The 144,179-nt window shown below is 42.0% G+C and overlaps 7 protein-coding genes and 1 long non-coding RNA gene across 10 annotated transcripts; 4 read left to right on the top strand and 4 right to left on the bottom strand.

Annotated features, from left to right (window-relative positions):
- Positions 1-2,435: 2,435 nt before the first annotated feature.
- Positions 2,436-49,700, bottom strand: LOC131447156 (uncharacterized). Its single transcript, XR_009234003.1, has 5 exons — positions 49,580-49,700; positions 49,347-49,456; positions 48,202-48,602; positions 47,179-47,232; positions 2,436-2,450 (listed from the first exon to the last, which is right to left on the bottom strand). It is a non-coding gene; the product is annotated as an uncharacterized LOC131447156 (long non-coding RNA).
- On the top strand, positions 48,444-51,052 carry marcksl1b (MARCKS-like 1b). The gene is made up of 2 exons (XM_058618662.1): positions 48,444-48,578; positions 49,607-51,052. Exons 1-2 carry the CDS (start codon positions 48,459-48,461, stop codon positions 50,180-50,182), a joined length of 696 nt encoding a protein of 231 aa, XP_058474645.1. The 5' UTR covers positions 48,444-48,458; the 3' UTR covers positions 50,183-51,052.
- A 2,976-nt stretch (positions 51,053-54,028) lies between these two features.
- LOC131447840 (dynein axonemal heavy chain 3-like) lies at positions 54,029-65,902 on the top strand. The gene has a single exon (XM_058619921.1). The coding sequence runs from the start codon at positions 54,029-54,031 to the stop codon at positions 65,900-65,902; it is 11,874 nt and encodes a 3,957-aa protein (XP_058475904.1).
- A 2,469-nt stretch (positions 65,903-68,371) lies between these two features.
- On the top strand, positions 68,372-73,622 carry hdac1 (histone deacetylase 1). Of its 2 annotated transcripts, none has more exons than XM_058618659.1 (12): positions 68,372-68,500; positions 69,366-69,478; positions 70,054-70,171; positions 70,265-70,339; positions 70,466-70,604; positions 70,741-70,882; positions 70,972-71,064; positions 71,164-71,272; positions 71,360-71,740; positions 72,211-72,366; positions 72,466-72,511; positions 72,975-73,622. In XM_058618659.1, exons 1-12 carry the CDS (start codon positions 68,452-68,454, stop codon positions 72,997-72,999), a joined length of 1,446 nt encoding a protein of 481 aa, XP_058474642.1. In that variant the 5' UTR covers positions 68,372-68,451; the 3' UTR covers positions 73,000-73,622. The 2 variants fall into 2 exon arrangements, with proteins under 2 accessions (XP_058474642.1, XP_058474643.1); XM_058618660.1 differs by lacking the exon at positions 68,372-68,500 and adding an exon at positions 68,588-69,109.
- Positions 73,623-74,163: 541 nt separating this feature from the next.
- On the bottom strand, positions 74,164-80,665 carry eif3i (eukaryotic translation initiation factor 3, subunit I). The gene is made up of 11 exons (XM_058618661.1): positions 80,518-80,665; positions 80,101-80,193; positions 79,107-79,194; positions 78,643-78,708; positions 78,370-78,519; positions 77,933-78,060; positions 77,260-77,370; positions 75,522-75,611; positions 75,354-75,427; positions 74,637-74,729; positions 74,164-74,531 (listed from the first exon to the last, which is right to left on the bottom strand). Exons 1-11 carry the CDS (start codon positions 80,518-80,520, stop codon positions 74,450-74,452), a joined length of 978 nt encoding a protein of 325 aa, XP_058474644.1. The 5' UTR covers positions 80,521-80,665; the 3' UTR covers positions 74,164-74,449.
- A 1,546-nt stretch (positions 80,666-82,211) lies between these two features.
- Positions 82,212-94,396, top strand: LOC131447839 (dynein axonemal heavy chain 3-like). Its single transcript, XM_058619920.1, has one exon. It carries the CDS (start codon positions 82,212-82,214, stop codon positions 94,128-94,130), a length of 11,919 nt encoding a protein of 3,972 aa, XP_058475903.1. The 3' UTR covers positions 94,131-94,396.
- Positions 94,397-94,657: 261 nt separating this feature from the next.
- txlna (taxilin alpha) lies at positions 94,658-104,083 on the bottom strand. Of its 2 annotated transcripts, XM_058619709.1 has the most exons (11): positions 103,968-104,083; positions 102,334-102,530; positions 101,596-101,835; positions 100,951-101,042; positions 100,598-100,768; positions 99,746-99,940; positions 98,652-98,771; positions 98,477-98,551; positions 98,292-98,384; positions 98,105-98,200; positions 94,658-96,690 (listed from the first exon to the last, which is right to left on the bottom strand). In XM_058619709.1, the coding sequence occupies exons 2-11, from the start codon at positions 102,515-102,517 to the stop codon at positions 96,361-96,363; spliced, it is 1,596 nt and encodes a 531-aa protein (XP_058475692.1). In that variant the 5' UTR covers positions 102,518-102,530; positions 103,968-104,083; the 3' UTR covers positions 94,658-96,360. The 2 variants fall into 2 exon arrangements, with proteins under 2 accessions (XP_058475692.1, XP_058475693.1); XM_058619710.1 differs by lacking the exon at positions 101,596-101,835.
- Positions 104,084-105,476: 1,393 nt separating this feature from the next.
- On the bottom strand, positions 105,477-118,293 carry kpna6 (karyopherin alpha 6 (importin alpha 7)). The gene is made up of 14 exons (XM_058619046.1): positions 118,170-118,293; positions 116,172-116,305; positions 115,941-116,033; positions 115,197-115,296; positions 114,753-114,847; positions 113,889-114,020; positions 113,674-113,762; positions 113,458-113,557; positions 112,657-112,820; positions 112,491-112,569; positions 112,206-112,331; positions 111,419-111,546; positions 111,080-111,264; positions 105,477-110,374 (listed from the first exon to the last, which is right to left on the bottom strand). Exons 1-14 carry the CDS (start codon positions 118,171-118,173, stop codon positions 110,187-110,189), a joined length of 1,617 nt encoding a protein of 538 aa, XP_058475029.1. The 5' UTR covers positions 118,174-118,293; the 3' UTR covers positions 105,477-110,186.
- Positions 118,294-144,179: the final 25,886 nt, after the last annotated feature.

Genomic DNA, 144,179 nt, shown 5'->3' with positions numbered 1-144,179 from the left:
GTGGAGACCACACATTGGATTGTCAGAGCGTATATCACTTAATGATAAGATGCAGACAGCGTCCTCCGGGGAGTGAGGGCGAAGATTTGGGGCTCTGAGGACGAGTTCCGCTCCACTCTTCTTTCAGCAGATTGCTGTTTCTCACAAACTCAAACACACACACACAGAAAGAGAGAGAGAGAAAGAGAGAGAGAGAGATACTTCCCTCTAACCCACCACCCAGCTGTGTGTGACGCTGAGAGTCTCTGACAGCCACATAAATAATCTATAAGTTCAGACTCCCACTGTTGTGCTCATTTTCTACCAAAACCCCGCCTTTGGAGCAATAAATAAGCGACCTCAAGTGTCAAACGCTGTATGCGGTGACACACACACACACACACACACGCACGCTGACACTCCTCGTCCATCAGTCCATCAGTCCTGTGATGGATGAGCTGAGAGACAGTGGTGGGGGTCTGTCATAATATAGGATAAGTGCATGTTAAGACACAAAACTCAAAAGGGCAAACTGAATCAAATGTCATCTGCATGTCATGGTGAGGAGGTGTGGAGCGAGGGGGGCAGAGGTGGGAGTGAAGGATATGATGGAGTGATTTCAGTGGCGGAGCTCAAAGTAACCATCGGTGGCATTTTCATAAACGTCTGCACGACTTTTGCTTCCTCGAGCACCGTCCATGGACCAGTCACCATGGACCAGGTTTAAGCCGGGGTGTGGGGACCCCTTCAGGCCAGCTTCAGTTTTTTACTCTGTTCCGACTGAAAGTATGTTTCCATCTTCTGCCATGTCCACCTGAAACAAAACAAAGCCAGATATATGTTTTTCAGCAAAGTGAGACATGCAGATGCACAGAAACTGTGAACATGTATTCCCCCAAGGGCACAATAAACTGACTCAATCACTAACTGACTAAATAAACTAAATAAAACCGACTTAAAACTTGTCTTTTTACTCTAGCCTTCAACTCGCTCCTCTTTATTCCACACTGTCGTGTTTTACTTACAATTTCAGTTTATTTTTAAGTTAAAACAGGTTTTTAACCTCTTGACGCTCTCGTCTTTTCCCATTTTATTCCGCTCTGTGTTGTATTTTACTGTTTTATTTGCATCTTTTGTTTTGTCTTAAAGTTAAAAGTTTTTTTTTTTTACTGTTTTAATGTTGTATACAAATAAAGTTTATTATTATTACTAACTAACTAACTAACTAACTAACATGCTGTAGTAGTTTAATTCAAAATCACATTTTGTGGAAGTGTTAGTCCAACTTTACTGTCCAAAATTCAATTTACTACAATTTCAGTTGGACTCAAATGTTCAAATGTATCTTAAAATAACAGTTTTAGTCAAACTAACAGAACAATTCCTTTTAATCTAATGTCAGGGGAGTAGAGAGGGTCTCTCTCTACAGACTAAAGAAGCAGTGACACTGTAGCACACTCCTGCGATCAACCATGTACACGTGGATCAATGCTTAAGTCAGTCCAAATCTGGTTTACCACCCTCGTCCTTGCTCCATCCAGTTTAGATTCACAATCGAAGCAGATTTGTGTCTGAGAGCTGTGTCGGAACAGAGGTTTATCGGAAAACAGCTTGGTCTGTTTGTATACGAGTGTAAATCGACAATTCTATCAAAGATATGATACGTATTCTCACAAACACATTAAACACCAGTTTTACATGAGGACAAATGTAATCTTTAAATCAAAGTTTTATATCGTTAGATCAGCGCAGTTTTAATTTATGTTCTGCTTTGAATGACTTAAAGTGACACGTTAGGTTTGATCTCTTATAAAACACTTTCTTTCTTTTATATAAGGATTCTTAGAGCAAGGCGAGGATTATTGGCTGATACATCACAGCTACACTGACATACAGTCTGTGTTGTCTTTCTTCATTGACTCAAAGAAAGCTGCCTCACACAAACACAATTTCCTGTAGACCTTTATCTCGGACTCCTGAGTTAATTGAAAGTGTGTCAATTGAGCTTGTTTGATTCGATCCAAATAGGGGGGGAAAAATCCTCTTTTTCAAGCCACACAATGAAGGAATGAGTTCCGACGTGTGCTGTAGTGTTTGGCCCTGCTCTACACGCTGTGTTTTTAGCTTCGAGAATGAACGTACATAGGGGGGGGGAGATAAGTGGAGGAGACATGAGAAGGAAAAGAAAGAGTCTTTTATTGTGGTGAATAAATAAAATGTGTGGAGGAGACACAAAGAGGCAAAGAACGACTGCACAGAGGGGAAAGGTAAGTGAACGAGACACACACAAAATAAACGTAGTGGAGAGTGAGTGATGAAGTGCCGATGGAGGAAGAAGTAGAGACACACACACACACACACACAGATGAAGCAGCTCTCCACTGGAGCAAGCGATGCCTCGTTGCCATGGCAGCGCCGTCTCTCTGGTCTCCATGGCAACGGCTGAATCCTGTTGCAGCTCGACTTTGCCCCTGGGTGAGAGAGGGAGAGGGAGGGGAGGTGGGGGGTGGTGGGGGGATGAAAGGAGGGGAAAAAGGGAGAAGGAAAAACAGTGACAGAACGGCAAGTTTAGCCCGGGGGCATTTGGGCTGACCTGGAAAATGTTGGGCGTGTGCTTATTCCCTCTCTCTCTCTCTTTGATTCCCTCTCTCACCTTTTCCTGTCAATAGACATGTAAGTGTTTTTTTTTTGTTGTTTTTTTCCAGATAGTGTCGGACAGTTAAAGGTGAATGTGCAGTGATATTTTCACAGCCTTTACTTGTCCTGTGTGTGTGTGTGTGTGTGTGTGTTTCTGCATCACTCCACGTCCAACTCTATACCTGCACACACACACACACACACACCCTCCACTGTCACACATGCCCACACCAGCCGTATCTGTTTATTTGTCTCTGACCCAGCTCCAGCACTATCACTGAGCATAAGTAGCCTTATTAGCGGGCCAACTAGCCAAGAAAACAGATGATCCCCTCCGACAGAGCGGCTATTGTTTCGGTCCGCCGTGAACAATGCAGCCCTGTCTGTTGGCCACAGTGGTCGATTCACCCCTGCGTTCAGCCACTGGTCACAACTCTATCAGTCGCAGTCACGGGGCGAACAGGAGGGCCCTCATTAAAACGGCCACACTGTGCATGTAGGGCGCGGGTGATTTACGAGGGTGTTATTGCATAGGGTTATGACATCTTCATCACGCATGCCTCTACAGTATTATAGCTTCATCACCCGCGACTGTTTGGTTTTGCGTCCTTAAGTTTAATGATGTTTAAAAAAGACCCGAGTTTGTGACCCAGTTGAAAAAACTGGATCCTGCAGGTTCTCTGGTTCTCTCCTGCAGTCCTAAAACATAGAGTTCGTTAAAGTTAATTTGGGGCGTTTCCATCATGGTCCAGTTCAACGGTAAAGCCCTCGGTCAGGCGTGCGTTTTGACTGCAGCTTTACTTGCTCGATGGCTGTGTCAGCGTAGCGTGACGTCGTCCCTGTGCGCCAACAACGAACGGCGACAACGATTTGTGGAAGCTGGATTTGAGGCCGTTTTCTTCACAACAAGACGTCAAGCTTTGCTTAAGAATAGACTCCAGTCGCAAGGGAGTGACGCTTTTCTGTCGCCCAATCGGCTGACTGTCGTGGGTTTAGCTCCACCCATACTGTACCGTACCATTACCATTACAGGGTACTTGAAAAATGGAAAGGTTGGGGATACTATTGTACCAAAATAACCTGCTGTACCAAACACGCTAAATGTGTAGTGACAGTGTCACGGTTTGCTTTCACCCTGGGTCAGCTGGGATTGGCACCAGCGGCCATGCGACCCTCATCCATCCTCCATCTGTCCATCTTCTACTGCTTTATTCTCCCCCTGAGGGTCGCGGTGCCAATCTCAGCTGACATAGGGCGATAGACAGGGTCACACCGTGGACAGTTCACAAGTAAATCATAGGGACACACACAGACAAATAACCCATCTTGCCTAATCCCTATATATAGCATGTTTTTGGACTGTGGGAGGAAGCTGGAGAACGCGGAGAAAACCCACACACACACACACAGACAGGGAGAACATGCAAACTCCATGCAGAAAGGCCCTTGTTCCAACCGGGTCGCGAACCTGGGTTTTCTTGCTGCAGAAGTAAGAGTGCTAAGCTCTACACCCACCGCGTGGCCCCCTGTGACCCTCCTGTGGAAGATAAAGTGGTGAACAATGAATGAATAAAAGGTTATCTTGTTTTCATGTGGCAGGATAATAAATGTTGGGAAAGTCGTAGAAAATAATAAGTATACACTCAGTCTTGTCAGTCTGTCTTCTCTTCTCAGAGCTCATTTTCACATGAAGACCAAACACAGGCAGAATAATATCAACAACAACAAAGTTTTTATCTCTTTTCCATTATAAGAAATTGTATAAACCAGTCAAACAGTTCATTAACGTTGCTCATGATGATTTACACAACACGGGGAGTTTTGCAGGGCTTTGACAGATCTGCTGCTATTTCCTGCAAGTTTATATTTAGTTAATATTTCACCGTGACAGATTGAGAATGCACTGATTGTACAGTAATTATGTGAAGACACGATGACCTTATCTTCTCTAAGTGAACTTAGTTTTGCTTCGTGTTTATTTGTTTGTCTCGCTGATAATAATTTATCCATCTCCAGTGGATGTCGATTCATATACGAGAACTCTCAGAGGGGGGGGGTGGCAATTTTCCTGCAGTCTTAGCAAAAGATATTAACTATATTTTAAGGTTGTTTGCGTCTCAAAACATTGTGAAAAACCTCTTTAGATTTGGTAGAAAAGTTAATTGGACATAGAGTTATGCACTTAAAGTATGCAGCATTTTTTTCCTGAAAGAAGTATAGATGAATCCAAAAGTAATCAATCATCCTTAATGGGCCGCGACGTGTGGGTGTTGATATCTGCAGAGACCTCCGCACTCTGCTGCTGTTTACTGTTGTTTTCTGGGTAGCAACTGTGTTTGTATCCTCTGCCCACTAAAAGTTTACAGCTGTGCAGATATCAGACGATGAAACACTTGTTAAGTGAGGGCTAAACGAAGAGTGGAGCCGCTCAAAAGTTGGTCAAACTATCCCTGGAGGACGGAAGTGCTGAGTTTGAGCTTTTGAATCATACAAACCACCACTCTGTCCAATATCTGGCTTTAAGGGAATATGACGACCTAAACTGTTTATGCCCACCTATGGAAGCCCATACAGCATATACTGTAGGCCCCCTTTACTCCTGGCAGTAACCCTTTGTGCTCCCACAACACGGATCTATGGGCATAATACACAAATCCTTATATGGACATCCTGGGGCTGTGTGTTTAAAGGCAACATCTCCAGGCTTTACAAATACTAACAATTAATAATAATTTTACGTTTGTCTTTTATACCAAAGTTATGATTCATTTTACATCACATATCATTTTTATCATATATCATTTACTCAAAATCACAAAAAAATAAAAAATGGGAGTAGTGTTTATAGCACAGAAGTCACAAAATAGACCGTTTTTGGTGTAAATGCTGGCTAAAAGAAAAACAGAGCTGTACCTATTAATTATTTTAGGTAAATAAGGTTTATTTGCCTTGTAAATTGTGTTTTAGTGTAGTTGTAGCAAGTTTTTATCATATTTTATTGTACTGATTATGTTTTACATTTATCATTTGATAATTGTCGTTGTGTGTAATGTAGTTTAGCTCGTATTTGTCATGTGTTTACATTTACATTTCAATGTGTTTAACATGTGGCCCAACCGCAGGACACGAGTTAGCACGAGGAGCAATGTTAATAGCAGGTGTAAATTGCTTTGTGATCACAGAAAACACATTCTAATGCCGCAGGGGCCTTTGCCTTTGCTACAAACACTTAAGTACACAAGTTTGTGGTCATCGCTGAGGAATTCACAGGCTTATCGTGACAATTTCGGACTTTAAAATGGATTTGTCGTGCAAGAGTCTCATCAGTTCAACTTCAAAAGTAAAGCTGTGCTTCACTGTAATATTTAAAATCAACCATGGTAATATGAGTGTGGCGGCGTTTGTGTGCTACATGTCAGTCAGTCTGTGCACACGTCATGTGCTGAAGTCACATGTCGTCCAGTATGTGTGTGTGTGTGTGTGTGTGTGTGTGCACACGCGTCATTTCTCCCCAGTTTTACACCTGTATAAGATTAAACTCCAAAGGCTAATCTTCATTGCCAGTAATCTGAGGCTATTCGTTCAGTTCGTGTGAGGTCAGGATTTAATACGACGCTGATAAACAGCAGTGGCGCACTAATAGATTATCCAATTCTCTCATGTCAAATAAAACCCCACAAATTTATGAGCTTTGTCTGTGTTTTTGCTTCTCTCTGCCCCATTTAGTGCGACTCTTTTTCCTTTCTTTGAGTAAAACACCCCTTTAAGACTTTTTATTATGGCCGAGCAGATAAATAATTAACATTAGAAGGTCCTCAACTGCATCGCCAGGGAGTTTTTAATAATTTTCGCTAACACTTATACACAAATACAGTGGTTTGCAGCTGAAAAGTACTTATGCATGTGTGAGGCGTCTTAATGTGATTCCATTTGAGGTTATAAAATATACGAAAAAAGGTCTATAGCTGTAAATGGCACCACCACAAAAACACAAATCCACACATCCAACAAAACCAAATCGACAAATTTATACTTACATCATTTTTAAAGACCCTGATTTGACTGAAACACATTTCCTACACTTACACTTTGTTGTGTTGGTATTCTTTCTCGTCTCCTGTCCATCATGGTCAAATAAAAACGTGTAGAAAAAGAGTTTTACTTAAACTAGAATAAAGTAATGTTGTTATTTGCAGGGAACTTACTGCACTTTAGCTGCAGATCTGACAGCTGAGTGACAGAGTGTGTGTGTGTGTGTGTGTGTGTGTGCGCACGTGTGTGTGTGTGAGATCATCAAAATAAACTACAGTGCCCACGTTTACTCTAATAAAAGAGTGAGTTGCCAGTTGCGGGAAACAATGAAGCTCAGTCATTTAAATGCGTATAAAAGCGATAAAATTATCTCCTCTGACTTTGTCACCCCCACAGGAAAATGTGTTACTAACAACCTTGCCAAATTTAAATGATTTAAAAAAAGAGAGAGTTGTTAAACATTTAAAATTACGTCTAAAAAAAAGTTAAATTCAGCAACTTCCACTCTGACTGTGTGTGTGGGTGTGTGTGTGTGTGTGTGTGTGTGTGTGTGTGTGTGTGTGTGTGTGTGTGCGTTCTTGTATGGGTATCTTTGTGAGGACCAAAAAAGGGAGGCCTTTTCTGAGGGTTAAGGGTTTTTAGGGTTAGGATTAAGCATTTAGTTGTGATATTTATGTCTATGCGTGTCCTCACAAACGTGTGTGTGTGTACAAACATATGTTTGCGATGATATTTTGACCTTGTGGGGACATTTTGTTGTGGGCCTCGGAAACCTTTAAAGGGCTTTTTGGGGGTTAAGACCTGGTTTTAGGGTTAGAATCGGGTAAAGGTTAGTGTTGGCTGAAGAAGCTCTGTCCTCTGCCTGATGCACTGAGGATGCACAGAGTGCAAGAGTGATAAGAGTAAAGTCCAACACACACACACACAGTAGTAGACTCTGGCCCTCAGGTGACCCCCGAACGACCCATTCACACCTCGTCTCAGGAGAAACCAACTGCATTGATCTGCATTGTTCAATTTAACGACTCTCTAGACCAGTATTAGTCTCAGAGGTCAAATACCTGGTTCTTCCCACAAGTTAGCCAGAACTGAAGAAGCCTCTTGGATTCAGATTCAGAAAACATCAATTCAAGGGCAAAGAGTGGATGGATGAGAAGGTGAAACGTCTTCACCTCAACTCAAGCAAGTCCAGTCGTCCACTTTTATATTTTAGTGAGGACACATCATAGACATAATGCAGTCCTTAGCCCCTAACCCTAAAACCAGAAAAACACTTTAAAGATGTAAGGATAAGCCAAAATGTTCTCACTCCGTATGGTTTATGTGATTTCTTGGGTCCTCACAAAGCCATAAATAAAACACACACTTTAGTGGGGCCCAAAGCAGGTGAAAAATCACATTGTACACAAACACAGTGCTGGTTGACCACAGTCCTATCTCTCTGTTCATCTTCTGTACTTCATTTCCATGAATTTTACATCACATGCATAAAATGTGTGTGTGTGTGTGTGTGTGTGTGTGTGTGTGTGTGTGTGTGTTATGAGCCTGTGTGTCAGCCACAGTCCTCGCAGAGGAGGTAAAAATGCGTGATGCGTAAATTTTGAGTGTTTTTATTCGGGCTTGTCCTCTTCACTCCTCATCAACCAGAGCTGGAAAAGTTCAGCTCAGTTCTCTCTCCTCACAGGACAACTTTAAACCTCACACACACGCACACACACACACACACCATCTACATGCTATTTTAACGGAACTTTAACTAATTTAAAGATAAAAAACACGATACGTGACTCACAACAATCACAGAATCAAAGAGAGGACAGGCGGACAGACAGAGCTGCAGAGACCACTTCAGGCTCCATTTTCAGAGTTGGAATCTGAATGTTTAATCATTCCCAGCTCTCGCTGTGAAGACGATGCATGAATTTTTCACAGTGATGAGGGAGGACGACGGGGACACCTGGGTAAAAGCAGGCGAATGACATCACACGAGAAGAGATGCAGTTATCTAAATATCATATCAATATAATATAGTTTCCCTGTAGAGTGAGAGAACGTTTGTGTTTGTGTGTGACATTAATTGCCACGAGTCGTGTCCGCCCGCATCAGATCTTTGCACCACAACAGCTGAACGTGAAGCAGCTGATCTCGGTTCAGTATAAGAATAATGGATAATGCAATCAGATCTGACATTTTCATAAGTGACATTTAGCGTAATTTATTGTCGAGTGTTGAGCTTCAACAAAAAAAAAAAAAAAAGCACAGATTTTATGCAAATACACGGTCACGCTTGTACAAACACACACACGTGAACGGTTTTATTTTAAAAGCACTCCAACTTCTCAGTTCCCTAAACTGATCACAGAAGAGCGTTTACAAGAACAGTTTATGGCAAAGTTGAAAGTAACATAACGAATATAAGAGCAGCTCCTCAGCAAACACACTTCCTGTGTGAAGAACAGCGCTGCAGAGACACGGCAGCAGAAGGCCACTGGTTATTTAAAGACAAAAATAAGACGCACACAACACGTGTGTCACAGTTCGCTGTAACGTCATCGTGTTAACTTTGACAGAATAAACTGACACTCACTCACACACAATACTCTCACCTCTTTCTAGTACAAGGCCAAAAAGGCTATTTTTCCTCTGCTGCTGCTCTTTTCTTTATTCCATTTCCTCTGTGTGTTCCTTCACACACACACACACACACACACACACACACACACACAGTCCGACGTACGAGGCTTCAAAGCCACGGCCATTAACAATTCACTCTGATTTAGTGACTGAACAGATACACAATTATTGGATTAATTTGATTCATAGTTCTATTACAATGTCAAATATTTGTTCCAGTGTTCATCTCAATTAGTCATCTTTATTTCTTTATTTAATCTTATTTCTGTAGCTCACAGAACATTTCCAGGCACTTAAGTTGAGAGCTACAATTGTAATGTGATTATGCCACTCAACAAGTGTCTGTCTGTCTGTCTGTCTGTCTGTCTGTCCGTCCATTACCTTCAAAATATCACATTTTTAAGCCGAGAGAACAACATCAGTCACCGGATGAAATTATGAAAATGTCATTGTTTTAAAAGTATTTCCCAAGTGCTGTTAAACGTCAGACATTAAATTATTCCACAAAAAACAAAAACTACCAGGGTCAACATGAATAGAAGAACTTAAGAACCGACCTTTTTATTGATTTGTGACGCTCAACACTTAAAACTGAGGATTTTTTTCTATTTACACACTGGATAAAACCGTCAGTGAGGGTTTGAGGTGTCATGTGAGAAAGCGTTGTGCCAAAAACAAAAGAAATCAGTTTATAGACTTGAAGAAAAAGGGATTGTTGATGCTCACAAAGCAGGAGAAGGTGATACAAACTTATCACCATGTTTCCAATTTAATGTCTGCGTGCAAAGTCAAATAATGGTAACAAAAGTATCCCAAATAAAACTAGGATGTTTGAAAAAGCTGATTGTTCTGTGAAATGGCTTCTTCTGTTATTACTATTATTCTTGGGTTAGGTGCATGTGAGAAATGACTGGATATACTAGTGGTGCCTGCTTTTAATTTTTGCCCCTGTCCTTTCAAATGTCTGTGCACGTCACTGACGTCCAGAACAGATTTAATCCAACTCGACTCTTTAACAGCTCGACTTTTAGGAAGACAGAAAAATGCAAAGACTCTAGGGGAGAGTTTTCAACCCACACTCGTCATCCATTATATTCATGGCATGTATAATGATGTGTCAGGCATTATCTCTCACACTCAGTGTGTGTGTGTCTGTGTGTGTGTGTGTGTGAGAGACGCTGCAAGACATGGATCTTCTGTACCTCTGTACCACTGTGTGTGTGTGTGTGTGTGTGTGTGTGTGTGTGTGTGTGAGAGACGCTGCAAGACATGGATCTTCTGTACCTCTGTACCACTGTGTGATATCAAGTTTAAGGGATGTTGGATTTGGATTTTTGGAGACTAAAATATAAGATACAAAGTCACAAAAACAAAACAACAACTCATCATCAGATCTAACAGCACATGAATGGGTGAATGGCAAAACCACGGTTCTAGAGAAGAAATACATCAGAAATATTGTTCACTTAATCAAGTCAGCATAAAGTCATGATAAATACTTGGAAATAAGAATATTGATATTTCAAGTTGTGCACGTAGAAGCTAAAAGTTAAAGGTTACTTATTTTTCCTTTAGATTAATCCTTAAAGGTCAAATCCAAATGAGAAAAGAGAAAAGACACTCCAAAGACACTCAATGTGCTTCAAATGTTTGGAGACTAAAGGAGGAAGTGGAGGTTCATGCCTCTATTTATAGAGTGGGCGGTGCAGTGGGCGGTCCTATCACATCTACTTCCTGGATACCTGGATGCTGAGGATAAACTGCACGTTCTAACTTTTGATAAAGGTGACAGCGAGTACACACTGAAGTGACACAAATCCATCCGTCTTCTACTGCTTTATCCGCCACATGAGGGTCACAGGGGGCGCTAGTGCCAACCCCAGCTGACAGAGGGTGAGAGGCGGGGTCATAGGTCGCCTGTCTAGTCCATCACAGGACCACATGGAGACAAACAACCATCCACTCTCTCACCTGTGTCAAATTTATCAAACTGCATCTTTTTGGACTGTGGAAAGAAAACCTGGTGAACCCGGAGAACCCGGAGAAAAAGTGACACAAATACTGTTTGAAAATCAGAACTGACTGAATGGTAATCCAAACATATGCAACGGTTTCTCTCTCACTTGTATTCTGTTCACTCCTTTCCTACACAAAGCATCACACTTTATAACCACACAGACACACACACACACACACACACAGACTATTGCCAATTCATCTCATACGCTCTAACCTTTACCCCGCCTCTCTCTCTCTCTCTCTCTCTCTAATCTCAGTGGACGCCCTGGAATTATCCACTAGTTTCAATCAAGTCCAGCCTGATTCACCCAAGCGACCTGCATATCACACACACACACACACACACACACACACACACACGGCAATCCAGTGCTGTAATGTAACAAAGTGCAAAAAGTACAAATACTTTGTAACTGTACTTCAATACTCCACAACATTTCCTCTAACTATCTTTGTTACTTGTTACTACCAAATAAAATTAGAAGAAGAAGAGTTGGTATTATGGTCTGTATTCATATAGAGCTTTTCTAGTCTTGATGAGCTGCTTTACACAACAGTTTTCACCCATTCACGCACTGCAACGCGGGGTTAAGTGTCTTTGCTCAAGGACACACAAAGACTAGTGGGGCCAGGAATTGAACCCACAACCCCTCATTTTAAGTACAGTAAATTTCATCTACTTCAAGACTTTTTATTTAAGTAATATTATTAAGAAAAAGTGACTTCAACTTATTTTACTTAAGTATCCCTTTAAGGTACTTTATACAAGACTGTGGCAATCACACACACGCACACACACGTATAGTAAGAGATCAGGAGGTGGACATTGCTTTGTGATGATAAACGGAAACATTAGATCTTTTTTCCCCTGAGCATTTAAGTGTTTTTTTTCCGTGTGCCCCGTCTTACTGTGCTGCATTCAAGTAAGTGTTTGTGTTGATGTGTGTGTGTTAGACAGAGCTATATTCCCTCAGAGAGATCAATTAAATGATAGGTATATTTGGCATCAGTTTCCCCAGCATTCACCTCCAGCATTGTATATGCACTACACTGATAAAACAAACATAAACCTCTAAATAAATGTATATAAAGGCGTTTCACTTTCATGTGGCTATAGCCAGTTGGAATTTATTAAAGGAAATACTTAAAAGTACACAATGTATTTACACTTAGCAACATTTACTGGTGAAGTTGCTTCCCTTCTCTTTTAACTGTGTCGGAGGAGTTCTGAATATGAAGACTCCTCTGTTAAATATTGAGATTTTAGACATTTCCTTTGCTAAATGTTGGAGATTAACGCATGTTTTCAGGGTTTTTAAGTCTCTTCAAAGGCCCTGGTATACTTCACATTGTGCATCACATACAGTATCGCTGACCCTTGGTATACTCGCGTGTCATGATCCTGTCGTATGCCACTTCACCATCAGGTGGCGCTCTTTGTGCACCGTTGATGAAGTCTACCAAGGCCTTAACTGATCTACAGTTCGCCATTGTTCAGGTTTGATTCTTGTGTCGGACGTCGCACTCGTGAGTCTTCCAGTGACGACGCTCTCCGACCAATCAGTGGCCGGCAGCTTGTTGACGTCACATTTTTAGTATCGGCTCAGCTCACCTGGAAACAGAGCAGGTGCCAAATAACAAGCACTAGGTACCAGGTACCAGGTACTACCCCTCATGGGATTAGGAGTAGAGCCGAGCCGAGTCGTGTGAGAACTGTATCGTGGAAAAGTGCCGTTAGTAGGACCATGTCTGTGTCAAACCTACTGAATCCTGTGCATTCCCTGCCAGGTAACTAAAGACATTACATTTTGTTTTTAATTATCCTCCAGAAATAGATTTTCCAATGAGCAGCTTCTTTGGCGCCTCAATAACATTTGCTAAAAACACAGTAATGCTTTAAAAAAGGATTCTGCTGCTTTTCACATTTCACCTCACAGAATTGAATCGATAAAACTTTGTACTTTGTGGTGAACTGATCCACTGTTTTCCCACCAGAATCAGAGGAGGGGAGGAGGAGGAGGAGGAGGAGGAGGAAGAGGGGGAGGATGGAATATCTCCACTGCAGGAGCAGTCACAGAAGAATCAGCCTTACTTTTTTTTTTTAAATAATCTATTATCAATCGCCAAAATACGGCAGAACGTGCCGAGATGAGGTAATTGCTTTGTCAACAGTGCAGTTGCCAGGGCGACGGCAAGGTTTCCATGGCCATGTCTGCTTTCCCCCGTGACCCAGTTTTTGCTCGCCATCGTGGGCACTGAAGCCTTCCAAGAGCTCCTCTTTAACCTGAAGCATCGAGATAACGTTCTACTCTGCAGAGGAAACAGGGATCGATAAGTTAGGTTCTTTTTGAGCTTTTAGCAATTACTTAAATTAATTAGGCACTACAAACAAATCACTATTGCTACAGGAACAAAGATGAGTTACAAAAAAACCAAAAACAATAAACAACATTATATTTGCTGCATGTGAATACTAAATTAGAAATTGTACATCGTGTAGCTGCTCACAGGACACACTGTTCCACCCTAGATTCAAACTAGGGCACGCGATGGGTGGAAGTGTTACATGCAAGATGCATGTACTGCTGCAGGAATTATCCACCAAAGATGAAAGCCAAGCAGTGCTCGCATAACACATTAGAGAGTATTTACTGCCTCCTGCAAGAGCCTATTAATATGAATATGTTCATGCGTTAAAGGTCCAGTGTGTAACATTTAGGGAGGATCTATCGGCAGAAAACAAGACTTTTATATGTTTTATATGTGCCTTGCTTTACGGAGGCTGGCGTCTGACACCACCACGTTTCCTAAAGCAGCCTGAATGAAGTAACCAGCCATGCTTTGAGCATCAAGGGTTTAGTTCATGGCGTGTTTCCGTCTTGCCTCGCCTCGGCACGGTTAAGTTGCGTCTCCATGAGCGTTGTACCTGGTACCAGGTACTTTTTTTTAGTACCAGCTCCGGCCACTGATTGGTCAGAGTGTCATCACAGGAAGAGACGTCCGACCCAAGAATGAAGCAGAACAATGCTGAACTGTAGATCAGTTAAAAGGCTTAACAATCTTAAAAAATGTGAGTTAATCTCCAACAATTATGTCTAAAATCTGAATATTTAACAGAGGAGTCTGGTGTTTTTAGCGACAGCACTGCTGATCATGAGCCCAACAACAACAACAACAACCTTTCTGATACGTAAAGGTACGCCTTGTTTCCACCAAGTGGAACGGTTTGGTTCCGTACTTATTTTTTTGCGTTTCCATTAGGAAAAGTAGCAAAATAACCAGCCCCAACCGTTCCATTTTTGGGGCAGCCTTCCCTTTGGGTTACCAGAGTAATGGTACGGCACGTGTGGAGCTATGTGTGTAGCAGTTTCCTGCTGCTGGTGAGATGGATCGTACTGCAGTTCTGTGCGTTTCATACCGACTGTTACAAGTTAGCATTTGGTCTTGTGGTTGCTGTATTGTCTGAAGGAAGACGCCGCCACTGTATGATTTCCGGGCAACAGTACTTTCAGTTTGTACGTCGTCAACTTGAGGAGTTTTTGGTGCATGTGCAGAACGGCAAGTCCGACTCCAGTCCGACTAAGCGCATACATGCAGGAGTAATCGGACTATGTTAGCCTGACTGTGTCTTAGTCTGAATAAAATCTGACTTGTGAGTGACTGTAGCTTTAAGAGAATTGAATTTGAAAAAAGGAAACACAGCCACACGCTGTTCATAAACATATAAACGGTGTCACTCACACCTTACGAAAGCAAAAGTGACTCATCCCAACATCTTTTGTGACACGATAAACATCTCCACGCGTCAGGAAAACGACTCCCCTCTGACCACGGCAACGAGCAGACTCGTGTCTGTGGTGAAAAGTTCTGGAGCATCAGATTGATGACAAGAGAACGTTATAAGACGCGTTAAAGAGACTCTTTTCAAACCATAAAAATGTACAGCAACGTCAACCAAATGAAAGGCATCTCACAGCATCCGACAGCTTCGCCTCTGGGTGTTTGTAAGTCGCACAGATCATCTGACTGACACGGATCATTATGTTGTCACAGAAGCTTGTTTTTTTCTTTAATACAGTCGCCCTGTTTGCTCTTTCTTTCTTTCTTTCTTTCTTTCTTTAAAGATAAGATAAGCATCTGTAACTGATTTTTTATTTGAATCTGGACTCTACGTACACGAGAGAGCCACGAGAATTAAAGCTCTGCCTGGAGCTGCCGCCATTTCTCAGAATGTTCTTTTCTGCCAAAACTAAAAGAAAGGGCATTAAGGAAATCATGTCGGGGTAGAGATAAGATTCTTAGAATTTTGTTAGGATTGTTAGCTCATGTTTAGCATTCAGTACATGGCATGAAACACCAGCATGCTTCAGTTTTGACTGAAAGGAATACATCAATCTGCTATTTTTTTATCTCTTCATACACAGAAAAGAAGCTTAAATCTAGAGCTGCAGCTAATGATCATTTTCAGAATCAATTCACCTGTCGATTGTTTTCTAGATGAATTGAATAATTAAAAAATGTTGATCAGTGTTTGTCAAACCACGAAATAATAAGGTTCTCAAATGTCTTGTTTTTGTCCACAAACCAACATGATTCAGTTTTGAATGATTTCTTTGTTTTATGGAGCGAAGAAACCAGAAATATTCACATGTAAGAAGCTAAAACAATCAAAAATCTTGTTTTAATCATGAAAAAAAGCCTCAAACCGAGTAATCGATGATCAAAATGGTTGACTGATTGATTCATTTAGTAATCGATTCGTAATCAGTTAATGGAATAATTGTTTCAGCTCTACTTTAATCCACTGAGGTTTACAGGTAACCTGTTATGGTCTGGTGGAGGAGGAGGAGCTAACCACTTCTCACAAGGGCAGTGAGGCACACCTGGTTTCAATTCTCACCTGATTCACCTCCCCATAAAACCGGCTCTGACTTCACTCCTGTGCCAGATAATTCCGTCAAATCGGTAGAGCCAGTGGAAATTCTCCAGGGAAACTGCTCATGTGAATTTTTTGTGAACGAGTCGAACATTAATTCTAACGTTGCCCTTTTTCTATGTTTGTACTCCAGCTTTGCGCCTCGCTGCCCTTCGTTTTTCTGTGGACCTGCGTCCTGCCACCAGCCGCCTGCAGCAGCGGACACTTCAAGTACTTGATAAACTTTTTGTTAAATAAACTGTCGATCACCTACAGCCTCTTGCGTTTGGGTCCTCCTCTGTTCTCCAGGCCGTAACATAACCAGTTGTTTAATTCGTACATATTATATAATTACACATAATTTGAGTACATCTTTGTAACTTAATAAAATGTCTTGAACCATAAACCATATATTTGTTTTTTTTAAACAACAACAAGTCTGCTCTGTCTCCGTTAAAGACCAAGTAGCTTTTGGCAGCGGAAACCACCGGCCAGATGCTGTTTGTTTGTTTTCATGCGAAGAAGCAGGCGCCGAAAATAATACATCATTAAATATCTTTGTAGTAGATAACGTGTGGATGTTTATACAACTTTGACCTGCATGAACATGGGATCATTACATTACATTACAAGGGAATTGAGTACAACCCGCCAGGGGTGGAGTTGAACTTGCGCCCATGATGTCTTTTGCACACCGATCTTAACCACTGAGCCACTCTGCCTGGATCACAGCTCTCCACACTGTCACTTATTGACGTGATTGTAGAGGGTTTTTGTTTTGTTTGTTTACACAGTCACTGGTGTGCATGTGGAGTTAAGTCATTTCTTGCTTTGAATATTATTTGTGGTGTTAGTTGACATCATCTCCACCCACTACCAACTTCTACTCATAATTTGCACTCAACTGGAATCAAGTGTGGCTCCCATCGTCTGTCATGGAGCCGCCAACTTAACAAAAAACAGGGTCAAAGTTCAGTGATGATGAAAATCACGACATCTCTCCAAAAGTTTCCCAAATGTAATCAAGCGCCATAGATTATACCTGCTGAGGTGGATTATTCACACATGAGATAATTCATTTTTACCACAACACACTTTAGGTGTTTTAAATGCTGTGTTGTGAAGTAAGAAAAGAATAACACACAAAAACAACCAAACTCCTGAGGCATCTTTCCTCTCACATATGGTGACATATTGGACCTCGGGCTATCTTTGGCCACACGGCCCGGCTCCTCCCGCCCCTTATCTCACCACATCCCCCCTTGAAATTTGTGGCATTGGTGGAAAAGTGTGGAGGACACATTAAAGTGTACGCAGGGTGGAAAAAAGAAGCACAAAGAATGGTGGGTAGCATGTTGTAAAAAAAAAATTGTATTCTCTCTTCTTGTGATTGATTTGATTGACCCGGTGGAGCCGCCCTGACCCTCAGACTGGACTCTGAGATGAAACCAGGTCCCGGGAAATGGAAAGTGAGGATAAAGAGCACATATTAATCAGAATAATCTAAATGACATGGCAAAAACACTTTGGGGGCAGAGTTTACAGATTTAGCCCCAGCTATAATCTGGTGATCACAACACAGTTTTCGCTCAGAGGGTTTGTTTGTTTTTTGTTTTCTTTTTTCCACTCTCTCTCTGTCTGTCTCTCTCTCTCTCTCTCTCCCTCCCTACCTCACACAGACTCTCTCTCTCTCTTTCTCCCTCCCTCTCTCTCTCTCCCTCTCAGCACACGACCTAGAAAAAAATTAGCAAGGACGGCAACTTTCAAGAAATCTCCTGGAAATCTTAGTGGTGTTTATCAAGCCTTTGGCACCATTAGAGGTGCCAATCCTCCTGTGTGCCTGAGACCTGATCCTTGTTCTGACACTCAGGGGTGCTGAAGGGGAATTTACAAACAATAGACGCTTTCTGTGCAACGGCAGGGAGGGACACAAACGAGAGGGACACAAACGAGAGCGACACAAACGAGACGGACACAAACGAGAGGGACACAAACAAGGGGCACGCAAACGAGTCTGCACTCGTCTCGTGTCTGCAAACGAGTCTGCACAAACATGCATCTTCATATGTGCAAAGTCTGCATCACATTCATCATCAACATTCCTAATTATGCCATACGACACAGACATCTATATTGTCTTATCTATTATGTCAAAGCCAATATAAGGCTTCCCGGTTATGATAGTAAAATAGGAATCACAATAATTTTGATCACGATAGAGATGATGATCATTTATAATTATTACTATTCTATATCAGCAAAGGCTAAACATTTACATTTCAGGACTCAAAACGTAACTCTCCATTATTAATGAGTGCTTTTGTTTTATTACATGTCTTTTTTGTCCCTGTGAAATATTTTTTCTTGGCCATTTTGAATCATTTCCAGGCAAAAACCCTGTTTCTTTTATCAGGGTTTAGTGCAAGGATTTGTGTAATTAGCACAAATGATTCATTACAACGACCCTAACAGAGGATATTATTCTATTAAAATGTGTGTATATGTATATGTATATATACACAATACCGGTCAAAAGTTTTAGAACACCCCCATTTTTCCAGTTTTTTATTGAAATTCAAGCCATTCAAGTCCAATGAATAGTTTGAAAGGTAAGGTAGGCACCCCTTGTGAACTGCTAGAGGTTAAAAAAAAAAGGTAAGGTTACGCAAAACTGAAGAATAATATACATTTCAGAATGGCCTTTTTCAGGGAACAAGAAATGGGTTAACAACTTAGAGCTGTTCTGCAGCAATGGAGGTTGATCAAGCCTTGAAAGTTGGCGCTACCAATTCCTACAGGTGTTCCAACTTTACTTTATTACTTACAACCCCCTCTGTCTACATAAAAGTAGTGTTGGAACACAGTGTTGAAACTCTGACAGGAAGAGGTCTGGTAGACCCAAAGCCTCAACAGAATCAAAAGACAAGTTTCTGAGAGTCAACAGCTTGCGTGATAGGCGGCTCACAGGACAACAGCTTCAAGCACAGCTTAATAGTGGTCATAGTAAGCCTCGGTCTCAACTGTGAAGAGAAGACTGAGAGTTGCAGGTTTGAACGGTCGAGTTGCAGCAAGAAAGCCATTGCTAAGACGTCAGAGTACGAAGAAGAGGCTTGCCTGGGCCATGAAACACCGCCAATGGACTACTGAAGACTGGAAGAAGGTGTTATGGACTGATGAATCAAAGTTTGAAATCTTCGGTTCATCACGCAGGAGTGTCGTACGCCGTCGAGTAGGCGAAAGGATGGTTCCTCAGCGTGTGACATCAACTGTCAAACATGGAGGAGGAAGCGTGATGGTCTGGGGCTGTTTTTCTGGATCCAGAGTACAGAGTGAGAGGCACCCTGAACCAAAACGGCTACCACAACATTCTGCAGCGCCATGCAGTACCCTCTGGTATGTGCCTACTTGGTCAGGGGTTCATCCTACAGCAAGATAATGACCCAAAACATACGTCCAAGCTATGCCAGAACTACCTCAGGAAAAAAGAACAAGATGGTAAGCTTGAAAACGTGGAGTGGCCAGCACAGTCTCAAGACTTAAACCCCATCGAGCTGGTTTGGGATGAACTGGACAAAGCAACCTACAAGTCCCACACATTTATGGGAGCTTCTGCAACAGAGTTGGGAAGAACTTTCAGCAGAATATTTGATTTCCATTGTAGAAAGAATGCCAAGAGTGTGTTCAGCTGTTATATCTGCCAAAGGTGGTTACTTTGATGAGTCAAAATATAGAATACATTTTGGTTTATAAATTGATTCCATGATTTCTTTTTTGACCTCAATTGTTTATTTGTTCTATGCTGGAACAACCGGCATAGACCGGTAGTGTATATACTGTATATAAACATATATATATATATATACATACATATGTATATTATATAGTTCTCTGTCTGCCCTGGCAAATACTACCATGGACACGCATAGGACAAAGAGGTGTGGCTGTCTAAGCGGGCAATTTTTGGCTTGGGATTTGCAAAAGTTAACCATCTATTTTATGAGGAATTAAAAGAATTTTAAGGGCCATTTCAAGGACATGTTTTACTCCGTGCTTGGTGACCTACATGGCAAAAATATAAACTTAAACTCCCCAAGCAGAAGAGCGCGGAGAGAATGTGTGCGTGTGTGCTCGTGTTTGTCTCCACTTCCTCAGCCTTGACTGACACTTGCGGCGTCTTTTCCCTCCGGCTTTGAAAAACACATTCCATTTTAACGAAGCAGCCACTTGCAAGGTCATTTGTTACTTGATAATGACAAAGCAAACCCAAAGGCATTCTTACTGTCGAGTGTGTGCACACGACGTGTGCTTGAAGAAAGTCTGACACCCATGGTGGTCGTGACACGCTCACTTCATTAGGTCTACCTCTCACACCTGCTTCTCATTAACCCTTAAACACCGAACGTATCGACGACGACGACACGCTTCGCATTACTGTAATTACACCACGGTTAGTGCTATCGGAACAATTCCAACTGTTTCTGAAAAGCTAAGAAGTTACGCATCAAAGCAAATGTGTGGTTATCACGGTAATTTCACTTGCGCTGTTGCAGCAAGCCGGCGAATCAGCGTCTTTGTCACCAGAGAAGAGAGAGTTGGAAAAACGCCTGTAAATTGAGACAAAGACTCAAACTTAACACGCAAAATCTGGTGTCGACAGTGTTGCCCTTCATTTTAAATTGTTAATACACCGTCATAACATGCAGTAAACTGTGAATAACTGCCAGATATTGAAAGCTAATCTGGAAAAATGGGCATAAGCACTTACTCACAGGACATTTTCTGGCCCTTTTATGATTGAAACAAGTCCAGATGGACATTTTGAGGCGTAAGTGTTCAAGGGTTAAACACAAAATATCTAATCAGCCGACCACATGGCAGCAACTCATCGCATTTAGGCTTTCAGACATGGGTGAGGAAGAGGAACCAAAGCATCAGAACGACTTTGAATGTGACACGGTTGTTGGTGTCAGACAGGCTGGACGGAGTATTTTAGAAACTGCTGATCTGCCAGAATTTCCATGCAAACATCTCCAGGGCTTACAGAGCACGGTCACAAAAACATAACTATCCAGTGAGTGTCAGTTCTCCAGCTAAAAATGCACAACTCTCTGGACGGGAGCTAAGACCACACGCTGGAAAACTAATGGTATCTTGTGAGTGGGTGATCTAAAGACATGTCTTCATGATTATGTAAGAGCAACGGTCCTTTGAAAATATAAATGCAAAACTGCAGGGCTTTTAAAAAGCAGGACATTCTGTCCTACAAGTGCTAACCATTTTGTGTCAAAGGGGATTTTATTCCACGCGTATCGTTGCGCCGTTTCCCCCGATCACTTACGTAACAATGGCGAGGAGGGAAATGCTTGTAATTATAGCACGAGGCCTCCAACCTCCGAACTGTATCCTCTAATTCCTCTTGGGCAACCAATGTTTCAAAACAGTGTGTGAATTTGTGTGGGCAGGTGTTTTTGTATCATCGCGTCGAGCGAGCCTGAGAAAAACAGGCATGTATGTATCCATGGTGTATTGATATAAAAGTTATTTGGTGTGCGTTTGAGTGTGTGTGTGTGTGTGTGTGTGTGTGTGTTAATCCTTGCCAGACCTTGTATTTGCTGGCCTTGCTGGTCAGAGGAGCATGTGGACGGGGTGACACACAAAGTGCCCTTGTTGGCAGCACTGGTATAAAGACAGATTACAGTAAAGCAGCATAGTTGATACACAGCCTGAGCAGCTCTGAATGTGGCTGCTGTTTACAGAGCGTGGAATGGTCTGTGCTGGTCTGTACTGGTCCACTGCTTGGAGACAGCCTGTAGTGTTCAGTTCTGGTCTGAAACAGCGTCTACAAGCCTATACTAATCAGAACAAGGCCTGTAGGAGTCTGCATTGGTGTGTACTGGTTGGAAACAGCCTGCAGTGTTCAGATCTGGTCTGAAACAGCGTCTACAAGCCTATACTGGTCTGTACAAGGCCTGTATGAGTCTGCATTGGTATCTACTGGTTGGAAACAGCCTGTGCTGATTGGAAACAGCCTGTGGTGTTCAGTTCTGCTCTGAAAACAGCTTCTACTAGCCTGCACTGGTCAGTACAAGGCCTGTATGAGTCTGCATTGGTCTGTACTGGTCAGAAACAGTCCGTGCTAGTCTGTATTGGTTGGAAAACAACATGTGCTGGTGTTAACTGGTTGGAAACGAGATGCAACAGCCTGTGCCAGTCTGGACAGTTTGTAAACAGATTGTACTGATCTGAAGTGGATGGATATAGCCTACACTCGCCTGTACTGGGCAGAAACACTTACTTGTACTTGTCTAACCCTATCCTTACTAGTCTGTACTGGTCTGAAACAGCCTCTGCTAACCTGTACTGGGCCACACTGGTTGGAAACAGCCTGTAGGAGTCTGCATTGTTCTGTACTGGTTGAAAACGACATGTCCTCATCTATATTGATCAGAAACAGCCCGTGCTAGTCTGTACTGGTTGGACTGTACTGGTCTATGAGTGTCTGTACAGGTCTGCTTTCGATTGCCTTTGCCCGGCTTCCTCTACCATCATCTGGCCAGATAACCGGCAGTCCTCCAGGTTACAAGGCCACTTCCTTTCCTCGTTTCCTCGGGGCTGCCCAACCTCTCTAAAGATGCTTTAAATCGTGTGACTGACTGTATTTAACATTTCTGAATGAGTAATGTAATAACGCATTAAACACTGCGACGTACCTCATCCAGGCTGACTCACACAACTGTTCCAGCGACCATTATCAGACAGACAAAATTGCCCCCTTGCTTTTTCTCTGAATGACTGAAGTGATGAAAAGGGCCATCATTCAGAGGTGAGGAGCGGGGATTTAAAAGCTCAGAAGTTCTTTTCATTCATTTTGAACACTTTTGGTAACAGTGTATCACTATTTCACAACTTGTATAGATCATAACATCAGCACTGGATCTCACGGTTGACCTCAGTGGCAAAAGTTAAGAATATGTGCATGGTTGATGGTTGATCTGAAGAAAACAAGTATTTCCATTGATAATTTGTAAGAACAGGGTGATTTTAAAAGACACAGAGATGTCCCAGTGTGGTGCGCGTAAAGGGAGACAATGAACAGAATGAGAGGAGATGCCAGAGCCTGCTCTGCTTTCAGTAACTGTATCAAATGGAATTATGTTTATTTTTAATTTTCTTGATAAAAGATTTAAAAAAAGTCCAAAAACCCCCAGAAATCTTCTCTCGAACAGTATTAGTATCTTACAACTTTGTTTTGCTGTGTTTCTCATGAGTCCATGTTCGTTTTTACATTACAATAGGATTATATGTCTTCATATTAGGCCGTATATAACTCAGAATATCTGTATTGCTTTGTGTAAGATGTAAATTACTGTGAAAATGTTGCATTTTTAAGAATCACTGCATTGGTAACCATCATTATTTCACAGGGCCGCTGTTCTGAGGCTGCAGACATCAACTCATTTACTAACACGGCGTCACACGTATACTGTACATTTACATTTTATACAAAAGAGGACGATCTATACAACCAAAAAAAAAAAAAACCCTGCGAGAGCTTCGTCCCCAAGGTACGTGAGCGCCATTTGAAGCGCTGCTGCATCCACCACACAGATTCACATCCGCCTGGATACGTGAGCGCCATGTCGAATTCATGACGGTTGTCATGGTGCCCACATAGCAACCAGCTATACATGTAACGGCTGCTGCCTCCGGTCGACTCAGCATGGAGAGGGGGGGGGGGGTTGAAGCTGAAGCTGAGGAAGGGATAAGAGGAGGGTAGAATGGCATTAGAAGGGTGGGAGGTCAAGGGAAATAGAGAGATGGGAGGGCTGGGAAATGGGGGGGTGTGCATGTGGGTTTTTTTCCCCTGTGTGTGTGTGTGTGTGTGTGTGTGTGTGCGTGCATGTTTCAGGATGAGAGAGCTAAAAGGCTGGGTCGCAGAGAACAGATGAAGAAACGGGGATCAGCTGGTCTGTGTGGACCTCGGAGGACGACGGGGAGTTAGAGAGGAGCAAGTGAACTCACGGCTGACAGCTCTGTGAAAAAGACATTACAGAAGGAACTGAGAGAGTATTTAACACTGTGTTTTCTGCCGAGGTTTTATACAGGTGATCGTGTTCAGATGGGGTTGAATACATGACACATGGAAACTGCTTTAAAATTCAGATTTGAAGAAGTGAGAAGTGGATATTTCTAAGTAGAGTGCGCCCGCATATCATTATGTCGAGTGAGAGAGAGGCATGTTCTGCTAATTCCTCCCTCTCTCGGTGGGTTGTGCGAGCGCGAGCAGAGCGGTTCATGGGTAATTGATGTGCCAAGTCTTATTTTGGGAACCGAACCAAACCAAACGGGGGCTTCACGCTCTGTGCACCTGACAAACAAACAAATAAAATGTGCACACAGTCTTATACTCCAAAGCAAACAACGTCAACGTGAAGACTTTTTTTTTTATTTTTTATGAGCTGCTCCACGTCAAACTGCAGATATGAATAGAACGAGACACACACACACTCACAGAGAGAGAGACCAAGGAGGAATACACGTGAAGTCACTCTCACACAGAGACACAGGCACACGAACATGAATATTTCAGTTTGCTTGAAAACGTGCAAACCAACCATTGCCCATCCCCCCTACCAAACAACCCTCAGCCAAAGCCGGGGTAGAAGCACAGGAATAGGCCATAAATGATAGAGAAAGAGCTGCAATGAAGGATGTGGAAAAGAGTTCAGATGGAGGCAAATGATCGACCAAATTCATCAGGCAGAATATGACGGGAGAGGGTGGGACAGGACGTGCGGGGGAAATATAGACATCAGGAACCGAGTGACAGTTCTCTGAGAGTACAGTAGTGGAGGGGAGAGAAAACTGAGCCGTTAAATGATAACTAATCAAAACAGCTGCTGCTGCACAGAGAGTTTATTTTGGGAACAGTGTCATATGATCAACCATGTGTTCATCCACTGTACATCGCAGTTCTGCTGTTCCCCTCGTTGTCGTTGTTGTCGTTGTTGTTGCACCTTCTCTGACTGGAAAGAGGAGCAAACCTGACCCACTCTCCGTTATCTGGGTCTGAAAGTGACAATATTCCACACGGGGGCTTTATTTCTAATGGTTTTGTTTCATCTGACAATGACGAAGCAGGTGGTCAGATTTAGAAGAAGTCTACATTACTTTTGATTGGCTTATGTAAAGACAAGAGCCCAAATAGACGAATCATCAATAACTATGAGGTGTTCTGAAGATTAATGTTGGGTTGGGCTGAAGGATTTGGGCGGTGGACATATCTAATTGCAATTTTCCTTTTACAGTTTTTTTCCACTGCAATTCAATTTAGGTTATGATGTTGTTATGTAACAGATTCACAGTGTGATTACAGCATTACCAAGTGTGTGGGATTTAGCTTCTAATGGTATGGTAACTGAATCCCCCAAGACTCCATCCATGTGAGAGGAAGCGAACAAAAGTTCTTCACTTTCACGTGATGACACATCCATGAAAGCATGGATCGATCACTGGACCTTTAACGACTACATAGATAATACAAGACTCTATATTGTGATGAAACGTTTGGAGATATGATGTGGTTCCCACTTTAGTTTGCAGAGAGCACAGAACAAGTTAATAACCAACAAATATTTGCAGCCTTTGCCATTCGCTAACCGTGTCATAATTAGTAATTGTTCAGCCTCGCAATAAAATGCAAAGGATGCGTACGATGGGAAGCATCATCTTGTTTATGTGTTGACTTCTTGTCTGTTCTTGTCCACAGCAAGACAATACACAAGTGTAACTCATTTTACAGTCAATGTTTATTTTACAGTTAAGTGTAAGACAGAGACGACCCCTTGATTTGGCAACCCTAAACTAATTGGAATGCACCTTTTATATGTTATTATTGTGGGGTTTTTTTTATGCAAGCACACAGCTGGCAAAAGTGGAGCGTGTCCCATGTCAAACTAGACGTGACATGGGACACAGCTACGGATTCAGCATATTCACACACAGAATATATTTATAGAGATTACTGAGATTTAAATAAAGCACTTACGGCCATTCAACCATCATTTGTGCCTGTATCAAGTGGAGATGAGACAAAATGCATCATGGTCTCTGTCCAGGTCAAAGATCAGGGAGGATATTTTGGTGCACGTGCAGAACACCAGTCCAACTAAAGGCATACATGCAGAAGTAATCGGACTATGAATCACATTATCCAGGTATGTTAGATTTTAGTCAGATTAACATGTTTTTTTGATTTGCATCGAAAAAACCAACAGAAATGATAAATGTGTTGATTTCTTGGCAGACGCCACTGATTAAAAGGTTTGAAATAAAACACTTTTCCCCCTGTGGACACGGGGCAGCCACAGGAGGACTTTTACGAGAAGTTATCGTCTTGACTTGGCGACCACACGCTCATCATTTAACAGTAAAGTGGCTCCGCGGACTCATTTCCTCAAAGCCCTGCTGTGTGCCTTTAAGACACTCACTCGCCACTGGCAACAGAGAGAGAGAGAGAGAGATTTCATTTCATTTGAAGAGGAGCGAGTGTGTGTCGGCCTACACGTGTGGGTGTTCATGATGCAAGCTTGTGAAAGCATGTGGCTAAATAATAACAAGTGAGGCGCCGCCGTTACAGTCGGATGGATGTGAAGGATCTTGTGACACGGGCGGCACAACTTGTGATTCTGCTCATTGTGTTTAGAAAGCAGATCTACTGTACGACATGCTCATCGGCTCTCTGTGGGAGCGGGGTGTGGGGTCATCAGCGCGACTTCCTGTGGGACACTCGGTGGGTAGAAAAAAAAAACGAGGTCAAAGAGTGACACACACACACACACACGTCTCTCAATCACACCGAAACACAGTCATGTGCCAGTGAACCCACAACTCGTTCCCCCGGTGTCGGTGATAATCTCTCACTCCATTTGCACTCGTCTGGAGATAACGACATCATTAGCACACATTAGCATGTCTCTGTTATCATTCCTTCTGTGGCCCTGTGTGTGTGTGTGTGTGTGTGTGTAGGGAGGGAGATGTGAATGGGGATGAGACATACATCTGGTTTTGCAGTCTATCAGTTTGTCACACCGGAGATGTGTGTGTGTGTGAGGTGGAGGGAGGGAGGGAGCGAGGGAGTGCGAGCTAACACATCCATTTACACATCAGCCAAGATATTGCACAGCAAAAAAAAGAAAGAAAAAAAAGGAGTTAGTTGTTAATTACACTCATTACCTAGCTCAGTGTTAATGTGGCGTTGAAGCTGCATTAATTCTGCAGATAATATCTGACGCTGGAAGATATCAACTTTTTATAAAAAGTATGTGAATACGGCCTTGGTCGTAAATAAACCCTAGACACATTGTGTTTTTGGCATTTAATTTCGACAATATTTTATCCTTTTTCATATATATATTGGTGCAAAATTTATGCCAGGCTGTGCATTGTTTGAGTGTTGTAAATTTTTCTAAAACTAACCCTAACCCTTAGACTATACTCACACTAACACACCTACGGACCAAAATGTGCTCATTGAAACCCGTTCACGTCACTATTTTTGATGCATCATGACAAAAACTTGGCAATTTAAGGGTTAAAAACTTTAAAATTCATTCATGTTTGACGTGTACAATGAGGACTGATACAGCAACTATACAAATGTATAAATATAAATATATATATATAAATAATGCATATAATAAATGTTTCAGCTAATCTTTCGCATAAACCAGGCTGCAATAATCAAACCAAAAATATATTGAAAATAATTCATTTATTTATATAAAATGAAGGTGCATCATGACAAACCGTGGCAATTAAAGGGTTAAAATTTAATTCAGTAATATTTGATGTGTATGGAAAGGACTGATGTTTTTTTATGAACACATTATGTTGCTCTAGGTGTGATAACGTAACCTTTTTGAGGAGTGTATCTAAGGTTTAAGAGACCAAAAATGTTAAATTCTCAGTTTGTCGCCACTTCCATAAATTAAGTAATCCTTGGAAAACACTTATTATTTTGAGCAGCTATTAGATTGTCATCATCTCCAGTTATTTCATTTTAATGGTTTTTTTGTTTGTTTGTTTTTTAAAACCAGCCAGTAATTTAAAGAGACAGGATATGAAACAATATAAACTAAAAGCAATGTAAAGAAAAACGAAATAAAACACTAACGACGGTGAATATGGACGTAAACGTCAATAATGTAATAGATTACATTATGGTCAGTGTTATTGGTTCAGAAATGTTATTACATTATTGACAGTTGTTGCATTTTATAAAATATAGTTTATTAAAGTAGAAACTTGCAAAAGGATTACAGATTTATTATCATATTTATAGCTTGTCACTTTTTCAGTCTGTAGTCAACAACTGGACGTCCCGTTCTGTCTCCAAGCAGTCCAGCCATTTCCAAAAATGGTTAAACCCTTTCTTTTTACAAGGTCATCTGGAAAGATATACTGTGTGTTCTGTCGGCCAACGAGCAGAAGGGCAATGTTCCCCTCTCTGGACCTTCCTGGTGCCAAAACACGAGGAGATGAAGGTTAAACCCTGAATTATCCTGCTGTTATCCTGCATTCCATGTACATTTTTACTGAGGAATCCTGGTCACATTCAGGGTCAGGATCCCAGGTCTGCTCCGAGATGTTCAGGAATGACCATAAATCAGACCCATGTGGGGAACGGGAGGATTGGGAATTGGACGCTTGGTGCGGTCAGTATTCCCGACGGACTACGAGTGACTTGTTTCAACAGCTGCGTCCTACACCACAGACACACTTACAGATGTTCTCACGCACCTGACGACGGGAGAGTCAATAAACAGAGGTAGTAGGTTTGGAATGCTGAGGTAATAATTCAAATACAAATAAACAAATAATAACAAATATCGTTTCAGGCCTCTGATTTACAAATAGATTGACGTATTTAACATGTTTAAAACAGAATCTTTGTCCTTAAAAAAGGTCCAATTTAATGTCTGTTGTGTTATCATTGTGACTGTGTAGAAATAGTGGACATAGTGCTTTGTTGAAGCTACTCAGGAAATAGGAATAAACTGAATATCCACAAGGAAGTGACTTTGATTGTGTCACAAAAAGAAGAAAATTAGTCAAATTCTTACTTGATCTTTAACCACAGGAAACATTTTCCTGAGGAATTAATGGTCTCAGTCTCGCCGGTGTTTTAATCTCGATCTATAGGTAACAATGTTGCCAAAATCCTGACTAAAAAAAAACCCAGGGCCTTTTCTGCAGCTGCCTCAGAACTCTGGAACGAGTTACCCAATTCTGTAAATTATAATCCCATTTAGAGTAAAAGAGACAATTAGGCATGGCTACAGGTGACAATTTCTATTATTTGTGTGCAAAGAAAATACCAGTGATGTCACAAGTACCAGATTACATTCTATTTAGTTTAAAAAAAAACTGTATTTGACGCCTCCAAAGTTGGCTGAATACACAGCAGTATCACTATCCATGAAGTACGACCCCTTTATCTCCTGATTTCACTCCCTCTCCATGACTTTTTAGACATTCCTCTGGCTGGGTGTTTCCTGGTGTCCATCCTTGAGCCACGCGGGGTGTAAGTGTAAGCGAAAGCCATCTCTCCCTGCCTGACCTCGCTCCGCCTGCCTTCCTGGGCATTAATCCCGATCAAGCAGCATGTCTAGACCTCTCATTACCAGCTCATAATCAGGGAACGAGGGAAGGATGGGACACTGGGGGCCGGAGGCTGGAGCGTATGATCGAGGGTGGGAGGGAGGGAAGGAGAGGACGCGGAGAAAGTGACCCTGACAGTGACCTGCACATTCATTCTACTGTTTACTCTCCCAGTAAACACAGAGAGTCAATACACTGGACGAAAGAGGGATGGAGAGGGAGATATGAGGCCGGGCAGAGAGAGGCCAGATATAAACAAAGGATTAGACAAAGAAGGAGAATCTTCAACTATGTGTTTCTTGACAATCTCAAACCGCTGAAAATATGTGGTTAGGGTAAAGAACATTCTTCAAATCCAGTACCTTACTTTAATTTACTTTGAGATTTTATGATATGATGTGCCTGCGTCTGATTTCTTGCCCAAAGTTTGATGAGGCAATCTGTTCCTCTCTTATATCCGTCCGTTTAATATGAAGCTGGTTAGCAAGGCTTTGCATAAATATTCAAAAAAGGTAAAAAGGCTCCCGTGGCTCTGTCGGGAGAGGAAATCTTGCCCACCAGCAGCACAAAAACTGGCTAATTAACAAGATACATGATGTTTGTTGAAGCCATAAAAAAACTAAAAAAAGGTAGATTTCCTTTTTTTTTGCACACCGCCTGTGTCCCAATCCACGGGCTGCATCCTTCAAAGGAAGCAGTCTAGACGGCCAAAGCTTAACTGAAATGGAATGGTCTGGTCTACGGAGGATTTCCACATCGCATTACCGGCTTGTCCCACCCCACCGCTGTTGCCTAGCAACACAGATCTCGATGCCCCCCCTGATTTTAACGTATCCGTTGCTAGCTGTGCAGTGGAGTCGAGCCTGGTCGTTGTATTTAAAAATGTTTTTCCCTCTAATGTTTCTCCTGAGATAGTTTGACCTGCACTCGACATCCTTCATAACCTTACATTTTGTAAGAGATGTGCAACATTTTTTAATTAAAGCCTCGGTGAAGCACATGTGGCTCTGTTCAGTACAGTGTGTAGTATTGTGTCGTCCTTTTATCCATTTTTCTTCATTTCGATTTGATGAAGTTGTTGATGTAATCGAGGAGGGAGAGAGATTTTTTTATTTATTTCTCTAACGAGGACAGCTGCAGTTTAAGAAGCAGAGGCGGTCACTGCATCTGTTAAATCAATCAATTTGGAGAATCTGATTTAGTCCCATGTCTGACAGATAGTTCCCTGGAATATCATTTATCTTGTAGGTGAAGCATTGACGGAACACAAGTGGAATTATGTCCTCAGATTATATTTTCCCAGAGTCAATCGAACAGAGAAGGCTCCACTGATGGAGAATTAAAATACTGTTGATTTACCATCACAAGCTCAATCCCATTACCACACATGGACTCGCTCTCTGCTAACGGCTCCAATCAAGCGGCAAAGTGTGACATGCTGAGATTACTGAACATGAGTAGTTGTGACGAGGAGCTAAACACACAAAGTAATGACATGACAGGCGTTGCCGGGCCGACCGGGAAACTAAACAACCACAGAGTCTTCGGCTGCTGACAGTAGTGAGAACGCAGGACGTCTGGAAGCATGTTTGTGTAAGGCCGCTTTTCCACTACATGGTCCCGCCTCGCCTCGGCTCAACTCTACAGGGTTTGGTTGGTTTTCCATTAGAATATAGTGCCTCCTTAATGTGGGCGGAGCCATCACAGCACATGACGAGGGAAAAGTAAAGCAGTTGTTTTTTGATGTAACTGAATCATTAGAATCAGTTCATTAAAAAGCTTTGGTCACAGAATGGTTCAGTCCTTCCTCCATGACCCGGAGCACAGACTCCGTCTGACACAGTCACTGAACTGAAATGTTGCTAAATACACCAGACTCCTCTGTTAAATATTATATATTTTAGACATTTCCTTTGGAGATTAACGCAGGTTTTCAGGATTTGTAAGTCTTTTTAACTGATCTACAGTTCGGTGTTGTTTGGTTTGATTCTTGTGTCGGACGTCGCTTGGAACCTTGTCAGAGCAGGTACTAAAAAAAAAAAGTACCAGGTACTAACGTTAATGGAAAAGCAAAATAACCATACCGTGCCAAGTCAGGACCATGTAGTGGAAACGTGCCATAACACCGTGGTGGGCCTTACATTTACTCGCAGTCTTATTCTCTTTCCTCTTCTGCTCTATTTCCACCATCTCCCTCCCCTCCTTTTATAACTCTGCAGCTTCCCATTCTCATAATTTAAATGACTCTTCTTTTTTAAGCACACACGCACACACACACACACATACACACTCCTCATATTGTTTGGTTCTCTGCAGCTTCCAAATTGCCTCCGCATCCACTTTTTCAATTCTGTAGGCAATACTTTTGCCGTCTTGAGTGCTGCTCTCCCTGGCCTGATTTACATACAGGAGTACTTAACAGAGGTGTACTAATTAGATGTCTGGTCTGTATTCACTATGGTAATTGCTTTTCCTCTAAAAAAAAGAAAAAGAAAAGATGTCCATACAAGGTTTGAACAACCCCCCCTACACTCCTTCCCCCCCACGGGGTGAGTTTTTGACCTTCAACTGTCAGTCACTACAGCCCACCCACAAACTGCCCCATGAAGAGACTGCAATACCTTTGGGAATAGAAACTGAAAGTGAAAGAACCTGTTTACACCATAGAACAACCACACGTGTCGAGTGGATAAACAATGTAATGTGAAGTACTTTTGCCCTAAAAGCATTACACACATAACCACCAACACACAACAAATCTGTGCGAGGAAACTATTGTTTTTCTTCAGATTGTTGTTATATCCGTGGCTTTCTGGTCATTTTTGAGCGGGTTAACGTGCATAAAAACGTGCATAACGTGCATAAAAACGTGCATAAAAACTCATGGAATTTGGCATGGAGGTCAGGTGTGGCGAGAAATGCTCTATAGCGCCTCGTAAGGCGAAACGTGGATGGAGCAGGCCAAAATCAAGTTGCACCAAATTAAACGAAACTTGGTGGGAACTTGTTAAGACGAACAAAAAAGTAAGTTGGGACCATGACCTGAACTCAACAGGAAGTCGGCTGTTTGGAATTTGGCGCTTTGTGCGCTTCTTAAAAAAAACAAACTAGTCTCAGCGTGTTGATTGTGTGACTGAACTCTGTCCCAATGCAGAAGAAAGCATGTGGCCGTCTTTTAGCAATGGACAACCCGACGAACCAAAATAGGCTTAAAAAGGACATTCTTTTCCATTGTAGTCGAGCAGATTTTAACTTAAAACAATGAGTTTTAGACACGTTAGATGAAAGTGAAGTTCGACCTTTCACCCCTCCCCCGTGTTACTTTAAAAACCACCCATGCAGATGCCGTCCTCCCAGACTTATTAACTATGTTCTGCAAAAAAAAAGTGTTTGTGATTGTGAGAATGAGTGAGATATTGTGTGATACTGTGCTGGAATGACTGTTTACCTTGCAGTTAACAAAGCAAGTCATTAACATTCTCCTCATTGTTTTGCGGGCGCTTCTCAGACACTGAACTGCATTTCAATGGGCTTTTTTCATTGAGACAGTCAGGGAGTCAATTAGCTTATCTGGCGACCGACAATACCTGTCTTTATGTCGTCGCTGTCGTGTGCAGGGGACAATTTACGTGAACTCACAACGGTGCCTTTGCACAGAGACGCGTCGCGGCATGTCAGCCGCTGATAACACCAGGGCTGCCTTAAGAGAGATGTCACATACAAACGGGCTGGTTTCCATGACTTCAGAGGACATTACACTGATTTACATTCATGTACTGGAGATTTACTCTAACCTTAACCATCACTACCACTGACCCTAACCATACAACATGTCTTCACCTTAATAATAAGCATAATGTAACTGTGCAAACAAATGAAGGTCCCCACAACACAAGTAATACCAACACACATATACACTCAGGTTTGTGCAGATATACTTCTTAGGACTCTGCATTGATTCCATTCAATTTCGGACAGTGTAAACAAACAGTTAATGACTAACCTTAACCTAAATACAATCGAAGCCTTAGCCCTTAAGTTCCACAGCAATGAGGACCAAATTTTGGTCTCCAGTGTTTGTTTATGCCAGAAAAGGTCCTTTTTGCAGCTATCCATGGGGAGTAATAAAAAAGTATCTTATCATAATTTCAACCATAACCATTTAATGCCTAACCCTAACCACACCACAACTCATATCTTAATCCTAAACTGAAACAGTTCCTCAGAAATTAGGTTCTCCCTCTTATCAGGACCGAGTTTTTGGTCTCCACGAGGACTGTACTGGTCCTGACAAGGTCAGTGTTTATGCCAGAAAATGTCCTTTTTGCAGCTAATCACTGCCTCATCCCATGTACACATTAGTCCCAGTTGTGGGACTAATAAAGAAGTATTGTATTGCAATTTTAACCATAACCATTTAACGTCTAACCCTGCCCATAACCAGTTCCTCAGAAAAGAGGTTCTCTCTCATGAGGACCCAGTTTTTGGTCTCCATGAGGATGATACTGGTCCTGACCAAGTCAGGGTTTATGCCAGAAAATGTCCTAAAGAGATAACAAACACACTCACACACACACACACACACACACACACAGAGCTCCCTTCCTTGATGTTCGCCATGGCCGTAATTGAGAGCAGAGAGGCCCCCAACAGATAAACAAGACCTATTGATTCAGTGTAATTTGACTCAGTTGGTGCCATAATGACATTATAGGACAAGGCTGTGTGTATGTGTGTGTGTGTGTATGTATGTGTGTGTGTGTGTGTGTGTGTGTGTACACGGGCACTTGCTGTAGTGAATGATGACACATTATTCAGCTCTGCCAGGGGAATTTGGCTGATTAGAAAGTGATACGGAAGAGGTTGAACAAAGAAGAGGTACATGAAAGAGAGAGAGGGAGAGTGTCTTCTTCCACTGGCACCCAGCCACGAACACTGCTATCGATGTAAAACTCCCATGCGATCAATGAACCCTCAGAATAATGTTTTACTCTAATTTAAAAAGGGGGTAAGGCAAGGAAACGAGAGAGAGAGAGAGAGGAAGATGTTGTTCACGGTGCGTTTGTGTGCGCTGATAAAGTCTCGAGCTGAATTCCAATCATTCCCCAATCACTTCAGAGTTTGACTACAGATTTGGAGATGGTAATCAGCCATCTGTTGACTGTCGTCAGCAGATCAAGGCGGATCACTTGTGCTGGATGTGCTGAGGGAAAAAATAATCATTTGTCCAAACTGAAACCGGACTTTCAGAACTGAAATTGTTCTAAACAGAATCTCCCAATGTTGGACTAACACGCGCAGATAATGTGTCAAAAATAGTGTCTGTACCACATTTCCTGGCACAATCGCCGTTGAGCCGTTTGAGTGTGTTGTACTGACAGAAACACACTTCACAGCCCAAGCCCAGCAAGTCTCTAACCCCATAGTGGAGGGTAAAGAGATCCGAGCTCATGCTGTCATTTCGACCTCTTCTGACTTTGCTCTTTTCCACTTGACAGGTGGAGACTGAAGTAATTGGTGCCATGTATGATCCTGTCAGCTCTGACAACGGACCAAAGAGATGGAAATGACAGACCGGGGAAGAGGAACCACACAGGGATTATTAGTTTTCAGAGGTGTTTTGGTGGATTTTTAGAGACAAAATAAACGTGTGCGTGACCTAAAAACTGATTCTCTTTGGTTTTGTTAATACAAAATTGAAATACACAATTAAATAGATTTTAAAATCTAAAGTCCAAACGCTCAATTTGTTTGACAAACTGCAGGAAATGTTCTCCTTTCTTTTTACAGCACAGACTCTCCTCCCCACAAAAAAGCCAACAACACACATGCGTATGATGCACAATGTGTGCATCACTGAAAGACACAGCCCCGTCTCATCTCCGCTCTCAGGCATCGGGACGTATAGAACTGAACAGTTGTGTCGATCACATGAGCAGCAAGTTGCACAGAATTAGGTCATAACCCCTCCTTCCCCATGTCTCCGTGTTTGCTGTTTACCAACTCATTTGCCTCATGGTTTCAATTCTCTTTACTGTCATTTCCAGTATGAACTCACTCAGCACTTGCACCCACATAAGTCTTATACCGTGTAGGCATTTTGGAAATGTTCAAACACTGATAGACGTTCTTATGTCGGTTGATAAATGATTGCACCTCGTGTGACTCAGGCTTGCTCAGTCTTTCATTTAAAAGGCAGCATGTGCGGCAGGCTGAGCAGCCATTTTGCCATGCCTGGATCGCTCTCTCTTTTCACTCAAACCCTGTTGGGCATGTAGCCTCCCTCCCCCCTCCCCCCGCATGCTCAGTGTGCCTGGCTGGAGGGTGCGCCGAGAGGGCAAAGCCACTGTCTCTGTGTTTGAATCGATGCCAAAGGCAGCCATGCTATACAGTAGCTCCTCAGAATGCCAATACAGTATGCCAGTGCCACGACTACCCTTTTATCACTGGTTCCTTCCATTCCTGCCTTCTTCCATCACCTGTACTTGACCCTGGCATCATACACACACACACACACACACACACCCTGTGCCAAACAAATCCACTTGTTCCCGTGAAGAGTTCTCAGCATTCTTTGAAAAAATGATGTAATCTTGTGGTGACAGTCGGTGTCGCCCCGGGGTCAGGCCAGACTGCGGATGGTGTGGTCTAATGTCTCGTGTTTAAATAGTGAACCTTTATTCCCACTAAGCAGCTGATTCCCGAGCAGCACTGTAGGCAAAAGCTTCACATGCTTTACAGGGAACCGGTCCCTGTTTCTTTTCCAAGTTATTTCAACCAAATTGCACCGTGAAGTGTTTTATGGTTCAAAACAGCTACAAAAACAAAGTCATTACAACCCGCAGAGCAGAGGAGCATCTTGGCCTGTCTGGGACACGGCATCCCAATGGAATACGTTTTTTTTTTGGAGGTATAAGGTCTCTAATGGTGATATTATGACGGGCAGTGTCATGACACCCTGACAGAGCCTCATCGCATCTCAGTCACAAAACATCCTCCTAATACTGTGCGCTCTCTACGTGTGAATGTTCTCCTGGGGGGTCATCGCTCATCATGGCCTTTTGTGTTTGTGTATAAAACATTTCTCTGTACGCACGCATCCATTACTGATGTCCTGGAAGGGGTTGAGCTTTTAATTAGATCTTATATTTCCTCAGTGTCTGCCGTGCAACTGCTGAAACTCTATTGTTCCAAGATGATCTAAATGTTTTCAGATGCATTTCATCCCTAATAAGCTCCAGAACCTGCAGGAGCTGGAGTAATCAGGTGCTAACAGTTATATGAACAGAGCAAGTTGTCCGGAGAATAAACAGCAGCTGACCTGAATCCACCGTCTTTGTTGTGAGGCTGCAGTGAACTGCGATCATCTCAGAAGCTTCCAGATTTCAGTTGCTTAGTAATGAGTACAGGAGCACAACACTCGAGCACCGCAGTTAAAAACAACTCCGGCTTCTCTTCCACACATTTGTCAAGTGCTTTTTCGGCTCCTTTACAGAGATACAGAATTCCAGGAGGAAACAAATTCTCCTCTTTCCTCAGAAGCTCAACATAACCTAAACCTTCATTTTCGAAAGGTAACTGGAAGAGTAGTGCTCATAATGGCTTTGCTTCGTGTAACGTTGAACCTTCTCTTTTAGTGCAAAGCCCTGTAAGGAACAGCCAGGGAAAGATCATGGTCACGATTAATAAAGCAGCGACAGCTAATTGCAGGTCTGTGGACGTGAACTCTGGTCTTCTGCTCGGATAATCTGACAGGCTTCACGCCCATGCACCACCCTCACCTCCAAACCTTTTGCTTGCTGCGTCACTGCTCACTGCTTCTTCTTCTCCAACCAACACTGAACACTGGCTTTAGATGTAAATCATGTCGAGTGCAATGATTTAAAATCAACGCCCTTCTTAGGATGCTGTGTTGGATTAAATGTTATCATAAGAGTTGGTTTTTTTATATATTTAATGCCAGGTTAATTTAAACTGCCATTCAAAGTGAGACATAACAAAACAAGGAGACTGAAAAAAGCACATCCACTTGGCCTTGACATGTTACAGACAGCAGGAATCTGCAGCTCAGCACTCCAGTGCAGCCACTTGCCTTTTTGCAGGTGGCCTCGACGTTGTTTCTTCTTTCTCGTGACTTTGGTTTAACAGGTAGGAAAATGACTCCAAAAAGTAAATCAAGGAATAAAACACTGCTGTAAAAAAGTCTGAGAGGAAGATGAGAATGGTGCAGAATGGAGACAGGTGGAGGAACAGGAGACTGCAGTCCTCTGCAGTGGCTCTGCAGTTCCACTGGTCATAAAACCACTTCAACCAGTTTCATTTTTAAATGGGTAATTTACCAGTGGGGGTGTGTTTAACGGGCATTAACCCCTGGGTCAAATGACACGGCAATGCATTTTTTTATCAGCTTAATTTCTTCAGATTCCAACACAATGCCAACAAACCAACCACTGACACTACTAACCACTGATGAAGTTAATCCACTTTTAACGTTTTGCAGGTTCAGCCAAGCTAAAAACAAATGTGTATAACCTGTTATTTATAGTGTGAAAAAGGCTTAACACAGCAAAAACAGCCCCATCAGAAAAAAAAGCTGATTTAAATTTCCTTGTTTTGAGTGAAAATAATCTGCCAACGAGGAAACAAAGTTTGAGTAGCTAGATTTGTATAATTGAGACACATTCAGACTGAAATGTCACTTAAAACTAGAAAGAAATGGCCAAAATGTAAGATTTAAATAAATATTATCTGTATTAATATTAATCCAACAGGAAATTCAAATTCTATTAACCATAGACATACAGGGAGCAAAAATACTATATTATAGAAAATATAAATAAACATACAAGTAAAAAGGACATCTTTCAATTATGAGAAATATTGTTTATACTACACTTGAAAGACAAAGACATAAAGCTGTCATGTCTTACTGAGGCAAATTTAGATAAGTCGCATATAGGTATGCTCAGGGTCCTGTAGTATCCCACTTCACCATCGGGGTGGCAGTGCAAGTCTGGACGCAGGGAACAGGACGCATTCCTACCAAAGAAGAAGAGACCAATGCTACAGCTCGCTCGGACACGTCTGGTTCACAGATGAAAGGCCCGGCTCGTGTGCCGCCAGGTCGAGGCTCGGAGGACTATCCTTGGCGAATACTTCTGTTCAGTCCGAGCAGGCGCTGTCCATGCGCACCCAGAGCAGTCTTTGTGCGCGCTTCCAAAATCGGGGCTGCACGGTGCCCATTGGGTATGCATGCACTGTGAGCTAAAGTGTACCAGGACCTTTAGTTTTCACATGCAAACCATTGACAACATTACAAAGAGATCCACACTCCCTCTCTCATGCATTCTAAACCACGGCACCATCAAAAGTTAGATCACACAAAATAATTTCTCCTCGTCATTAAGTGGCATAACCCAAAAAAAGAGACATATGACAGATTTAGAAACCAAATGGGGAATATTGAAACTTGGTGTATGTTTCCTGTGAAGCGCTGCTTTCCTCATTTCATGACCTTTAGTGAGAAGGAAGAACTGTTAACTTCTGATATTAGCAGAAGTTAACAGTTTCCATGCAGCCATGCAACTTTGTTTAAAATACTTTCTCCACAAAAGCTTTTGGTGTAAGGGAGTAAATAAGTCTATGGATTTACATGGATGTCTATGTGTGTGTGTTTCACTCAGCCAGGCAAAGCCACTGGCAATGCAGCTGCAACATTAGTGGGTCAGTGTGCCATCAACCCATTCATCAGCACTTCTCTCTGCCTCCATCTCCCCTCTGACTCACCACCATCCATCCATCCATCCATCATCCATTCATCATCCATCCATCCGTCCGTCCATCCATCCCTTGCTACGAACCTCTCTCTCCCTCTTCTGCTGCATTGAAGTGACCACATGTAAAGTACTTTCAAGTTCCGAATGAATTAATGATTGAATGAATAAATTGGGGCCAGACAATTAAGTGCATGCACGCAAGTTAAAGCCACAACTCCCACCACAGATGAAACAAAGATGATGGCAAAGCTCAGCGTTGTCCACAAATAGCCTTCATGTTAAACAGCATTAAAGTTTTGTCCAGGTTTGGGATCCGGGGAGATTTAAACCGTTCTTAAAGATCACTTTGAGCAGCTGACTTGGTTGTAGAATTCAACCAAATAAATTAAAATGACTGACGTTACTCATTGATGCCTGTTGATATTGTACATATGAAGTAAATATGTAAAATTTAAATAGTTAAAGTGAGGAATCTGATGAATGCTGTGACGTTATTTGCGGCAGTTGTGTCTGAAGGACATGGGCGGAATTTACGCCTGAAGGAAAAATGAAGTACTGTGGATAAACAGTCGTCTTTCATCATAACAGATCAAAGCATCCAGTCGCGTCTGAAATGGTCAGTGTCTATTCCATCATGTGAATATGATGATATGGTCATTAAAGCAAGAACATACATCCAGTATTTTAGACGTTTATGTTCTAAGAAGAAGAAAAACTCAATCTAAAAAGACAGGAGTCAAATGTACAGTATCTCCTTGTGATGAATGACCAGACTGAACTTCATCTGTAAAGTCGATGGAGTGCTCCTATAATATAAAATCTATAGAGACGGAGTAATACATCCACAAGCATTATTTTATTTCTGTTTTATTCTCTGGTTCCTCGCCGCTGCCATGCATTAATGAGATAAACGCAACAAAAAAACAATTTTCTCTCTTCCTTGCTCTTCCCGTTCTCCACGTTTCCTCTGACATTCCTTCTCTTTCCCACACAGGATGGATGTAGGGACGTGAAGGAGAGAGGAGGAGGAGGAGGAGGAGGAGGAGGCCGAACAGGAAAAAGGGAGGGGGTGGATGTGTTGTTTGGTTCTGCTGAATGTGCTCACATGTATGAAAGAAGTAGGATTTATTTTAGGACTCTTGTGTGGGTGTACAGATTTAAACGCACGCATACACACGTACACACACACAGGGGAAGTGAGAGCTCACAAACCCAGAGAAAGGCCTGACCTACCTTTATATCAATCTTGTTTTTTGAAAGCAGTTGCTAAGGATTCTCTTCTCCTGAATTGTCCAAATGTCTTTGTCACAACACACACACACAAACTAACCCTAAAACCAGGTCTTATACCTGACAAAGCCATTTTAAAAGGGTGACAGAATGTGAGGACCAGCCAAAACGTCCTCACTTCGTATGGTTTATAAGAAAAAAACGAGGCAAAAGAAAAGCCGATGTAAGGAAACAAGCAGAGTGGGTATTTCAGCCACATGTGCAATAACAATAAAAAAAAGTGTCTCTGTTGTGTCATATTGTGTCAGCATTGTCAGAGCGCGATTATCCTGTAGAGACTGTTGTCATGGTAATAAGGTCACTGGCATGTTCATATGTCAAAAGGGATTTATACTGGGCTGACACCGTTTCCAGTACTGTGTGTGTGTGTGTGTGTGTGTGTGTGTGTGTGTACAGTAGCCAAAGACTGAATTGTGGGCTAAAGAAAAGTAAGCCTGAAATGTCACATTCAGGACGACCTCTTACCCCTAAAATGAATGTTTTGTTTTTTTCCAGAATCAGAAAATACTGGAAATGGAAACATTGCTTTCCTTTTTACAGCATTAAAAAAAACTGCCATACTGTCTTTACTAGTATTTTCAGGTCAAGAATCATACAAAAAGTGAAAGTGAAAGATCATCAGTTTGCCAAACACTGTGATGCATCAGTCTAACTGGATCAGTGTTTATTGTAAGTGGAAAGTCCCGGGCACTTCTCTGAGACATCACACTGACCTTTTGGTTTCTCTACAGTGCTGTAACCTCCCAGTCCACCGAGCTACAAAAACACAGACCTCCACTGTAAAACTCAACTCTTACTCTAAACATCACTGACACCAACTTAGTGGTCATTTGACACGATTGGCGCACTCCATCACTCCACCTTCCCATTTCCTGACCCCCTTTTGTTGTCCCCCCCCCCCCCCCGAACTCTGACCTCCCTCGACCCCAGGCTAGTGAAGCAGCTCAAAGCTTGAGTCATGATTATTTTTTCCCTCCGCTCTCTATTTGTCCAGTGTGGACATCTGTCAGCTCAAATGCCAAACCATATGCTCTCTATTGTCCCTCTGTGAGGTCTCGGAGTCAATGCTCGTACGTCTGAACAAGCATTTAAGAGAGAGATTCACTGCAGCCAGGCTGGTTTTGATTAAAGTGGATGATAAATAAAACGGGGAGAATATGGTTATGATAGCACAATAAAAAGATGGAAGTAACTTTTCTCTTCTGTAATCAGATCAGTTTCTGGTTAATACCCATAATCCTTTATCCTTAAGTCTTTCTCTCTTTCTCTCTTCCTCTTCCCCCAGTGCTACCTCCTCTCTTCCCCTCCAGCTCGACTTGTGATGCTCATCCATAAGGTGACGAGGCGTAGAACAATAGAGGCCTTTAGCAGAAAGAGTTCATCCACAGCCCAACATCCAGGCATACGTACACAAAGCTTCATTGACTACAGCCAGACCAAATGAAAGCAGAGAGCTGAGCTTTAAGAGCCGAGGAGAAAAGAAATGATTACTGCTACGTGATAAAAGACACAGGTCGGGTGACGAGGAGGGTTGTGGTTAAAATCTAACCCTACGAAATAGGACACTCAAGTCTTTGCTGGTGATTTAACACGTCGTATCACCACAACTCTCGTGGAATAAGGGACTTATTATTGTCTGCAGCAAAGTGGAGATATGTTGTGGTTAGCGTAGCTACACAATTTGCTAAACAAATTTTACAATAACATTAGCTTCCTTGAGCTGGTTTATCTGGGAAATATCTCATTGCCTTCCATTTGGAAGTGTGTCCCTGAGAAATGTCATGTTTGCGGCGCCAGGGTTCTTGTGCTGTCAGGTGATTGGAGATGATTGGACTCAGGTGTGGAGACTAATCAGAGCAGGTGAGGAGCAGACACACACACACACACACACACACACACACAGGGGGGGGGAAATGGAGAATAAAACATAAAAGCCTGGAGTCAAACTTCACCACCACCTCAACAAACATCAGGACACACTCTGCTGACGTGAGTGAGCCAAAGTCACATTCCTCCTCATAGAGAGCAAAGCATTCTAGGGTAAAGATGTATGACAACCCTCAGGCCATGACCTCCAGTCATGTGATCAAATGGTGGTAGCAGTCCGGGTCAAAGGGCAGGGAGGACATAGATACCCCCCCTCCCTGAGGCATAGCAGTTTAGCTTGGTGTGAAATCAAACAATGGAGAAAATTAACCTGCAATTAGGAAACAAATTCCTTTATAATTCTGAGGTCTATACATCAGAAAGACCTCAGCCCTTTGAACAGAGTTTTGTTCTGTTAAACTAATAAAAGTTGGGTAAACACCTGGGTTCTATCATGAATGAATGAACTCAATTATATGCACATTGTCCTTTCTATTTGAGAATATGACATGTTGCTTTCAGTTGCACTGATTGGAAAGCACCTTTTCTCACAGTGACACACCCTGACTCAGCAGAACAACAAATCAGCCGAGAGAGTTCGGGGACTCCCTGTGAAGGAGGAGAAAATGCTCAGATCACCTGAGTCTAACATTATTACAACGTGTTTGTGAGCTAACTGAACTGTCAATCATTACTTGTTCAGAGTTAACAAAGAAAGAAATAATCCCATGACGTACAAACCGCTTTTCCAGAAAATGTGGGACACTTTCTAAAAATGCAAGATGATATCTATTAAGCCTGTTTTGATACAGCTCTTGATTGTGTTGCGTCATCTTCTTCACAATGTTACTTATTCTGTAAACATCGCCATCCTGAAGGCTTTTCCACAAAGTCAAGAATCCCACAACCAAGCCAATAATCCCGAGGGAAGCAGTAATGTGTTTTGGCATTAGAAGTGTCTCTGAGAAAAGAATAAATAATAATAATAAACTCAACAAAAGCGATAATGAATACAAGTGGGTTATGTTGTGGATGTGAGAGCATCACACACAACATAATAAAGAAGTGGGGAAAAGTACCAATGAAAAAAAATTAGGTCAAGGCCACAGAAATGTAGTTTTTCAGCTGATCGCTGAAGCCAGACAAAATGTTGAAGGTTCCAGAGACAAAGAGCCACGACTGCAAACACTCAATCACACTTTGTATACAAAACATAACACTTGGTTTTCATGTAATATGTTTGTCCGACTAAAATCAAGTTAGTCTTAGTCAGACTAACATGCCTGGATAATGCGATTCATAGTCCAATTACTCCTGCATGTGTACGCTTAGTCGGGCTGAAGTCAAACTTTCCCCCCCCATGTCTGACGTCTTTCTTCTGACATCACAGCGCTGTTACGGCAGGTAGAAAACATACAGAACCACCGCACGATCCATCTCACCGTCAACAGGAAACTGATTCACTACGCACTAGCTTATAGAGAGAGATACAGCACCACCTACACAGGCGTAGTCAGACGTACACGGCCAATAAATGGATTTTCTCCTCCTCCGCATGTATACTCAGACTCGGCGAGTTGTCCGATTGCCCGTCTTAGTCGGACTAAGGCCTGACCTCGATCAAACTGTGCATGTAAACCGTCATTCTACTCGTACCTCAGTACCTGACCTCCCCTGGCTACCACTCTATCATGCTATCATGTCATTCCTTTTGCAGTCACATCCAAACAACACTGTGGCCACCGTCCCTTCCTTTCCATCTAAGGCCTCAGTTGTATCAAATAGATCAGAAACAACTCCTCCTGTTTCTCCTCCTTTCTGCATTCCAACCTTCGGCACGTCTATATGAACTCCGTCACAGATGATGTCCTCTGTGTGTGTGTGTGTGTGTGTGTGCACGTATATGAAGTATTGCATCTGTGCGCCTTTCTGACGCTCACCGGTCCCATGACAATGCTTCCCTTATATGCACATAACACACAGACGCACATGTGCAAACACACACATAACACAGAGCAAAGTGTCAAGTGGGGTGATGAGACGACGACGAGCCGGTGCCTTGTCACCGCCTTCACCACCGCTGTCATTGCCTCCGCACTGGGACACAAGGTTTTAATGAAAGAAAACGGCACTTGATGCTTGACGCCATGTACAAAAAAACAGTAAACCATGATGGCGTCTCTTTCACTGCCTCTCCCCACTGAGTTACCTCGGGCAGACTGAAGAAACCCATTGACAGGAGAAGATGGCTTAAGGAGTCAAGAGGGCCTGCGTGCCAGGCATTCCACAGCACACAGTGGACACATTATTATGACATTTACAAGGCCGGCTAGATACTGTAGATACAGTGTGATACATGTGTGAGAAAGGTTGTCCACCCACTGGGACGGCTGCACAGCACTGAAGAAAACACATTCAAGATTCAGCCACAGGAGAGTCTATGCACACTGCAAGGATGGTTTTTTTCACAACTCCTCATAATAATCCTGTTTAGATTAAGACTAATAGCCCTACTTCTTCAGAAGTGGGATTTACTGACTTTTATGTGTTTGTTTTATGTCCCGTCACTTTAGGATTTTCATCAGAACATAATCACCACCCTATCACAACATCGTATGTTACATTTGGATGTGTCAGTCATTCTCTGTGCTTCGAGGATATTTTCAGTGGGCTGTCCTTTTGTCCATGTGTTACAGATATCTTAGAAATCAGTGTTCCTCCACTGGCATCAGTAGGCTTGTTTCATGGCAGTTAGTGCCTTTACGTGCACGTTAAAAGTCCGATTTTAGTCTAAAATCAAGCTAACATACGTGGATAATGCCATTCACCGGGACCACACACTTGGTGTTTAATCAAATGATTTCAGGGGAGGAGATTCCAGGGATTTTGGGATCACACACTTCAGAATATAAACAGACATAGAGGCAGAAGAAGCACAAAAAACTGTGGATGAAGTTGGAAAGAATGGAAAAAGATGGACTAAAAAGTACGCAACATCCGTTTCCCGGTCAACTCGCTCTCATTCTGCTCACGCCCCCCAATCGCTGTTCAGTCATAAAAATATAAAAAACGTCTGTTAATCCCTCCCACTACAGGATAATTTGGCCAGATAATCTGTTCAAATGAGCCTAAAATCCAGAAGACACTCACAATTATTGGAAGTTATTTAACTTTCAGTAAAGGGCTTCAGCAAATGTCAGGGGATTTATAATGAGAAGTTGACAGTTATAAAGATTCTTTACTGCATTAGAAACACTTTTTAAAAGTTATATGACGTGGCTCGGGATCAAACTTTTTAACAAGATTAACTCACAAACGTGTGCGTTACATGTGAACTTGAGAGCTGGGAGCTGCTGCGTCCAGACGGGCTTACGCGACACGCATTCCAAAGTTTCCGAGTCTCGCAGAATCAATTATGCTGATTGGCTGCAGTGAAGATCAATTTGTGACATTGAACACTGAAGTCTTCTCCTAGCGTAACTGAAATTTATAGCGTTAACAGCTGATGTGTGGAATGTGTGCGTGTGTGTGGGAGGAAAAGGATCAGGTGGAATGTGCGTGATCATCACACTAACATATTTTGCTCCTGGTATGTTGTTGACGAGCGGAAGTGAACAACAAACTCAGTCATGGAGCCATGAGGAGACAGCATGATGTGCGATAAGCCCCATTAGTGATCGGTTTACCAACAAACAAAAGTGTCCCCATATCCACAGTGAGAGCACAACATTGAACAATATAAACCCTTATTCTTCATTGTTTGGCGTAAGCGGCTTAATTTGACTACTCTGCTGCTAAGACAGGAGGGAAATCAGTGTTTTCACCTGTGAATTTTGTCCTGTGTCATATAAACTGCTCTAATCAACATTATAATTCACTTATTTCTAATATTTTCCAATACTAATAATATGAGACGCCGATCGCTAATGTTTCTCGAGGCTTATATCGTCACAAACTCACACGTGATTTATTTGACAAGCCATGTCTGGCAACATCTGTTACAACTACAACTGAAACTTGGACTAAATGCTGAATCGCAGAATGTTGCCCTATACTTTAAAAGTGAAACTGTTGCCGTGGAGTGAATCACGTCATGTCACAACCTTTTGTTGGAGGAAAACAGAACTGAAAGGATTATTTTCTTGGTTCTGAGAATAAAAGAGTAGTTCCATCTTCTCATTTGGAATAGTTTTGCTGATGTTTTTTGGTTGGTGAGCTAAAACAAGCAAGTGAAACCTAAATCAATTGCCTCTGATGTCACCAAACATTCTAGGAAACAAATCAGCTGACCGAGGAAAATGAATCCTAGATCAAGTGATAATGAAAGTGAGAGTGAACAGTCAGAGAGAGAGTAAACTGCCAACAGACCTGCTCAGTTTCCATATCCAGATTTTTCTTCTTCTTTGGGCCATAAAACAGCTCCTTGAAAAAAAGGAATCAAAATCAATTATTTACTTTTTGAGTCATGCTGCTCACACACACACACACACACACACACACACACACAGAAAAAATGTGGGCAAAAACATAAAAAAAAAAGTTGGCAGCGGTAACAAACTGTGTCATGTTAGAGAGCGGACCTGATACGTTTACTACAGTGGATACAAATGAGCTTTTTAAATGTGGAGCAGAAGCTTCTACAGGTTAATGTGTCAAACATTTAGTGTGACTTGCTCTTACACTCAAACAAAAACCTTGAAACCTAATTCATGTCACTGCCCTACAACTACTTCACGTTGAGAAACATCTGCTGTGAAGGAAGTCTATAATGCCCGGTTATGAGTTAAACACAAAAAACATAACTATGAACTACTGCACATGGAACAAAGTCAATATTTAGTGAGTATAGATTTAGGGCTGGGCAATCGTTCAATAACAACATAACTCCTGATAAAGAGTTCTACGATATTAGTATCAGTATAGGTTCAATAAATATTGATGTACTCATGGATTGGTTACTTTTATCTGACATTTTAGATAGACACAACCATCACTGTCCCGTATTAAACTGCTGTTCTTCATCCTTATTTTGATTTAAAATGTGTATTTTTCATATTTATGTTTTTTTATTCATCTGTTCGACTGTTGTCCTGGCACACTGCATTTTTAAACTGAAGTTTCCTTAAATTATAAACCCCTCATGTCTGTCTGCAAACTAAATATCGATATTTAGTGATTTGAAAACTTTGTGATGACGATTACAGTTGATACAGTAACACTTGTACATTTTTGGTTGAGCTGAATTGATTTCATTGGTGTCTACCAGAGGGGGCGGGGACAATTAGGAGGTCGGAGTTGATTGGCCAGCGCTGGCTGGACGTGCCCTTACACGCGACGTTGATTGGTCAGACTCGCGCAAAGTCCCGCCCACGGGTGGCGCCTAAGACTCACAGTGTGTTGAAGCGTTGCGTTCAACCAGTGTCGGGGTTTAGAGGCTCTCCGTCTGCCAGTGTGAGCGCAGGAGCCAACGAGGGGACTTTACAGACAGCTCTTTAACGCCGCTTCACCGCTGGATACGTAACTTGATCTGGATTGACAAAAAAAAACAAGTGGAAAAAAAGAATAATAATAATAATAATCGCACTCTTTTTTTTAAGTTTTTTCCTTTTTTGCTTTCAATTGGAAGACACGAAACTCACCCGAAGACAATGGGATCCCAGGCATCCAAAGGAGGAGAGGTGGCCACGGAGGGGAACGCTGCTGCTGCAGCTGCTGCTGCTGGAGGAGGAGAAGCTGGTGATGCTGCAGCTGTCAAAACCAACGGACAGGTAATTATTATTACCTTTCAATGCCTATAGTAAAAAAAAAAAAAAAAGGTGCATTCATTAAAAAAAGGGGGGAAGAAACACTAGTATTTTTCAAATGTAGTCGATGCTGAATTGATGCAACTTGGAATTGTGAGGACATGGACATGGACATGTCAGGTGGGGCTTTCAGGAGCATCACTGTCTGCAGCTGATGACCAAAAAAACATCTCAATGATCACGTTTTTGTTATTAAATAGCCACAACATTGATTTTTATTATCTTTTCATTCAAATTCAAATAAATAAATAAATAAATCCGCACAACGCGTGTGATAGTGCCAGGCAGAAAGGGGAGATGAGAGGGGGGAGGGGAGAAGAGGAGAGGAGAGGAGGGGGCAGCATGAGCGCACGTAGACAGTCTACTACTCCTCCCTTCTTTAAAACCCAAGCCTGGCTGTCACAGTCTGGATTCATCTAATACATTTACAACAGGGAATTCCCTACATTTGGATTGTACCGGGGTTTTTTTTATTGTTATAATTATTGGAGGTTTCTTGTCTCTTTTTTACTCTTGGGATCATTATTGGATCATTATGAATGTAAATGACCGCCTCCACACACACACACACACACACCTCCTTATTGACACTATTTTCATTTCATTCCATTAGTGTGTTTTTTCTGGAGAAGAAAAATTAAATTTCCTAAAAATTTTTAAATAACAGCAACATTAAGTGGCTTTTTTTCTCCAGCCGTCTCTTTGTTGAGCCGCTGTCTGTCTGGTACCCACAGCGATCTGTGAGGCACTACCGCCGCCTATCGCCTGATTAGAGTACTGCAAGGCGTCGCCTCGGAGTGAGGAGACACGGTGGTTAATTTGATGAGCTTGACGACGATGCTCTAAAAAGAAAAAAAAGAGAAATCACACGAGAAAAACTGTATTTTTGATGCATGTGAATTATTATTTTTTAATTCTTTGTCAGAGGGTTGAGTATTAGAGACATATGGATTATTTTGTGACACCTTTCTTCTTCTTCCATGTGTCCCCAGGAGAATGGACATGTGAAAACCAATGGCGACGTCTCCTCAAAGCCTGACGGGGACGCTGCTGCCACCAACGGCTCAGCTGAGGCGACCAAGGAGCCTGAAGCGGGCGCGGGAGGCGACGCCATCGAGCCAGCACCCGCTGCAGATGGAGAGGCTGCCAAACCCGAAGGCGAGGCTGTTGCCAAGGAGACCCCTAAGAAGAAGAAGAAGAAGTTCTCCCTGAAGAAGTCATTCAACTTTAAGCTGAACCTGAAGAAGAGCAAGAAAACCGAGGCTGTCAAAGAGGAAGTGGTGGCGGATGCGGATGCTGCCGCCGCCGCTGCGGCGCCGTCTGAGGAAAAGCCCGCTGAGAATGGAGCCACCACTCCAGCAGAGGAGAAGAAGGAGGAGGTGAAGGAGGAGGCTGCTGCTGCTGCTGTGGCTGCTGCTCCGGCTGAGACCCCCAAGGCAGAGGAGGCCCCAGCGAAAGAGGAGGCCCCCAAGGAGGAGGCCAAGGAGGCAGCTGCTCCAGCCCCTGAGGCCACAAAACCAACAGAGGAGAGCAGCTCGACCCCTGCTCCTTCTGAAAAGAAAGAGTGATTTTACCATGAGCTCACAATGAACTGGGTGAACTGTTTTGCAAGAAAGAGAGAGAGAAAATTTAAAGTATATATATATATTTATATATATGTGTGTATATGTATACATATGTATATGGATATATGTATATGTAAATATATACACATGTATGTGAGAGACTCCTTCGACGTGCCACTTTTCGTCATGATAACAAGAGGACAGACTAGATTCACTAGATCACTTCCCTGGTTACTGCTTGACATCTGGACCTTGACTGAGTTTTTAGGCTGCGGGTTGGTCACTATGTGGAAAACTGATTTTTAGTGGCTAGAGCACAAGCTATTTGACACCATGAAGTATAGATGGAAGAAGAAGAAGAAGAAGAAGAATGGAGCCGAAGCATCTTTTCCCTGAAAAATTAGAGCTGGAGGTGCCTCCGTGCTGAAGGAATGAAGCTAGATGAGATCCTAGAACACCACCACCACCTGAAGTGACTGTTAATATAGACAAAAAAATGAAATCAGAAAATTAAGAGACTCGCCAACTTTTTACATTCCTATATTTTAACCCAAATTTGAAGTATTTTGTGGTGTATTATAGAGAAACATCTTAAAGATTCAGAGAAGCTATGTCTTTGTTTGTTTAAAGAAAAAAAAAATAGACAATTTTGATTTTTACCTTACTATGAAAAAAAAGAACACTTAAGCTTGCTATGTTCACTGTTGCGGTTTGATATGAAGCAGAGTTGTTTATCTGTCGTATGTGAGCCTGATTCTGCTTTGTCTTTGTAAATACATTGGACTGATTTCTGTTCTTTATTTTGCTAATGTTGACAGATGTTACTGGTTTTATTGTAAAGTTGATAATGGTAAATAAATGTTGGTTACCTGCCGTATGTGTCTTTCACAGTCATTTACACCACGCATTAATTCAATGAAATGGTGGAGGCTTTTTATTCATATTAGGAGTTTTGAGCCACGTAGAATTAGTCTCACAGATTGGAACTCCAATAAATGCAGTATTTGGAACAACTGAAAAGACAAAAAGTGACATTTTACATCATCGTTGTCTGCTCATGTAACAATGACAGCTCAAGCAAATATACTATTACCTCCCTTAAACCTCAAAATCTGGTTGAAAGCTATAATATATTGCGTTTTGATAAAAGATTTAACAAATTCTATCTTTTAGAAGCAACAGTTGAAATCATAAGCCATGTAATACTCCCCCTAGTGTGTGTGTAAAGGTATTTCATGCAATGTATCTAACATTTCTGGGGTCAGATTTCTCCTATAGTCCATTTTTACTATTCACCAGGACTACTGTAGAAGTAATTACAACCTTTAAAAATAGGGCCAAACTTTAACATCAATTCAGTTTTATTCTACTCTTTCATATAATTATCAGCCCAAAAATAAAAGCCCTGAATTCTTACCTACAACATGTCAAATTGAAATTATTACACATAATATTCCCCTTACATGTCTCACATTTCATAATCTGTGATTGTCTATGAAATAAGGAACACCCACACAGGAGATAACTGGACACACAATGCCAATTACCACTGGCCCTCGATTACCTCTATTCGTCTTGTGACCCTGAGATAATCACCATTACACTCCCTTTCTTATTCTCCTTCATGTACACAGTATTCATCTCATTTGGAAGCAATCTGCCTGCGAGCACTGAGTCCTGCACAGAGGGAGCTGACCTAGTTCACATGGTGATATGATGAGCTGAGATCTGAGCTGCGTTTGGACTCAACCTCCAAACATTTCTGAATTATTTAAACAAAGCTAGAGCTCACAGTCGCAGATGCATTTGTCAACCACTGTATAACAGTATTCCCATTGAAAGTAAATGAAATTAAATTGCAGGAAAAAACAATCTTTGTGTAAATCTCTCTTAAAACCTTATAGAAAGTAGACCCACTCCATGATAAGTGTTTTCTGCAACACTGTGGTGGTTGCTCTGCATACAGACAAGATTCAATGACTGATCTCAAGAGATGCTGCATTTTTCATTTAACGATGACAATAGTCTGCAGAGATGTAGGAGTCTCATTCAAACACAAATGAGCCTACACTGTCATCTGGTGGACTTAGATGCAGTGCAACAAAGCGGAACATTTATTGTCTGGTTTTCTCGTCTGTAGTCTGCTACTACTTTTTATAATCAGGAACGACTGCATCAATTCACGACATTACCAGTCTTACTGCACACAGCAGTATTAGATGAAATAATGTATGAAAAACCTGTACATTACATTGTTTTTCTTTAAATTATGTTTAGAGTTGTGAAAAGTACAAAACCTGTAATATTAATGTAATAATAACAATGAAAATAATAAAATGTAGAACATGGACACACAGTGGCGTAGCGCTGTTGCCTTATAGCAAAAAGACCTTGGTCCGCGAGTGCCCTTCTGTATGCATGTTCACAAGTGGGTTTTCTCCGGGTTCATCAGCTTCCTTCCACAGTCCAAAAACATACAGAGCTTAATTGGACACTCTACATTGACTGTGTGTTGCCTGGCAACCGGTTCAGGCTGTACTCAGGGTGTACCTCTCTGCCTTTTGCCCTATGTCAACAGGCAATGGCTCCAGCTGAAGCAGCAGACAATGAATGAATGAAAACCATACAGGAGCAAAAATGTCATTCATTGTTTACTGAATGCAGTACTAAAGGCATAAGGCATAGTGTAGATATGCAGTCAGGCTTGTAAATCTAGCTCTTTGAACAATTGATGAATGAATTAGAAAACATTGAAATTAAATATTTATGTAGGGAATGGAGAGCAAACTGACTGATTGTATTAAATGTCTTGAAATAACTGGTCACGTTTATCCACAGTGTCCTCCTGGAGCAGTCAAACAGACATGGTACTGAAATTGCAATTGCAGCTTAATGCCACAGCGGCAATTAAGTTGAACTCTGCCTAATTCTAGATTTGGGCCCATCTCCAGCTGTCCCACCATGTGAAAGGCAACAAAAACACTCAGGAGCTCACTGATACGTGTTGAAGAATAGAGTAGAATAGAAAGGAGTGGCGTGGCAGAAGGAAGAGAGGGACCATTAATAAAAACATAAGTTTTTACATACAGCTTACGTGTGGACAGAACAGGCCAACTTACCCTAGTGTATAACTCCTAATAAACCTCAGGGAAGCATGGTAAACTGTCTCATACAGGAAAAGTCCAAACTCCAACTCCAAATGTATTAAGGAAATCCAGCATCCACACCAGAATGATCAGGACTGCTGCCCCTGATAGTCCTGTCAATGGATCCTTTGAACCTCACTGGAGGCAATCGTTAAAAATTCCATGTAACCGTAATATTCCAGTACCATGTCTGTTACTTTACACCATTAAATATTCAACAACTCCATATCTATACAATCATATTCTTCAATAATTTAATTTCAATAATAATTTCCACTAGACTGTACACTGAGAGGAGTAATGCTGCCCTCCATATTTTTTTTACAAAGATATATAGTATATATGTACATACACGTGTATGTACATATATATGTACATACACGTGTATGTACATATATATATATATATATACATACATATGTAGATTATATTTGCTTGTGTTATTGCTTTTAAACTACATCAGCATTAGAAACTATGATGTCATGATTATGTCACCACCACATTAAAGGCTTTTGATGCCTTTCTAAACTAACAGAAACTATGGAAATGTAAATAACTACAGCACGGCCACCGGTCTCGTAGGATGACGTTGTGTGAATAATAAGGCGAAAGAAAAGAGAAAACACATAAACAGCCTGCACTGCCAAAGTGCCATAAAGTTAAAAACACTGATTGAAAGTTTTCTATTATTTTACTCAGCAAGATGAAACAACAGAAGCAGATGAAGGATGGCTCCACCTCTAATGTGATTCAGAAGAGCGCAAGCAGACAGACAAGAGTCATGAGTAGCCCATACCCACCTATTTTCCAACCCGAAACAAAGATGGTGGCAGTTCCTTATAAAGAGCTGATTTACCGTTATACTCCCACTGACTATTTTTACAGAACACAGCCTATGAGTCCTTCACAACAGCTGGCCATCATTTATAGCCAAGAGGAGAAGGCAAGAGACACGCAAGTAAAACCTACTGACAGCGATCTAGAAAGGTATATGTACTATGTCACTACTGGTATCCCCGACTTGGCAGTGGTCCCACAACCCTACAGGCAGAAGATGAACATCTGGCGTCAATTGCCTCCGGACTCTGAGGACAGTAGTAAATATATCCAGACAGTCAGGGCTAACTTGGAAGAGGAGGTAAAAAAAGATTATTACTGCAGTATCAAGAAGGGTATTGTGGACTATGTTCTGACTGACTTATCAGAGTGCCAGCGACTGTCCATGTCCAGCATTCCCCAGCCCCTTCCGAGGAGGGTGATCCGTGCACCAGTGCCTTGGTCAGCTACTTACAGGAAGATCCGCAAGTGGCAAAGCCATCATCTGTTTGCTGTCAATCGCATTATGATAATGCTTGAAGATATATGGCGAAACAGTTTCTCATCCTTGAGATTTGTCAGACTAGAAGATCTTATCTCTGCCAACCTCCCTCTCCTGCCATCTGACTTTGATGCTTTTCTCCAAAAACAGTGCCAAAATACCAGAGAAGAACTTGTCCAAAAGTGGCTGCCTCAATGTGCAGCACTTTTTGAAAACTTTAATGACCTGTGGTTTCCCCTCATACACCAGAATGAGCAGATGTCTCCAGTTCGTGAGCAGAGGTTTTTCAACTGTGTGGCTGCTCTCATGTCATTGCAGCTTCGAAGCCTGGTCATTAAATCATTACAGGACTTGCTCAATTTCTTCATAGTCCATGAGGAGGGCAATGATTTTGGAGATGTGTTTGATGAGGTGAAATATGTGCATGCTCAGATTCTGCTGGTTAAGTTACAAGTGGAGGAGCATGGAGTTAACCTCTATCCAAGCTTGCAGGAATGTTGGGTGATCATCCATAGAGCCTTTGTGGAAATTCTCAAGAGTGCTGAGAAGCTGCCAAGGGTGACATGCAACTTTCCAGATCCCAAAAACCTGTACCTACGCACTGTGAAGCCTGAGGAATTGTCGGTTACAGACGTTTTCAACAAAATTGAGGACATTTTCAACAGAAACACTTTTGGACCTAAAAAGTATTTGCAAGTGTATCGAAAATACAGCGATCTACTGGACAATTCAGCAGAGCAGGAGATAACAGTATTCCTCAAAGAACAGCATTCATTAATGGATTTTACCAGCAAAATTGAGAACATAAATGACGCATTGAAGGAGGTTGCCACATTGCCTGTCACAGTGCATATGTCTATGTTTCGTCTAGATTCAGGCAAGCTAAATAAAGACATGGATTATCAGTGTAAGAGACTGAAAGGAAAGATTGTAAAGTTTGAAGTGGAAGAGAACCGAGAGCTTAACAAGGGGATCTGTCAAAAGTATGAGGATATTACTGCTACACTCAGAGGTACCCCAGAAACTACAGAGGACGTGGTGTCTCTTTACCAGTACATTAGAGAGACCACTGAAGAGACACTTCAAAATCTGAAAGATGAGATTGATGAAGCAAAACACCGCCTCCTCTTCCTTCTGGATTATGCCACTCTGTCATCTGATGACATAAAGCTGAATGCCCGTGTTTTTCAGTGGCCGAAACAGATCCTGACTGAGCTTGATGACAGCAAGACCCGTCTGGCTGCCATGAGAGAACGAGTTGAAGAAAATCTTCAAAGGCGGACTGAAGAGTTTGACAAGAGGCTGAAGTGTGTGGACAAAGAGATACTGGCTTTTAAAGAGAAAGCAGGGATGAGCATGGAGGAGATAAAAGAGAATGTGCAGACTCTCTCTGAAATCACCTCCAACCTTGAGTCTGCTGTCTTTGAACTAGAAGATATCAACAGGCAGCAGGGAATGCTGGACCAGGAACAAACACAATTCCCTGAGCTGCAAGTTCTAATATCTAACAAACAACCTCATGAACAGCTCTGGAGAACAGCTCTAAACTTTGAGATCAATTCAGAGGTATGGATGAAGGGTCCCTTTCAAAATCTAAATGCTGAAAGCATTTCTGATGAGCTGGATTCCATGTGGAGGACAATGCATAAACTGAACAAGTCTTTTTCTGATCTTCCTGGGCTTTGTGGCATGACCAAAAACTGCAAAAGCAAGATAGACAAGTTCAAGAAGCACCTACCCATCCTGACAACCATTTGTAACCCAGGCATCAAAGTCCACCACTGGGAAATGATTAGCAGCACTGTGGGGTTTAAAGTTAAACCAAACAAGAAAAGCTCACTGATGGACATGTTAGACCTGGGGCTCTCCAACTTTGGTGATCAGTTGGAAGAAATTGGTGCATTAGCCAGTAAGGAGTACTCTCTTGAAAAAGCCTTGGAGAACATGAAAAATGACTGGGCTGACCTCCACTTCTCTCTCACTCAATACAGAGATACAGAATACAAAATTGTATCTGCTGTGGATGACATCCAACTGCTTCTAGATGACAACATTATGAAGACACAGACCATGAAAGCTTCTCCTTTTATTAAGCCAATAGAGACAGAATGTAAAGAATGGGAGACCAAGCTGGTGAGTATGCAGGACATCTTAGACACCATGCTGAAGTGTCAGGCCACTTGGCTCTACCTCGAACCCATCTTTAGTTCCGAGGACATCATTGCACAGATGCCTGAGGAGGGACGCAAGTTTGGAATTGTGGACACCTGCTATAAGAATATCATTGCAGGGGCTGTTAGAGATACACATGTGCTGGTGGCTACAGACCAACACAATATGCTGGAACGCCTGCAGGAGTCCAATGTGCTTCTAGATGATATCCAAAAAGGCCTGAATACCTACCTGGAAAAGAAGAGGCTCTTTTTCCCAAGGTTCTTCTTTCTGTCAAACGATGAGCTGCTGGAGATTCTGTCACAGACCAAAGACCCCCTGTGTGTCCAACCTCACCTGAAAAAATGCTTTGAGGGCATCGCAAAACTGGAGTTCTCAGAAAACATGGAGATCCTAGGCATAATCAGCTCTGAAAAGGAAACTGTGCCCTTCGTTGAAATGATTAATCCTGCCGATGCCAACGGAATGGTGGAGAAGTGGCTACTGCAGGTGGAACATCAAATGCTCATGAGTGTTCGACATGTTATTCATCAAGGTGTGAAACAGTATGCAGAGCTGCCTAGAAAAGAGTGGGTGTTGCAGTGGCCAGGCCAAGTTGTCATTTGTGCTTCCTCCATCTTTTGGACAAGTGAAGTGTCTGAAGCTATCAATACAAACTCCCTGCCTACCTATGTTGAAAAGTGTAACTCCCAAATTGCTGACATTGTGGGGTTGGTGCGTGGGGCACTCCCAGGAGGGGCAAGAATGACCCTCGGTGCCCTCATTGTTATTGATGTTCATGCCCGAGATGTTGTGGCAAATTTGGATGAGGATTGTGTGTCCACGCTAAATGACTTTGCTTGGATTTCTCAGTTGCGTTACTTCTGGGAAAATGAGGAAGTGATGCTGCGCATGATAACTACGTGTGTGAAATATGGCTATGAATATCTAGGAAACTCCCCTCGTCTGGTCATCACACCCCTTACAGACCGCTGTTACAGAACCCTCATGGGAGCCTTGAAGCTTAACTTAGGAGGAGCTCCAGAGGGTCCAGCTGGAACTGGCAAGACTGAGACTACAAAAGATTTGGCAAAAGCTTTGGCTAAACAATGTGTTGTTTTCAACTGTTCTGATGGCTTGGACTACAAAGCCATGAGTAAATTTTTCAAAGGGCTGGCCCAGTCTGGAGCTTGGGCCTGCTTTGATGAGTTCAATCGTATTGAGGTGGAGGTGCTTTCTGTGGTGGCTCAGCAGATCCTCTGTATACAACAGGCCATTGCCAAGGATCTGAAGACTTTTATGTTTGAGGGAACAGAGCTGTCACTCAACCCAACCTGCAATGTCTTCATTACCATGAACCCTGGTTATGCTGGCAGGGCTGAACTCCCTGACAACTTGAAGGCTCTTTTCCGCACAGTGGCTATGATGGTTCCAGACTATGGTCTCATTGCAGAGATCTCTTTATACTCCATGGGCTTCATTGAATCTCGGAGCCTGGCTCAGAAAATTGTGGCCACGTATCGTTTGTGCTCTGAGCAGCTTTCCTCCCAGCACCACTATGACTATGGTATGCGAGCTGTGAAGTCTGTGCTGACTGCAGCAGGGAATTTGAAACTAAAGTACCTGGACGAGGATGAGAGTGTGCTGTTGCTCCGGGCACTGATGGATGTCAATATGGCCAAGTTCCTGGCACAGGATGTGCCTCTGTTTCAGGGTATCATCTCTGATTTATTTCCAGGGGTTGTACTTCCAAAACCAGACTATGATCTCCTTCTCAAGGCTCTCAATGACAACATTGCTAAGTTCAACCTCCAGCCTGTCTCATGGTTTGTTGGCAAAATTATCCAGGTGTATGAGATGATGTTGGTACGCCATGGCTTTATGATAGTAGGAGACCCTCTTGGAGGAAAAAGTTGTTCTTATAAGGTTCTTGCAGCTGCTCTGAGAGACCTTGATGAAGCCAAGCTGATGGATGAGTTTGCTGTGAGCCACCAGATCATCAACCCTAAATCAATTACCATGGGCCAGCTGTACGGCTGCTTTGATCCTGTCAGCCACGAGTGGTCTGATGGTGTCCTGGCCACCACCTACAGAAAGCAGGCCATGTCCACCTCAGAAAATCGGCAGTGGATTATTTTTGATGGGCCTATTGATGCTGTTTGGATTGAGAATATGAACACTGTGCTGGATGACAACAAGAAGCTTTGTCTGATGAGTGGTGAGATCATACAGATGAGTGCTAAGATGAGTCTTATCTTTGAAACTGCTGACCTGGAGCAAGCCTCCCCGGCTACCGTCAGTAGATGTGGAATGATCTACATGGAACCTGATCAGCTGGGCTGGACTCCTCTCAGAGACTCTTACATGAACACTCTGCCCAAAAAGCTGAAAACAAAACATAAAGCAATGATCTCTGACCTGTTTGATTGGTTAGTTCCACCCTGTCTGGATTTTATAGACTGTGAGTGTCGCTTTGTGATTCAAACATCTCCTATCCACTTGGTCCATAGTCTAATGAATCTGTATACTTGCTTGATGGATGAAATCAGGGCATCAGGAAACAAGGGTGCACAGACATTATCCAGCCAGCAGATAATTGTGTGGCTGCAATGTCTGTTTTTGTTTTCAGCTGTATGGAGTCTAGGTGGAACCATCACTGGGGACAGTCGTAAGAAATTCGATGTCTTCTACCGTAACCTGATAATTGGCAAAAACGGAAACCACAAACGGCCTAAGAGTTTTACACTTAAAAAGAAAAACATGTTCCCTGAGTCAGGCTCTGTCTATGACTTCTACTTAAATAAAAAGGGACAAGGGGAGTGGAATGTATGGACTGATTTAATCACAAAAGAAGAGAGTGCCATTGCATCTGGAGCTAATGTGTCAGACCTCATTATACCCACCATGGAGACAGCACGTCAGTTATATTTCCTGCACACATACCTGTCACATGAAATACCCATGCTTTTTGTGGGGCCCACTGGAACTGGAAAATCAGTCATAAACAACAGCTTTTTGGAAATGCTGCCAAAGGAGCAGTATACTCCAAACTGTATCAATTTCTCAGCCCGCACCTCAGCAAATCAAACACAAGATATCATCATGGCAAAACTGGACCGAAGGAAAAAGGGCACATTTGGACCACCTTCAGGAAAGAAATGTGTCATTTATGTTGATGATCTGAACATGCCAGCCAAAGAAATCTATGGTGCCCAACCCCCAATTGAACTGTTAAGGCAGTGGATTGATCACCGCCACTGGTATGACAGGAAGGACACCTCCAGGCAGAACATAGTGGATGTGCTATTTATGTCTGCAATGGGGCCTCCTGGTGGTGGGAGGAATGACATTACAGGGCGTTTCACACGACATCTGAACATCATCACAATTGATTGCTTTGATGATGAAACACTGTCTAAGATATTCGGTTGCATCACTGACTGGCACTTTAGCAAAGGGTTTGATGTCTCTTTCATTGAGTTGGGCAAGACCATGGTCCAAGCAACAATGACAGTCTATCAGGATGCCATAAAATATTTCCTACCCACCCCATCTAAATCCCACTACATCTTTAACCTGCGAGACTTTGCTCGAGTCGTACGAGGCGTACTCCTGGCTCCACACACACACATGAAGGCAGAAGACAAACTGATCCGCCTGTGGATCCATGAGATCTACCGTGTTTTCTATGACCGTCTCATTAGCGAAGATGACAAAGACACATTCTTTAACATTGTCAAAGAGAGAACTATGAAGTATTTCAGGCAGAGCATGGAACAGCTCCTGGGCCACCTCAGTCAAGATGGCAATGTCGTGGATGAGTGCATCCGAAGCTTGTTCTTTGGTGACTATGCCATGCCTGATTCAGACATCAAGGTTTATGATGAAATCACAGACTTGAATGTATTGCAAGACGTTATGGAGACCTACCTGGAAGAGTACAACAACTGCAGCAAGACACCCATGTCTCTTGTTATGTTCAAATTTGCCATTGAGCACATTTCCCGCATTTGCCGTGTGCTGAAACAAGACAACGGCCACCTTCTGCTCGTCGGCATTGGGGGCTCAGGGCGCCAGAGTGCCACAAAGCTGGGTACCTTTATCAATGATTACACCTTGTTCCAAATTGAGCTGACCAAAAACTACAACATGTCAGACTGGCGAGATGACCTGAAACGGATGATGCTTAAAGCAGGTGTTGAAGGCAATAATTCAGTTTTCCTGTTTAATGACAGCCAAATTAAGGATGAAGCCATGTTGGAAGATGTCAACATGCTGCTTAATACTGGTGATGTGCCAAACATCTTTCCTTCTGATGAACGTGCAGAAATCCTTGAGAAAGCTCAAGGAATCGCCCGGATGGAAGGCAAAAAGATTGATTCTTCTCCACTATCACTGTACAACTTCTTTATCGACCGTGTGAAGTCAAACCTTCATATCGTGCTAGCCATGAGTCCCATTGGTGATGCATTTAGGAACCGACTGAGAATGTTTCCCTCCCTCATTAACTGTTGCACTATTGACTGGTTTCATGCATGGCCAACTGATGCTCTGGAGATGGTGGCCCACAATTTCTTAGAAGATGTGGAAATGGAGAGTGAAGTCAGACTAGAGGTGGTGGAAATGTGCAAGAACTTCCAGACAAGTGTTGTGGATTTGTCCCAGGCATTCTTTTCCAGATTAAGGAGACACAACTATGTCACACCCACTTCCTACCTCGAACTCATCCTCACATTTAAGACTCTTCTTGGCGATAAGAGGGATGAAGTTGACACAGCCAGGAACCGATATATTGTTGGTCTTGAGAAACTGGACTTTGCTGCGTCCCAGGTGTCAGAAATGCAGGAGGAGCTGACAGACTTGCAGCCAGACCTTATCAAGACTTCAGCTGAGACAGATCAGATGATGATCAAGATTGAGGGAGAAACAGTGGAAGTGGATGCCAAGAAAGAAGTTGTGACTGCTGATGAAAAAGTGGCTAATGATGCAGCAGAAGCAGCATCAGAAATAAAAAATGACTGTGAGAAAGACCTGGCAGAAGCATTGCCTGCTCTAGAAGCTGCCCTGTCAGCCTTAAATACCTTAAAACCTGCTCATATCACAGAAGTCAAGTCTATGAAAAACCCACCTGGTCCAGTTAAACTAGTCATGGAGTCCATCTGTATCATGAAGGGCATCAAACCTGAGAAAAAACCTGATCCAAGTGGCTCTGGTAAGATGGTTGAAGAATTCTGGGGCCCTTCCAAGAAACTCCTGGCAGACCAGAAGTTTTTGGAAAGTCTCAAAACCTATGACAGAGACAACATCCCTGCCATTAACATCAAGAAAATCAGAGACAAGTATATTGACAACCCTGACTTCCATCCCAATGTTATTAAAAATGTGTCATCGGCTTGTGAGGGTCTCTGTAAGTGGGTGCGGGCAATGGAAGTGTATGAGCGTGTAGCCAAAGTTGTAGCACCAAAGAAGGAGAGATTGAAGCAAGCTGAGGAAGAGGTGGCAGAGCAGATGGGAACTTTGGCTGTGAAGCAAGCTGAGCTGAAAGAAGTAGTGGACAGACTGGAGAGCTTGAATAAAGACTTGGCGAAAATGATTGAGAAGAAGAAAGAGCTTGAAAACAACATTAAATTGTGTTCTGAGAAGCTGGACCGGGCAGAGAAGCTAATTGGGGGACTGGGTGGTGAGAAAGACAGATGGACAGAGGCTGCAAGGCAGCTTGGGATTACATACAACAACCTGACAGGTGACATACTCCTTTCTTCAGGAACTATATCCTACCTTGGGGCATTTACTGTAGAGTTCCGTACAACATGTCAGGAAAATTGGCACACAGTGTGCCAAGAGAAGAAAATCCCTTGCTCTGGGGACTTCACCCTCAGCAGCACTCTGGGTAACCAGGTGGCCATCAGAGCATGGCAGATTGCTGGTCTGCCAGTGGACTCCTTCTCAACAGACAATGGAATCATTGCCTTTAACTCCCGTCGATGGCCCCTAATGATAGACCCTCAAGGTCAAGCAAACAAATGGATCAAGAACATGGAGAAGGCAAATAAGCTCTCTGTCATCAAACTATCAGATGATAATTATGTGAGGACACTGGAGAACTGCATTCAGTTTGGTAATCCTGTTCTTTTGGAGAATGTTAGAGAGGAACTTCAACCTGTACTTGAGCCTGTGTTACTAAAGCAGACCTTCAAACAGCATGGTGTGGAGTACATGAAAGTAGGTGAGAATATTGTGGAATATTCTAAAGAATTTAAATTCTACATGACTACTGGTCTGAGGAACCCTCACTATCTTCCTGAAGTAGCTGCCAAAGTCTGTATTCTGAATTTTATGATCACCCCACAAGGCTTACAGGACCAGCTTTTGGGTCTTGTAGTGGCCAAAGAGAGGCCTGAACTTGAAGAGAAGAAGAACAAGCTCATTCTTGAGAGTGCAGCCAACAGCAAACAGCTAAAGGAAATTGAGGATAAAATCTTGCAAGTCCTTTCCTCTTCTGAGGGCAACATCCTGGAGGACGAGGGTGCGGTTAGGATCTTGTCTTCTTCCAAAATTCTCTCAGAGGAGATCTCTAAGAAGCAACAAATTGCCAGTGTCACAGAGAAAGAAATTGATGACACCCGTATGGGCTATCGCTCTGTGGCAGAGCACTCCTCCGTCTTGTTTTTCTGCATCTCAACACTGGCCAACATTGAACCCATGTATCAGTACTCCTTGACCTGGTTCTTCCACCTCTACCTATTTTCCATTGCTGAGAGCCCTAAGAGTGATGATGTGAATGAAAGAATTGACAACATTGCTGAACACTTTACTCTCTGCATCTATAAAAATGTCTGCCGCTCACTTTTTGAAAAGGATAAGTTGCTATTTTCCCTGCTACTCACTGTAGGCATAATGCAGGGTAAAGGCGAGGTTGACGACCAAGTTTGGCACTTCCTTTTAACAGGTGGCGTTGCTTTGGATAATCCACATCCTAACCCTGCTCCAGAGTGGCTATCTGAAAAATCTTGGACTGAGATTGTCATGGGCTCTAAACTGCCAAACCTGGGTGGTTTCTTTGAACATGTCAATGACAAAATAAATGAATGGAAGAGGCTTTATGACTCAGGGCAGCCTCATAAAGAGCAGTTGCCTGACAAGTGGAGTGATTTGGTCGGGATGGATCGAATGGTTGTGATCAGATGCTTCAGACCAGATAAACTGGTTCCAGCTGTGCAGGATTTTATTGTAGCTAACATGGGACAGGCTTTCATTGAACCACCCAATTTTGACTTGGCAGAGAGCTACAAAGACTCAAACTGCTGCTCTCCTCTCATCTTTGTGTTGTCACCAGGCTCTGATCCAACTGCAGGTCTGTTGAAGTTTGCTGATGACCTTGAAATGGGGGGAAGTAGGACCCAAACCATTTCCCTTGGGCAGGGACAGGGACCCATAGCGGCTCAGATGATTAACAAAGGCATCAAAAAGGGCACATGGGTGGTGCTGCAAAACTGCCACCTGGCCACCAGCTGGATGCCCGCTCTAGAGAGGATCTGTGAAGTAACCATCACCCCAGAGAACACAAGCACCAAGTTTCGGTTGTGGTTAACTAGTTATCCTTCTGACAAGTTCCCAGTTAGTATTCTGCAGAATGGGCTAAAGATGACAAATGAGCCACCTAAAGGAATTAGAGCCAACCTGATGCGCTCTTACCAGAGTCACCCTATCTCTGATCCTGCCTTCTTTGTCAGCTCCAAAAAACAAGAAACTTGGCAAAAGCTCTTGTTTGGTCTGACCTTCTTCCATGCATTGGTACAGGAAAGGAGGAACTTTGGGCCTCTAGGCTGGAATATTCCATATGAGTTCAATGAGTCTGACCTGAGGATCAGCATCAGGCAGATCCAGATGTTCCTGGACGAGTATGAGGAGGTTCCACTGGCAGCCCTCACATACCTCACAGGAGAATGCAACTATGGAGGCAGGGTGACCGATGACAAAGATAGACGTCTGCTGCTGTCACTCCTGTCCATCTTCTACAATTGGGAGGTGATACAGCAGGAATGCTACAATCTGTGTGAGGGAAATCTGTATTACATCCCAGCTCATGGACCCTACGAGACATACATTGACTACATTCGCAGTCTTCCAATTTGTCCTGAGCCTTGTGTTTTTGGACTTCACAGCAATGCTGACATCACAAAAGACAATCAAGAAACCAATTTGCTCCTGGGAGGAGTACTATTAACTATGCCAAGACAGATGGGAGGTGGGGCTAAGTCTCCTCAGGAAGTAGTAGATGAGCTTGCAGAAGACATCCTCTCCAAGTTGCCAGCAGACTTTGACACGCAACAGGTGATCGAAAAATACCCTGTCGTATATGAGGAATCTATGAATACTGTTTTGAGGCAGGAGATAATCCGCTTCAATAGACTCACAATTGTGGTGCGGGAAAGTCTGGTGAACATCAAAAAAGCTTTGAAAGGCCAGATTGTTATGTCTTCTGAGCTTGAAGACATCTTTAACAGCATGCTGGTGGGCAAGTTGCCTGCTATGTGGGCAGCCAAGTCATACCCCTCTCTCAAACCATTGGGGAGCTACGTGACTGATCTGTTAGCCAGACTGCAATTCCTACAAGACTGGATAGATAATGGTCCGCCGTCAGTCTTTTGGCTTTCTGGATTTTATTTCACTCAGTCATTCCTTACTGGAGTGTCTCAGAATTTTGCCAGGAAGTACACCATTCCTATTGACTTCATCGGCTTTGAATATGAGGTAACCAAAGAGGAGAAACACATGGATGAGAAGCCAGAGGATGGAGCCTATGTTAGGGGCCTTTTCATGGAAGGTGCACGCTGGGACAGAGAGAGCATGTTCATTGGGGAGTCCCTCCCCAAGATTCTCTTTGACACTTTACCCATCATCAAGCTTAAACCTGGAGAGATGTCCAAATTTAAGCATGAAAACATCTATGTTTCTCCTGTTTACAAAACCAGTGCTCGCAGAGGGACCTTGTCCACCACAGGCCATTCCACCAACTATGTAATGTCTATCGAATTGCCCTCAGACAAGCCACAAAAGCACTGGGTTAACCGTGGAGTGGCATGCCTCTGCCAGCTGGATGACTAGTAACAAGTTGCTGTGTTTCAAGGTGGAGACCAGATATATGAGGAAGATTATGGTAAGGAAGACAAAGAAGGTGAATAAGATGATCTTTATTTTTTATCTTTTATCTGAAGACTCCCCTTCATCGACCATTAAAGAACAAATACATGTGGACATGAACTGTTCTTATCTGTCTGTTATTTTTAAATAAGCATGTTCCACCTTCAGATTACTTGATAACAGTTCGTCATAGTTTTTCTGTACTGTAAAAAATACTTTTATGTGCACCTTGTAGAGATGAACATGTTAGGAATGTACATACATAAAATGTATACAACACTATTTTTGAAGTAAATCAAAATTTGTGGGGAATGACTGGAGAAGAAATTCTTGCCTTCAACTTTCAACAGAGACATGGTTTGGTACTGGGTCACAGCCCACAAAGGAGCATCAAGCATCTAAAGTATACTGCTCCAGATTTGTGTGTTTTTTTTAAGAAAAAGGTATGAGAGCACCAAGCGACCGACGGGTGAGACCAACTAACTAGTAGTTTGTTTTAACACCGGTACAGTAAATGCCCCAACATCAGTGCTTAAAGGGGACATATTATGCAAAATCAACTTTTCAACCATTTCAATACTTATATATTTGGGCCTCTGGAGGCCCTACTAGTCGCCAAAGTGTGGAAAAAGAATACTCAGTCCTTTTTTCATGGTCCCCCTTAGTGTAAGTATAGGCGATAAAAAATGCGATGTTGAATTCCCTGCGCTTATGACAGCAGCATGCGCATTTCACCGCGAATGTTACCACCCACCAGTAAGTTTACTTCGAGAGCTCCACCTTAGCTCCACCTTGTCCCTATAAAATGCGAGAGTGCAGGCGAGGGAGGAAGAGCGGTATTATGGCAACACAGAGGGACAAGTGTGCTGTTGGTGGCTGCACAGTGGAGCACAGTGTTTTACACAAACTTCCAGCCTCAGGATTTTATATATGAAGCTAATGTGCCGGATAAAGTCAGCAAACGTGTGTTTGTGTGTTCGCACCACTTTGCATCAGACTGCGGCCAGCGGTCGCCGTATTTAGTCAGCGACCGTATTTCACCGACGTACAAGCACACGAAAAGGTCACATAGAGCTCATAACTGACCATTCTGACACGTCCTAATTAAAAATATTTGTTCATTACGTCCTCCATGACTGGAGCACAGACTCAGTCTGATGCAGTCACATACAGCGGCAGTTTATGCAGCTTGCCGCCGGCGATCGGCGGTGGCGATCAGCGGTGGCGAGGTCTCTAAGTGTTTTTAACTGATTTACAGTTCGGCACTGTTCGGCTTGCAAGAATTTGAATAAGGACAAATCAGAAACCCCCTGGAAGTGGGTGTGTATTTGCCTGTGTCTCATTTGCATATAAAGGGACCACGCACAAAACCGAGCGTTCTGAAAGGGGCGGGTTTAGCAGGGTTATTGAACTGCTATGGTGCTTCATCCTTATGGTATTTTGACCAAAGCATGTCACAGACATGTTCATTAGGACACCAGGGAACTATTTTAACTTGGGGAAATAGGGTATAATATGTCTCCTTTAATAACAGTATCACAAAGCGTTGACATCGTTGTCAGTCAGTCATCATCTACCGCTTTATCCTGTGCCAGAGGGTCGCGGGGGGTGCTGTGCCAATCTCAGCTACATCGGGCGATAGGCGGGGTACACCCTGGACAGTTCGCCAGTCCATCGCAGGGCCACACACAGATAGAGACGAACAACCATTCACTCTCACACTCACTCCTATGGTCAATTTAGATTGTCCAATTTACCTATCCCCACATTGCATGTTTTTGGACTGTGGGAGGAAGCCGGAGAACCCGGAGAGAACCCACGCACACACGGGGAGAACATGCAAACTCCATGCAGAAAGGCCCTTGTTCCAACCGGGGCTCGAACCAGGGTCTTCTCGCTGCAAGGCGAGAGTGCTAACCACTACACCACCGTGTGGCCCTGTTGACAGCGTTGTTTCCCAAGAAAAAATCGCAAAAACAAAGTTAACCTACCTGTTCTGTAGAAACGGGGCCACCATGTCATCACTTTGCAGCCCTTTCAGGACTTTCAGTTGTCGCCACCATTCAATTCGAGCACTGATGTTCACTCTGGTCTTGGATCTCACACACACAGAAATAATGTAAAAACAATGTCATAAAAGTGGACCCAGGAAGAAAATGTTGTAAAAACAGCCCCCGAAAAAAAATCTCACTAAAACAGACCTTGAAAAAATTCTCTCGTAAAAACAGAACCAAAAAAATCTCGTAAAGCCAGACCCCGAAAAAAAATCTCGTAAAATCTCATAAAAATGGACCCTGAAAATAATCATAAAAACAGCGTTTTAAAAATTAATTTAGGTGAATGCAATTCGCTTCAGTAGTTTGTGACGTTAAAATTCACTTTGCCTCAACCGGCTCCTCCCACTCGAGTGGTTGAGCGTTTGTGATTGGCTGACAAAAAGCTCAGCGCTCGTTCCCCAGTTGAGTTCAGGAGAGGAACCTGTGCCTACGAATCAGAGGAATAATTGGAATAAAATGGCGCTGGCTCAAGGAACAAAGAAAAAAGTTTGCTATTACTACGATGGTAAATACCCACTTTGTGCATTTATGCTGCTGTGGTGATCGTAGACGTGTCGGAGGCGTGTTAATATCTGAGGACAAGTCTGTGCTAATAATTAAGTGACGCACCATCAAACTAGCTAACCGGGGGAGCGTGCTAGCGCTAGCTTGCCTGATTGGTCACGTAGCCTACTTTAGCTTCACGGGTATGCTAAGCTCGCTAGCACTTAGCCTGTAACTGAGTGCAGCACCCGTGCTTCCTTAAATGTGCAGTAACGTAATTACTGCACTGACCGCGTTGTTCCAGTTAACCAGGCTATTGCACAGCGTATCGCGCGTATGCGGCTAATGTGGTCATTCTGCGGCCATAAACGTTGTCATGTTGTCATCACCAGTGTCCCCCAACTTGCTAACAACTTCCAAGAAGAGGGGACTGATGTTGTGTTTTCCAGCAAGATCATCCAGCGACACCTCGTCTGTCAATCATTGTTGGCAGTTGACGTGACATTTTGCAAGTCCGGAATGCCGAAAGATGCCAAATAATTAGGTGTCCAAATGAAGGACGATGATTTTTTTTTATTTTTATGAACGCACACGCATCTATCCATGCTGTCAAAATGACAGGTTATCAATAGTAAGTAATTTCGATTGTTATAACTTGATAATACTGTGGAAGTAATCAACGAGGAAGTCGGTTGATGATTTGGATTCAAGAGAAATTGAGTTTTGGTCAATTCAATTCATTTACTTGATTCATCAACATTTTACAGATAAATCAGGGCAGGAGTGTAACTTCAACATCACGAGAGGCCTAATGCATCATGAGAGAGTATATTGTTGGCAGCGTGTAATGCATTGTGCCAATTTTGGCATCTTTTCTTTCCTCCAAGGTGATGTGGGGAACTATTACTATGGACAGGGCCATCCCATGAAACCCCACAGGATCCGTATGACTCACAACCTGCTTCTCAACTACGGACTTTACAGGAAAATGGAGATCTATGTGAGTTAGGCCATTCCTTACAAACACTTTTTTTTTTCCTCTGTGGATTTTCAAAAATTAGTAATATTATTTAAAAGGTGGGACGTCCAATATCAATGTATGTGTTGCAACTAGTAACCATGTAATTCCCTTAAATTACAATGAGAAATGAATATGCAAAATGGTTCCATGTCATTATCCAGCTTTGCAAGGTGATGCTTTATTTGTCTTTGATCATGAAGAACTTCTAGAGACGTGCTTTGCTGGCATGCTTTGGTTTGAATGATTTGGCTGAAGGTGGTATTAAAAGAGTAAATGGAAATGCTTTTTTGTTTTGATATATATTATCATGTAAGCTTGCTCACCGATCTATCATTTAAGAACAAGAAACGGTGTTGAATTATTGGACTGTTTCAAAAGTTATTAATAATAGCTATGGAAATTCACACCGACAGGTGCTCATGCATTTGGATATGAGGTTTGCATATTATCAAACTACTGCAACCATGAGGGTTCTACAGTTGACAAAGCGGAGACAGATTCCTCCATTATGTTTAGTCAAGAAATGACAATCTTCTCTTTCTCACTTTCTGCAGCGGCCACACAAAGCCAGTGGTGAAGAGATGACAAAATACCACAGCGACGACTACATTAAGTTCCTGAGGTCGATCCGACCGGACAACATGTCCGAGTACAGCAAACAGATGCAAAGATGTGAGTGTGCACTTTGTCTGCAACAGAGAACAGCCAAAGTGTTCTTACTGTCCAGATATTTCAAATCTTTCTTTTGTGTTCTTTCCCTCACAGTCAATGTCGGAGAGGACTGCCCAGTGTTTGATGGCCTGTTTGAGTTTTGTCAGCTGTCAACAGGTGGCTCTGTCGGTACGTCGTTCCAGCCACACGTAGAATAACATTACAGAATCGACACCTAAGGGAGAAACCTATTTCAGTTGGAACACGTCAAACTTAATTGAATTACACATCATATTTGTATATTGCTTCTGACAGCTGGAGCAGTGAAACTGAACAAGCAGCAGACGGATATCGCCATCAACTGGGCCGGTGGACTCCATCACGCCAAGAAGTCTGAGGCCTCTGGTTTCTGCTACGTCAATGACATTGTCCTGGCCATCCTTGAGCTGCTCAAGTAAGCCTAGAAATCAAAATCACACTATTATGTCGTGTTACAGTTTACATACGTATATTCAAAACTTTCATTCTTCGTCATATGTCACGGGTAGACCTTGAATCTGTCTTCATATGCAATTTTCCATTATGTTTAGGTACCACCAGAGAGTGCTATACGTCGACATTGACATCCATCATGGTGATGGGGTGGAGGAGGCGTTCTACACCACAGACAGAGTCATGACTGTCTCATTCCACAAATATGGAGAGTACTTCCCTGGCACTGGAGACCTGAGGGTTAGTTAGTTAATTGTTCTTGTGACATCCAGTTGTCATTACTTGTGAATATGTGGACTGCAATTCAGTGACGTGTCCAATGTTTGCAGGACATTGGCGCAGGAAAGGGCAAATACTACGCAGTAAACTACCCACTCAGAGATGGTATTGATGACGAGTCCTATGAAGCCATCTTCAAACCAGTAAATGTTATTTTTTTTGTGTTTTTAACTTCTAACTATTTAATTACTGTAATTGCCCTCTTTTTTGAACAAGAATTTGAATGTGTGTGTGTGGTTTAGATCATAGCTAAAGTCATGGAGATGTACCAGCCAAGTGCTGTGGTCCTCCAGTGTGGTGCTGATTCTCTTTCTGGAGACAGACTCGGCTGCTTCAACCTCACCATCAAAGGTATATAACACAAATAACATCATCTTAGACTCAGACTGAAGCCCAAATAATTGGTAATTAAATATGCTGCTATGTTGACTTTCCTAGGCCATGCCAAATGTGTCGAGTACGTCAAAAGTTTCAACCTGCCTCTGCTGATGCTGGGCGGTGGCGGCTACACCATCCGCAATGTGGCCCGGTGCTGGACATATGAAACGTCTGTCGCCTTGGACAGCTCCATCCCCAACGAGCTGCCTTACAATGACTACTTTGAATACTTTGGGCCCGACTTCAAACTGCACATCAGCCCGTCCAACATGACCAACCAGAACACCAACGAATACCTGGAGAAGATCAAGCAGCGGCTGTTTGAAAACCTGCGTATGCTGCCTCACGCCCCTGGTGTACAGATGCATGCGATCCCAGAGGACGCCCCCCATCCAGACAGCGGAGAAGAGGACGAGGAGGACCCCGACAAACGTGTCTCTAGTAGGTGACATCCACAGTTTAGGCATAGATTCTGGTCAATACACAGTGGTCAAGTTTGAGCCACAGACTGCACATAAAAAAATAATAGAGCCCTGGTTTGAAAGGTTAAGCCAGATGTAGCATTTGCACCACTGGTTGCAAAAAGAAATGTTTGAATATTCAGATGCTGTGCTGTCTTAATTGTTCACGCAGTACTTAACATAACGTCACAATCTAACTTCAGAGGCCAAGCTGCAGGTGGGATTGGCTTCTAGGCTGTATCTTTTGAACACAGATGGAGTTTGAACTTTCCCCCAGTTTCAAACAGATAACCCAAATTTTAAGGTAAAAAAAGTGACAGCCTTACCTGCTTCTCGATTTATAATGTCGGTAAACATTTCCTGAGGAGTTGATGGTTTCGCTCGCTAGTTTCAGGTCTTCATGATGTGATTAGGGGTTGTTGATGGTTTACGTCTGTCAACCGCTTTCAGTCCGTGCCCACGACAAGAGGATAGCCTGCGAGGAGGAATTCTCCGACTCTGAGGACGAGGCAGAGGGGCAGGGAGGAGGCCGCAGGAACGCAGCCAACCACAAGAAGGCCAAACGAGTGAAAAAGGAAGAAGAGAAGGAAGGAGAGGAAAAGAAAGGTATCCCTTTTCAAACGACGATATATTTGGAGACAAACTGTGTGTGTGTGTGTGTGTATATATATAAAAATAATACTGTTTGGTTGCTTTGCTTCTCAGAAGTGAAAGAGGAGGAGAAGGAGGAAGAGAAGATGGACACATCAGGGTAAGACATATTTGCATTTTCAGTCTAATGTCACAGCATATTAGTTTGTAGACAGTCATGTTTTAAGTTAGATGGTGTGTGTAGTTTTCACTGCACCCATTTTGACACGTTTAATTACGAAAAGAAAGAAACAATGGCTTCGCTCATTTCAAGCAGTCAGAACTATGTGACTCAACTGAGAAAGCTTAAATGGAATCTAAAAGATGTGACATCAGCCGTGCTCCTGTATGTCTCGGGTAAATATGAGTGGGTTGACTTAGCAACAAACGAGTTGCTGAAGTTTGCATAAGAATGGATTCTGCTAATATCAACAAACGACCGGTTGCAATGTTGAGTTAAATGAAGGCATATTTAAATTTCAGAAATAGGATAGCTTATTTGAAGACCTGGGTGTTTAAGATTTGCAAGAAGTCACCTTTGTTTGTTTTTTTAGATAATTTAATGACTGATTTTTTTGTTTCAGACCAAAAGAAGAGGTGAAGACCTGAAATCCAGCACAGGAAGGATGGAAGTTGTGGTTGTAATCTTGTCCCCCAACATCCGTATTCCTGTACTTTTCTATTGTCTCCTCCTTTGGCAGTAGGACCTTGTTGTATTTCCAGTTTTATCATGTGTCCCTGTAGGCAAACCTGGTTCACATTGTACTGTACTTGCATTTGTTTCAAAGCAAAGCACTAGTTGTGTGGGTGTTCACCAGAAAGTGTGAAACTCCCCACACACACACACTCACAAATGTCATGGATCTTTTCCAGCCACCGTGTGAACCAGGTCTGCTGTGATATGAAGAAAACCAACCCGAGTGTTACTGTTCCCATCATGCGGGACCCATGCTTCCGTCCCCGCAGCTATGTAGATGAGTTCACTAGTCTACTGCTTACATCCAAGAAAAAAAAGACTTTGTTAGTTTTTAAACATCTATTTATGGTACTGTTGGAATAACCAGCATTTGGCAAACTGATGTTTGGCTTCCTTTGTTAATTTGCCCTTGAATGCATGTTTAGAAAATCACCTCCCCTCTCTACATAATTATTTTCCCTTTGCAGTCAATCCCTGGTCTCTTATCGGAATGTTTGTTTTGGTCTGTCTCTTTAACCCAGTTTCCCATGAAGACTGTTTTGTTTGCTAGCGCGAGAATGAGTGTGAACCTTTACAGAGGGTTGTGAGTGACCGGTTTTAAATATTTTGTACCGTTATTCGTAAATGTGGAGTGAGCTGGTTAAAAGGCTCTAAACATGGTTGTTTGGAGTTTTATCCTTGTGAAATGTGCATTATCATAACTTTGTTATAAAAGATATAAAGAACCTTACGTCTGGACAGTTGTTTTTTTTTTAGGGTGTTGAAGGGTTAATTGGTAGATGTTGAATATAATGTGCCACTATGTTTGAAAGAAAATAAGCTTTGTATGTACTTTACGCAAGGACCTCGCTTTTGGAGGCTGCCATGTTTCTACAGACAAACTAGCCTTAGAACGCTTTTCACAACCTAAAAAATTACATCCTATAATCCACAAAAGCCATAGTATTTCACTGATTTGAAAAAGGGTTGAGAAGAATCCTGTAGTCTCACCCCTAGGTCACTAATTCTGAACACCTTAAGCTGCTCACAGAACTTTTCCATTAGGTTGTCAATGAGTTACATAGATGAGACACAACTTGGATAAGTAGTAGTAGTTTATGGTGGTTCATGGTGGAATGGCTCACAACAGGGTTAACTCAAATGTTGTTTTAACAGTAGAATCAGGGAGTATGGCTTTAAGTCCAGTCACGCCATCTTTGCAGATCCAAGGTACAAAATATTTTTGAAAAAACACCACACTTAACCTATTGTGACCTTTTTTCCTTCAATTTAAAGTAATCTGTGACTCTGGTCCATAACTCTCTCTTTCTTTCTTCATGATGGGTATTGGTTGAACCTGCAGGGGTTGACTAGCCTGCCAGTTTATGCCTCCAGCTCAAAGTCAAAGTACTGTGGGTCAAAGTAATGAATCCTCGTATATCCGTCTTCTCCTCCACTGCTGTAACTGTAAACGACGAGCACAAGAGGAGAAACACGAAGCGATTAGCGTGAGAGGACAGCTATGCGTTTTACAGCTGTGCATTTCAGAAGCAGAGGTTCCCTTTCTTACCTTTTGCCGTCAGGGTGGAACGCCACACAGTTAATGGGGCCAAAATGCCCTTTGACCCTGCCGAACTCCTCTTCATAAGCAGCGTGGAAGAACCTGAAGATTGGGGAAGAACGCCAAGTGAATCAGCCAATCAGCAATCATCAGCCATGACATTTACGTGTTTGTATGCATGCGCTACAAACATAACACATGTAGCATGAGCAAAGCAACTATTGAACTGGCAACTTGTGAAAATCAGCATAAACATAACAACCACATTTTTGTATAATGCTTATTTGTTGTACTTTGTTTAGATTTAAGTTCACGATACAAAAAGGTGTTACTGGCTAGGTTTCCATTAAAATGCAAAGGGAGTATTAAGCAGTAGATGGTGCCAAAGTACGTTATGACAGGAGGATGTGACACAACTTGACAAATAAAAAGCACCAATAGCTGTTGATACATGATGTTTTGTTGGTGTTACATTTCCACTCATTTTCCAGTACATAAAAAAGCAGAAATAGGGATTTTCTAGTCTTGCGACTCCTAAATGTCATCTTTTATTCACTAAAACTGAGCATAAAAACAGGCTGGAGGCCCCTATTGTCTTATGTAAGAAGAAATAGTGTCCAACTATTGTATTTGTGAACATAAAAATAGATATCCGAGTGCCATCAACCTCAAATTATATGATGATGTAAATAAAATGAAGAGTTGTGAGGGGAGAGTTAATCTCACCTGGCCTCAAACTTGCCGATCCTGGTCGAGGTTGTGGTGACTTCCATGGCTTCCTGTCCACCTCCCATCACCACCTACACAACAAACCATCAACATGTACGAAAGGTCAGTGGTGAATTAACACTTTTACGCTGCTGTGGGACACCTAAGGCAAGAGTTTCGTCTTACATGATCCATGATTGGAGAGATGGCGGCGGAGTTGACGGGTCGCTCCGTCTTGAAAGTCTTGATGTGATCCAGAGTGGCGGAGTCAAAGAGCTTTGAGGGGGAAAAAAATGGAAGACACCCGACAGTTTAAGCCAGAGACTGGTGTTATTAGGCAGGGCTCAAGAGTGCAACCACTTTGGCACGCACATGTGACCAAAAATCTTTAAAGTGCAACTACATTTTTTTTTTTGCAAATAAAAAGGTAGGCACGTTGGTTATATTCATTAGGAAACCAAATGTAACATTCATCGTGTGCTCTCTGTTTTACAGATTAGTGTGTTGGTGGTCTACAATCTTTTTTGTGGGCTGGGCTCGACACCCTCGACTGTAGCATATTACTAGCACCGCACACTAATGCATCACAGTTATAAGTACAGAACCAAGGGGAGAATAAAAGGACGCCAGGTAATCTGTGTTTAAAGGAGACATATTATACCCTATTTCCCCAAGTTAAAATAGTTCCCTGGTGTCCTAATGAACATGTCTGTGACATGCTTTGGTCAAAATACCATAGGGATGAAGCTCCATAGCAGTTCAATAACACTGCCAAAACCGCCCCTTTCAGAACGCTCGGTTTTGTGCGTGGTCCCTTTATATGCAAATGAGACATAGGCAAACACACACCCACTTCAAGGGGGTTTCTGATTCGTCCTTTTTACTGCGCTCACTCAGCTCCTGTTACCTCCGCTCCATTCCTCTCCCCCTCCCTCCACTAGTTCTCTGACAATATCAACATGGCAGCGTGCGCGGAAAACAGCGAGAGTGGCGTCACAGGAAGAGACGTCCGACACAAGGATCAAGCCCAAAACTGCCGAACTGTAAATCAGTTAAAAAGACTTAGGGACAGCACCGCTGATCACCTTCTTAAAAATGTGTGTGTTTGTACGTCGGTGAAATACAGTCGCTGACTAAATACGGCGACCGCTGGCCGCAGTCTGATGCGAAGTGGTGCGAACACATGTTTGCTGACTTTCTCCGGCACATTAGCTTCATATATAAAATCCTGAGGCTGGAAGTTTGTGTAAAACACTGTGCTCCACTGTGCAGCCACCAACAGCACACACTCCGCGTTGACATAATACCGCTCTTCCTTCCTCGCCTGCACTCTCGCATTTTATAGGTGGAGCTATCGAAGTAAACTTGCTTGTGGGGTGGCAACATTCGTGGTGAAATGCGCATGCTGTCGTCACAATGCGCAGGGAATTCGACATCGCATGTTTTATCGCCTATACTTACACTAAGGAGGACCACGAAAAAAGGACGGAGTATTCTTTTTCCACACTTTGGCCACTGGTAGGGCCTCCAGAGTCCCAAATATAACTATTAAAATTATTAAAAAGTTGATTTTGCATAATATGTCCCCTTTAAAGTTTAACAGTTGGTTGCCGACCCCTCAGCTACTTTAGTGAACAACATGTCAGCAGAAAGAAAAGCACTGCTACGACTCCAAGATAGGAGCCTGACGGCAACGTTACTCCCACTGTTAATCAATAGTTTCATACAAGTCAGCAGAACAAACACTGACACAGAATGGAATACACTGAAAACCTGCAGAAATCTGTTAAAGTCAATATAGAGATATGACAGAAATGAGTAAATATTCCAAAAAGACACAAGAACGAATGTGCCAACTGAAATGGCCACCGTCAAACTCTATGGCTGCCTTTAAAAGCCAGGGGAATAAACAGGTGCGTCTTACCTTGGCACTGTTGTCCTTTGATGCAGTGACCACCATCGTCAGGTCCACTGATGTCTGGATATCATTGATCTGCCTGCTGTGCTCCTTGACTTTCTTCAGAACCTCTCCAGACTGTCCAGAAATATCAACGTCAGCAGGGAAAACAAATGTAAACAAAAGCAAACAATTCCTTCGTGTAACATGCCTCACTCATATCATCAATTACTGGAATACAATCGCACATTTTTAAGTATTTATTGTTTCTGCCAAATGACATGGGTGTTGTTCCATGGTAGGTTATTTATTGTCCTCATCTATCTTCTAAACCTATATCCAGTTTAGAGCTGAAACGATTAATCGATTATTAATCGATTACTAAATTAATTGACAACTATTTTGATAATCGATAATCGGTCAGAAGGTTTTTGTATATGATTAAAACAAGATTTCTGATTGTTAAAGCTTCTTAAATGTGCATATTTTCTTCATTACTTTGCTCTGGATAACACAGAAATCATTAAAAGTCAATCATTTTGGTTTGACGAACACCAATCAACATTTTTTCAGGTTTTCTGATATTTTATAGACCAAACGATTAATTGAGAAAATAATCGACAGATTAATCGATTATTAAAATAATCGTTAGTTGCCACTCTAATCCAGTTTTATATTGCATTTCAATATGTTCCATTACCTTGGCACTGAACTGGTTGATCTCTCCATTCTCGTGGCCAGCAATCACAAACTCTCCCAGAGGTCCCCACACGGCACTGGTGATCTTATGTTCGCTGCAAGGTACCGTCAGGTATGGCTGGTTGTCATCTGGAAATGGGTTATAAATGTTTTTTTTTTTTTTCCCCACAAACTGCTCTCTCGCCACACCAAAGCCCATAGAGAAAAATTCCAACATGAGCTTCTGATCCGCTGCAGCCTGCATCTATCAGCCAAAATGTGTTATCTTGTGACTTTGGTGTCTTAAATTCCTTGCTTAGTCTTGTTTTACTCTATTGGCACATACTTACCAAATGAGCTAACTCTAACAAGCTAAAAACACAGATCTCTCTCTCTCTCCCTCTGAACAAATATAACTTAATTACAGATATCACAAGAAACGTGACATTTTATATCTACCTATCTGCTGTGGATCCCTCAGGTCAAAGAAGTTCAGAAAGCACTGGTAACCCATCTGCTTATCTGTGGAGAACATGATGATGTTGCCGCTGAAGTCGAAACCACAGGTCCTAACAGCAGAGCTGGTGTTTAGCAGGGCCAGCTGTTTACCTGTGCAGCACAATGGTGGGACAGAGGCAGAGTTGTTTTTGTGTACGTAGGATCTCAAAATATTTTAAAGAATTGAAATGGAGTGCGAAACACAACAAAGTCTGCAACTTGTTTTTCACCCACCGGTCTGGCAGTCCCACAGTCGACAGCTGTTGTCAGCCGACCCTGTCAATACATTTTTTGTGTCCCCTGAGGGTGGACATGTTAAGGAACCAAACATGTATGATGTACACAATTTCACAGTAAGGGGTGGTTCACACACAGTGTGAAATGCTCGAGTAATACCAGAGATGTTAATCAGTGGCCTGTATTTATATACAGCTTTTCTAGTCTTGATGACTAGAAAAACGCAAAAAAAAAATGTACGGTACAGAACCAAACCGCTCCACTCTGTGAAAACACGGCTCTACTTTGTCCCAAGTATCAAAAGACATGCTGAAAGTGCTCGTGGCATTCCAAAAAGCTGAGACACGTGACACCATTGAAAATAACAAATGAATGCACATAAATCATGCTGCACGTTTACTGCCCCAAACATAGTGTCATAAAAACACAATATATGAATGGAAATTCCCTGAAAAGGATACAGTCACAATCGACACACCACACAGCTCCTGTGTGTCCATTGTAGGTGCCGAGCCTCTCACCATTGACAGAGTACCACACGTTGGCTATCTGTGGTTGGACACACGAGAGCAGATAATTAAGGTCACACAAACGCTTTGTAAATACTAGAACAGTGGTATAACTTGTGTCAATATTTTTCAAACACTTTCAAAACACACAAATTAAATCATTCAAATATATGTATTTAATTTAGAGCTGAAACAATTACTCGATTAAACGATTATTAGTCAACCATTTTGATAATAAATTAATAGCTTTGAAGCTTTTTTCACAAAATTGGATTGTTTCAGCTTCTTAAATATGAATATTTCTTTGTTTCTCTGCTCCATATAACAAAGAAATCATTAAAACACAATCATTTTTGGTTTGTGGACAAAAGACATTCGAGAAAATCATCATGTCCAGGTTTGACAAACACTGATCAACATTTTTTTTTTAAATTTAACATTTTATGGACCAAACGATTACTCGATTAATCATGAAAATAACAGATTGATTACCACAGCTCAAAGAAAAATGAGGGAGCGCAAACGTAAAAGAGTCAGAGCAAACAAAATTCAGAGTGTATCTTCAAACAAATATTTTTGAATTGTTAAATTTTTCTTTGTGAAAAGTGTTGTATTAACACAAATATAATTCCATAGATTGGTTTCAAAACTTTCCAGTCCTGTACCCCTACTTCAGCACACTTGGGAAAAAAGTGGCCGTCTTTAAGCCCCCTGAAACCCTCACACACATCAAATAAAATCTCTCAGAGTCAATTATTTCTCACCAAATACAGTCTAATGAAATCTACTACAATTCTGCTGAATGTCTATTCATACGCCAGTTTAAAAAATGTAATCAGGCTGTTTGCAAATCATGTTTTCTGTGTTGTTTCGTCTTTGCATACCCTCTACGTCACTTAGCATACAAGTACCCGTTTGGGAATCCGTAAACATGAGCTCAACTTACAGGGTCCTTCGCTACAGAGAAGAGCAGGTCTCCTTCTCTGTTGTACTTGATCTGGGTGATGGACCTCTCGTGGCCCTGAAGCAGGATGGGTTTCTGTGGGGAGGATTGGACATGAACATGTCAGAGCAGACCCAACCAAATTCAGACAACAACAAAACAAAGACAAAGATACAGTTTTGAAACTGTGGACAGCACGTCTCCTCTAGCGCGAGCGTTTTCATTACAGGACAATACACAGGAACCGTTTACTTACTAGCTAACGTTTATGTCATCTTTTGACTTCATTTAAACCTAAGCTAACGTTAGCTGAGGCAGGCATGCTAGCTAAACTGCTGCTAACTGTGTCAATAACACGGCAACCATCGTTCGGAGAAACATAAGTCGCGGCGTGTTTTGTTTCCGACGTAATATACATACCATTTTACTCCGTGTTTTGTCACCGGATTCGATATATTCACCGCGTCTCCCGATAAGAGAGAAAAGGATGAACACTCGTGCTTTCAGGAGCCGGAGCCGCGAGGAAAAAGAAAAGTGACGTATTTCCTGTGTCCAAAAAAAAGGAAAATCGTAGGAGCGCACCCTACAGGCAACCGCCGGTATCAAATGTTTAAAATGTATTCGTTTTGATTGGCTTTTAGAGCAGGTTTTTATTTTTTGTAAATGCTTAGTTTTACTATTTTCTAGGTGCAAGATGCAAAAATGTCACAATAAGGTTTGTGTATTTATATATATATGTATATCCAAATATAAATATATATCCAAATATAAATTCCCAAAGAAAGTTTTTTAAAAACTATTTTTTTTTTATTTCAGTTAATGATTTTTGTTAACTATAATAACCTTGGTCAAGGCATGTCTAATCAAATACATAAATTAGTAAATACAGGAAATTTGGTGTGAATGCTGAGTTTGTTGGTGGCAGCTGGCAACAATAAAGTTGCTTTCCTTTGCCTCAAATGCATAATTCTATCTGCATTTATTCTGACCTCCTTACGAAGAGTTGTATTCTCATCCATAATTATCGATTAATGCCTTCGTATGCACGTATATTAATGTGCTTGTTGTATGTATGTATATGTTTGTTAGATTTCATGTATGAAAAGCACAAACACATACACATGTATATGTTTTTCCACACATACATGAATACATAATAAAAAAACACAAACAAGGAAATCAAGTATGACAGTGGGTGCACTAGAAGCCTACAGGGGCTTATATGAAAACCACAACAAGAAGAATATGGTGTACTCGATAAAATAATTCTAAAACCATTAAGACATAAATACACAGTGGAATAGCAAGGGAATTGAACACCATTGTTTTTGTCAGGTAATGATCATTATTGTATTGTATTGTAGAATCAACACCATAGACAACACATTTAACCTTTGTTAACTAAGTTATACACAATTAATAGAAGACATATCAATGTCATATCGGCAAGTGACACTTTCTGACAACTCATTCAAGTTCATATCTACAGCACCATTCTGAGTAATTCAAGCTTAAAGCTGGCCTGTAGTAATAATAATAATAACAATAATAATAACAATACTCTTGAATTGATGTATCAGTATATTATATTATTATAGATAAAACAAAATCCCCATCTACATCAGGTGTATAATTGCACATTGAATGGAACTTTGTTATAGGAAAGAAGCCGTTTGTATGGTGAGGTTTTTTATCCCCCAAATATTTTAGCCTGTGGGTTGAAATAACTTTTGTATTGATCCTCGTCCATTGACTGGGAATCCGTCTTTGAGAAACATTGTTGCTTGTGTCATGGATCCTTGACCCATCAGTGAAAATCTGTAAGGAATCTTAGATCCTATGCATCATCCCAAACAACTCCACATTCATTGTTTTTGTGCTTTTATTTTGGAAGTAGATCAACAGCAGATGTCATACGATGTCATGATTACATCACCAACTCATCAAAGGCTTACGATGCCTATGTAATCCCATAAAAAAAAACACTAACCACAAGATGGCCACCAGTCACAGCAGAGAGAGCAGAAGAAACAGGTAAAAGAAAGAGAAGACATCAAATATCACCACCAAGCTGCCTAGAAACAAAAAAGTCTTTCTTTCCTTTACTGAGCAAGATGAAACAACAGAAGCAAATGGGGGATGACACCAGCTCTAACGTGAGTCAGAGCACTGAACAGACGTTCCCCCTTCCATTGCCAGAGGGTGCAGAACCTTCAGAGCTGTATCAAAGAGTTATAAGAAATAGCCAATACCCACCCATCCTCCAGCCCCATTTAACAACAGTGGCAGTTCCTTTCAAAGAGCTGCGTCACCGCCACACTCCCACTGAATGTATTCACAGCAGCCGACCTATGAGTCCTTCAGAGCAGCTGGCTGTCATGTACAGCCAAGAAGAGAAGATAAGAGACACACATACAGAACCAAATGACAGAGATCTAGAAAGGTATTTGTACTATGTCACCGATGGTGTCCCCAACACGGTGGTGGCCCCTCAGCCACTCCGGCAGAGGAGAAACATATTACGCCTGCTGCCACCTGGCACAAAGGACAGTAGTAAAAAGATCCAGGCTTTAAGGGCTAACTTGGAAGAGGAGGTTAAAAGAGATTATTTCTTCAGTCTCAAGAAGAGCATAGTGGACTACATACTGTTGGACCCATCAGAGCGCCAGCGACTTTGCATATCCAGCATTCCTAAGCTCTTCCCAAGAAGAGTCATCCGTGCACCAGTGCCTTGGTCAGCTAATTACAAGAAGACCCACATGTGGCAAAGCCAACATCTCTTTACTGTCAATCACATTATGATTATGCTGCAAGATATATGGCAAAAGAGTTTCTCATCCTTGAGATTTGTCAGACTAGAGGATCTTTTCGCTGCCAACCTCCCTCTCCTGCCATCTGACTTTGAGGGGTTTGTCTGGAGACAGTGCCAAAGTGCAAGAGACGAACTTGTCCAAAGGTGGCTGCCTCAGTGTACTACACTGTTTGAGAACTCTAAGGACATGTGGTTTCCCCTCATACACCAGAATGAGCAGGTGGCTCCAGTTCGTGAGCTAGAATTTTTCAACTGTGTGGCTGCTCTCATGTCATTGCAGCTTCGAAGCCTGGTCATGAAATCATTGCAGGACTTACTCTACTTCTTCACAATACATGAAGGGGGCAATGATTTTGGACATGCGTTTGATGATATGAAATATGATCAGACTCAGGTTCTGCTAGTCAAGTTACAAATAGAGGAGCCTGACATTAACCTCTGTCCAAGCTTGCAAGAATGTACGGATATCATCCATAGAGCATTCAAGGAAATTCTCAAGAGTGCTGAAAATCTGCCAAGAGTGGAATGTAACTTATTTCCAGATGCCAACATCCTGTACCTTCGCACCATGAGGCATGGTGAATCATCGGTTACAGACCTATTTAATAAAATGGAGGACATTTTAAACAGCAACACTATTGGACCTAAAATGTATTTGAATGTGTATGAAAAATATAGTAATCTACTGGACAATACAGCAAAGCAAGAAATAACAGCATTCCTCGAACAGGAGCATTTGGTGGAGGATTTTACCAGCAAAATTGAAAGCATTAACGCAATGTGGAAGGAAATTGCCTCACTGCCTACCACGGTGCCACTATCCCTGTTTTGTCTGGATGCTGAAAGGCTAAATGAAGACATGTGTGACATGTGTGACAGACTGAAATACAAGATTGTAACATTTGGAGTGGATGAGAACCGAGAATTTAACAGAGGGATTTGTCAAAAGTACGAGGAGATTACAGGGACACTCCGAGGAACCCCAGAAACCACAGAGGACGTGGTGTCTCTCTACCAGTACATTAAAGAAACCAGTGAGGTGACCATTCACAAGCTAAAAAACGAGATTGATGAAGCAAAACACCGTCTCCTCTTCCTTCTGGATTATGCCACTCTGTCATTTGATGACATAAAGCTGAATGCCCGTGTTTTTCAGTGGCCGAAACAGATCCTGACTGAGCTTGATGACAGCAAAACTCGTCTGGCCGCCTTAAGAGAACGTGTTGAGGATAATCTTCAAAAGAGGATTGAAGAGTTTGACCTGAGGCTGCAAGATGTGGAAAAAGAGATACTGGCTTTTAAAGAGAAAGCAGGGATGAGCATGGAGGAGATAAAAGAGAATGTGCAGACTCTCTCTGAAATCACCTCCAACCTTGAGTCTGCTGTCGTTGAACTAGAAGATATCAACAGGCAGCAGGGAATGCTGGACCAGGAACAAACACAATACCCAATGCTGCAAATTCTGATATCCGACAAAGTGCCACATGAACAGCTCTGGAACACAGCCCTAAACTTTGAGAAAAATGCAAAAGTGTGGATGAACGGTCCCTTCTGTCATTTGAATGCTGAAAAGATTTCTGATGACTTGGATGTCATGTGGAGGACCATGCATAAATTGAACAAGTCTTTTTCAGAAATTCCTGGGCCTTGTGGTGTTACCCAAAACTTCAAAAGCAAGATAGATGTGTTCAAAAAGCACCTACCCATCCTGACAACCATCTGTAACCCTGGCATCAAAGAACACCACTGGGAGATGATTAGTAGCACTGTAGGCTTTGAAATTATACCAGAGGAGGACAGCGCGTTAAAGGACATGTTAGACCTGGGACTATCCAAATTCTCCAATGAGCTGGAAGAAATTGGAGCATTAGCCAGTAAGGAGTATGCTCTTGAAAAAGCCTTGGAGAACATGAAAAAGGAATGGGCTGACCTCCAATTCTCTCTCAGTCAATACAGAGATACAGAATACAAAATTGTGTCCGCTGTGGATGACATTCAAATGCTTTTGGATGAAAACATTATGAAGACACAGACCATGAAAGCGTCTCCATTTATTAAGCCAATTGAGACTGAATGTAAAGAATGGGAGGACAAACTGTTGAGTATGCAGGACATCTTAGACTCCATGTTAAAGTGTCAGGCTACTTGGCTCTACCTCGAACCCATCTTTAGTTCAGAGGACATCATTGCACAAATGCCTGAGGAGGGACGAAAGTTTGCCATTGTGGATGGCTACTATAAGAAAATGATTTCAGAAACTGGTAAAGATACTCATGTGTTGGTGGCTACAGAACAGCCCAACATGCTGACCCGTCTGCAGGAGTCCAATGTGCTTCTAGATGAAATCCAAAAAGGCCTGAATACCTACCTGGAAAAGAAGAGGCTCTTTTTTCCAAGGTTCTTTTTTCTGTCAAATGACGAGCTGCTGGAGATTCTGTCACAGACCAAAGACCCCCTGTGTGTCCAACCTCACCTGAAAAAATGCTTTGAGGGCATCGCAAAACTGGAGTTCTCAAAGAACATGGAGATTGTTGGCATGATCAGCTCTGAAAAAGAAACTGTACCCATGACAGAAATTATTAATCCTGCTGATGCCAATGGAATGGTGGAGAAGTGGCTACTGCAGGTGGAATATCAAATGCTCATGAGTGTTCGACATGTTATTCATAAAGGGGTACTTCAGTATGCAGAGGTACCGAGAAAGCAGTGGGTGCTGCAATGGCAAGGTCAAGTTGTCATTTGTGCTTCTTCCATCTTTTGGACAAGTGAGGTTTCTGACGCCATCAAGACCAATGCCCTGCCTTCATATGTTGAGAAGTCAAATGACCAGATTGCTGACATTGTGGAGTTGGTACGTGGGGCACTCCCAGGAGGGGCAAGAATGACCCTTGGTGCCCTCATTGTGATCGATGTTCATGCTCGAGATGTTGTGGCAAATCTGGCCGATGAAAACGTGTCCACACTGAATGACTTTGCTTGGCTTTCTCAGTTGCGTTACTTCTGGGAGGATGAAGACGTGATACTGCGTATGATCACTACATGTGTGAAATATGGATATGAATATCTAGGAAACTCCCCTCGTCTGGTCATCACACCCCTTACAGACCGCTGTTACAGAACTCTCATGGGAGCCTTGAAGCTTAACTTAGGAGGAGCTCCAGAGGGTCCAGCTGGAACTGGCAAGACGGAGACTACAAAAGATCTGGCAAAAGCTTTGGCTAAACAATGTGTTGTTTTCAACTGTTCTGATGGCTTGGACTACAAAGCCATGAGCAAATTTTTCAAAGGGCTGGCCCAGTCTGGAGCTTGGGCCTGTTTTGATGAGTTTAATCGTATTGAGGTGGAGGTGCTTTCTGTGGTGGCTCAGCAGATCCTCTGTATACAACAGGCCATTGCCAAGGATCTGAAGACTTTTATGTTTGAGGGGACAGAGCTGTCACTCAACCCAACCTGCAATGTCTTCATCACCATGAACCCTGGTTATGCTGGCAGGGCTGAACTCCCTGACAATTTGAAGGCTCTTTTCCGCACAGTGGCTATGATGGTTCCAGACTATGGTCTCATTGCAGAGATATCACTATACTCTATGGGTTTCATTGAATCTCGGAGCCTGGCTCAGAAGATCGTGGCCACTTACCGTTTGTGCTCTGAGCAGTTGTCCTCCCAGCACCACTACGACTATGGTATGCGAGCTGTGAAGTCTGTTCTGACTGCAGCAGGGAATTTGAAGTTGAAGTACCTGGACGAGGATGAGAGTGTGCTGTTGCTTAGGGCACTGATGGATGTCAATATGGCCAAGTTCTTGGCACAGGACGTGCCTCTGTTTCAGGGCATCATCTCTGACTTATTTCCTGGGGTTGTACTTCCAAAACCAGACTATGATCTCCTTCTCAAGGCTCTCAAAGAAAACATTGCCAAATTCAACCTTCGGCCAGTTCCATGGTTTATTAGCAAAATTATTCAGGTGTATGAGATGATGTTGGTACGTCATGGCTTTATGATAGTAGGAGACCCTCTTGGAGGAAAAACATGTTCTTATAAGGTTCTTGCAGCTGCTCTCGGGGACCTTTACAAAGCAAAGCTGATGGATGAGTTTGCTGTGAGCAACCAGATCATCAACCCTAAATCAATTACAATGGGCCAGCTGTATGGCTGCTTTGATCCTGTTAGCCATGAGTGGTCTGATGGTGTCCTGGCTACCAGCTACAGGAATCAGGCTATGTCCACCTCAGAAAATCGACAGTGGATCATTTTTGATGGACCCATTGATGCTGTTTGGATCGAGAACATGAACACTGTACTAGATGACAACAAGAAACTTTGTCTGATGAGTGGTGAGATCATACAGATGAGTGCTAAGATGAGTCTGATCTTTGAAACTGCTGACCTGGAGCAAGCCTCCCCAGCTACCGTGAGTAGGTGTGGAATGATCTACATGGAACCTGAGCAGCTGGGCTGGACCCCTCTCAGAGACGCTTACATGAACACTCTGCCTGAAAAGCTGAATACTAAACAGAGAATACTGATCACTGACCTGTTTGACTGGATAGTGCCACCCTGTCTGGACTTTATAGACAATGAGTGTCGCTTTGTGATTAATACATCTCCCATCCATTTGGTTTTCAGTCTAATGAATTTGTATACCTGCCTGATGGATGAAATCTCTGCATCAGGAACCAAGGGCGCACAAACCTTATCCACCCAACAGATAACCACATGGCTGCAGTGCTTGTTTTTGTTTTCTGCTTTGTGGAGTCTGGGTGGAACCATTACTGGGGACAGTCGAAAGAAGTTTGATGTCTTCTACCGCACTCTGATCATGGGCATGGATGATGAGCACCCTCGGCCAAAGAGTTTTATACTCAAAAAGACTGATATCTTCCCTGAGAGAGGAGCTGTGTATGATTTCTACTTTGATAAAAAAGGACAAGGGTGGAGTTCATGGACAAATTTAATCACAAAAGAAGAGAGTGACATTCCAACTGGAGCTAATGTGTCCGACCTCATTAGACCCACCATGGAGACAGCACGTCAGTTGTATTTCCTACACACATACCTGTCACATGAAACACCCATGCTTTTTGTGGGGCCCACTGGAACTGGAAAATCTGTCATTAACAACAACTTTTTGGAAAAGCTGCCAAAGGAGCAGTACACACCAAACTGTATCAATTTCTCAGCCCGTACCTCTGCAAATCAGACCCAAGATATCATCATGGCAAAGTTAGACCGAAGGAAAAAGGGCACATTTGGACCACCTTTAGGGAAGAAGTGCGTCGTCTATGTTGATGATCTGAACATGCCAGCTAAAGAAATCTATGGTGCCCAACCCCCAATTGAGCTGTTAAGACAGTGGATTGATCACCGCCACTGGTATGACAGGAAGGACACCTCCAGGCAGAACATAGTGGATGTGCTGTTTATGTCTGCAATGGGGCCTCCTGGTGGTGGGAGGAATGACATTACTGGCCGCTTCACTCGTCACTTGAACATCGTCACAATTGATAGCTTTGATGATGAAACTCTGACTATGATATTCACCTCCATCACTGATTGGCACTTTGGCAAGGGATTTGATCCCTCTTTCGTCAAGTTAGGCAAGACCATGGTCCAGGCAACAATGGCAGTCTATAAGGACACTATAGACAGCTTCCTTCCCACCCCATCTAAATCCCACTACATCTTTAACCTGCGAGACTTTGCTCGAGTCGTACGAGGCGTACTCCTGGCTCCACACACACACATGAAGGCAGAAGACAAACTGATCCGCCTGTGGATCCATGAGATCTACCGTGTTTTCTATGATCGACTCATTAGCGAGAAGGACAAGGAGACATTCTTCACAATTGTTAAAGAGAGAACAGCAAAGTACTTTAAACAGAGCATGGATAATCTCCTGAGCCACCTCGCTCCAGATGGCAATGTAGAGGATGAGCTTATCCGTAGCTTGTTCTTTGGTGACTATTCTGACCCTGATTCTGATACCAGGGCCTATGATGAAATTACCGACTTGAATGCTTTGCAAGAAGTTATGGAGCTCTACCTGGAAGACTACAACAACTGCAGCAAGACACCCATGTCTCTTGTTATGTTCAAGTTTGCCATTGAGCACATTTCTCGCATTTGCCGTGTGCTGAAACAAGACAACGGCCACCTTCTACTCGTCGGTATTGGGGGCTCAGGGCGTCAGAGTGCCACAAAGCTGGGCACTTTCATCAACGATTACATCTTGTTCCAAATTGAGCTGACCAAAACATACAGCATGTCAGACTGGCGAGATGACCTGAAGCGGATGATGCTTAAATCAGGCATTGAAGGCAGCGATTCAGTTTTCCTGTTCAATGACAGCCAAATTAAGGATGAGGCCATGTTGGAAGATGTCAACATGCTCCTCAACACTGGTGATGTGCCTAATATCTTTCCTTCTGATGAACGTGCTGAAATTCTTGAGAAAGTGCAGGGAATCGCCCGGATGGAAGGCAAAAAGATTGATTCTTCGCCACTCTCAATGTACAACTTCTTTATCGACCGTGTGAAGTCAAACCTTCATATCGTGCTAGCCATGAGTCCCATTGGTGATGCATTTAGGAACCGACTGAGAATGTTTCCCTCCCTCATTAACTGTTGCACTATTGACTGGTTTCATGCATGGCCAACTGATGCTCTGGAGATGGTGGCCTACAATTTCTTAGAAGATGTGGAAATGGAGAGTGAAATCAGACTAGAGGTGGTGGAAATGTGCAAGAACTTCCAGACAAGTGTTGTGGATTTGTCCCAGGCATTCTTTTCCAGTTTAAGGAGACACAACTATGTCACACCCACTTCCTACCTCGAACTCATCCTCACATTTAAGACTCTTCTTGGCGATAAGAGGGATGAAGTTGACACAGCCAGGAACCGATATATTGTTGGTCTAGAGAAACTGGACTTTGCTGCGTCCCAGGTGTCAGAAATGCAGCAGGAGCTGACAGACTTGCAGCCAGAACTCATCAAGACTTCAGCTGAGACAGATCAGATGATGATCAAGATTGAGGGAGAAACAGTAGAAGTGGATGCCAAGAAAAAAGTAGTATCTGCTGATGAAAAAGTGGCTAATGATGCAGCAGAAGCAGCAACAGAGATAAAAAATGATTGCGAAAAAGACCTGGCAGAAGCATTGCCTGCTCTAGAAGCTGCCCTGTCAGCCTTAGATACCTTAAAACCTGCTCATATCACAGAAGTTAAGTCTATGAAGAACCCACCTGGTCCAGTTAAACTAGTCATGGAGTCCATCTGTATCATGAAGGGCATCAAACCTGAGAAAAAACCTGATCCAAGTGGCTCCGGTAAGATGGTTGAAGAATTCTGGGGCCCTTCCAAGAAACTCCTGGCAGACCAGAAGTTTTTGGAAAGTCTCAAAACCTATGACAGAGACAACATCCCTGCCATTAACATCAAGAAAATCAGAGACAAGTATATTGACAACCCTGACTTCCATCCCAATGTTATTAAAAATGTGTCATCGGCTTGTGAGGGTCTCTGTAAGTGGGTGCGGGCAATGGAAGTGTATGAGCGTGTAGCCAAAGTTGTAGCACCAAAGAAGGAGAGATTGAAAGAAGCTGAGGAAGAGGTGGCAGAGCAGATGGCAACGTTGGCTGTGAAGCAAGCTGAGCTGAAAGAAGTAGTGGACAGACTTGAGTGCTTGAATAAAGACTTGGCGAAAATGATGGAGAAGAAGAAAGAGCTTGAAAACAACATTAAATCGTGTTCTGAGAAGCTGGACCGGGCAGAGAAGCTAATTGGGGGACTGGGTGGTGAGAAAGACAGATGGACAGAGGCTGCAAGGCAGCTTGGGATTACATACACCAACCTGACAGGTGACATACTCCTTTCTTCAGGAACTATATCTTACCTTGGTGCATTTACAGTAGAGTTCCGTACAATATGTCAGGAAAATTGGCACAAAGTGTGCCAAGAGAAGAAAATCCCTTGCTCTGGGGACTTCACCCTCAGCAACACTCTGGGTAACCAGGTGGCCATCAGAGCATGGCAGATTGATGGGCTGCCAGTGGACTCCTTCTCAACAGACAATGGTATCATTGCCTTTAACTCTCGTCGATGGCCCCTAATGATAGACCCTCAAGGTCAAGCCAACAAATGGATCAAGAACATGGAGAAGGAAAATAAGCTCTCTGTCATAAAACTTTCAGATGATAACTATGTGAGGATACTGGAGAACTGCATTCAGTTTGGTAGCCCTGTACTTTTGGAAAATGTTTTAGAGGAACTTCAACCTGTACTTGAGCCTGTTTTACTAAAGCAGACCTTCAGACAGCAAGGTGTGGAGTACATGAAAATAGGCGAGAATACTGTGGAATATTCTAAAAACTTTAAATTCTACATGACCACTGGGCTGAGGAACCCTCACTATCTCCCTGAAGTGGCTGCTAAAGTCTGTCTTCTGAACTTTATGATCACCCCTCAAGGCTTACAGGACCAGCTTTTAGGGCTTTTAGTGGCCAAGGAGAGACCTGAACTTGAAGAGAAGAAGAACGAGCTCATTCTTGAGAGTGCAGCCAACAGCAAGCAGCTCAAAGAAATTGAGGATAAGATACTGAAAGTGCTCTCCTCTTCTGAGGGCAACATCCTGGAGGACGAGGGTGCAGTTAAAATCTTGTCATCTTCTAAGATTCTCTCAGAGGAGATCTCTAAGAAGCAAAAAATTGCCAGTGTCACAGAGAAAGAAATTGATGACACCCGTATGGGCTATCGTCCTGTGGCAGAGCATTCCTCCATCTTGTTTTTCTGCATCTCAACACTGGCCAACATTGAACCCATGTATCAGTACTCCTTGACCTGGTTTATCCACCTCTACCTGTACTCCATTGCTGAGAGTCCGAAGAGTGATGATGTGAATGAAAGAATTGACAACATAATTGAATACTTTACTCTCTGCATCTATAAAAATGTCTGCCGCTCACTTTTTGAAAAGGATAAGTTGCTATTTTCCCTGCTACTCACTGTAGGCATAATGCAGGGTAAAGGCGAGGTTGACGACCAAGTTTGGCACTTCCTTTTAACAGGTGGCGTTGCTTTGGATAATCCAAATCCTAACCCTGCTCCAGAGTGGCTATCTGAAAAATCTTGGACTGAGATTGTCATGGGCTCTAAACTGCCAAACCTGGATGGTTTCTTTGAACATGTCAATGAAAACATAAATGAATGGAAGAGGCTTTATGACTCAGGGCAGCCTCATAAAGAGCAGTTTCCTGACAAGTGGAGTGATTTGGTGGGGATGGATCGAATGGTTGTGATCAGATGCTTCAGACCAGATAAACTGGTTCCAGCTGTGCAGGACTTTATACAAGACAACATGGGACAGGCTTTCATTGAACCACCCAATTTTGACTTGGCAGAGAGCTACAAAGACTCAAACTGCTGCTCTCCTCTCATCTTTGTTTTGTCTGCAGGCTCTGATCCAACTGCAGGTCTGTTGAAGTTTGCTGATGATCTCAACATGGGGGGCAATAATACCCAAACTATTTCACTCGGGCAGGGACAGGGACCCATAGCGGCTCAGATGATAAACCAAGGCATCAAAAAGGGCACATGGGTGGTGCTACAAAACTGCCACCTGGCCACCAGCTGGATGCCCGCTCTAGAGAGGATCTGTGAAGTAACCATCACCCCAGAGAACACAGACACCAAGTTTAGGTTGTGGTTAACTAGTTATCCTTCTGACAAGTTCCCAGTTAGTATTCTGCAGAATGGGCTGAAGATGACAAATGAACCGCCAAAAGGAATAAGAGCCAACCTGATGCGCTCTTACCAGAGTCACCCCATCTCTGATCCTGCCTTCTTTGTCAGCTCCAAAAAACAAGAAACTTGGCAAAAGCTCTTGTTTGGTCTGACCTTCTTCCATGCACTGGTACAGGAAAGGAGGAACTTTGGACCTCTAGGCTGGAATATTCCATATGAGTTCAATGAGTCTGACTTGAAGATTAGCATCAGGCAGATCCAGATGTTCCTGGATGAGTATGAGGAGGTTCCACTGGCAGCCCTCACATACCTTACAGGAGAATGCAACTATGGAGGCAGGGTGACCGATGACAAAGACCGACGTCTTTTGCTCTCACTCCTGTCCAACTTCTACAGTTGGGAGGTGATAGAGCAAGAATGCTACAATCTGTGTGAGGGAAATCAGTATTACATCCCAGCTCATGGACCCTACCAGTCATATGTTGACTACATTCGTAGTCTACCAATTTTGGCCGATCCTTGTGTATTTGGACTTCACAGCAATGCCGACATCACAAAAGACAATCAAGAAACCAATCTGCTTCTCCAAGGAGTACAATTAACAATGCCAAGGCAGATGGGAGGTGCGGGTAAGTCTCCTCAGGAAGTAGTAGATGAGCTTGCAGAAGACATCCTCTCCAAGCTGCCAGCAGACTTTGACACGCAACAGGTGATCCAAAAATACCCTGTCATGTATGAGGAATCTATGAATACTGTTTTGAGGCAGGAGATAATCCGCTTCAATCGACTCACACTTGTGGTGCGGGAAAGTCTGGTGAACATCAAAAAAGCTTTGAAAGGCCAGATTGTTATGTCTTCTGAGCTTGAAGACATCTTTAACAGCATGCTGGTGGGCAAGGTGCCTGCTATGTGGGCGGCCAAGTCATACCCCTCTCTCAAGCCATTGGGGAGCTACATGGCCGATCTGCTAGCCAGACTGCAATTCCTACAAGACTGGATAGATAAAGGTCCGCCGTCAGTCTTTTGGCTTTCTGGATTTTATTTCACGCAGTCATTCCTTACTGGAGTGTCTCAGAATTTTGCCAGGAAGTACACCATTCCTATTGATTTCATCGGCTTTGAATATGAGGTAACCAAAGAGGAGAAACACATGGATGAGAAGCCAGAGGATGGAGCCTATGTTAAAGGCCTTTTCATGGAAGGTGCACGCTGGGACAGAGAGAGCATGTTCATTGGAGAATCCCTGCCCAAGATTCTCTTTGACACTTTACCCATCATCAAGCTTAAACCTGGAGAGATGTCCAACTTTAAGCATGAAAACCTCTATATTTCTCCTGTTTACAAAACCAGTGCTCGCAGAGGGACCTTGTCCACCACAGGCCATTCCACCAACTATGTAATGTCTATCGAATTGCCCTCCGACAAGCCACAAAAGCACTGGGTTAACCGCGGAGTGGCATGCCTCTGCCAGCTGGATGACTAGGAACTAGGCACAAAGGTGAAGAGTAGAATGATGAAGATGGAGAAGAGAAAGATGTAGCTTTTTGATTTCAAAAGGTCCCTTTTTTGACACTTAAATAATACACATACAAAAAAACTGCAAGTGACTTAAGTCAGTGATTATATTAATGGTCCTTGTGGACATATACTGTTGCAATATACCACCTTCAGATAGTTTTTATTCTCCACTGTACTGCAGTATGACTTAATTGTACATGAATGCACCTTGTAGAGATGAAAATAATGTTAGGCCTGTAAATGTATTAAAATATATACATAAAGTTTCTGAATTATCTGTGCGATTCAATACTTGATTCAATTTGTGAGCGTCTTCCATTTCACCTGTTGAAATATCTCCAAAGGCCAATAATATGTAATTTTTCACTTTCCAGAAAGCTATCTCGGTTATTTCTGCCAAGTTTGATGATGGCTTCATTTGACAGATTATGCTTAACACCAACAAACCTTTCTTTACACCAACATATTCGTCTAATGAGCCAACAACTCGTATACACTCTTACATCTTTTATTTAACAAGAAACAAAATATACACAGCCAGATAAAAGTACTGCAAATGACAAATCAGGAGGCGTCTTTGGTTCCATCTCATGGACTGTGAACCTCCATTTCCCACGAGACTGGAGATACAACAAATCTGTCCTTGCGAACGACCATTTCTATTTAAGTTTTAAACTACTAAATCCCTCAGTTATCGCCTTGTCGTTAGTGCTACATATTACATAAGAGAAGAGAGATTGGTGTGTTTGGGAGTGAAACTACAATTCTTTCCTTCTTATTTCCATGTTGCTCAGATGTCTTTTGAAAACATCTGTCGCTCAACAAGCAGGGTTCTGTGATATAGCATTTTCTGTTTATACAGTACATCCATGCAGGACAGTGGGTGTAATGAATATACATTCTTAGACGGTTTGCCAGTTCTGAATAAAAACCAAGAGGCAAAGCATTGCATAGAGGACCTTCAACATTCGTTGTTAGAACCTGATTACAAGCTACTGCTATTACAATGGCCAGGAGATGGTCTTACAGCATACACTCCAAAACACAAGCGTTAATTTAACCGAGTCTCTGGTGGTAAGACTGGGGGGAAAAAATGCATAAAACTAAAAGGAAAAGAACCCAAAAGTGTTGGAAATGAAGAGTTGGACACGCAATATAGTCTATAACAATAACACAATACATCACAACTGTGTGAAAAACAGAAAATGAAAATTCCCATTTTTTTCCTCGAAAAAAAAAAGATTTATAAGAAAGATATGATAATGTGAGAGGAAACAAATATTGGTACGTTTCGCTCAGTGTTGTGGTCTTCCCAGCATTTTTGTCACAAATATGACACAAACAAATACACAAGCCTTTCAATGTGTAACGACTCCTCTTGGCATTGACCTGGTGGGCTTGTGTCTTCCCAAGCAGCACTTTTATTGGTCTCGTCACGCACTTCTGCTCTAAGTCAAAAACAAGGGAATGTGTAGCAAAACAGTCCTAACAGTTACATACACACTAATAACCTGTTAATGCCAAGGCAACATAAAAGGCCTTTGTACAGCACATTTATACTTCTCAGTACGTGTGTGTGTATGTATGTGTATATATATATACACACACACATATACATACATATATACACATACATATACATATATATGTATATTAAAAATGTGCATATATGCAAGATATATGCCATTTCTTTGTGTCGCTGTTGACGTACAAAGGCCTTAAGGGTTGAGATGAGGTAAGTATTAGACAGCTGGTTAATGTTTTATTTGATTTTTTAATTTCACCGATATGTATACAACAGAATGAGTATGATTTGTTCCTTGGCCCCGTCTCTGCTATGCAGGTAAGCGGTTTCCTTTAGGCTGCTTAGCTTTCTTGATGAAAATCTTGATTATAGTGGTTGATTCTCTTACAGTATTGCAAATTAACATCTCCTTTTACTTCTCCTTTTACTTCACAGTAATTGATTTGTAATGTGCATGTAAATGTGCAGACGGATGAGGCACAGTCGTCTCATCTCGCTGTGAAAGCCTGCATAGGACACGAGGAGGACACATGTTAAATCTGTCCTCGTCTGATCTACTCCTGGACCAGTTTTAACACCAGCTTCTTCTAGGGGAGGAGGATCAACTTGCAGGATGGTGGCTTTTTGCTGGGGGAGGGGGGGGGGGAGAGACGTTTTGAGTGATTTAACTTCACTCCTGCGTGGTGACGGGCTGAACTTTTGCCTCTTCCAGCAGGGCGTTTGTGTCCTGTTCTGGGTCACAGTGGCAAGAGTGGGAGCAGGGAGTGGTGTCTAGGACAGGACAGGCACTGGGCTCCGGCAGAGAGTCTGTAGGTGGTGGAGAGGGGGAGTCGGTCCCTGGGTCTGAGGTCGGGGCTCCTGTGGTGCCACCCGGCTGACCACTAAGGTTCTGGACCTTCTTGTTGAGCTCATTCCGTTCGACTTTGAGCGCCCGCCGCAGCTTCTCCAGCCGTTGGACTTTACCCTGAAGTGCCTCAAACTCCCGGTCCCGCAAAGCTTTCTGTAGAAAAACAAGAACGTCAACAACGCTGACACAATTTCAAACACATTTCTTGTCACATTTTAATGACATTGATGTTAATCACACTTACTTTCTCTCTCCGTCTCCCTGGTGGTTTACAATATTCACACACATTCATAGGTGTACTCCTCATGCACACATTAACCCTTCTGTGACCAATGTGGCATCCTAGACCGTTTGTGATATATAGAAAATTAAAAAACTATGGACTGGCGATCTGTAGAAGATGGATGGATAGATACCGGAAAGCAGAGAAATAGAGCTTTGCGCACATATACTTGTCTTTACGGTGGCCCTCAGGACGTCCAACCGGAACGAGCATCCAATCACAGATAAGATTCACCAGCACGTCAACAGTCAGATAAACATATTCAAGATACGTTATTATTAGGGATGGGAATTGAGAACCGCTTCCATGTCAGAACCGGTTCCAACTGAACGATTCCATTGGAATTGTTTGCCTCCAATGTTAAACATTTTTTTTTCTGGTTTCCCCGAAATTTTGCGTCGCGGTACATTTACGGGAATTTCCCACCCTGCTGAGGTCCTTGAACGCACCGCCAACGTGCGGCTCAGAGTGATCGTCTGCTGAACGATCTCTGTGGTGTGTGCGTCCATGAAGCCGTGAGGTGCGATGTTTTGCTTGTGCTAACGTTTCCACTGTGACCTCCGTTGACGACGGTAACGTAACTTCACTAACGTTCATATTAAATATCCTGCATTACCACACTGTCGCCTTGCAACTGCAAGCAGCATACACAGTTTTTATTAATAAAGCCAAGCTACATGTAAATATTTCCCAGTTTAACGAATTTTAGATGATGAGATGATTAGATTACATAAGAATTGCTGATGTTCATTAAGTGTACTGTGACAAGCTTACAGTAGCGTTATTTTTAAAATAACAAAAAATGTTATGCAGGCATACACGCCTATTTATCTAAAGTGGATGTAGTTATGTTCACGGTTTCATTTACATTGTATATCCCTTTTTAGAAAAGGAGTGTTAAGCAATAATTTGAGTGAAATCTGGTTTAAGCTTTCAGTTAGTTACATGAACAGTGTTATTGTGGCATACATGACTATTTTTCTAAAGAGGACTTGTATGTCCACTGTTACTTCATTTGATAGAATTGATAAGGAATTGGATTGATAGGCAGAATCGACATGGCATTGATATTGATAAAAACCTATTAATTCCCACCCCTAGTTATTATATGGACTTCAAGTGGCATACATTTGATTAGGAATAATTATCTACTTTAAAATAAAGATAATGAAGTATTGTAGCCTTTTAAAACAGCTGTTGATGTCATCTTAAAATCAAAGTGCAAAAGGAATAGAGTCAAAGGAAAAGTATGAAAGGCAACAATAAAACCAAAAGCTGCGTTACCTCCTCTGCCATGTCCAGAAGTGTCTTGTTGCTGCTCTCCCACCTGGATCGATACATGGCCGTCTCCTTCTCCAGCTTCTTTATCTTTTTGGTCATCTGTAAAACCGAAAACACACTAGATGGTCACATTTCTGTAAAAAAAGATGCAAATACAATTCCGTCCCTCTTCTCCCTCTCGACACCTCACCTTCTCCATCTCCTGTTTGAACGTGGTAAAGACTTCGTTGCTTTTGGACAAAGTGGTCTGGAACTCTTCAAACTTCTCCGTGTACAGCGACAGCTGGAAGACAACACAAGTTTCACGATTAAAGGTTCCGATAACAACTGAAAAAGTCGGGCGCTAAAGGGCGAGCCTAAGGACTTGTGGGAAACCTGCTGTTTGAGGTGAACTTCCTGCTGCTTCATCAGCTCACACATCCTTTGAGACTCCACGGCTTCTTTCAGGAGCTGAGGAAGGGGGAACCAGACACTGGTCACATTTGTGTACAACGGAATTTGTGTCATTTTATCTTGTTAATGTCTGAGTGGCAGTGCGGTGGATAATTACAAAGTCTTTCTCTTTGTCATGGCGCTCCTCCGACTCCTTCAGCAGCTCCTGAGCCTGGTGCAGCTTGGCGTCCACCAGCTGTTGCTGCAGGTCTTTGTGCTTCACCACTTTGTCTATGTGCTAGTGGGGGAATACACAATGACACGGGAATAAGCGTGTATGTCAACATGAAGAGAACTAATATCTAGGGCTGGGTACCGAACTTCGGTTCTTTTATGGTACCGACTGAAATGCTTCGATACTACCGGGTATCGAAACATGCTTTATTTTTCGGTACCTACAGAGTTAATCACGTGATCAAGATCTGATAATGCTGCCGGGGATTGGCTGTAACGTTACACATGGTTGCGGCGTGCAGGAAGAATACAATGCTGTTATGTGTTCTGTATCTGTGTTGTTAACTACACGTAAGTGTGTTGTGAAGGGGCTAAAAATGTCACCGAGGTCGAAAGTGTGGCTCCACTTTAAGCTAAAGTAATACTAATACAGTGCGTGACGCAATTTGTAAAATAGATATCGTCACTAAGGTCGACAACACGACAAATTTAACGGAGCACCCAAACGTGCACGGCATCAACCTCAGAGCAGAAAGTTGCTCAGTATTTGAATGTAAGAAGAGCGGAGCGCAGCCATCCACCTCCTCTCAACCACAGCTCTACTGTGGATGTTACCGAGCCAGAGCGGCCTGATTTAAAATCATCAACACCAGACTTCAAGTGGTAAGTTTACGTGTTGTATGTTTGTTTACTTAGGTTAACGTTACTGCAGCGTAATATGTGCTTGAACTGGGATCCATGTAACGCTAACTTAAGATATTAGTGTGTAGTTTTATGTTATGGCTATATAGCTGAAAAGCTAACTGAATATGCCACAGTCACAACTTTATTGTTAAAGGTTTGTTACCCTTTTCTATCTTCTACCTTTGTACCATAATGCGTAATGTAATTTTCTTTTTTAGAAATGATATTATAAAACTGGTATCGAAAAAAGTATCGATCAGGAACCAGTACCGAAATGAAAGTATCGGTACTGGTACCGGTATTGAACATTTTTGATTGATACCCAGCCCTACTAATATCAAACTCTTTGCTCACCTCCTCCCGCAGCTTGTACTGCTCATACAGCTTCTTCAGTTTCTCAGCCAGCTCTGTGTTCTCTTGTCTGAGGCTGGCGTTTCTTTCGTTGTGCTGCTCCATCTGAGTCTGGATGTCGTTCAGTGTCACCTGGAAATGAGAGGTCACCTCCTTCCTTTTCTCCTCCTCCAGACGCGTTCTTTGCATCCCTTCCTCCTGTGGAAGGAGAGACGTGACGTGTGAAACACAGAACATTCACACCGGTTTTTCTACTTCTACCTCGTCTCAGAAATGTAATATTAAAGAGAGGCCAGTAGTGGCCCGTTCAACCTTGGCCTCACTTGATATTTGAGCTCCATGTGCGCATTGCACAACATGTTTTTCAATTCAGCACAACTTAGAACAGAGGGATTATATTTTGTTTGTCAGCAAAGGACTACTAAAAGCTAAAAATGATTCCAGGGATGTTGGTCATATGTATTTCCATGGAACATTATGATACATTGATTAAAAGGCAATGTGTGAAGTATTTCAGATTTTAAAATGCTGTGGGGACAAAAACAAAGGCAAATACTATTTAAATTTCAGAATTTACAGCTTAGACTAGCATATCCGCTCTCATTGTGAAACATATACAACCAAAAATGCACAGCTTAAATGATCGAAGTGCCTGGTGGACATTTGCAGCCTTCACACGACAGCAGTGGGACAGTAGTTTACACATTCCATCATTTATTTTTCTGATATCCAATCTGGTGACATACTCTTACCGTATGTTTGTGATGTCAAACTGAAGCCACAGACAGAAATTACACTGGCAACATGACAGATGTTAGTCACTTCAGAAACTGACACTGATGCCCTATAATGTACCTTGAGCGTGCGGTTGTGTCTCTGCAGCTCCCTGCAGAGGCTCTCCAGTTTGCTTCGGGCCAGGATGGCCTTGCTGTGTTCATTCCTCAGATTGTCTTTCTCCTGCACCAGCTGGCTCTGCTTCTTCTGCAGCACTCTCATCTGTTTCTGGGTGTTGCGATGCTCTTCCAGCTGCCACACAAATGGCCAGTTTTCAATAATGAAAAAAATCTTTCATCAAAGTCACCTTTGCTTTTTATTTCAATTTGTTGAATCAGTGTTATTTTATAAGGTTAAACATGTCGGTCTGTTTGAAAATGAACTTTGATAAATTGTGGTGTGAATTAATCCACCTCAGGGGAGGAAACACTCACCAGTTCTGCATATTTCCTACAGAGGCCTGTAAGCTTCTCCTCTGGTGTGCTCAGGGTGTTGAGAGTTTGCATGAGGAGGGTGATTTCCTTACCTGGAGACAAGAAAAAAAAAAAAACATTACAGAATGTTGATTCTGGGTGACATAAAATTGCAATGCATCATCGCCCTGACTATCAATGCGTTGCTCTCCAGTTTCTGGTGATTTTTTCTGGTGATTTTTACTAATGATTCTTTCTATATAATATCTTTGCACAAAATGGTTTGTTTATCGTGTTAGATTCCTTTTTGACCTTTTTTGTATAGCTGGCTATATAGTTTGCTTCCATCTCATATTTTTCTACTGCCTATTTCTTTCTATTTGGATTAATTCGATTGAATAATTTCCCAGTTTTTTGGGGATCAAGCCATCCCTTAGCTGAAGGTATCCAAAATATGCTCAACTGTAATTGGTCAAACTAGGTCTAACTATTCAGAATATTCATTCATCTTCTACCGCTTTATTCTCCACATGAGGTGAATCCTAGCTAAAATAGGGCAAAAGGGACAAAAGGAGGCAAACCACCATCCACTCTCACATCTACAGTCAACTGACTGTCAACAGAGTCAACAGAGTGTCCTATAATTCATTAAGAATTAGTCCTTACCCAGACCCTTCACTTTCTTCTTCTCCTGAGTCTTTTTTTGCTCCTTCTCCGTCCCATTGTCACCTCCATTGACTTTGCCCTCCTCTGCCTTGTCATCACCAGTCAGACCATTGAGCTCTGGGCTACGCAACTTGCCATTTGGCAGGGCACTGGCTTCCCGGCAGTATGTGCTCAGGATGTCCTCGAGCTGACGGCTCAGCTCCTCGGCCATGTCACACCGAGACCGTGCCGCTTCTGCGACTAGACGCAATTGAGGGGGAAATAAACATGGAGAAGACGAATTCTTTAGAGTCTAGAGAATAATGGGAATTTCGTGAGGGATGTCAACAACATTGTCTCTATTGGTCATTCTATTAATGTGACGAGTAAGATTAGGACTGGTTAGGCTCAAAACTATCATATAACCACAGTACTGTATTCTGTGGTCTGTATTTTTGTTATTTGTGAGGACAGACGGACAATATCATGTAACATTTCACTGTAACATTTTTTTAAGATCATGAGATTTATCTTTTTTTTTTTTTTTTCATATTGGATTAATTCCCTCAGACCAACAGATTTCTGGTTTTGTGATATCCCTATTACCGACCATGTTGTTTAAGATAACATCATAAGTAATATCTTGCAAGTGCAAATGGACATACTTGAGTTTTCAAACCAATCCCAAATCTACAGATCTGCACTCCTTGAAAATACAATGACTGAGAAGCTTCACAGACACATTGCGGACAAGTTTACCTTGACTTGATGCCTCTTCACCCTGGGGAGGTGTGTCCGTCTGCGGTGTTAGTGGTTCAGACTCTTTGGGGCTGTTGCTGTCCGACCTGTCTTTTGCAGCTGTGGGCGACTCCATGCCTTCTGCTGCAGGTGGAGAATCCTCACTGCCCTGAGTGGCACACTCCTCTGTATCTTGTTTTTTCATGTCTGCTGGTTTACTGTGGGGAAAAAAATAACTGATGCATTAGAGATTCACCAGAATTACAATTTTACAAGAAAATGACTCAAAGACAAAGCAACCATTTCCCCCAGAAAATACAGCTAAGAATTCTGAGCCAGCAGCACATTCATGCAGGATAAAGTGGTAGAAGATGGACGAATGGATGGATGGATAAAAAGCAGGAAAGAAACCAACACCATCACAAGAATGTCATGAACATTTTGGGATGGGACAATACCACTTTTTTGTGTCCAATACAATATCTACCAATACCAATATTAGTACGATGCAGGCATTTTAGACCAGGCATGTCCAAAGTCTGGCCCACGGGCCAATCACGGACCGTGGTTAGATTTTGTGTGGCCCGCAGCTTCAGTTTTACAATGTATTATTCATGGTCTGGGACAAAGTGGGACATAAAATCAGCCCAGGTCACTTGTCAGACAGATACAGGCATTCATCTCCTATTACATTATTATGATATTTGCCTCAAGATGTGAAAGAAAGGCAGAATTGTTTAATTTGTTCACTCCTGTGTGGCTTAGCTTTGGTTACATTGCCATTTCAAAACGATAAATGTGGCAATGAAAATACAATTATTACAAAACATTGCATGTAACTTTTACTGTTAAAATAAAAAAGGTCTGAGGGGACCATTGGACACCCCTGGTTTAGACCATTTATGAAACTGTTGACAACACATTTGAGCTAAGAGTAATTTCAAAGACATAATCCTCCAACTGTGTAACAAACATTATTATATAAAACAGCACGACTCAGCTAAAATGCTTTTTTTTGCATTTTTTCCAGTCATGTACATAGTGAAGCATGTCATTCACATGCTTTTTGGATAGTATCGGATTTTATATTTTTAAGATCTGTACGATATCTATCTAATATTTTGACAAGCATCGGATTCGAAACCGATTCGCATCCCGAGTTGTATGCAGTGTCGAAATCGGGCTGCAAATACATATTAGACAGCAACCAGAAAACGGCGGATCACAGCAATTACAACGAAAGCAGGAAAACTTTATAGTTGTTAATGTAGACTAAGCATTACCTAGTAATTCTTTAATAACAAATGACTGTATTTATAGCTCTAGTTCGGTTGTGAGGTGACACAGGTGACAACTAGTTGGCTGCAAAGATAAGCAAGTTAATCCATATAATGTCTCGTTTTAGCGTGTCAACAGTGCAGAATGTCATAACAACACATTTGACTCAGATATCCTGTTCTAGCTGGCTCTCGTTTTTCTCGCTGTGGTTTCCTTCATAATCACGTTAGCTATGTAGCACATGCTAAAGCTAGCTCTGACGAGCTGCGGCGCGGCAGTGGTAACTCATTAACATCTACAAACACACGTCTACTCATCGTGTTAATCCCGTTTCTGGATTATATCACGCCTTCTCAGACACTGGTAAACTGTTTCACCTTCAGAGTCCAGGAGGATGTGGCTAATGTGGCAGCAGTAGCAGCAGCTTTCCTTAACAGCGTGATCCTGGAAAAAAAACACTTCCGGTAATAACTTTGGAGGTCTTCTTCTTCTTGTTTAAAAACTGCAGTGAACAGCCCAGGCTGGTGATTTATCGCCTTCTGCAGGATGTATATATGACTACATACGTGTCGTCCTCGCTTTTAAAAAACAAACATTTATGTCTAAAAGGAAAACCTACGAGGAGTATTAGGGCCAAACTGAAGCAAATTTATGAATATTTGTTTTTTAATATTTCGAGAATAAAGTCGTCATATTAAAAAAGAATTGTAAGAATAAAGTCATAATATTTTGAGAATAAACTCGTAATATTGTGAGAATAGTCATAATATTGTGAGAATAAAGTCAGAATATTGTAAGAATAAAGTTGTCATATTATGAGAATAAAATCATAACATGATGAGAATAAAGTCATCATATTGTGAGAATAAGGTTGTAATATTATTTTCACAATATTACAACCTTATTCTCACAATATGATGACTTTATTCTCATCATGTTATGATTTTAAAAGGAAAACCTACGAGGAGTATTAGGGCCAAACTGAAGCAAATTTATGAATATTTGTTTTTTAATATTTCGAGAATAAAGTCGTCATATTAAAAAAGAATCGTAAGAATAAAGTCATAATATTTTGAGAATAAACTCGTAATATTGTGAGAATAGTCATAATATTGTGAGAATAAAGTCAGAATATTGTAAGAATAAAGTTGTCATATTATGAGAATAAAATCATAACATGATGAGAATAAAATCATAACATGATGAGAATAAAATCATAACATGATGAGAATAAAGTCATCATATTGTGAGAATAAGGTTGTAATATTGTGAAAATAAAGTTGTCATATTGTGAGAATAAAGTCGTAATATTGTGAGAATAAAGTCATCATATTATGAGAATAAAATCATAATATTGTGAGAATTAAGTTGTAATATTGTGAGAATAAAGTTTCAATAATGTGAAAATAAAGTTGTCACATTGTGAAAATAAAGTCATAATATTGTGAGAATAAAGTCGTAATATTGTAAGACAAAAAGTCGCAATATTGTGAGAATAAAGTCATAATATTAAAAGTCATAATGTTATGAAAATAAAGTCGTAATATATAATTTCTCTATTTGTGAAGCCCAAAGTAAACCTTTACAAAGGGCCCTACCGTAGTCCTAGTTACAATTATTATTTATCCTAAATAAATACAACACTCAAAATCTATGAAACTACTGTACCCAGTGCAGCTTTCAAAATTAACTTAAATACCACGCCTATACCGCAACTTATTCAAAACTTCATAGTCCAGCTTCTTCTTTCAACCACTCATGTTGAGTCAATCTCCTTCCAATAAGCCACTCAGTGTGACACCTTAGAGACTGACAGTCACGCAGACACACCACGCTCACACAAACAGGTAAAGATGCAAAACAGTGGGGGAAAAAAATCAATTCCAAAGGGTTGAAACATATCTTTATTTGTTTTGTACAGTATTTCCACTGAACAAGTTTAATATATTTTCTTTACATTTTTTATTTTTAATATCATTTTGCCGTTTCCTGTATGTATTTCTTTTTTTTCTCCTCATGTTCATGTTCGTGTGTTATGTTCCGTTGTTGAAGTGTATACGTTTTCTCGTCACTCATTCATACCGTCGGTAAAGTCAAGAAGTCAAGTCACAGTTTAAGATGGGTTTTAAGTTTTGAGCAAAAATGAAAAAAATCATAAACAAATTAGAAAAAAAAAGGAGAAAAATAAATACACGTAAAAAGAAACAAGAGAACCAGAGCCGGGAAAACATCACGACTGGTCTGTGATGGCATAATGAAAAAAAGGGTTGTTGTTGTTTTTGCAAACATGCAGCATTGTAAACATTGTAGCGTTGTAAGGTGAAATTTGAACAAGCCAAAGTGTGGCTTTCCATTTTTGATAAAGACATGAACAGTTTCTAGGACGGAAGACGAGTCAGGTTTTTGAGATATTCGAGTTAAATCCTCCATAGGTTTGTTACCACATAGCCTGACTAGGACAAACTTTTTACTAAACACAATTATTCAAAAAATATAGCCCGGAACATCCTGATCCAAGAAAAAGATCAAGAAAAGCAGAAGAGGCTTCTTGTATCATCACATCCTTCCTTCCTATTTTTTTTTTGTTTTTTTTGTAAGTCTTTTTTTTGTGTGAAATGTTCTAAGAGACTTTTTTCTCCACTTCTCAGAAGTGATTAGAATTGCATCTGAATCCCTGTTAATGTATCAGAACATACATATACTCAAAACTTAGAATAATAATAATACTTTTTAATGTAAATAACCGCACAATTTTCAAAAAAAGTTGTTGTCTCTATTTTGTTTGTTTTTTTTAGCTCCGCCCAGTGGAAGCAGTGTTCACCTGTGTTGAGCTGTTTTTCTAGGTGGATCTTTACCTCTGGGGGGTGCCTGATTCTTGGACAATCATTATTGCAGTCTTCTGGTTTGTTTTTTGCAAAAAAAATTAAAAATCTTTCAAGATCCAGTACTTGAAAAGAAAAAGTGAGAAAAGTGATACTGAGTTTAGGCAGCTTTCTAATGAAAGGAAGCAAGTTTTGCGATGGCCTGAAACAATCGACGAGGTCAACACAAGCCAATTTACATAACTGCTGAAACAAAACAAGTGTATATATATATGTATGTATATATATATATATATATGTATGTATGTAATTTAAACCAGCCTGTAAGTAAGATGACAAAACTTTGGTAAACTAAGTTTGACAATAAGGTTAAGTACCTGTAAATTGTCTGATATGATAGTCGCTTTAGTTTCCACCACTTGCATCGTGTGCCACATTTAAGTACAAATGCACAGTGTGTGTGTGTGTGTGGGGGGGGGGGGGCTGCAGGGCCGCCGTATCCACCGCATGCAACTGACTCTTTCCTTTGCACAGTGAAAACCTTTTAGAAGAGTGTTTGAGAGGGGGACCATCACACCAACGGACACCGAGTCGCTGGGAAAAAGACCAGTTTTATGCAGTTAATCAAGCCCAAAAACACCCGTTCCCTACTTTAGGTGCCCACAGTAAAGAGTGCCACTTTTCCAAATGAAACAATGGCTAATTTTTAACTTTAAAGATAAGGAAAATAGAGCAGCAATGGTTTTTTTTTGTTGCACAAAAAATGTGCACATTCAAGTAAATAAAAAGATATAAAGGAAAAAAAAAAAAAAAAAAAGTCAAAGACATACACAAGAACCTCCAGTCTTTGTTGGTCAGGTTGGCACTTTTGTGAATAGGAGTGCATTTTGCATTTTTCAGAAATATATATATTCTTTTTTTCCTGGTTTTATGTGAGTGACTTGTTTTCTTTTCAATGTCACAATTCTGGCATTATTGGTAAGATGAGCACAGAACTGGCCATGAAACCAAAGACCTATAAAGGTATAAACGCTCCACATTTCAGGGACGCATAGGCATGTTCTCGATGCTCAAGTATAGATATATATATATGTAGGTGATTTGACCTCTTATGTCTTACTGGGAGCACACTCTGTTCTGTGGTTCTTTTTTTTTTTTTTTTTTTTTAATCTTAAAGAGCTAAACCAGCTAGCGTCTCTAATTCATGTTCCTAATGTAAAGCTGGCTTCAACCATAGTGTGTAACAGCAGCAGCAGCATCTCAAATGCACTGAACCAAAGTCTGTGCACCCAAGAATATGCTCTACCAAGTATGTGGAGAATTCTGGGGTCTTAAAAGGTTCTACTCCACAAAACTGTTGCATTTATAGCGTGTTTGAGTGACATATTTTAGTACACAGCTCAAGCTGCGTCTGTGATCCACAGAACGGCGGCTCCCAGACTTTGACGGGGGGAGGGGGGGCAGAGTCATAGAGTCAATCGACCTGTTCCTCACACAGTGCCTGTCAGTCAAACATCACGCAAACCCACTGTTCTACTCCATCCACAGAGCCCCAAACACAGACCTGAGATCAGGTTCTGACCCCAGATCAGAGTTTTAACGGGACTGATAAAAAAAAAAAAGCCATCTTTAGTCATGTGGCTAGAAGCAACCAAAAAGTTTCCTGGTGTGTACCTCTTTTTTTTTAACCAACTCAATTAAAACTGAAAACTACAGAAATTAGAGCTGAAAAAATGACCAAAAAAACCCCAAAAGGGACAGTGTGTGCTCGTTAACAAAAAATGCTTTGAAATTTTAAACAAAAAAAAAGGGGACGCTCTTGTAGTTGCTACTAGCCACTCATCTGTGTGAGGTGTGTGTGTGTGTGTACAGTGTCTGCTGGTGTTGTATGCAAGTGTACATGACGTGTGTGCAAATATAGATGTAGATATATATATATATATGTATATATATAAATACAAATACATCAAAATTCAAATATATGTTCATACTTGAATTTTTTTTTTCTTTCTTTCTTTTTTTGTAGTTAGGCTCGTCACTCGTTCGAGATTACAGTGTATCCCTGGCCAAACATCCAAGAAGCAGCACAGCCTCTCCTACCCAGGCTATTTACATCAGTACTTTATATCACAAAGGGCCCCATGCATTAAATCATTATCACATCAGTTGTCATTCTCACTCCTTGAAAATATAGTGATATATATAATGCCAAAAAGGTTATTATATCAACTTTACTTCACTACACTATCACTGTTGACACCAACAAACCAATTCGCTATGGTCCAGTACCTGCTTTTTTTGTTGTTTTTTTTTAACTTTTTTTTGTTTACATGGAGTTCTGAACAGTGCACGGCAATATTTGTTCACACTTCATACTTCCATGTCTCTGTGCCAGCTGAATGTGTTTGGCCAGGGATACTCAAGTGACTGTAGGCAGGGTAATAGAACACCATGCAAAAACCCTACCACATACACCTGGGGAGGTATGAGGGGGGGAAGCAAAGAGCCGCAGAGCAGCAACGCTAGAGAATCTTAAAACGTATCGTCAATTTAATTATCTCCAATCCCTCAAAAATGATTTTTAATGCAAGTTTGGTTTGCTGCTGTTACTGCTGCCAGCGGCTCCTCACCCCCCTCTTTCACCCCAGCTGTGCCATGTTTGATAGTTAGATCACTTCATAATTCAAATGTATTGTTATTAATAACACGTCACACTACGAACATTGGATCTCTAACTATACCACCCTTGAAAACCTGGAAAAAAGATCCCATTTTAAATTTCCCCCTTTAGAGCACTTCCCAAGGTTTTTCTCTCTACTCTCTCTACATTTCTTGCCACCTCAACACCCCAACCCAATCAAAACTATTTAACCCCCACCCCCTCACTCTATGGGGAAGAAAGAAAAATAATTTGGTGAGGGCAAAAAAAATACCCACACTTTGTAGCTCGGGGCATCAGACAGCCCTTAATTTTGGGTAAACAACCCCAGAAACCTCACACCCAATTTACCACCCCCCACCCCCACCCCATCATACAGACGGGACTATTTTTCCCATCAGCAGATATGCAGAGACTAGCCCTAAGCCTAATCATTAGACAGCCTGTTGGTAGCAAACTATGTGCTTTCCATTAAGGACAACAAAAAGGAAAAATAAAAAATAAACACTAAGCACTAACAATAAAGAGGAGCAGATAAATAAGGGATAAGGGGGAAAAATAACTAATCATGAACTGAAAAAAGTACTTTTGTCAGAATGACATCAATAGCTGGGCATATTTCACCTCATGCACCTCTTCTCTGCAGGGATGCACGGGTAGTCCTGAAAATAGGAACGTCCCATTGGAAAAAAATACAAATAATAATTGTATAAAAAGATATGAACCCACAAGCCATTGTTTTACTGCCAATGAGAGAATCTAGGATCAAATGGCAGGAAGATGTCTATGTGTGTGCATTTTTTAAGCCAGGGCCGACTCACACTCTGGGGCGATGAGGAGTTTGTGTGATGACATGCTCCACCGATGGTCAGGAAACACGAGTCTACCCTGCAAGACGTTAGTCCACTGCTTGACATTTTTAGGCTGGAGAGCGAGACAGTTTTAGTTTTTCCTCCAAGAGGCGGGGGGGGGGATTACATTTGTGGGGAGAGTAGGTAGTGGTAGCAAATTGGGGGGGTGAAGGGGCGTCGAGGTATGACTCAATCGATGGATCCTCCATGAGAAAGAGTGGTACGGAGGGGTAAGTGGGTTATTCAGGAGGGGGGGGTGCTGATTTATAGCTGAAAGCCCTCCATGGGGGCCTCCTGCTGGGGGAAAAGGAACTGCTGGTTGGCCGGGTCTGCCTGAGGAGCTAGACTGCTGTCCTCATCCTCTGCGCCAAAGTAGTGCTCTATCATGTCAAAGGCCTTCTGGTAGATCTCCTGGTTGTCGTGGCTCTGCAGGAACTCAATCTTGTCCAGACCTGGGGAGACACGTCAAATCAAAGTCGTGTTTGCAAAAACGGCAAAAAAAAACCACAACATAACTGTAATCTTAAAATGCTAAAACGGTTTCCAAAAATAGGCAGCGAGACATTCAGCAACAACACATGTCCACAGTTAAGTTTTCCAATGTTATCACTTCTTACAAGAATGAGTTTTATGCCATTAAATGATCCAACAATTCACATGTGACACAGAAACACATGGACACACTTTAGTATGAAAACATCAATGCTTCCTTTAAATGCTGCCTACAAATATATTACCAACGTCGCCTGATGTTTTAGCTTCTTGAACTAAACACTATACAGTACTGTGTTGCTAATGTGGAAGAGAGCAGTTGTGCACCGGTGGATTCACTGAAGAAAGCCAACTGATTATCTTACAGCAGCGACGTCTTATCAAACGCAAACTTTGAGCCATTATACGCAGTCGACGTGAAGCTCGTTCCTGCTGAATCACTGCAGGTTAATGCCGACTGTTGACAGTGCACGAGCCTCAGGCAACTGTTAAATGTACTCTCGACGGGACTAAGAATTAAGAAGAGATGTTTATTCTTTGTTTAAATAACGTGTCGTAACAGTAACAGACTGAACTGTGGTTGTTGTATTACAAGTCATATTTCTGAGCCATACTGTGTAAATGTTAAAAAAAACACATGTTTGGGTGTGTTTCAGTGACAGTACCATAGGCTTCTTCAATGAGGCTGCAGTAAGGGTTGACTCCAGTGCCGTTGTTCTCCTGCTTGGCCTCCTGCTCCCCCAGCCTCAGGATGTTCTCCAGCCCGTTAAGAGCAACCTGAACAATCTTGGAGTCCATCACCGTCAGCAGATCACACAGAGGCTTAATGCAGCCCAGGTTCACCAGATATCTACATGTGGAAAAGACATGTTCACTGTCAAGGTCACCACTTCTTCATACAGAGGTGATCACGCTACACAGGTTTATTCAAGTATCTAATTCAGCTGGTTTATGCCGACATTTCTTCACAATTCACTCCTCTTAATAGGACATATAAATCTGACCTGATCTGCTCAGGTGTTCCTCCGGATGTGGCGTTGGTGATGGCCCACGCTGCTTCTTTCCTGGTCCTGAACTCTGCTTTCTGTAGGATGTCGATCAACACCGGGAAGATGTTGGCATCAATAACAGTCTGTGGAGCAGAAAAAACAAGGTGCAAAGTGAGGCATAGTTTTCATTATTTTTTTCCTTGATTAGAGCCTCACAGAAGCAAATCTTGGGGGCATGTGTTAGGGCTTGGCAGATGGAATGGAAATGAATCACGCACATAAATATTACAACATAATCTTTTTTAATATCAATATAGTGAAGGTTAAATATGTAATGATAAAATATTAATGCACTGTGCAAACACACTTGTTTTTATTTTCTGCCCATTGGGAAAAACAAAATTATCTTTGGTTTCAACTTTCAATCAAGAGAAAAACCCAACTGAAATTTATCCTGATAAATGCTAAATAGCCCTACACACAGACGCCTTTTAACTTGCATTGATACATTTATTGGCATGATACAGTAATTGACATTTATGACGATGGGAAAATGAACCCATGAGTCTCAAGAGTGCCGTCTATTTCAAAAGGGTAAACTCCAATATATCAAAACTGAGCAAACTAATCGCATAAATGACCAAGTTAACTTTTAGTGGATTCCCAATCTCTGGAACTAAATATACTTTCTTCATGTAGTACACAATATAGTCAGAAATTTACTCACTTTTCATGGGTAAAATCTTAAATATTCGGTAGGTTATTGCTACTTTCAGTTCTAAGCTTTGCATCTATGCATCACCTGTATCTGCGCTCTGTTTCCTGCTGTTATGTTGGAGATGGTCCAGCACGCCTCTTTGCGGATAGACTCTTTAGCGCTGCTGAGAAGATGCAGCAGACAGGGCAGAGCAGAGCAGTTTAACACCACCTACACAAAAAAAAACAGAGGGTTAAAACCTAACAAGGTATTGAATGAAAATGTATTTTTCCTGTGTTTAAAACTTTGTTGTCCTAATGTGGGCCTGTTCTCATACACAAGGACGTAGTAGACAGGCATTAGAAGAAGTGATACTTAATATACTCTCACCTGTGTTTGGATATCATCTCCAGTGACAATGTTTCCTACAGCTCTCAAAGCAGGAGACGCCACCTTATAGTCAGTGTGCCTGCAGGAGGGAATGATAATTAGATAAGTATTAACACTCCATGTACATTGTGGCAAATGTAACAGCACAGAGTACAGCTGTACTTACATGAGTAGTTCTACGAGGCGCCTGCAGACACCAGAGTCAATGACAGCCTGGATCTTGTCATTGGGGCCGTCTGAGAGGTAGGACAGGGCCCAGCAGGCATCTGCCAGCAAGTCTGGGTCACTGCTAAATAAAAGCCTGGACAGTACTGGCAGACAGGGTGACACCTAGACAGCACAGATCGCATGCTTATTTGTAATGAGAAACAATGCCAGTTCAACAGCACCTGCAAATCCCACAGAAAGAATCCAGCCGACATTTGGAGAAAATAGAACAAAAGTCCACCAGACATTCTGCCATTCTAACCCCTGTGAATATTCTAACCCTTTGCATTCAACATATATTCATGTATCTTCCATTAAAAATGCTGGAGTGGAGACGAAACTTGGGCATTTCATTTCATATCGTCATTCAAATATGTGTAAAAGTTGGAACACATTTGCATTTATTGAAATTCTTGCAAGAAATGAAAAATGCTGACAACAACATTTGGCGGTTTGACCCACATCCAGTTTGCAGCATGGCAAAGGCCATTTCATCTGCTTCAGAGGGAGATTTAAGGGTTTAGGTGTGTAGTTCAGTGACCCTCAGGTTTAAGGGGGTTGTTTTAAAATATAGAAATAGTTAGAAATAGTCCTAGAACACCTCAGGTCTTAGTTAGTGAACAAAGTATAGATATGTGAATTACATACATAATACGTTTCCTGCACTGTATGACGCTCAGTCTCTAATGTACATATTGTCACAGGGATTTATATCTTCTATAGTGAAATAGCAAGGTTATATAATGGGACAAAGCGATACCTTTTCAAATGCAGGTGGAGGGTTTTTTCCTCTGCAGAGATTAGACAAAGCCCAGACTGCATTCCTTGTCATTGTCAATCGTGTAGATTTGGTCAGAAGCCTGAAATAAAAGGAAAAACTAAGCTCAGTACATGAGAATATGGGAGGCACCTGGTAGAGAAGCTGAGAAGCTCAAAGATGTCATCTTTTAACAAGCAAAGTATAATCTTAACTCACATTAACAACGGCGGAAGGATGTTGCAGCTCAGCACATAGTCCCTGCAAGCTGCACTATCCCCTGCAATATTACCTAAGGCCCACACAGCCTGCAGAAAAGAAAAATAAATCACCACACAAATCAATACAATGGTAGACAGGCAAGTCCGAAAGAATGCAAGAATGCAAAACAGACAGACCAAATATAATGTATAATATTACACTGGATGTCTTACCTGTTCTTGGACGTCCTCAAAGTCAGAATTGAGTAGCTCTATAAAGATTGGCACTGCTCCTGCCTCGATCACCGTCTTTGTCTGTGTGGATGTACCTGATGCTATGTTGGTCAGTGCCCAGGCAGCTTCAAACTGCAAAGTTTCATTGAGACAAGTTAGTTTAGGCTTTTTTGGTGTGTGTTATTGTTACATAATTCCACAATCACATGTTATGGACCTCGTATCTGTTTACAGCCGTTTCAATTAAATATGAGGCAACAAAGTGAGGCTTTGACTGATCAAATCTCAAGGCAGTTCCACAACATCTACTCTGCATACTGGTCTTTTCCGATGCAGCAACAACAAAAACTTCCGATGCTGCAAAGAAACCTTAAATAAGGAAGTAGTCTAAAAGAGAGTTGGGCAAAAAATGCAATTAAATAAATGCTGGATGAAGGCTGATCAGGACAGAGCATCAATACATTCAGCAATCAACAAATTTTTTTCCAGCGATCCAGCCTATTGCAGCATTATCGGTATTGCTATTAAATGAAAATTAACTCTTGGATCCTCACTGAAAACATTTTATTTGACATAAGTGACAAATAAAAGGTTTTTAGGAGTTTACACGACAGCCAAACAGGAGCCTGTGTGATCAGATAAGTACAGGGCGGCTGCATCAGCTGTATCTAACAGTAAGATCTATTTAAGTCTACAAGTATAACCAGGTGGAATGCATCTGATGGTGTCTGAGGGCAGCATCTTGCAGAGCAGGTTACACTCCATGATTATTCAGTGAGACAAACCTTAGTGACCTATTCTTAATTCACATCTATTCAGTTTAGCATGAGCACATCCCACACAGAAAGGTTTTTACATTCTGACCTGTAGTGTGCAGTTGACACTCTTCTTTAGGAATTCCACAAATCTCTCCACAACTCCAGGTGTGTTTATAACTTCATCAATTGGTGGGTTGGGCTCTGAAATGTACAAACATAAAAGTAGATGTAAGTATGTTGATATATCCATATCTATGTAGCCTTTCACTGATATATTGGATTTGGCATAAATGTCATTTATTTTAGAGAACATATTGTAGCAAATACGCTTTAGGAATAAAAATACAATACAAGCTGCACTGTCTGCAATGGAATATTGGTAAAAAGTCAACAACAATCCCATCCTTTTCCCTCCATTCAACACATTTATAAATATCAGTGATATAATCAATCCCTGAAATCAGTACCAACAGCAGCCCCAAAAATCCAGTATTTGTCAGACTCTTGTCACCACCGGAACATTGAATTTTAAAAAGTGCACAGTATGGACCTTTGGAAAGTAGTTTTCTGAACTTTTGTGTCGTGGCAAGCTGGAGCTCCGGGTCCTCTGAGAAAAGCATCTCCACCATGTCTCTGGTAATTACTCCTTCCTGTGACAAAACATACACAAGCGAGCTGTAATACTTGATCCACTTGCTGCACACTATAAATCAGACGTTAGAACAACTTTGAGTAACAAAACAATATGCAGTCAAACATAATCCTGTGAGGTGCCCTGTTTGGGCCTCTCTTTGTCTAGGGCTATATTCAGATTACCAGCCACGTTGTTCAAGTCAGATTTAAATCTGATTCATTACAAATCATATTCATCACTACAAGCACCTTGCATTGTAATTGTGACTGTTCTCTTGCACACTAATACCTTGTTGCATGCTGGATTAACAACAACAACAACAGTAAACAAAATAGTTGTGAGAACACTTTGTAGTGAAGTGGGAGATTGGTAAAATCAGATCTCCAGAGGATGGCACTGTCCTCCACTGTTGTTTCACTTTGCCATGCTACACATAATACAGACAATAACAACAATGCAAAACAATATGACTTTTGGACAACATACTTGAGTCATAGATCTTGTTTGAAAATATGAATTGACAATTGGATTTTAAAATTTAAAAAATGAAATTTAAGTGACAAAGTGAAAATAAAAATCTGATCATTAAAGTTTGGTTATGTGAGTTTAGCCTAAGCTGTGAGAGTCTACAAGAATGGTATGAGGACAATAGATACTCACTGTAACTGGAGAGCTGAGGTACGAGTCCACCAGTGGACTCTCAAACATGGCTTCCTCTTCATTGAGAATGTCCACATTCCTCCTCTTGAAAAGCTACGATTACAGAATTGTCAGAATCCTCAATGGCACAGTAAAGCTCAACAATTATCACAATGATACACCACATACGGATGTAATCAAATCGGGGGCAAATGGGAATGAGAAGTGGAATACCCAGATCTGGTACCATACCTGTTGTTCTCGTTTCTGTTTTCTGAGTTGGATGCCTTCCTCCTCTCTCCGGCGCCTCATCTCTTCTGGGTTCAGTGCTTTGTTCTTATAGCGGTTCATCCTGTAGTTATCCTTGGCTGGACTAGCTGACGGCTCTGATGGGCACAGACGCAAGCAAACATCACAATTAAGACACATAATTTGCTTTGGGATGAAGCTGAGACCACCACCATGTGTAAGGAAGAGGCCGTGAGCCTGCCATTTTTGTTTCATCTGACATCTCTAATAATAGATGATGATGAAGCAACAGGCTCTACACAGGTCTATATATAAAACCACCGTGTATGAAACCATCTAAACATGTTCACAGAAACTAGACAACACAGCCTAATACAAACAAAGCTAAGCTATTCATCAACCAGACAGCTGGCAGAGAGAACAAACATATTTATTCAATAGTGTTAAATCGCTGAGTTAACATAAACAGATGCCCACATGGGACAAACTAAAATGCCTGTTCTGAGCATCTGTGCACAGTCATGCAACAGAATAGGACACTATTCACCTGAAGGGATGCCAGGGAGAGAAAGAGATAGCAACGACATTCAGAAAACCACCACTAGTACAGAATGGTGCCAAAAGCCCCTGTTGAGATTAAATACCAAATCAAGTGGTGCAAGTTTAAGCTATGGCTTCAGGGGAAAAGCACAAGCTTTAATAAAAAATAAAAAAATAAAAAAAAAGTTTATGCAAAACTGTAACACACCCAGGACATGGACAGCACATGTAGCAGGCTGGATGCATCAGTTCCTGTACTGTGTTAGTTTGATTAGCTGCTGTATGTGAACTGTGCTGATTGCTATTTGGGCTGGATGGCACAGAAATAGCCCTGCTGAAAGCATATATCTACACAGGCATTTCAGTGGAGATCCAACTGAGTGCAATGGCTTTCTATGGGAAAGACAGGAGAGACACTGGATGTGTTTTTAGACAGGGTTTGTAGACATAAACTGGGGAAGAAGAACTCAAGTTGGCCACCACTTTGGGTGTGGAATACAACCTGTCCCCTCTGACTGTGCAAATAAAGCATAAAATAATATATGCACAACAGGTCTAGCACCACTGTCTAGTTCATCTCAGGGTTACTTCTCCACGACTGTCCATCCTGCTTGTCTCTGGTGACATTGTCTTTTCCTCTCTCCTCTTATAGCGTATTCTTGTTTTTAACACATTTAATGGCAGAAAGAATTAGAGTTTCGTCACTACCGTTTCAGTCACCTTGTCTTTGACACATTGCATTAGAAAGACACGCGTTTAGGACACGCAGATAGAGGGACACATAGGTACATATTGACGATCCTTGACATAATAGACAGAAAAATGTCATTAATATAGGGATAAACAGCGTTGCATCATTTGAAATCACCAGCGGCGTAGCATTTGCTAACACAGCCCGCTAACATTAGGACTAGCAGCCCCCGTGTTGACGTGAGTCAAGAGTTTAACAGCCCCAAAAATAACGTCGCATTTGCCAATGAACAAAACGACACGTTTTTTATCATAACTGACAGCAACGCCTGGTCCAAACTGAACGAATGTCTCTCCAAGTATCCACGTCTATCTATATATAACGACGACCGGATCATAGTGTAAATCCGTGCTAACGAAGCTAGCTATTAACCAAGTTTGCCTCAAGTTGGCTAACAAGTAGCACTGGTTGTTTTCTCGGAGGTGGATTGCGATGGTTCACCATTAGATGTCATATAAGGTTCTGCGTGTGTTGCTCTCCCGGAATATTCTATGCGGTGATATGAAGTACAGCAACGGACCTGGTGTGATTTTGACAACTCGTGTTTGGCTACTACGTAGCAACGACCTGCCTAGCTAACGTGTTAGCTGCCTAAGCTAAACAACAGAGAGGGGATGAGGATTTCACAATCGTCACCACCCAGACGACACAGCCCGATCTTTCAACAGTCCAACGTGAATCTGTGGCTCCGGAGTTGCCGCACAGCTTACCCATTGTGTCCTATGTGGTAAGAGTGCGTAAAGTCGTGAAAAATATGAGTCAATTTCAGGTCGCTCCCTCTTCTAGCTTTCCAGAATTTGCTCCTGTAAGCAATATGTCTGCCGGAGACGGAAATTCACAATATAACTATGGCGACTTTGTGCCACCAGAGGGCGCACAAGCTCCACAAAACTCTTTCCTCACGTTCAGCCAAACAAACAACTGTATCCATTGAACGTGACCCTAATGTACACATTAGTCATTCATTTAGGGCTGATTTGATATAAATCTCAGACATATATTGGTCAGAACTACAAATGCAAATGTAATTTGTTTGACTGTACAACAAAGCACTGCTCTCAGTGGACCACACGTAACAGGCTACTCATCCCACGTGCTATATATATATATATAAATATATGTATATATATATTCATATATACAATATCTCATGTCCAAGCCTTGTTTATACTGTAAATATCAAGCCCATACTGTATAGATTCTAGAAACTGTCTATAATGTACATTCTATTTAAATTTTTATTGTCGTATTGTTAATATCTTTCTATATTGTGTTTATTATCTTCATCTTGACTGTCTTTGCTGCTGTGACAATGTACATTTCCCCACTAATAAAGGACTATCTTATCTTATCTTAGACCCCAGGTTCACGACCCGACCCGGTCAGAACAAGGGCTTTTTTCTGCATGGAGTTTGAATGTTCTCCCCTTGTGTGCGTGGGCTTTCTCCAGGTTCTCCAGTTTCCCAAATTGACTTGTAAGTGTGAGTGTGAGAGTGGATGGTTGTTTGTCTCTATGTGGCCCTGGGAATGGCACCAGCGACCCTCATGTGGGGGACAAAGTGGTAGAAGATGACTGGATGGATGGATGTAACAGCTAAGTTTCTCTGCCCCCTCTCCATTTCGCATCCCTTGGTACCTCTCTGTCTCGGTTCTGCATATCCCCACTGTGTTTATGAAAACACTGAGTGTGCGAACAGCTGACGATCCCCAGTGTCTTCCTCAGATTGGATGTGACAGGGCAATACAGGTGAGCTGCATCTGTGGTCAATTTGTTGGGGACCAGGTAATGGAAAATCACTGCACTATATTGTGATGCAGCATCATAGTGCCCCTTACTCCCTCCAGGGAGGGCCTGGAGAGATGCACCAGAAAATTACTTTAGGGGGCAATGTTGTACAAACTAAATGGACGTAATGGGGCATTCGCTTGCCGTCAGTCTGTCTCTTTCCCCTATTAGACGGACAACGGTAAGGTCAGTTCAACTGTAGCACGGCAGAGATGCTCTTCCATGATTGCGATTTTCTTTGAAGACGATGAATAAATATTGTTTGTAGATCCACTTCCTTCACAGCGTAACAGAGGGCTGAGCTTCACTTAACAGAGCCGTGATGGCTGAGAATTCAGCAAGGTGTGTTGGTGCAGAGATGAGACACACTTGTATCAAATAGCACAAATTGATTTAATTTTTTTTGCAAGATTTAATTGAGCACACAAATGCTCTCAGATACAGTCCACCGGGCTGTATATGGGACTCAGCGTGTCTGATGCCACAGCGTCTCCGTTTGCAAGTTCTTTATCTTTCTCATTTCTAGGCCTGCTGAAGCACATCATACAGCAGCCTACACTTTGCAGAGCAGCAAAGGCTATCCATTAGTCAATGCCACAGAGTAAAGACTGCCTCTGTAATGGAATCATAAGAGCAAAGCCAGGCGCATAACCAAAGGGCTTTTAAACAGAAGAACACAGGGAACAGTCACTTCTTCTGCTGTCGCTGCCGATGTAGATCCAATATACCCGGGCAGTAATTGTCCCCGCTTCTTCCATCCAAATTCAAACTGTAATTTGAAGAGAATAGGGATCCAAATGCACAAAGAAAGGAAGACCTGTCAACCTCATTACTGGGCCTTGCCTGTCTAGGCTGAGTCAGCAATAGTGAGAAAGTGTACTGTAATTTTAATTAAGCAAATTAGCAAAGTTTCTTGAGTTTGAAAGTAGATTTTTTTTCTATTATGAAGCTGTTTGATGACCAGATTTCAAAGCAGCTAAAAAAACCCTCTATCTTTAGATCTTTACATTTGTAAAAGTGTTGATAATTATCATTATACAAACGTCTGCCTCCTTTTGTATCATATTCTGTCTCTCTTATCCACGTAAAACATCAAGCGGGGTTCAGTTCTCTGTAGGTAGTTAACGGTTCCCCCCGTTAAAAGACTTGTGCATATTTAGAAAAAAGATAAATAGCTACGACATAAAGAGGCTAATAACATCAAGGAGCAGTGTTTGCAGAGTGGAAATGCAGTTATGAAGTGTCAGAAGCAGTTTAGCTTTGATTGTGCTGCTTCGATCTAACAAATATACCCAGTTTAAAGTGCTCCCTAATTCAATTACAGCCGGCATGATAATAAGGCTGGTACACTGAGATGTGAGAGAGTGTTCGGGGGCTGCCAGTGGGAGAGAACATCTGCACGAACGCTTTGTGTGAGAGTATTAAAGAGTGAGCGAGATAACGCCATGGGGCGGATAGTGCGACGGAGAGAGCAGTGTGTCAGTGCATATGGGGCGTGAATGGAAAAGAGGAGATATGTCTTCATAATACGGTGTTGAAAATTCATTCAGCACTGTCCATCCCTTACTTTTTAATCTCACTACTCTCACACACACACACACACACACACACACACACACACACACACACACACACACACACTCACTCTCTGACATACCAGGTGGCAGGGCTGATACCAAAGATGCTGAGCAGGTGATTTTTAGAATATTCTTGTGGATCATTCGATCATCTCCCCTCCCCGTGTGTGTGTGTGTGTGTGTGTGTGTGTGTGTGAGAGGGACATTTGTGCAAACCCTTTGAAAACTAACGTATGGTTTTAAGAGGCAAATCTGCAGCTGTGAATCGAGAGCGGGGGCCCGGAAACTGACACTGAGCAAATATGAGCAACTACTTTATATTTAAAGCCATTGAAGGATTGTGGGATCTAACTGCGTAACAATCTTTACATTATAGCCCAATACAGAACTGTACAATTTCCTAAATAGGCAGTGGGACGTGCAAGGCTATCAACGGTCTTTATGTAAATATTTCCTCCTGCTTCCCAGGCTTTGTGTCATATTTGTCAGCTTCATAGCTCTTGGACAGTGGATCAAGGTGCTAGTATGTCCGTTTTCTACCAATTTATCCTCCACAGGTGGGTCGCGGGGGGTGCTGTGCCAATCTCAGCTGACACAGGGCGATAGGCGGGGTCACACCCTGGACAGTTCGCCCGTCCATTGCATGCAGGGCCACATATAGAGACAAACAACTTTCACTCTCACATTCACACCTACGGTCAATTCAGAGTGACCTAATCCGCATACTGCATGTTTTTGGACTGAACCTGGAGAAAACCAACACGCACACAGGGGAGAGGCAAAAACAAGAGTTCTAACCACTGCGCCAACCCTGCTGGTACTGTATGTCATGAGAGAGGCAGAGTATGGGGACAGTCTTGCACCAGGAAGAGACTTAGATATATGCCAGCAGAGTAGACAAAGCAGAGAGATCGATACGGCACAATTGTTGTGCACACAATGTAATTGATGAACATGTGGCTGAGGTGACTTCCTCACGACTCTGTAAACCTTAGAAGCCAATTTCAACCTAATCGAACCAGCTCAATAAGGCCTATTAACTCAAAGTGCCTTTATTTGTTGGAGGAGACGTTTGTGGCTTATAACACACACACACACACACACACAAAGGCACACACACACACTGCAGAAAGTCAGGATAATAACAATAACGTGCTACTTACCACCATGCCACATTTCAATGATTGAAAAAGTTGCTACATGTTTAAAATTAGGTTTAAAATAATACAAATGAATGAAGTGAATGTCTGCCTTTTCTCAGGGTTTGTACAGAATCAACAAAAGAAGCAACAATCTTACCATTTTGGTCGCAGTTTAACAATAATATGACACACAAACACAGTCCTGCTCTCTCTCACTCAGTCAGTGATACGTGCAGTGGATGACTTTCTGTTGTTCTCCTGTACTTCATTTCCTCATCTTTCGGGAATTTTAAATAAAGTGTCATTTTTGTGTGTTTTTGCATCGAGGGAAGACGCACCTGCAGGACAAACACATCGCAAACACAACACAACCAGTGAGCAAGCTAAAGAAAGACAGGTGCAAGTGCTGGTGCAGGTGCTGGTGCAGGTGCAGTTACTTATGAGTGAATGGGTAAACTGTTGATAAAGCATGCTGAGGGTTTTTATATATTGTTACAGAGTTGGAGGAGTTTTGCCAACTGTATATATATATATACATATATATATATATATATATATATATATATATATATATATATATATATATACATATATATATATATATATATATATATATATATATATATATATATATATATATATATGTATATGCTTCGTCACAAACTGTAAAGTTCTGACTCGTCACTGTGAATTTTAACCTCGGGTTGGATGGCACTGCTCTAGAAACCCGTCGAAGGTCTCTGGTACAAACTTGTTTACAGGGGTCTTATCAGTCTGCTTCCCCAGTACCAACGTGCGCATTTGCACCAGAAACATTGATGGACGTTACTCAATACTCAGGACTTGTACACACTCTCCAGTATTGTGCTGCTTCAGACTGGAACAATCAATTCTGAAATGAATTCTGAAGGACATAGAATCTAAATCAATGGTCTGTCACTGCTCTCAGGTTTCTGTCGTCGGTCTCTCCAACGTCTGTCATTGTCTTATTTGCAAACTCAATGGGATTATCCAGGTAAAATAACGGTAATTCTTTTTAACTTTTTATGCACTTTAACAATACAGCACATTTCAGATTAACATTCCGCTCTACCGCTGTGTGTAAAAACCACACTCTCTCAGCTCCTCGTTTGTCAGGCTTCCTCTGCAGAAATAAAAATAACCCCTCAAATGATTTAATATTCAGCTCCAACTGCATGGAATACTTTAATTAACGTTGTTTGATCTCGACGATTCTGACTTCCACTCTGGCCGGTGTAAGCTCCGAGGGTAAGAATAGGACTGGAGTGACCATAAAGGTGATGTGTCCTGCCGTGGGTGTGCTGGAGCAACCTAACAACCTCACTACAGAGCTTTCACAGCCTCTCTGCGGTGGCCATAAATCCACTCTGTGATTGGAGAGAGAGGAGGTAATGAAGGGTTTGGTGCACAATACGACCACACACACTCGCGGGGCGTCTGAATGCACACACGATCCTCTGTAAATAACACCACCACTGACCCTGGCAGCGGTCTGATCATCTTGGTCTGCCACAATCACTATCACTGCCCCCCCCCACAGTAAATCTATCTAATTAACTCTGCAACTGAAACCAAAGAGTCTCTCCTCCAGTCAGTCAGATGTTTCCACAGCTTAATAGTTTCTGACAGGACACAAAATCAACTGAATACAATTAAAAGTCTTTTCTCTGCAGTATTAATTGTTGTTTTCAAAAGCGTTGGACTGCGTGTGGAATTGCAGACAAATGGCTTTTAAGTTAAAAAAAAAGAAGCCAGGGCTGAATTTCCTCTGACAAGATGTCACTTAACTGGATGCATTCCCGTATTGTGCAAAATGCTGCTCTGCCTCGGCTTGTTTTTCAAGCACTCTATTATTGATGGAACAGGCAGATTGAGTGGAAAATGGGAGGAAAAACAGCACAGCGCGTTAAGTGGATTAACAAATTACCTCCTTGCCCTTTCAAAGGCCTGAAAAGTGCCTCCCTTCTCCTATACTTTTGACTCCGACAAAACCGAGCCCAACCTCTGTTGACCTTTTCCATGTAACATCAAAGTAATTGAATGAGAACCTGGATAAAGTTAATTGGCTGTTTCCATACTCTGAAAGCTGCTGATAATTAATCAGAGAGAACAAAAGCCACTACATCACCACCTAATTATGGGTGAGCACTTGGCAGACTCGACACCCAGGATCCTCAGCGGTGTGTTGTTGTTGTTGTTCTTTTCCTTCTTTTATCTGCAGAATGCTTGTGTGTCTGTGTGTTTTTGTGCAAATCACGCGAGCATTTGTTACCTGCAGTTCTGCCTCATTACATTCTTGACAATGGGTTTTAAACGCAGCCAGCACAAAGCCGCTGTAACATATTTCATGTTTTTTCATTTATCAAAGCGGAATTACCGAGTAATTAAGGAGTGCCGGCAAAAACGTGTGCACAGGATTGATATTGATATGATTTTGATGACGATTTCTCATTTTCCATATCGGTTATTAGGAAATGCAGATTTTAGTTATCATGTCACATTATGCTGATCTGTTCTTCATCCTTTTTAAACGCGGCAAAAAAATAAAGTATTCATGCATAAAACAGCCTGAATTAAAGCGTGCAGCTGCAGGTTGTTGTTGAGCAATAACACATTCCTCTTATATGTTGTTTTTATTATGACCAGGGCTGAACAATTAGGGGGAAAAACAATATATATATTCCACTAAATGGGAAATCATTTACAAAGTTGGCATCATTTGCTGAACTGAAAACTAGTAATTGAGATCATTAACTCAGGAAAATGTTAACGTCAGTTATAAATCAAGTGAGAAATTGTCTAAATTTCTCATAGACGGAGTTCTTTTTGCAACAGAGCTGCCCCCTGGTGGCTACCGGCTACTTCTATCCCAGGGGACTGCAACCTGCGGCTCTTCAACACCTCTGCAGTGGCTCCCTGTAGCTTTAAAAATAATTAAGCGTATCTTTATTTTCTTTCTTTCAAAGTGAAGACTTATATACATATATGTATATATATATATATATATATATATATATATATATATGTATACATGTATATATATATATATATATATATATATATATATATACATGTATACATGTATATATAAAAAAATAGTTTGTTGCATTTATGAAATCTAAGAAGTAAAGAAGAAAAAAACTATACCAGTGTTTGGACCAGTATTTACCAAATTACATACGTAAAATGAACTGACCTCAAGATAAAAAGGACCACGACACAGTAACACAGCATGGCTCTCGAGTGTCTCCTCTCACATTACTGTAGTCAACCTTTAATCCAAATAAAACCTAGGGGATGACCATGAGTCACGAGCCGTCTGACCGCAAAAAAAAGAGTTTTGTGGTTGTTATTATGAGAAAGAAAGACAAGATCAAACTCCTGTTACAGCCGTTATCTGCACTTTGAACATGACTCATCGTCGCCAGATAAAAACGTTTCATAGAAGTTTTGTTTTTTTGGATTAATGGCAGTGTCGATGCATGCGAAGACGCCGCCGACACGAGTCTTCAATAAGCGCGGGCTCGTATTGTTTCATTTTCGCGAGATTATTGGATTTATTATCTAAACTCAGTCTGTAGCTTGTTATAACTCTGAAAGATCAAAATCGTCTCTTTTTTCGCCACCTCGGCGGAACAAAATAACGTCGTTCCTTTGTGAGTCTCTGTCTTATCTCTGCACCTCTTTGTTCCTTAATCAATTAATTAATCATCGTACCATCAAAGATTTCACTTTAAAGTGCAGTGTTGTCACCAGATTCTTAGTTAATTATTTTTGCTCGGCAGGTCTATCCTCCAGATAGAAGACAAAGTCATCTTAAAAGTGAGGAATATATTCTACTCTTTCCTCCTTTTTTCTGTTTTTTATTCCCCGGCCCGGCTACTGCGCGCCTGTGGCATGCAAGCGCCTTTTATTAAGGGAGGTAATATCCACCATACCATAGGCCCAATATTCCTCAGCCCCCTCCTCCTACTTCCTCACACACGTACCCACACACTCAGCGTGGCAGGAGCTCCATCTTAAAGAAATGAGAGGAGCTGGGGAGCAATTAGATTCAGCTGGAGACTTTTTAATGTGAATTCTTCCTCAACGCGGAGCTGCTTTCCTCTGGAGAAATCTCAAAGTCAAGTATAGGATCTTTGATCACTTACAGCCATATGGTTACGACGAAGCGTGGACCCAAATGTGTGTGTGTGTGTGTGTGTGTGTATCTTCAAGGTCAAATAATGCTAAACTAATTCAAATGGTGTGCTTCCCTTGATACAGATTCAACCCAATGAGTATGCAATGAGGTGTTATTCCGAGGTGGTTTCCTAAAATATTAGCAAAATGAGCTCATTTAAAAGTTAGCGGGGGAAAAAGGCGACGCTGTGATGTGACCTTTGAGCGGACTCAGTCAGCGAGCCGCTGGCTTTGACCACGCAGATCTTATCTCATTGTTACAGAAAGGGTTCGTTATCAGAATCACAGAATCAGAAATACTTTATTGATCCCCCGGAGGGGCGAGGGGGGGAAATTGCTTAAATGTGTACTATCAAGGTCTATAGTTGTCAGAGGACAGACATGGGATTAACCATGTCTGTCTCCAGATGTAGTAAACTGTGCTGGAAAGATTTTTTTGATCTTTTTAAAAAGAAAATGCTATCGTTAACCTTTTAAAACCTAAGACTCAAAATGTCTGAACAGTTTTTGTCCATTTTCCAGAATAACTTTCAATATTTGGCAGTTATTTACAATTTACTGCATGTTAAAATAGTGTATTAACAATTTAAAATGAAGAAAAAGTACTACAACACTGTAGTTGTACATAAACACCAGATACTGTGTGTTACACGGGCCAAAAAATGGAAACTATGTACTGTACAGGCGTTTTTCCAGTTCTTCCAACAAAGACGCTGATTCACCGTCTTCCTGCAACAGTGCGAGTGAAATTACCGTAATATTTTCATATTGGCTTTGACGTGCAACTTCTCTGCTTTCACAAACCACTGGAATTCTTCCGATAGCACAAACCGTTGTGTAATTGCGGTGATGCAAAGTGTGCTTTGTGTGCGCAAACGTGTCATCTGCGATACACTCGGTGTTAAAGGGTTAAATTTGCTAAAGTTTTTCGATGCTTGGCATCACATTCCTGTCTCTGTCTTGATAGTTTACCGACTCAGTCCTGTACTGTGGCGCTGCTGATTGTTTTTGTTTGATTTACGTTATAAATCACGACCACATTCTTCCTAAGTGTCTGAAATGATATCCGCCATTTATTTTCTTCCGATGTCCAATGCTTATTTTTTCCATTAAACAAATCAAAACAAAACTTAAAACGGAGTGCATGTAGAAAACTATCAGCAACACCTGAGTAAAATGACCTCTAATAACCCAGCATGACCCCGGGCTGGTGTCAGCCTCAGGCAGAATATAAGAAATTAAATACAACCCCCCTAGTGGTTGGGGGGGAAATCTCACAAATAAAAACAAGACATGGCTCCTACAGATAGTCTTTTATTCCTGATAATGATTCAAATGTTTTCGTTATGATATTTTTGCCACTTTTTCCAAGTCATTCAGTTCACACTACATGACTCACAAAGTGAAAGGATTACTGTGAAATTCATTTATTCTCATGTAGCATCACACACACGCGACACTATCTTTCACCAGGAGCAGCACAGACTCACGAAAACACACGTGGACACAAACACACGTTTAATCTATATTACTTTTATGTCTACAGGTTGATTCCAAAGCTTTTACTGTAGCCGTGCTGTCTGTCTGTTTCTATCTCTGCCATGTATTTGATGCTTTATTTCCTTTTTTTTTTTTTCCTTTTCCATCTTCTTCTCTCTGGTGACCGCAGTCATGCGGTGAAAATCATGCCTACAGTCGTGTGAACGATGCTTTAATGTGCTGCCAAATCTGCAGTAATGCAACCAAAGGTTTCTGGTTGGGTGATTTTTTTTTGCCAATTTAAATAACATGAGCTGTATTTGTGAAAGTTTGAATGTTTTGTCATTTGGCATGAAGGATGGAGGAGGAGGAGGAGGAGGAGGAGGAGGAGGAGGAGGAGGAGGAGGTTCAAGTTAGAGACGACTGAAAGACTGAGGATCACACATTTACTGAACACATCAAACTTGACAGTTTTGATATTCCCTTCCAGTCTTCCTCGTCTTCTGACGCGACGTCCTGCGTCCCACCTCCTCTGTTTCATTTTTCAAACATGTTCGATTGACTGCGACTGAGGTCGGGTCCGTTACCCCTCACACTTAGCCATGCCGACTGTCCCCAACTCGTGCTGAGACTCTACCCAGCTGTGAATCGTGCAGGGTTAACAAATCCTGTAGTTCAGGAGAAATGGACGATAGGAAATTCCATGTGGATCAAATCTATCCATCTATGAACCAATTAACACTGTAAATGTGAGTATCCTGTATGACTTAGGCTGCATATGAGATGCAGTAGTAGCATAAAAGAGATTGACGTGGAGACATAAAGGAAGAGGAAAACTTCAAATAAAGTATCATAGGGGACAATGTGTTCCCCTTAAATAAGTGAAGTCAGATGTTCTCCGTGTTCCCATTCACTTCTCCCTTCAATTGCTTTTCTCCCACTTTGCAGCAGATAATTTGTCTGTGTCTGCTTGTTCCCCGAACTTCACCGAAGTCATGCGCTGTAAAAAAGCGATTCTGCTTTTTTTTTCTTCCTTTCTTCCTCTCTTTCTTTTGCTGCCCCATTAAATTTAGATAGGGAACTTCTCAAGTATTGCATTTCCTTTTAATAGCATTTTCATTCAGTTCAGTATTCTCACTTTTTTGGCAACATCACGAACATCCTTAAAATTTAAAAATCAATTCCTGTGATGCTTGAACTGAGCTGGGATGCATAATATACCATATGTATAATGGACTTTGAAGCCTGAAGCCAGCTTCTACCATAAAAGCAACACAGACATTACCTGAGTAGAATATGCTGTTATTCTTTCTTCTGGGGGGGAAACCTTGTTTCTTTTTATTTCTATGGCTTGTTAATACTCGAGGCCCGTCTGTGAGGGTGCCTCAATGCTGAAGTGTTTTTATTCCAGGAGAGCGTCATTGATGTCTGCAGGAAAGCTTTTATGAAACTGCTGACTTAGCATGCTTTTGTGCACAGAGAAGGTAGCAAGGCATTAGAAGAATACTCTGTCTCTTCACTCCACGGAGACTTAAACTAAATTTACTATACACCGTGCCTGCCTTTGAGCTACATCCACCCTCCTCCCCCTCCTGAGTGTAGCGGAGAGAGGGGAAACAGAGAGTAAATGAGGGATGAGACACAGAACCATCATAATCCTTAACAAGGAAAGTTGAGATAAACTTTTTACCCTGACTTTTGTGTGTGTGTTTGTGTGCTCTCTCCAGTTTCCTGCCAGTGCTGTAGCAGTGTTAGTGAGACTGTCAGCCCCACACTGCATAGCTGTGGCCTGGATAAACCAGCACAGGAAAAGGTCTCACCTCTAGTTAGTCTCAGGAGGAGTGTAGCAGTTAGGTGATAGAGCACAACTGCTGCTGCTGCTGCTGCTGCTGCTGCTGCCCAAACCCAGGATATGTTCATTTAGCATGTCTATGTTCTTGGTCTGAGTGGGTTCTTGAGTGCATTCACACACACATAAGAGTCACAGCTATTCTTGTTAGGACTCTGCACTGACTTACAGTCAGCAAGTAAAGCCAAATCAAAAATATACTGAAACTTATCCTTAACGAGTGAATGCCTAATCCTGGTATAAACCGCAATTCATGTCTTATGCCGCTTCTCCTCTACATGGTGCCGGCATGACTCGACTTGACTCGCTCTGGCATGGCACGGCCCGGCGCGGCACGATCCATATCCCCTTAAGATATGGAACTGAAAGGCTTTTCTGGACAGAAATCATTCTTATTTAAAATGAAAACACCTGGATGTAGGCTGCCCGTATACTCACTCACTCACTCACATGTACACACTACAGCAGGGCCAGGTAGATCACTGAGAGACACACGCAGAAGCCAAGACAAGAACAGCAAGCCCCTGAGAAATCCTGGGTGTTTTTTCAAAGACAAGGAAGGAAAAGCTTGAATGGCTGAATTTCAAGGATACGACATTATCACACTGACCTAATATCACAAGGATGCACATCATTGCCAAACAAGACTCATTGATAAACAAGAAAAACAAATGATGTGCTTTTGTACATAACATTTGTACATGCAACCATAAATATGTGATAATAATTCAGATTCATTTGTTACAAAAACTGTAATTATTGTCAATGTCTAAAAATGTAGAAAAGTTTAAATCTGTTGTGTATAGAGCTCCGGGTGTCACATGTTTGCTTCTGCACCAGTGCCAGTTTCAAGCCGACAGAGTTGAATCCAGAGAGATGGGATGGCAATGTATCGCAGAAGTTGTCTGAATATATCTGACCTTACGCCCCTGTAATGATTTTCACGAGCATGGAAACAGCTGGAGCAGATTCTTGGTTAAACTTCCCATCATCCTACCCTGGAGAATGCTTAGAAATTGCAATAAAATGGACTTGAACAGTTCAACTTCTTGCCAAAATGGCATCATTTTGACTGTTGCGTGACATGAGTGCACAACACAAGCTTCCAGAACTCCATATGTTGTTTCATTTTCCTTTCAGCATGGATATTTTCCCGGGCAGAACCGTTTCATTGACATAATGATGAACACTTGTGAGCCTGTTCCATTTGTACACGCGCCTCGTCTCTGTGGGACCGGACTTAGATGGATCGTCGTTGGAGCCAATTTCCTGGAACATCCATTGCTACTTAACCAGCATTTTAATGGAAATAGACGGTCATTTCTATGGGGGAAGAGATGGAGGAGCCCACCCAAAAGCTTAAAGGGCCTATTTCGGTAAATCAGATGACTGCAGAGGCCACTGCACCACACATAAACACACGGAGAAAAGAGACAGCCAAGGAAATGCCTTCACGCCTCCCTTGCTTACCTCTCACAGTAAAAGAATGCTGCTGTATCCCACGAGGGAAATGATGCTGCTTCTCCAGTTTTATTGCCTCAATGAGGCTCATCCTTTACAGATAGACAAGGTGGTTTAACACCAGTGTTTTATCACATCGAGATAAACCCTCACGCCCAGATTATTCTAATATAATAAGTTATTGACTTATCTGCTGCCAATTAGTGTGCATGCATATTAAAAGCGCCACCTTTCCTCCGTGGCTTCCACCTCTCTCTGCACATTAAATATCAACCCTGCTCACCCTCTAATCCATCCTGCCCTTTGGGCATCTCTGCCTGGAAACTACCTCACCCTCTCATATCTGTGTAATCCCGCCGTGTGACCCCCATCTTTTCCTCCGCCCCGTACGAAACCCTGACGGCTCCCCGCTCTTCTCACCTTCTGCCACCCCCCTCGTCTTATTACCCTAAATCTCCTCCCGTCCCTCCGTGTCTCTGTGCGTCCCCGCTGTGATCCATGTGACATTTCAGCAGTCACGCCTGCCACGTCACACAGCACGCGGGGCACTGCCCCTCCGTGCGCAACCCAAGAAACAGAGGTCCCCATTAATGTGTGAGGGCAGCGCTCATGCCAATGGAGAGTGGGCTTCTCATTAATGCTCAGTGGTATGGTGGTCGTGATGATGGTGCGTCTACGTGTGTGTGTTTCACTGAGCAATAAAACCATGAAACAAAGCAGGGTAAGAATGAGAGACAATCTAATTACATGACAGGCTTAGCCTTGGGATCTTGGTGATTAAATACGGCATAATATCCTAATTTCACTCCACAAACCTTGTTTTATCTTCTCCTACAGCGCCGTGTTATTGTGTGTGTTTGACAGCCCTTGTGATTGTGCTCAGCCAATTCGGCCCCACCAGGAGTACCAATTCTGGGGCATAAATCTCGCTCGCTGGTTCCCTGCCATCCCTGGGCTGTCTGCCTAGGTCACATTAGGCCCCCTGATATAGTGACTCAGCGATAGAGATGAGGCTTGTGTGGTGTGCTGTGTGTCCCCGTTCCATGCCAGTCCTCAGGGGGATAACTAGATGCTGCCCGCCTGCTGCCGCCGCCGCCACCGCCGCCGCTGCCTCTGCTGTGCAGTGGATCTTACTTTTTTTTGGCCCCTACATAACAAGGTTGACTCTGCTGGAGTAACTCCGAGCTTCGTGCTCCGTCTGGCTAAACAGACAGTGCCTTGGCTCCAGCAGACTCTGTTGCACTCTGCAGCTTCTCTCTGGAGAATTTCTTCAGCATGTCAGTGGATGGTTTGGTGGGTGTGCACACAGGAAAGGCCTCCACATCCATATGCCTGTGCGAGTTTGGCCCCAAAGGAGGCCCGAGATGGCAATTATTACAGTTATGGATACTTTGAAATGTTAAATATTGTCTTACATAAGGGTGCTGCAACTTTTTGGAGGCAAACTTTTATTCCTTGACAGATGGATTATTTCCCTCAGAAAAAGTTCTTGTACAGGAATAATTAACAGTTTCGCAGTTTGATCATGTTCTCTCTCTCGTTCCCTACTGCGTCACATCCCAAACATCTGGTGCATACGGAAACTAGGACACCAAGTGACAAATCTTTAACTCTGATTCAGAAGCACTTGACGAATTTTAAGGCCACCTTTTGAATATAAGCGAATGTCTGTCTGTCGTCTTGTTTCTCTGTTTCAAACAAAGCGATGCTTTGTGCGTCACGACTGAAGGTGGCAGAAGCACACCGCGCCAGTAAAGCCAGACAGCTTCATACAAGCAGTGATCACAAAATGTGAGAATTAAGTTTCCTGGATGCAGCCTGGACAAGTAATGTTACATTTGAGACAGATTTACAACAGAAAACTCACCAATGCAGCGTATGAACAACATCAGAACAAGACCTGACTGCTGCTTTTTGTGGGGGAGAGAAAACTAGGTCATACACCACACAGTCTTAGAGACGGCAGACTATTTTGGTAATTACTTAGAAATCAACAGGGGGTGATAGAGGTTTCCTCACTGGGGCTTTGAATTCATATATCACAAGCATTAACTACATCAGGAAACCTTAGGCCATACAGCAACAAGTCACATGTAGCTACAAACGGGAAACTACTGTAAACCCAAAGCCTTTGCACAGGCACTGACATTTGACAGATGAGGTTTTAACACATTTTCATCTCCCACATTTCCCATTTCCACTATCAGATCACATCTCTCGCCGACATCTTCTGCTGTTTTTCCCGTGGAACTGGGTCACTTTGTTTTATAAACAGACTGGCAGATCGTATCTACGCCCCCAACAGAACCTCACTGGGAAACGCAGGAGGGTGCACTCATTGTGAAGAATATCAAGGTGACAGATCTGTATGATGGACGCAGTTCCATTCGGTGGGAAAGCTGTTGTTTAGAATTAATTTCAGCGCTGGCACTTGTCTTCACTCATGGCTTGTCAGCCTCCGGTGCTATATTTCATCTCTCTTTAGTTCCACTTTTCGCAGCAAGACATGACATTCTCCTAACAGACAGGTTTTAATAAAACATTTTATATCTGCCACAGAAAGGGGGCCACTAAGCCTTGAAAACAGCTAACCTTGTTTTTGTGACAAGCAAGCAAAGCTTTGCAGACTATGACAAGGACAATTGCATGAAGAGACTCAGAGGATAGCTTTTTATATTTACACCTCCATAGTTTTTTTTTTTCTATTCAAAGATTTTCCTGTCTGCATTTCGTTCCTCTGCCGCCTCTCGAGGCTTTTCTTCCTTTTACCACTATCACATTCTCTCAGTTCACGTCTGCTTCTTCTGAGAGTTCTCTGGTGTGCCGTCAAAGTCACCCTCGCCGCTCTGAAATGAACAGTGCATCCCCGATGTCGATGCAGCAACATGAAAACAAACGCTTGCACATCAGACATCAATTCACCCCTCATTTTTGATTTGGCAGTAATCGGCCAGACTGATTACATGGCACACTTTGGGAGAGAAAAATAAATTAGATTAAGTTTGCTTCTCTGAATGTTTTGTTTTGAACTTACTTTTCTGCTGTGAGAAATTGTCATGTGTTACACCAGAAAAGTATTTGTGTTGCTATTATCTCGGCTTTAATGGATTTTACATTTCATATTTTCCAGTCTTGCTTTTGTGCAGTGTGGCATAATTTAGTAGTGTGTTTGCATATATGTAATCCTGGCATATACTGTATGTATTCAGCCTCTGTTTGTGTAATAAATTGCATGAAAAACTCTTTATCCTATAAAAATGTTGATAGAATTGTAGCGTTTCTAAACCAGATTGTAACAGTGATGTTCCACTAGGCTCTAGTCTCGGCCCATCTAAAAACATGCATCATTTAATCAAAGTCACCCCATTAATGCACATTTAAATTAAAAGACATTCCATTTGGTCTAGTTTGCCTATTGCTGACCTATTAATTCACAAATGAAAGTTGTTTGATGTAAAATAAAGTAACAAATCCTGCTTCTCTTTTGCTAGGTGAAAGTTGTTATTATAATTATTGCTATATGTCACATGGTTTATTCTTGAGTGCTACCATAATACAGTAAAGCAGTTGAGAGCATGACACTGGTGCTTTAATGTCTTTATCATGGTTTCCAGTACATTTATTCTTAAGAGCGTAAAGTTTTTCTAATTGCCTACAAAGCTCTGTATAAGCCGTCTTCTCTGAATATACTGAATCATAGCTTTTACAGCCCTGCTCACACTTTGAGAGAAACAGGCAGGGACATGTTTTTTGTTTTTTTAAATAATAAATGCATTTTAAAGAACAGCCTTGATGGAGATATGACAGGCTAAGTCAGTGGCCTCTTTTAAGTTAAATAATACAATTTTGTATGCATTCTCATCCATGCTGAAGTATGAACAAGGATTTTTCAGCAGTCCTATGTGAGCTAGATTATATTGATACCAATACTACCAAAGTGGCAACAAAAGGGTTTAAACTATTAAGATACATCTGCTTAAAAGTTACCATGCTTGTCTCAATCAATACACGTGGAATCAATAAAAAATATTGTTGTTTTTATGATGAGAAAACTTTTTGTCCTGACCTCTCCTGTCTCGTCGAAATCGTCCAGATTGTTGCACATCCGCTGGCATTCTTGTCATCGCAAAAACACCAAGTCAAAGACACATCAGTGCTCTATGATGTATGAAGCAACACGCTCTTTGAAACCGCTGCTCAAACATTTTCAATTCAAACCCCAGTGCGCTGATTTGGACGAGCACGCCAGCGCAAACTGTCAAATATAGATTAAAAGGTTATCATATAGGTTATGAGGCATTTTTAAACATAAAAGAGTGCATTTTTTAAGGAAGAAATGCCTCAGATATTTCTTAGGGAGGTTTTATTTCAACACATTTAACAGGGATATTAAAGCGGTTGCTCTGACAGACCAGCTGGATCAGACGTGGTCGGGAGAAAATGTCAAGTCTGGATCCAGAATAGCAATGAGAGCCTGGGTGTAGTCTAGTTTATCCCAGATGAATTCAAAAGGACACAGCTAAAGATCATGTGGGATAAGTCGGTGTCAGGAAACCTTTTTCTAACTTAACCCCTTGACTATACTTTACATCCCCGCGGCTCAAGGCAAAGTTCTGGATAAGACACGATTCAAGTTGGGGGATTTGATTCCCCAACTATTCAGCCAGTGCTCATGTACTGGCTGAATATAATCTTACTTTCATACCACCTCTGCTTCATTAAAAAAAGGTTCAAAAACCAGTTGGAAACGACAATATGTGTGTACAGTGTGCATTAAGTCAACTGTAAGTGTACTTGAGTGGTTTGAGTAATGCGCTCCTTAAGCCGTTGAGTGGTGAACAGCGAGAAGAGGGGAAACCGAGACACTTCAGGTTCTTTCCCTCTCCGTGTGCGTTCACAGAAAAGGTTGCAATATTACGCGGTGAGCGAGCCGATTGCCCCCCCACCCCCCCCACACCCCCCACGATGAAACGCATCATCACTCCTGCTGACGGCCTGAAGCAGATCAAAGCCGGGACAGATGCTGGGGAGCTTTTCAAAGAGCAGCCGTCGTCTCATTACACCACAACAACTTTCAGGTAAAAATGTTGACGTCTGACCCCTGTTTTTCCACCATTCACTGGATACATGGCAATTTCATTCATTCATTTAGCATGTGAGCTACACTGAAGGCATGTGGGAAACATTCTCTTAAGACAGATTTTAGTGTGTTTAGCTTAGCTTTTTTGTTAAATGTTTTAGACAACAGGAAGTGTTCTTTTACCTTGTTAACCAGTTTCGGCGTGTATCTTCTGTCTTCCTCACAACTGTCACCTGATGATCGATGGTGACGTGCCTTATCAGCTGTTGGTTAGTGGTGCAAAGTTTTTGTACTTCGCTGTAATTTAACAAAGTACAAATACTTTGTTACTGTAGTTAAGAACAAAATTCATGTATCTGTACTTTGTTATTTATATTTATTGCAACTTTTACTTTTCCGCCATCACATTTCCTCGTACTATCTTTGTTACTTGTTACTACCAAATAAAATCAGAAGAAGAAGAAGGGTTGGTATTATGGTCTGTATTTATATAGAGCTTTTCTAGTCTTGATGAGCTGCTTTACTCTACACTTTTCACCCATTCACATGCTGCAACATGGGGTTGGGCGTCTTGCTCAAGGACACATATACTAGCAGAGCTGGGAATTGAACCCACAACCTTCCAGTTGAAAGACAATTCACCCTACCACTGATCTGCCATAACTCAATCCTAACCCCTCACCCCCCCCCCCCCCCTTTTTTTTATACTTTTACTTCTAAAACTTCTAAAAGAAAAGAAAAATAAAAGTTTTATATCAGGATATTACTTTTGATACTTAAGTACAATAAATCATAAACTTTAAGACCTTTACTTAAGTAATATTATAAAAAAGTGACTTCAACTTCTATCAAAGTTATTTTCTGGTAACATCACGTACTGTACGTTATACAAGACTGCATTTTTTTTTATGAGAATATGACTTATTGACAAATTAAAAAAACATTAATTAACTATGAAATCTTTCAGCCACAAACTTTAAACTAAGAATAACATATGTAACCATTTCAGTTTGGTGAAAACTGAGGCAAAATCTCAGTCAATCTCAAAATTTCAGTGTTTTACAGCCATAAAAAAATAGTAGTGTTGATTTAAAAAGGTGTTAATATTTAAACCACTGAGCTGCCGGTGGCACAAGAGGAGAAAATTAAGAGAGCAGCATCGTCACTGTGTCTTTTGTACCTGGAATACATGAATGATTCATCTTATCATCAACATATTTAATTGAACTAAAATGGCAGAGCACCCCCTCAGGTCAGAAAATACAACACTTCAGTCTCACGTCGCAGTGTGTGTGTGACCACGGACATGAAAGACATTGAGAGCATGAGCATGTTCTGTATGTCGCTGCCGATTTAGAAGGTATAGTCCCTCTATGATTAACAGGAAATAACATCTTGACATTTACGTCAATCGTCGTTGACGAGGTTCTTCACTCTCAGAGCAGGCGTTTTCAAGATGTTTGCTGAGTAACGCACTCGTGGCGCGGGGGGTTGGGGGGAGAAAACGAGAGAGAATTTTTGATTAACATGTGGAGAAAATCACCACCTGGTTGGAGAGGAAAACCTTTGCAGTGTTGACAGAGAGAAATTGCACGGAGGAAGAAAAGCAAGGCACAGCCAGACTGCAAAGAAATGATCCAGCCAACAATGTTCTCTCAGTATGCCATTCTCAGAGAAAAGTCTGTTGTCAGGCTTGGCTGCAGAGGATGTGCACTGGGCAGGCTTATAGTGCCAAGATAAAGTAATTAACAAAGAAAAGCTGCTACAGTTTATGGAAATGATCAGAGTGAAACAGTTGTCAAGGCTAAAGTGAAGCATCTTTAAGAAAGAGATGGAACACAATACATATTGGAACACATGAGCGATATGCTGTATGCTTTTATTGGATAGCTTATTCATACTTTATCAGATTTTTTATCAGATAGATTTTATCTATCCAATAAATAGTGACTGGAACAGTTTTTACTTACTTGACTGGCAATATTCCCTCTCTTCTTTTGTTTTCTTTTATTGGATTTTATTTCTCGTCTGTATTCTGTGACTGGATTTTATTTTTGCACAGTTGAAGCACTTTGTACTTTTATGATACAATACAGTATATCTAGGATTCAATAAGATTTGATAGGCAAAAAGCCATGTGGATTCTAATATGACCGTCGTCACTCATGTTGCATGGCCACGATATGGAGTATATGTCCAATTATGTAGAAAAAATTATTATGAATATGTGTGTTTGCTGTCTAGCAGATGCTAAAGTAAGTGGAGATTGTTCATTTTAACATAGCACATACAATAAATATAGGTATGATGCATTTAAGGAATCCCCTCCCCTGGAACTCCAGGGAGCTGCCCTCTCCTGTGCCCGGGCAAGGCACTCCTCTGTCAGACACAAGTGCCCCATGCCCCCCCTCCTTCCCTGGAGCTCCACCATTCTTCAGGGAGCTCTATCCTCACGCCAAGACAAGGGGCACCTCTCCCTGGACACAAATGCCCTGTGCAGCACCACCATCATTCCCCACCCCCCTGCAGATCCACCTGGCCAGGAAGTCTTCAACCCTAACACTAACCCTATTATTGTGATTATACAGTCTTTATAATCTGCAAATAACTTCCACAATTTTTCATCACATGTAGTCTTTTCTGATATATTAGCAGTAGGAGCAACCACCAAACTGGCACGTGTCTTTTTAATAGCACAACTTAGCTCAGATTTGGACATTTCCCCGACATTAGCAGGCAAAATCTACTTATTCTGTGAACCAACACTCCCGCTTTTAACAACTAGATTTAGTTTAAACTCCGAGTGCTAGATGTGGCAAAGTGCTTCCAAAATACGATGCTTGTGTGGAACATGCACAGACGCCACCTTGGCTGCATTCATACCGGAAAACCATTTGAGGCCAATTTGCGTTGAGACAAACGTCCAAAAGCGGATGCATCTGATCTAGAAAATAATATTAACGCGGCACAAATAAGATTTGATATTAGATTTGAGTCACTTAAGTCTGAACATAACCTTGTGTACATGATTCTCTTATTCATTGCTTAATTGAAAGCACAGAACTGGATTGAATGCCAAACTCCCCACGAGCTGTTTTCATGGCTCCACTTTTGTTAAAAAATAAAAAGAAAGCACCTGAGTCTCCACTCTTGCTGTGCTCTTGCTGTTTTTTCACCTGGGGCAGCTAACTAACAACCTTCTCCCCAAGGCTGAATTACTAACACAGGCAATTTCTGGTGAGTTGTCAGCCCAAAGAGGGGGTTGGATCAATTGAGGCCAGAGTGACCCCGTGGCTTTCTCTGTGGGGGCCCCTGGATAATTTAGCTCCACCACTAAAAGATGTGCAAAAAGCCTGTGCACCTCACCCTTGACCTCTCCCTGACCCTGTTACTGTGCTGACAGTTTGCAGCAATCACCTTCCCCGTACTTACCTAAACTGCTTTTTCTTCTGTGCTGCTTTTCTTAGTGTTAGTCTGTCGCCCGTTGGATTGTGACCTCAGGTCGCCGTCGTGAATATACATGAAGAGAACAGGCTGGAAATGACTGGTGGGGGGGGAGAACACACATGCAAATTACTCATGATTTACTCGAGTGCTGATGCTTAACAGGCTGTAAAACATAGGGTACTGTCAAATAAGGATTTGTTCCATATTGACCGGATGTATTTTTATTTTTGATGATTAAGTCAGTGCAAAACCATGGCAGGAACATTACATAGTTGTCCATGTAATGATATGATTTGTATGATGGGAAAATCCTCCCACTCCTCCCTCCCTCTCTATCTGTCAAGGACATTCTGTCAAGGTCATTCATTACCATCAACAGAAAATGGCTACTTTTAATTGGTCGCCCGATTCAACGGGAGTCCTGTGTATCATAGCAACAGCGACGCGGGGAGATGTAAAGGTGAAACAGCCACAGGAGGATACTGCTCGGTATTTTAAACTCATATTTGGTTGATATAAAGTTACGTCCTTAGAGAGGTGGGGTGCGATGTGTGGTAAAGTGCAACATGAACACAGTATAACTGGGATTTGATTTATTCATTCCCCCTTCGGCAGTTGGCAACCCTAAAAATCACATTAGAGCAGATTCATTATTGCTGGTCAATCTGTAGAACATGATGTATTTAGTGTATTTATCAAGTTTCCCTATTGTGGCCAATTCCAAAATGACACAAATATTACTTACTCCAGTCGTCATCTGATTTACTCTTTGGTAATTAACTGTTATTAAGATTATCTGCTTCAAGGAATACAGCTAATCCTGTACAGTAATATCTGCTCACATTCCTTTTCTGATCCTCTCTCTTGAGGAATGACCTTAAACGGTTGTTTTTATGGTTTTTTTTGGGCGACTGTCACCATGTTTGTGAATGTAGGGGCTTCTGCACATACAAGAAAATCCTTTGTGCTTTTACTTTTTGTGCACATACGTGGAAGCAGCCACAAGGTGCATTTAAATGCCACGCGCAGGAAATGTTGGCCACTTTATTTTGGAGCGCGACGGCTGAACATGTATATAGCTCCATGTCCAGCGTGTTGATAAATAACCAACCAGTTGAGTAAAGATTAAATTGTCTAAACATTATGTTCCCACACAATTACATTACATTCTCAATTATGTTTCACAGTAAGCGTATTTTCCTGAAACAAAATGATGCTATTGTTGACTCACGGTTGAGCACATTATCAGTGTAATAACGTTTGGCTGAAATCTTGAATTTTACGTAATGAACGTGGTCAAATTTAGACACGACAAGTAACTTTATGGGCACAACAGGCGTCTGGATAAGGCTAGAAAGATATATATATATATGTACTGAAAATCCAAGACACTTACTTGCAGTTTCACATCGTCATCTATCTGCATGACCTCCAGCTGCGCCTGACCTTGTGAAAGAAATGACAGAAAAAGCAGCGTCGTGTTGATGAAGAGAGAGCACATATTTAAGGGTGATGTATTAATGATGTGACAGGCACTAATTTATACTGAAATTTCAACAAAATACACACACACACACACACACACCCCGACAGCGAGACTCCTGGGAGCGATGGATCTTGATTAAGTGTGGGGAAGGAAGGAGGGAGATGTGAGCGGGGGGAGGGGAGCGAGAGACGACATGTCAGAGTTGTTTAACGTACAGTTATGACACTTTTATGAGGCCTTCTTTGAAAATTGGCAACGACAGTACACAAATAAACACGCACACACACACACACACACAGGTTTGCATGGCTAGTCTTCTGAGGACACAGCACTGACTTGAGGTACAGCAGGCACAGAACACATTACTCCAGTTTTAGCTTCACTGGTTCCCAGTTCTTTTAATTGTGTTTAAATGTCTTCATGGTCTCGTCCCACAGTATCTGTCCGAGCCGTTTCAGCCGTACGCTCCCTGACGCTGGCAGATCAGTCACCGTTAGCTGTCGCTGAGACAAAGAGGAAAATCAAAGGGGCGACCCCGCATTTTCAGTCGCTGCTGCAAAACTGTGGAATCAGGTTTTGGCTTTTAACTCAGTTTAAGAGTTTTTTCTTATTGTTTTACTGTCTTTTATTGTTTTTTTACTCGGCTGTCAAAGTTAATGCGTTAGTTGTTTGTTTACTTCTGGTGTGCGCTGACCTCCGATCATCTGTCACTTGCCTGCAGTCAGTCAGATACTGTAGGAGAGACTGAGACAGTAGCTGAAGATGGAGAGAGGTGAGGGATTGTTGGGGCGGAAGGTTTCATTTTAAGAACCATCGTTAAAACAAAAGCTACCTGGGCGTCACGGCACAATTTATTGACAATGACCGGAAGTTGCGATCCTTTGCCTTGACTGTAAAAAAAAAATATTAATATTATTTTAAGATGACCTGGTTGGCACTCACTTCTGAGTCTCTTAGAAATCACATGTGTAGTTCTGTGTTTAAAAAGGAAGATAGATCTATTGACTGCCCTATTTTTTACATGTTTATCTTATATGTCTGCGTACAGCACTTTGGCCAACTGTGTTGTATTTAAAGTGCTTTATAATTAAAGTTGGATTGGATTGGGTGCTGGGAGATCTTCTTCTGATACGGCATTGTCTGCTGGAACACACCCACCCTCGTGTCTCCCGCAGGGAACGACCTTGTACCAAGGACCGCGGGTGTTTCACGAGCCTCGTTTTCGGCAAGTGTCAGCATCTGTGTGTGAGTGTGGGAAACGCCTACTGTGTCATGCAAGCCTGTTGATTCCTGCTCCTAAAAAAGAGAGAAAGAGTGAGAGAGAAATCCTTTGTGCTTTTGCTTTTTTTGTGCACATAGTTGGAGGCTCCCACGGTTTTATTTTGTCCTGTGAGCACTCGCAGTCTGTCAATCAATAGCCTCCAATTACAAATATAATACACTCAATTGACTCGGCGGGCGGGCGGCTAGATTGCAGCGTGGAAAGCTATTAAAGGGGTGCGGCGTGGCGTGCAGAGAGGCGAGTCCCACGAGTTGTGTGTGTGTGTGTGTGGGGAGGGAAGGCAGACAGGCCTGAATGGAGGATGCTGTCAGGAACTAATAGCTTTGGGATGTAGTGCTGGGCTGTGTGTGTACAGCAATCTCACTCTGTCTTCAGGAAACAGGGGGGGGTGCACCACGCTGATGAGACAGTGACGGCTTCTGCAAATGGGATGGGGCTCGACTGCGAGGTGTCATCTTATCACGTGTGTGCAATTTGACTATGTAACAGAAATCAGAACCCCCCCCCCCCATGCCACACTGCAGGCTGCAGACTGCTTCATGATAAAGTAACTCTGCAGAGATTGAGAGATTGAGAGCCACCTCTGTCAGGAGAAGACAGGCATGGAAAGAAAAAAAGGAAAAGAAAGGGGGCTGAGGAAAGGTACCGAGAGAAAGAGCAGTGGCAGTCGGGATGGGGGGATGGGGGGGATAAAGAGGACTCCGGAGATAACTAAAACGTTTGAGAGACAGGTGCAATATAGAGAAAAAGGAGAAAGGGGGTGGGGGCGGGGCGGGATCTGAGGAAATGACAGAAAATGACAGGCAGAGATAGGATATTGGATAGTTATTTATGCTCATAAATATCAGCCATGGAATTCTCTAAAAGTGTCGATAAATGAGGGAAAACCGAGGGAGGCACGACATGTGAAGAGAAAGACAGAGAGTGAGAAAATGAGCAAAGAACGGACAAAGTGTTCCGACCTCGTGGAATCAGTGTATTACCCTCTGCAGAGTCAGGAGAACCACATTAGGTGTGTGTTGACACGGGAGCCTGTCGTTTTGACTGCAGGACGTATTTGATACGGACAGATTACTTCAGAAAAAAGACGTGCTTACTCAAACACGAGACTCGCTGTCAAGGAGATTCATACGCGTTTGAAGATTGAAGAGTAATCCAGTTTCAAGAAGGCGGGTTAAACTTGATAGTGACACATTTCCTGGAAATCGAGTTGTCTCTTCTAATGTTGCCAATTTAAAGCCGAGGTAAAAACGTTAATTGATTTGATTACAGTTTGGGAAAATTCCTGTTCAAATTGAGAGTGAAAAAGTCAATATTATTTGAAAAGATTATTTATGCTCGATTGGGGGAATTGACCTAACTTTGTCCCAGTTGTTACAAAAAGTAGCCCTGACTGTCACGTCTGGCATCTGACGTCACCACAATACTGTCAGACTGGTGCATCAACAACTCCATGTCACCAGATACTAAAAAAAGAAAGAAAATAAACAGTATTCTGCTCTCAAATGATCTGCCTCACATTGTGAACTTCTGTCCCTCAGCTGGACCACAGCATGTATCAATATGAGAGAAAGAAGAGAGGAGAATAAATAATAGCTGGCTTGGAAAATATCTGACTTTGTTACAGTTTCTAGGTCTGCCACATTAACCTTACAGTACAGCGTTGTACATCCTCCATGTCTGTCCTCTTCCTCCTCTGAGAAACTTTCCAACTTAACTTTTTTCTTTTTTTTTGCAGCGATATAATTGGCAGACAAAAAAGGGGAAACAGACAGCAACAAGATGTCCAGGAAAGACAGACTGCATTCAGGTTACATGTTGATGTGCAAGGTCAGGTCTGCAGCACACACTGGGAGACTCCCCTGGAACCCCGGGCTGCATTTCCACCATGTACCATGTCTTCATCGTCAGAGCAGACCAACAGCTCC

This window comes from Solea solea, chromosome 20, assembly GCF_958295425.1.
Source record: "Solea solea chromosome 20, fSolSol10.1, whole genome shotgun sequence".
In the NCBI taxonomy this organism is placed as follows: domain Eukaryota; kingdom Metazoa; phylum Chordata; class Actinopteri; order Pleuronectiformes; family Soleidae; genus Solea; species Solea solea.
Note: the sequence above shows the minus strand (reverse complement) of the source record. Positions and strands in the feature narration are given on the sequence as shown.

Bases quoted from the DNA above. Each gene is read 5' to 3' on its own strand.
- marcksl1b (XM_058618662.1), top strand. From the start codon at position 48,459: ATGGGATCCCAGGCATCCAAAGGAGGAGAGGTGGCCACGGAGGGGAAC. The intron at 48,579-49,606 runs GTAATTATTATT...ATGTGTCCCCAG, and splicing joins CTGTCAAAACCAACGGACAG to GAGAATGGACATGTGAAAAC.
- LOC131447840 (XM_058619921.1), top strand. From the start codon at position 54,029: ATGAAACAACAGAAGCAGATGAAGGATGGCTCCACCTCTAATGTGATT.
- hdac1 (XM_058618659.1), top strand. From the start codon at position 68,452: ATGGCGCTGGCTCAAGGAACAAAGAAAAAAGTTTGCTATTACTACGAT. The intron at 71,065-71,163 runs GTAAATGTTATT...TGTGTGGTTTAG, and splicing joins ATGAAGCCATCTTCAAACCA to ATCATAGCTAAAGTCATGGA. The intron at 72,512-72,974 runs GTAAGACATATT...TTTTTGTTTCAG, and splicing joins GAGAAGATGGACACATCAGG to ACCAAAAGAAGAGGTGAAGA.
- eif3i (XM_058618661.1), bottom strand. The intron at 78,709-79,106 runs GTATCCTTTTCA...GTCCACCCTCAG, and splicing joins GTGGTGTGTCGATTGTGACT to GGGACACAAAAAATGTATTG. The intron at 75,428-75,521 runs GTAAGACGAAAC...TTTGTTGTGTAG, and splicing joins TCTCTCCAATCATGGATCAT to GTGGTGATGGGAGGTGGACA.
- LOC131447839 (XM_058619920.1), top strand. From the start codon at position 82,212: ATGAAACAACAGAAGCAAATGGGGGATGACACCAGCTCTAACGTGAGT.
- txlna (XM_058619709.1), bottom strand. From the start codon at position 102,517: ATGAAAAAACAAGATACAGAGGAGTGTGCCACTCAGGGCAGTGAGGAT. The intron at 101,836-102,333 runs GTAAACTTGTCC...AATTGCGTCTAG, and splicing joins TGAAGAGGCATCAAGTCAAG to TCGCAGAAGCGGCACGGTCT. The intron at 98,201-98,291 runs GTGAGGTGTCGA...TCGGTTTTACAG, and splicing joins TCAAACAGGAGATGGAGAAG to ATGACCAAAAAGATAAAGAA.
- kpna6 (XM_058619046.1), bottom strand. The intron at 114,021-114,752 runs GTCAGAATGTAA...GAAACTTTGCAG, and splicing joins GTGTCAACTGCACACTACAG to TTTGAAGCTGCCTGGGCACT. The intron at 113,763-113,888 runs GTAAGACATCCA...TCTTTTCTGCAG, and splicing joins TTGAGGACGTCCAAGAACAG to GCTGTGTGGGCCTTAGGTAA.